Source organism: Mytilus trossulus, chromosome 5 (assembly GCF_036588685.1).
Source record: "Mytilus trossulus isolate FHL-02 chromosome 5, PNRI_Mtr1.1.1.hap1, whole genome shotgun sequence".
Classification (NCBI taxonomy): Eukaryota; Metazoa; Mollusca; class Bivalvia; order Mytilida; family Mytilidae; genus Mytilus; species Mytilus trossulus.
In genome coordinates, this window is record NC_086377.1 from 17,754,421 (window position 1) to 17,891,173 (window position 136,753).

A 136,753-nucleotide genomic window follows, 5' to 3' on the forward strand; every position below is an offset into this window, starting at 1 on the left:
CGGTTTTCTTATTGCTAATGGATTATGATACTGCAATATTTTCATTTGATCATATCTAAAAATTAATACTTGTTTTCAAACCTTCGTTGATTAAGGCTGGGATTCCCTCAAACAATTTGATACTTGCACTTGAACCAGAGGCAGCATCCATTTTCTGTCAATTTTTATCAACTGAAAAATTAAAAGGATCTGAACCAGGATTCACAATGACAGCCGAAGGGACAAAGTTTTGTCTTCAACCGACCCTCAAGTAGTATACAAAACAATTATTTGGATACTGGAAAGTATATTGTGTAAAATAATAAAAAAAAAAAAAATTTTCATTAAATGCATTTTTAAAAGTTTCAAACATAATTTAAAAAGTTACTTTAAAAAAAGTTGAATTGTTCTTTATATTACGTATATTGTTGAATGTTTATTATGTCGATTCGTCAATGTAAAAATATGTTTCTATTCTATTTAGGCATATGATAGAAAGAATTTCATATCAACAGTTCTAAATCTGGGGTTCGACGCCCGTGAACTTTCAATCTTTGAACTTATATTTAAGAACCACGTAAAAGGATCAATATATGAATCTGTTAGTTTTCTCTTTTGTTGAAGCAGATGATAAAAAGATCATAACATGTACTTTTTCATATATCATGTATTATCAGCCCTCGGTTAATATCAGCCCTCGAGCCACACGGCTCTTGGGCTGACATTGAACCTAGGGTTGATAATACATGCGATATGAAAAATGCCATGTAATAATCTGATATCAAACAATAAGCAGTTTTTATCCAATATTCAAAACTACAGATTTTACTACTGAATACATGATAAATATTCATAGCACAACATAACAAAATATAAATAAACAATACCAACAAGATCATTAATATACATATAAGTAATTTTTCCCCGAGTCCCCAAAGTGCATATATTCATTTATAAAAAAGTCACTGTAGACGCTGTCGCGATATAAATTGTCACTATATTACTAATCATAATGCGGTCATTAGATTAATCAAACATATATATATATCATAAAGGTTATTTAAATTATCTGACAATTCTACAGGTGTATCAATGAATTCTTTAAATAGACGAACTGCGAAGTTAAAAACAGGAAGTTTTATATATTTGAAGAGTGAGTAAAATTATTTTTTGTTTTTAACCAATTACACTGTTTCATTATTCAAAGCTTAATACATTCAGACTGAATGTGATTACATTTAAATTTATATGTTTTTTTTCGGTTACCATTTCAGTCACTGTTAGGTAATTTCAAAAAGCTTCATTTTAAAGGAAGTTTTTCCTCAAAATCCATCTTAATTACACTCAAAAGTCTTCATAGCCTATCAAGTGAAGCAACACAGTAAACTTTTTCATATTTGGAGCGTTTTTAAACAGGCGCCTATTTCACCCTTACCTGACACATATTCTTCCATGTAATATGAAGGTGGCACGGTAGTATTTCATGTCCCATAAGGGATAATGATATCCTTTTTAGAATTTTCACCACTTTCTAACACTGCCAATAAATCTACAGTCACAGTTAACTGAAGTACTTTAATTTTACTATTCAGAAATGAATTTGAATGTGTATCATGACCGTTTTATGGTTTTGCTATTTTATATAGGCCACTTGTGCTTTTAGGTCTTTTATCATGTAGTGAATAACTTCATTTTTTTCTCATAAAATCATTTTCATCTGACTGTATGTAAAATTATTTCATATATTTCTACTATACACCTGATTCATCCCTCAGTTTGGGAAAGTATGTTCAGTTGATACTATAATTTTTGTCCAATCACACTGTTCAGACACATTGATTTAGGTAGGGTACACAAAAGAGCAACTTGAATTCTGGAATGCGAAAACTACCATGCCACCTGAGATACACAGAGAATGTGTCAAAAAAGTAAAATAACAACAAAAAAATGCATTTGGCCTTTTATAACACGTGTTATAAATAAATTTTGTCCTCATCTTCTTTTTTCTTTATTTCTTAGAAATACTACAAATGTACATCTACCTATTCCTTGCATAAATCGTGGTTTTATCAATAAATGATAAAAGATTAGTGTTTACGTTCACAAAATTGTGTGCTAAAGCTACCAGAATAAATAGAACAATAATATCAAGGTTTTGAATACATGTGTACGTACTTTTGGTTTAAGGGCTTATCGATGGAGGATTCACGGAAACATCTAATGGTTGCTGCTGTGGACTTTGGTACAACATATTCCGGTTATTCGTTTTCAATGAGGGCTGACTGGAAAGACAACCCTTTGAAAATCAGTAACCCAATATGGCGGGCAGGAAGTCGACAATTCGTGTCAGAGAAAACACCAACATGTTTATTATTGAATAAAAATCGAGAGTTTGTCGCCTTTGGATTCGAAGCTGAAAATAAGTGGATAGATTTATTGTTGGACAAAGAACATGAGGAATACTACTATTTTGAACGTTTCAAAATGAATCTACATAATAACAAGGTAAGCTCAGCTAGCTATAAAACCAGGTTAAATCCACCATTTTCTACAAAAGAAAATGCCTGTACCAAATCAGGAATATGACAGTTGTTATCCATTCGTTTGATGTGTTTGAACTTTTGAATTTGCCATTTGATTTGGGACTTTCCTTTTTGAATTTTCCTCGGAGTTCAGTATTTTTGTGTTTTTACTTTTTATTTATCTTTAATGTTACTGTTGTTGAAGAGTTGCCATCATCAATTGCAGATTTGACTGTAGCAAATGCAGTTTTACTGGCGACACGTAGCGGATACAGTCAAACGGAGATTTGCGACAGTCAAATCAAAATTCACGATGTCAACTCTTCAACTACCGTTCTGTTATTCTGATTCTAATGCAATACAAGCAGAAATTATACGATAATACTGGAAATCAATTGACAAATAAAAAACCCGCGAAACTTCATGAATAATTTCGGCGCAAAGACGTCATGGCTAAATGTGACGTTATACAAATGAAAACTTACAAACTGGAGGTTATTACGTTACCTGAACGCTTCAATTCGGATAAAATTACATTAAAACATCGAATTCGAGGTAGAAGTTGTTTTATTTTCGATGATATAGTAGGAATCGAACATTTGTTCAAAATAGCAAGTCCCTCCTTAGTTACGCCTGGTCAACTGTGGATTTAACCCTCTTGCTGCCGGAGGGACACATATGTCCACACTGGCAGTGCCGGAGGGACACATATGTCCATGGTTAAATTTATGCAAGCTTCTCATTAATGCTGTATCTCTTTCAACTAAAAGAATGAAGATTAAACAGTGTTATGTTTTCTTCAATGGGTCCGAAATGTAATGGTCATTATTTCGTGACGTCATATATCGAATGTCGTTGTTTGGCATGTTACGTCACAGACGTCGAGCTGTCGTATTTTCCGGCATGTGAAATGCAACCTTAAAAAACGGTCGGCAGCAAGAGGTTAACGGCTACATTTAGCAAATGAAAAAAAAATTGTTACATACAAATTGAATTTGAATTAATGCTGTCATGGATGTCACGAAGATAATGCAAAATCAAATTTATAAATATGATAAAAAAATCTTTAAAGCGTTATTATACTGAATCATATCTTTAAATAGAAACCTGAGACTAAGAAAAGTGCCTCCAAACATTCATTTTTGTGATCAGGAAGACCGTTTTGTTCTGTTCTCTTTGTATTTACAATTGGTGCGTTTTTCAACGTTAAAGCAAGGATGTGTGTTTTGAGAAAACATGTCCAAAAATGAAACGCTTTACGGTTTAATATCTTGCTTTAAATCGCTTCCTCTCGTATTTTCATGTTTTTGAGCATAACAACACAAAGATTGTTTTCCAATGAAATATAATTTGGCGTTCAAAATATTAAGATTCATGATCACCATAATTTTGCCATGCGTGCTGTCCATTCGGTAGTTGACTTATTACAAAATATGTTTGGAAACAAATAGATACATGTAATTTTATTAGCAGCAATAAAACATGTCTTTTTGTTATTTGTGATGTTGAGTAACTGTTACATTGGTTTTTTTCTGAAACAAAGCAACAGTCACTGTTTTAAAATATTTGATTTTTTTTTAATTATGAAATAGAATATCACAAGTGGTATGATGTTAGATGATATAACAGGGACAAAAAAGCTGCCAGCTTTCCATGTATTTAAATTATCAATCCAATATTTGGTAAACCATTTGTTAGATGTCTTGAAAAAACGAGGAAATTTAGTCAAACATGACGAGGTTCAATATGTACTGACAGTGCCTGCTATATGGACGGATAGAGCAAAACCATTTATGAGGTCTTGTGCTGAAGGGGTAGGTGTATAAGCTACGGTATTGTAGCATTTATCTAACTTAATAATTAATGTGTATGCAGCCGCCATTCAAATCAATACACATAATATTTTCAAGTTACAAAACTGATGCCAGGTTGTCATGGGCATACTCGATCGATCACTCACATATGCAGCGAAACACTTTTGGCAATTACATGAAATCTATACCGTAAATTAAGGCAACAGTAGTATATATATATCGGTTTTCAAAAGTCATAAACCTAGAACATAAATCTGAATTACACACCAAAATCGAGGGGAACACACTAACTATTAGCGGAAAGAGAAAGGAACAAAAGGAACACCAAAATGCAACAAAAAAACCCGGCAACATACATAGAAACTATTTGATAAATGCCGTAATGTAACATTAATGTTACATAAATAGAAACAAACTACTTGTAACAACTAATTATAACTTGGTACAGGACATTTTACGAAAACATGGTGGGTTGAACCTGGTAAATTAAGCTCGTGAAACAATTTAAACGTGTTGGTTTTTATTACAGTTATAAACGATAACAAACACTGGATAACAAGTTTATGATTTTAGACACGCTCATATAGAGTAAGGTTAGGGTTTTACGTGTTTGTTAGCATTAATTTTTTTATCAGTCATGTTGAAGAATTTGTATTGACACGGGAGGTTAAAGAACAATTATTTTTCAGCAATGTCAAAACAATATAACCTATTTAAGACAAACTAGAACAAAACCGCTTAAAAATATATGACTGCATCTAGTACGCTATCAAATTCCTGGTTTGATATGATATTAAGCATATATTCTAAATCAAAAGCGAAAACCAAATACGACTGATAGCTAACAAGCACGACAGACAGCAATCAAATACAAGTGAAAGTTCTTTAAATAAGGACTGACTGCATATATTTCTGTACAGGATACATTCAAACTATTTAGACTGAATACTGCAATTAAATGTTCTTCCGTTCGTATTTGCCTTTAGCGTATCTTACTTTTATTACGTACGGTTTTCTTATTGCTAATGGATTATGATACTGCAATATTTTCATTTGATCATATCTAAAAATTAATACTTGTTTTCAAACCTTCGTTGATTAAGGCTGGGATTCCCTCAAACAATTTGATACTTGCACTTGAACCAGAGGCAGCATCCATTTTCTGTCAATTTTTATCAACTGAAAAATTAAAAGGATCTGAACCAGGATTCACAATGACAGCCGAAGGGACAAAGTTCATGGTGGTTGATCTTGGAGGTAAAGTTGTGTACACACATCAAATGAAATACCCGCTTCTATCTATTGCCAACACATTTAAAGATCATAAACCTAAACCAAAATCTTTCTTTAACGAACTTGAATATTGTGAAATGTTGAATGTTAAAATGACTTCCTGATTACTTTCAATGAAGAAACAATTGATGATCATTGCAATTTATATAAGAGTGCATGAGTTTCATTTTTAACTATATTCTGCAAGGTTTCTACATAAGAATGAATACTGAATAACTTAAAGCTTTACGTTTTGAATTACACTAGGTAGAACATTAATTACATTAATCCTGAATGTAGATATCTTTATTCATCTTATAAGCCCTGTAAGTATTGCTATAAAGATTTGTTTACCTGCAAAAAGACAATCATAAATTGAAAACTAGTTATGTTTGCAAACTTATATAAAGATATATAGACAATAACTGTTCAGCGTCTTTAAATATCAGCTGTATGGGTACGAGGCTTAGAAACATGAAGTATGCGAGCTTTTATCGAACCACTACACCTGTTTTGAGCCAAGTACACATACAACTGATATTTAAAGACACTTAACAGTTATTGACTTTATCCTGCAATTAGTTCTGTATATTATTTGTTTTGGAAGACACAAAAACACATGTTTTTGCATTTATTTTCGATTTGAAATCCCTTGAGGCCCACGTGTAGTAATATGATACAGTAATCACACACTCAGCTAGAGAAGGGTTCGCAAACAAAAAGAATCTCGAATGCTCAACAATTATACATCGCTCCAGATGGATAAATATCTATTCTAACATAACAACTAATTTCCACAGTAAAAACAAATAACAAAACATTTTCCTATCTGTACAGGAGTGTACGAGTTGTCCTATGCTTCAGACTCGACATTCATTTAACATGCATACTAAAATTGACATGTTTTTTTTTATACACAATCATACACATTCAAGTTTTGAAATCGATAGTTGTCATCGTAGAAGAGATTGCTATTCATGTGTGAATGTTATCAGAAAATTTGTGTAATTCTTATTGCTCTAATGAAATGTTTGAAAACAAACAGAACGTATAAAAGAAATCTTTAATTCGCAATTAATACGTCATTGGAATGCGACTGCGATACTCATTCTGAAGTCACGCAGGTTTATACAATACTCAGTCCGGCAGTTGGCGGAGCTTTAAAACGATATATGTATAGGATACAGATACAGCATATAGTAGAATACCCAATTGCAGGATCATATAATATAGCGGATGATGCAACATGTAATGCATGATCTGCTTTTCTTTCAAGAACATCTGAGTGCAACCCTTGTTTTTGATGTGATTAGTGTTATTCAGTATTAAGGTTTCTTTACTAGTGTTATGTTATATATGCTGTGTTTATATTTTTGTCAGTTTTTGGGATGTCTGTTCGCTTTAAACTTCTTAGTTGCACTGTTCCTTTTGGTATATTCCGCATTTCGCACTGCCTTAGTCGTTGATTAAAGTAACGATTTTTCTTTTCCTTTCATTAAGACGTTGGTTTAGACCAATGTTAGATAAATATGACATTGATCAATCAGTCATTTTCCAAAAATATTTGAACAGATCCTCTGTTTCCATATTGTCTACTTTCTTTTTTTATTCATTAACCATTATGTTGATCATTGAAATTTTTGCAGGCGGCACTGCAGACATAACTGTTCACGAGAAAGCCGCAAATGGTCACTTGAAAGAAAAACACAGAGCTATCGGAAATGATTGCGGGGGAACATCTATTGATAGAAGGTTTTTTAAGCTTTTCGAAGAAATTATCGGAAAGACAACGATGGAATCATTAAAAAAGGAAAGCCCTCTGGCATATATAGATCTAGTAAGAGAATTTGAATCCGTGAAAAGAACGGTTGAAACAGGAACAAAAACTAAAGTTACTATGTCCATCCCAGTCGTTGCGCTTGAAACATCGTGTAAGAAAATTCACAACAAGAATTTAGAGTCTCTGTTGGCTGATTCGTCATATTCAACCGACATAAAACTAGCACAAGATAAAATTCGTATTAATGTTGAGGTCTTCAATAAGATATTTATGCCTTCCGTTAATAGTGTTATATCACTTATGAAAGAGATTTTTCAAGATAAATCACTAAAGGACGTGACGCATTTGCTAATGGTTGGAGGTTTCTCAGATTGTCAACTAATGCATGACGCAGTTCGCCAAGCATTTCCGGAGAAGAAAATATTAATTCCAGAAGAAGCTGGGTTAGCAGTGCTTAAAGGGGCCGTTTTATTCGGCCATGATCCAGAGTATATACAGTCACGCATCATGCGATGCAGTTATGGTGTCAAAACGAATGTCCCTTGGCATGAACAAAAATATGACAGAAAACACTATGCAGTTATGGAAGGACAGGAAAGGTGTGACAATATATTTTCTCTTATCGTCGTGAAAGACGAAAGCGTTGAAGCAGGAATGTTAGTTAAAAAATCATTCTTTACACCTTTCAAACATCAAGACAAGATGGACATTATGGTGTATGTATCCGAAGAGGCAACGCCAGGATATGTCGACGATGATACGTGTTCTTTGCTTTGTACTCCGACAATCACTTTTTCTGACACATGTGAGTATAGACGATGGGTAGACGTAGAATTTATCCTTGGAAAAACGGAAATTGACCTCAAGGCTCACGATAGAAATTCTGGGAAGGCGATATCCGCAAAATTTGATCTAAATTAATCTTATCATGAATCAAAGGAACATCCATTAGTTAGACAGAATACTTTGAGTTTGAACTATCAGCTTGGGTGTAGACTTTTATTGTACTATTATGGTAACCTCGTAGATTGCCATTGTATTTATATTAGTACTTAGTGTATCGTTTCAAACTATAATTCAGTTTCATTCATTGTCGAGCCTTCGAATTAAGTCGAAAAAGCGAGACATAGCGATCATACTTTCCAGCGGCGGCGTCCACAAGTGTTCACTGTGGTTAAAGTTTTTAAAATTTTAATAACTTTTGTAAACTATTCTGAATTTCTTCCAAATATGGACAGGACCTTGTTTATGATCATAAAATGAAACTTAGTTGACATTTTGTACATGTTTATCCGTATTTTACTTGTAAATGGACTTTGCTTCAAGTTCATATTACATACAGTATTCAGTTAAAGTCTTTATTAGATAGATATAGGAAGATGTGGTGTGAGTGCCAATGAAACAACTCACCATCCAAATAACAATTTAAAAAACCAGCTGCGCCATGAGCGCATGATACATTTTTTGTACGCAGGCGTCTTGTGTGACTCATATTTTGTTTTTGAGAAACGGAGGGACATATGACCCCCCCTCTTTTTTTTCATAAAAACTAAATATCACTAAAACAAAATTTTGGATCAAAACCAAAAAGTACAACGTGACATGTAAAAATACCCTCCCCCCTTTTTTTTTTTTTTTTACAAAATACTAAATAACGGAAAAAATGAAATTTTAAATCATCACCAAAAAGTATACAGATCTTAAGATTAATATAACAAAGAAGTGTGTAAAGTTTTAAGCAATAATCATAAATCGTTTTTGAGATATGGCGCGACATGTAAAAACCCCTTCCCCCTTTTTTACAAAATACTCAATAACTCAAAAATGAAATTTTTAATCATCACCAAAAAGTATACAGATCTTAACATTAATATATATATAAGAAGTGTGTAAAGTTTTAAGCAATAATCAAAAATAATTTTTGATATACATTGGACATGTGAAAAAACCTCATCCCTGTTTTAGTTACAAAGTGCGGTAACTCAAAAAGTTTTAATCTTATTTTCACCATAAAGTATACAGATCATTTGATCATCATAAGAAATAACTTTAATAAGTTTCATGAAATATGGATAAGTCGTTCTCAAGTTACGGTGCGACATGTTTACGCCGGACAGACGGACAGACAGACGGACGGACACCGGACATTTGTACAACATAATGCGTCCCGTCAAAATTTTGACGGGCGTATAAAAAAAGTAAACCATTATAGGTCAATGTACGGCCTTCAACATGGAGCCTTGGCTCAAACCGAACAACAAGCTATAAAGGGCCCAAAAATTACTAGTGAAAAACCATTCAAACGGGAAAACCAACGGTCATATCTATATAAAAAAAACGTGAAACAAGAAATACGTATAAATTACATAAACAAACGACAATACTGTACATCAGATTCCTGACTTAGGATAGGTGCAAACATTTTCAGGGGCATTAAACGTTTTAATGGATGAAACATTTATTAGATGCATAAAAGAGGTCAGATTGACAACGCCATGGTTAAAAATTAAAAAGACAAACAGACAAACAATAGTACACATGACACAACATAGAAAACTCGAACCCCACCAAAAACTAGAGGTGATCTCTGGTGCTCCAGAAGGGTAAGCAATTCCTGCACAACATGTGGCATCCGTCGTTGTGTTGCTTATGTGATAACAAATCCAGTAAATAGTCTAATTCATAAACTATCCTGTATTTTTAACAAACTTGGACAGAGGCTTCTTACAATAAAAAAATAGTATTAAGAGGAGTATTTGTTTTGCTTTTTGTCCCTCTTTTATGTTGAGCCTGCGACTACCAGTAAAAATAGACGATACACTGGGTTGCACTGAACCCTCTCGATTTTTTTTTCATATAGTTTCCGTGTTTTAGAAATATATATTCATGTATATTATATAATCAACGCATTATATTTAATTATTTCTTATAATTGATGTGATTCAATATTAGAACAATAAGTTCTTAGACTCCTCTCCTGCTAATATCAAAGCTTTAGTTATAGTTTCATTCTATATTTTTTTTTTTTTTAAGAAAATGCATGTCCCAAGCTAGGAATATGACAGTTGTTCTCCATTCGTTTGATATGTTTGAGCTTTTGATTTGCCATTTGCTCAATTTTTATTGGAGTTTTCATACTTCATATTAAAATATGTAAATGCCTTTGAGAAAAATAAGATTTCCCATTATGTTATCTACTACATTGTAATATATTGAAATTTAAGATATGTTTGCTAAAGTATAATAAATATGTGATAAGTCCTTACTTTTCGTTTTACTCATGATCTAAGGCCATATAGTGACCCACATGTACAATTGTTAATTTTAATGTCATTTTGTCACCTGTGTAGGATTGCCCCATGGCAATCATACCACATCTTCTTATTCTTATAAGTAGTTAATTTGTTGAAACATATGTTTTTGATGTGTCCGTATGAATTTTCGAAAGATAATGCAATCCTATTTTTGGGTTGTTAACAGCTTTTCATAGAAGTGTAGTATGGTAATAGAAATCTCACTATACTGTAGTATTGAAAGGACTTGAAAACCTGCGTTACCATGAAAACTACATGTCAAGGTTGTCCTAATTAATAAGCAAAATCGTGAGGTTTATTATGTCCTTCAATATGTTCAATGAAGATTCGCCGAAAAGACCTGATATTAAAAGCCTCAAGTCAATTAATGTGCTGTGGAAGTATTTGCATTTCCCACTTGGTACTCGTCTGTTCAATATCATGTTTTGCAAACAATGGTAATTCGTTATTTATTAAAGATATTTTTTGAATTTTTGAATATGTTATTGTAACTAATGTATTTAAAAGGGTATGTTTCTGCGTTTTGTTGTCCTAAAATGAAAAATTAAGAACTCAACCGTGCATAAAAAAAAACTAAATGTTGCATATTTTGCAAAATTGGATTTAGAATTCAAATGAAAAGAAGTAATTGTTCAACAGTTTATAATTAGTGGTAGTAAAAAACTAACTTCTTCAGTGTCATAGTTTTTAAAACGTGATCAGCTGTAATTATCCTCAGTTTGATCGAAAACTTTATTAAAAATATTTTATTATCAAAACATCCGCAGCAGTATTTCGCAAGTGAAACGTGAAATATTTATGCATGGGGTCGTACATAATCAGTATTGCATGATCTGATAATTGAACACCAAGATACATTGACATGGTATATGCATCTCCTGACAGAAAGGAGTTACTTCTCGCATTACTTTAAGTGACTTTCAGTAGTATATGTTTTATCTCTCGGCAGCTGTACTGCTCAAGTTATTGCGTAATCTTTTTCGTACATATGGTTTACGTTTAAGATAGGGGAATGGTTAAAGTTTGTGCACACATAAAACTGTCGAGACTCCTAAATGTACAGCGGTACGTTGGACTTCTATATTTGTAGGACGTCTTTCAGGATTTAGTCATTACGGGTTATTGCGTGATCTATTTTCAAACATATGGTCTCTAGATAGGGAAATGATTGAAGTGTGTGCGTACATAAAACTGATGACACCTCTAAATGTACAGAGGTACCCAGCCAGGACTTCAAAGCTCTTCAATTTTATACTTGATTAGCTTTCTACCTATTGTGATCTGATCGTCACTGATGCGTTTAATGAAGACGAAACGCGCGTATGACGTATACTGTTATACGCCTGGTACATTTGATAACTATATATGTAGACAATCTTTCAGGATTGAGTCAGCACAAACTTGATGGCAAACGGACTGGTTAAAATACTAGTAGTATATCAATGAATGATATTGAAGAAAAATATTCAGCTTTAATACACTTATGTTTCTACCTTTGCTATAACAAATATAATTTATGTCTTGATTCATGCTTATGGTTCTTATCTATGTTTATAAACAAAGTACGGTATACCAAGAAGACGAAAGACGAGTTACGGCCCCTAACCAAGGTAACGGGTCTGCAGATAGCTCAAGAGAAATTGTGTATTTAGTTTATTTAGACATTCTTACTGGTTACAATAAGTATTCAAATAGGAACAAAAACACTCCCTTAGTGATTTATCACCAACTTTTCGAGAATTTATCTTGAAATATCACTATTGGTGAGTAAATTATGACCAAATCTGACATTCAAGAAAAAACCAATATGGCGTCGTATGCCGAAGCTTTCAAAAACGGACCTAAATTTGACCAATCTGATGATTCTATACCCTCAGTTAAGCCAGTATTCATTGAAGAATCTGATGTATTTAGAGACATACCAAAACCACATTTAAAAAGTTTGTATCTGACAATTGATGAAATGTACAAAGCCATAGGTGCAGTAATACCTAGAAGATCAATCAAGGGTCTTCAAAGGATTAGAGGTCTATGGCGGATATACCTGGATACAGAAAAAGAAACAGAATGTTTACTTTCTGACGGGCTTGAGCTTCGGGGGAAATCTATATTCATATATTCTAGAAATCCCCGTGTTCGGTTTGAAGAAAATTCAACAGATGTTAAAATACGTGTGAAAGATGTACCACTCTCAGCGGATGATGGACAAATTTTGAGAGCGCTAGAGGGGTACAACTGCACAATTATTAAACACTTCAGGGAAAGATTTAGATTTGAATATCAAATCACCGACTGTCTGACAGGAGATCGAATTGTCATCTGTGAAGGCCCATTGGATAAGGCAATTCCCAAATCTATACCCATAGGGAAATACAGAGCCACAGTTCTTTATAAAGGTCAACAGAATGACAATATCAAGTGTAATAAATGCATGGAAACTGGTCACAAAACCAGAGACTGCCAAAATGATTGGAAATGTAGAAGCTGTGGAGAATCAGGCCACAGACAGAACGAATGTACGAGTGATTTATCTTCGAATCATGATCATGAACAACAAAACTCTAGCGCACATGACGAACATCAAAATGATCATTGTGAAGCTTATGCACAACCTCAGATAGAGGAAAATGAAGATCCGGAGGCTACACAATCACCAGTCGACATAGTTGAAGCAATAGCAACAACATCTATTGAAGCAGAGCTGCAGCAATCTCAATCAATTCTAACAGGAATTGTCACTAACAATAGTGAACTGCACAATGATATTCCCAAAGCAGCTAGACCAAAAGTCATACCTGCTCGCAGAGAAAATATCAAACCTGCAAACACAGCGAACAAAGCTAATGGGATTCCAAACAAAAACTCCGATCAACAACAAATCACCAAATTCACAACTCTATCTTCGTCTCAACGCCAAAGTCATGGTACCCCAGTGAAACCAACAACTACCAGTGGACTTGAAAAGTCACCAGTTACTCCTACAGAAAAACTGCATGATGGTGCAACAAATAACAGTACAAAACGATCAAGAACCTCATAAAAAAATGTAATCTAAGTGTAATCAGCAGTAAATACTAGTGAAAACTGTTATATCGTATTAAATCCATTTTATTATATATTATAAAAAAAAAATAAAAAAATGCAGTTGTACATAATTATATTTGTTCTGTCTGTACATATTGAGCTGTTCATATTTTATCCATTTCTTATGAAGTTTCAACTTTTTGGAAGCCAATGTTCAGTGAAGACCAGTCAAAATCGGTCACCATCTTCTTATCCTAAAAATAAAGATAAGAATTGTTTAATCAAACACATTTTGGCAATAAAGCAAAAAATTAAAATCTTCAAGAAAACAATTTTAAAATATATTTTATTTGTCAATTATTCAAATCTAGAAATATTCAAAACCCAAAAGTTAAATTTTGTAAATGCAAATGTGGTTATAATGAAAGATTTAAACCAACATACCATTACTATAAATACAAAAAATTTAACAAAACTGATTCTCAATCTTAGTACTTTATATAACAAAATTGTTTTTATTTGTTATACATGTATGTGTATATGCAAGCATGAGTATATACAAATGTTTCTTTTTAAATATGTATTGAATATGTATTTCGAGTTGAAGTGCATATTATGTGTTTATATTTATTTGATTCCAGCAGACACTGAGTGTACTCAAGTTATGACGTACATGTCATTGACTGTTTTTGAAGTCACAAGGATAACCCAAATAATGACCTTTGAGGTTAAAGAAAACAACACATTTTTCTCATTTTTGAATGCAACTTGTAGTTGTATGTCTTCAATAAAAATTATTTACAAAGTTGATAAGTGTAAAACTTGTAATGATAGCACAATTAACACCTTCAGTTACAAATGTAAAATAATTATAAGTATCTTGATCCTATTTATAATACAAAGAACAAGTCGATTAATAAATAAAAGTCCCTTTAAAAACAGGAATAGTGTTAAAAATAAAACACCTGGAAAAATGTCTATTTATAGTCTCAGTGAAGGTCAACTAAAATGTAACCTAATTATTAACAATACAAAGGGGATTTACCTAAGTTTACTGAAGCATATATATAATGGATGTTACAAATAAATATTAAAAATACTCACCAACTATGGTATTAAACAAACATCTTCATATCTGTACAGTAAATTGTAAAGGATTACAGCAACCTGATAAAAGAAAAAGATTGATTGAATGGTCAAAAACCCAAAAATGTGACATTCTTCTTATGCAAGAAACACACTTTACAGATAACTTGACAAACCATTTAAATACTGAATTTGAAGGTAAACTCTTACTAAGTAATGGTTCCAGCAATTCAAGGGGAATTGCCATATGGCTGAAAAAAAAACTAAACTTTAAAATTATAGATGACTATAAAGATAATGAGGGAAGGCTATTGCTTATTAATATTGAAATAGATGACACTATTATAACAATAGCTAACATTTATGCGCCAAATAATCCAAAAAGCAGAAATAATTTTTTTAAAACTGTTTATACTGTAATAGAAGAAAAAAGTTTGGGTCAACTTATCCTAGGAGGAGATTATAATGAAATATTATCCCATATTGATTCAAAAAGCAAATCTAAGCACCAAAAAAATAAAAAAACTGCTCACAACTTAAATAAACTTATAAAGTCCCTTAAACTAAGTGATGTGTGGAGAAACAGAAATCCAAACAAAGTTCAATATACATGGAGTAGAAAAGATAGATCTGAGTCGACAAGAATAGACTATTTTTTAATTGCTCCTGAGGTATTCAAAAACTGTGTATCGTGTGATATAAGACCAATAGTACTACAATACACAGATCACAACTGTGTTTCTTTAAAAATAAATTTAAGAAGAGGACAAAAAGGAAGGGGATACTGGAAACTTAACAGTAGTGTACTTCAAAATGCAGACTACATTGAAATAATTAATAAGATAATAAAAAATTATAAAAACAAGGCAAAAACTAAAACTGAACTTGACATTCTATGGGACAATTTCAAAATTGAAGTTAGAGACCAGACAATCAACTATTGTAAAATAAAAGCTAAGAATAAAAAAGACCAAATCAGCAAGTTGGAAAAAATGTTAACGGAATCAAATATAATTATAGACAAATCATCATGCAATGATAAAAACAAAAGCAATTTAGTACAGAAAGTAGAAAATATAGAAAATGAAATAGGAAAACTCTATAATGAGAAAATAAAAGGTAATCGAATAAGGGCAAGGGTAAAATGGGTTGAAGAGGGAGAAAAAAATTCAGCATATTTTCAAGGATGGAAAAATCTAGACAGAGTAGAAAAACAATAACCCAATTATATGATGACAAGGGTCAAGTTACAAGAGATCAAGACAAAATATTAGAATTAGAAGCAAATTATTATAAAAATTTGTACTCTACAAAAAATCCTGAGCTTGAAGAAACAAAAAAATATTTAGAATCTCTAAAAGAATATAAAAAATTAAATGACTCTGAAAGTAATACTTGTGAAGGGGAAATAACTGTTGATGAATGTACTGATGCAATTTTTAAAATGAAACTTAATAAAGCTCCTGGGCTTGATGGATTAAATGTTGAATTCTACAGAGCATTTTGGGAAGAATTAAAAACTTTTATAGTCGCCACTTTTAATTATTGTTATGAAAAGGGAAAGTTATCAAACACTCAGAAAGTAGGTTTAATATCCTTAATTTATAAAAAAAATAACCCTCTTTCATTAGATAATTATAGACCTATAACTCTTTTAAATTATGATGCAAAATTACTCGCTTATGCATTAGCACAAAGATTAAAACCCCTGCTACCCAAAATTATACACACTGACCAAAAAGGATATGTTAAAAATAGGTATATTGGTTTTAATATTCGACAAATACAAGATGTTATAGATTACTCTGAAACTTTTAAAATAGATGGAGCAATCTTATTCCTTGACTTTACAAAAGCATTTGATTCATTAGAATGGAACTTCATGTTTGAGACTTTAAAGAAGTTTGGCTTTAAAAATAATTTTATTAGGTGGGTTCAGACAATGTACTCAGATATTAAAGGATGCATTATTAATAACGGGTGGGTTTCTACTCGATTCAGTGCTTCTCGTGGAATCCGACAAGGATGTCCGCTATCATCGTTACTTTTTGTTCTAGCAGTAGAAGTAATGGCAATTAAGATAAGGGAAAATAAAAACTTAAAAGGGCTAGAAATAAAACTAGATGGTAAAAGTAATACTCTGAAAATTTGTCAACTAGCAGATGATACCACTTTATTTCTTCAATCAAAAAAAGATGTTACTCTTGCAATTAACTTAATAGAAATATTTGGTACTTTCTCAGGTTTAAAATTAAATAAAACAAAAACTGAAGGGATATGGCTAGGCCAATTGAAACACTGTCGTGATAAATGTGAAGATATAAATTGGTGTACTACACCTATTAAAAGTCTTGGAATTTATTTTGGGCATAATAAACAAGAATGTCAAAAATTAAACTTTGAAAAACAGCTTTTAAAATGTAAAAAAATAATAGCGGATTGGAGTAAAAGAAATCTTACTATTATAGGAAAGATAGTAATCATCAAATCACTTGTTTTGCCAAACCTAACGTATATCGCATCAAACACTTTAATTCCTAAAGAAATGTTGCAAAATTTTAAAACTTTGATATATAATTTTATATGGAAAGGCAAAAAAGACAAAATAAAAAGATCCACACTTACAAAAGATTTTTTGGAAGGTGGGCTTAAAATGACAGACATTGATGTTTACATAAAATCATTGCATATCAATTGGATTCTAAAATTAAACGAAGATAAAAAATGATAATTGGACAATCATTCCAAAATTTTATTTCAACAAATTAGGAAAAAATCTTCTTGTATTCAAAATGAATTTAAAGAGTATTAAAGACATTGATAAAAATAAGATACAAAATATACCAGACTTCTACAAGCAACTAATTAAAGATTGGATTAGTGAAAAAGGAGGGAACACAAAAGATCCCAAAAGATTTTTTGAAATCAGAAAACAAGTTTTGTGGGGTAATGATAATATTAGGTTTAACAGAAAATGTCTAAACTTTGACGATTGGATAAAAAGCGATATAATTAATATAAATGATATCATTGATGAACAAGGTAAAATCTCTGAAACTACAATCTTATCTAAGCTTAAATATAAACAAAATGGGATAAACCAAATATATATGTTAAAACAAGCTATACCAAAGAAGTGGAAATTAATTCTTTGCACTGAAGAATCCATCAAAACTAAAGTTAAAGTTGTTAACGACTTAAAAATTAGGTATACAACAATAACTCCATTAACAAGCACTAGAGAACTCTATAAAATATTCAAACTAAAAGAAAATCATGAAAAACCAAACGGTTTTCTTTTATGGGAAAAATTACTTGACAAAAATTTAAATAACAAGCTCAAAAATAACTTTGTTTTTATTTTTCAATATCTCACTGACAACAGATTGAAAATATTTAGATGGAAACTTATTCACTATATTCTGCCATGTAATGAACTATTAAAAAAGTGGAAAATTACTGAAGACAACTTATGTAAGCATTGTAAAGAAAAAGACAACTATGAACACTTTTTTGTCAACTGCTTATTTAATACAGACTTCCTAAAAATAGCAATGAAATTAATGAACTCCCTAGGTATAGACAAAAACATTTTAAGTCTTGAAAATCAAGTAATAGGGTACAAAATTGAAGACTCAGCATACTTTGAGATTAACTACATATTAACAATAATATCCTTTTCATTATATAAAGCATATTATGTCTCAGAAAAGATAACCAAAAAAATAAACATTTTGAAAACTTTTCAAAAAGAAATTTCAGCTATTATTGAAATGAACAATTTTAATAACAAAAATAATAGTAAGACAATTCTTAAAACAAATAAATTTATTGAAGATTATCAAAAAAATCAGAATTAAATCAGTTTTAAATGTCTGAATATTTCATTATAAAAGTACAAAACGTAAACACAATTGTTAATTGTTTACATGCCATATATGGTCATGTTTATTCACAGGTTTAATCATGCATGTCGGCATGTGTTACAAATATGTTTGTAATAATGTTCAACCATGCATAAGCAACGCAATGGTACATATTATTGTTTTATTCATAAACTTAAAAGAAAAAACATGTGTAATCACGATTATTTAATAATTTATTCATAGTGTAGACAAATTGTAAATTGTGCACACTAAAATGAATGATTTATAACTTGTGTAATACATATACACGACGACATACAATAGATTAGTAGAAATTTAAACAAAAATGGTATACTTACCAAACTTTATAAGTTAAATCCTGTTTATAAAAGAATATTAGACACACTCGGTAATGCGATAACGCACATGCTTGCCGAACTTTTACTAAGCCCAATTTCTTTCAATGGAACACGGATCATTCGATAAAATCGATAACGGAAATAATTCCGGAAAATTTAAGATATAAAAAAAAAAGACAAGAATTTTTTTTTTTTTAACAAAGATCTGTATGTGTATTCACAATATTTATCTATATATTTGTGAAATCAATTATAACTATAGATACTTATATTATGAATAAGTTATATCTTACCAAATAGTGTTTCCCTAAACTATTAGGTAAACTAACATGAGGGATACTAAGTTACAAGCTGTAAACTTGGTAAATTGTAACAGCAAATTTGAAATAAAGATATTTATTACGTTTAAAAAAAAAAAAAAAAAAAAGAAGACGAAACAAAATGGAAAAGGAAACTAGAAGTCAACATGCAATCTTTTGATCAGGTTTCGTAAATTTTTGTAATTGAATTTGCTGCTTTTGTTTGCGTTTACATCTCATTTGTCTTGTTCACGCATTTATTTATCGAATTCAATTCATTGTTGAGAAGCAAAACAAATAAAAAATGTATTTCAAATAAAGTCCCAAGACAAATCTTTGCGCAATTGCTTAATACTATTTACAATTTTTTTTCTATTTCTTTGTATTTGCACAATTTTTTAATCTTCAACCTTCACATCTTAATGATCGTAATTGGCATACAGAGTGTGGTCATGAGTATTCATCACTTGAGATTTATCGCTATATAGTGTATTAAACTAAATGTTTTCAAAAAAAATAAATGTTGGTGTCATTTTTCGTTTGAATTTAAGCATATTGGTATCAATAGAGGCAGAATTAGTTTATATATTTGTTGTAGATCATTTTATTGTTTTCACAAGATAAACACAAATATTATTTCTTGTTCAGAAATTTGTTATATTTTCAACCAAATTAAATTATAAAAAAAATATTGTATGTGTTCACATCAAGAGAAAACAAAAACACCGGCGGAAGATAACACTATCACCAAATAAATAAACGCACTTTACACAATTCTACGCCTTTTACAAAACCATATATACACTCAAAATACTTTTTTTTAAATGTGTGTTTATATGATATATATAGCACAAAAAAATGCAGGAGACGAATAGTTTTGGTCAGGTACTGTACATGGCTAACGCAAAAACAAATGATATCAATTTCTTCATCTAAAGAATAGTTGCTACAATATGTGGAAGTTGGTGGTTGTTAAATCCTCTCATTCAAAATACAGAGCTTTTTAAAGACTGTTATAAATTGATCAAAACTAAAAAAGATAAAAAAAAAAAAAAAAAAAAAAAAAAAAAGGCTATAGGTCTTTGTATTGAGATATATAAGACAATTTTATTTGATGGAAATTGATTCGTTCACACATATATCACTGGAACCTTTTTTCTCTCAAAACTATGAAACATTACAAGGTTGTTATGAGAGAAAAAAATATTGCATAAAACTTTGACTTTCAAATTAGGGGTATACAGAAAATCACAAAAATACTGAACTCCAACTCAATTCTTAAAAAACAATAGTTCCTAATCATAAAACATCCACAACAAACGAATGTTTAACAGCTGTCAAATTGCTTACTTGGTACAGGCCTTTTCCTATGTTGATAATACCTGGATATATAGCTAGCTAAACCTGTATAACAGTCGCATCAAATTACATTATATTGACAAGGATGTGATCAAAACAAACAGTTATAAATGGTAAAAATGTCACAAAAAGGGTATGTAATTGCAATTGTAAATGACATTAGATAAATAAAACTAGAAGATTTCGAATATCTTATAAAAAGTCAAAAACAAAATCAGCCAACGTCTATTAAACCGTATTAATATACGCAATAAAGAATAATAGATAAGCTGTTGTGTGTTAAGATGTTGACCAAATTGACTGACATGGAAAATATCGATAAAAACAAATCATCTGAACATTTTAGAGTGTTTTCTTATGTACAACCTTAACAAGCAGGCTTCATAAATTTTAGTTTTATACTCATAGAATAAACCACCAGTGAAGTGTCATAGCTGTCAGAATGGTTCAATTGTTATATATTCCACTCTTTCGTATCTTAAAAGAGGGAGATGATTGAGCACGAATAGTAATACATACTGAATAACAAGTCGCTAGTATTCCGTTCCCACAAAAAGATATACTGATTGTCTCATTTGCACTCACAACACATCGTCCTACGTCTATCTAGATTCCCTTTTAACTTACTATAGCAAAGGAACATTCAAAATCCGATCCATCCTGGATAGAAATAATCAGAAAAGTCTGCGCTAAACTGTTTCCTGAGTACTGAGCCGTCTCTTACCGGCCATTTATAATACGTCACTTCCCCTCCAGTTAACCATCCAATCCACCAGCTGAAGCTACCAACTGTTGTAATTGTATGATCACATAGTGATAAAGTTGCGACTATTACCTCCCATTTCGGACTATCAATATATTCAACCTTGTTTTTAACGTGACGTGGCATGTTCTCTTTAGCCCAAGTCATGTTTTGTGAAGTTACTACAAAAAGAATATTTCTATATTTTGATAGAAAATAGTTGACAGATTTGTATAAATACTCTGGTGTTGCTATATTAAAACCAACTTTTTTATAATAACTATTACTGAATATATCTCCAAGTCGAATATGTATGCCCACTAAAGTTACCATTTTTCTGGATTCCTCGTTGAACTTTAACAGAATTTGCATAATATTGTGTTCAGCCTCGATTTGAATACGGCGTCGAAAAGTTAACTCTTTCCTTAGTTCTTTCCTAAATTCATAAAAATATTTCCAGGACTGTAGAAAACGAACTAATCTGACATTTTGAGAATTGTTAAACCTTAAAAGACTATCGTCGTAAGCACACGACTGTTTTTCCCGCCGGTAATTAAATGTCTGGCATATTTTCACGTCTGGTCGTATTTCAACGTCAATGTTAAACACACGATTTATTTCTGTATTTTCAGCTACTATTAATCGCATATTCTTTGATCTCGAAACACCAAAATGTGATGCAAACTGGAATAAGTTATTTCCAAACCTTGATCTAAAAACAGGACACAAATAAGAAATATTACTGATGTCTTTATTTTCCTTGTTACTGAAACCATTTGTGGTGGTATTTATGTAATGCGCATGTTCAACCGGTATTTCTCGACAGTTTTTTGTAAAATTGTTCCAGTGTTGATTATTCCTGAATTTTGTATTATTCGAATTAAAGATGACAAAGAACGATAGATTTACAACTAGTATAGATGCAATTAATAACACTAAAATAGAAAGCACACAATGAATAAAACTGAAAAAGAAAGCACACATTTAATAACACTGAAAAAGAAAACATACAATTGATAACTGTAAAAAGAAAGCATACAATTACTAAGAATGAAAAAGAAAACATACAATTGATAACTCTGAAAAGAAAGCACACAATTACTGAGAATGAAAAAGAAAACATACAATTGATAACTCTAAAAAGAAAGCACACAATTACTAAGAATGAAAAAGAAAGCAATCAATTGATAACACAGAAAACACACACAATTGATAACACTTATAAAAAAAAGCACACAATTGATAACACTGAAAAAGAAAACACACAATTATTGACACTGAAAAGGAAATCACACAATTATTGACACTGAAAAACAAAGCAAAAATTGATAACACTGGACAAGAAAGTACACAAATATTAACGCTGAGAAAGAAAGCACACAATTGATAATACTGAAAAAGAAAGCACACAATTTATAATACTGAAAAAGAAAAAGAAAACAAGTTAATAACACTGAATAAGAAAACACACAGTAAATGACACTGAAAAACAAAGCACACAGTTGATAACACTGACATAGAAAGCATACACTTAATTAATTTGGTCTGGAGAGAAGATAAAGCATCTATATTTGGAAACGTTTACAGCAGAATGCATTGAGTGTGTAGGTAAAGATAATACATTTGGTTAGTTTCCTTGCTATCTCAAGCGTGAAGTCAGTATTAGGTCAGGTAAACTGCACTCGGTTAAAGGTAGACGAGACAGACAGAAAACCTGTCTGGAGGTCTAGACTACTTTTAAAGGAGTGTGGTATACCTAACCTAAAAAGGACTTCACGGTTCAGCTAACAAGCGAGCTAACAAACTGTCTACCCTTACCAACACACTTAGTGCATTTTGCTGCAAGACAGCTTTGATTTCATCGGATAAATAAAAGCATCCATTTTTGCTTCATTTGGCTCTGACACTACCACTGCTTCTTGTCTTTCAACATATCTTGTTTAACTAACTAAAGAAGTATTGGTCAAAAATGAGAAAATTAATGGATTTGTAACTGACCTATATAAAGAAGTTTCCTCTCCATAACAATGTGTTATTGTGACTAAGGATTGGTAACTAACGTATGTAAAGACATTTCCTCTGCATATAAAATTGCAGTTGTGAATGGTGGCATACTTCAACATGTTACATATCATAGTCGACGTTTAATAAGTCATATGTATATACTAATCGATAAATAATCAAAATATCATAATTATGAAATGCTATATATATACAGTTCAAATGTATTTCGTCTCTATCGATTTGTAATGCAAACAAGATTGATTTGTATTCATGTGAACAAGGATTTGTAAATCATGATTTAAAGAAATTTAATATTTATGTTTTCATATGATTTATTCTATATCGATATATAATTGTTTTTTGTCTGGTTTTGGACATGTTTATAGCCACCACGTCAATGCCACAGCTGGTGGCCGTTTTGGTCTTCGATGGTTTATCGTTTAGGGTTAACCATATCTTATTTATTCAAGTACAAATTGGATAAGACAAAAGTCAAATAGACTTACAAAGTCTTTTCAATTTATCATTTATAGCAATATAATACAAAGTATATGTATGAGCCTGCATGCATAGAATTGTATATCTATTTATATATTAACGAGTCTAAATTGAAAACAACGTTGAAACCTATGATTGGGTTGGATGAAAACCGCAATTTTTATACGTGTTCATGTACAACAAATTTCGTTGTAGAAGGGTCTAAAAACAGCACAAATAACATTTTCCAAAAGACCAAAAAAGTAAATATATTTAAACAAAACGCATTTGACTAACAGTTCGAACAACTGATGTTCTTTAAACCTGCTGACTGGCATTTGCGATTGCCAAATAAAATTAATCACACGATGTAACAAAATTTATCTTAATACAAATTTAATACTAAACAGATTTTTTTTTAACTTTTGGCCACGATGTTATGCCACAAACATACGGTGTCAATATTTTTTAGTACACCAGATCCAGATTTCGACAATAAATGTCTCTTCAGTGATGTTAGGGATCGAAACGGTATTTGGAAGGCCATATAAAAAGTACCCTCATTTTTAGAAAAAGTACCCTCGTTTTAGATAAACTCTTGAATTTTAAGAGTCAATATAGGATGAACGGATCATATAAACCGGAGGGAAAATATGATACAAGCCTAAACAAAAAAATATAAACGAGTCTAAATTGAAAACAACGTTCAAACCTATGAATGCGTTGGGTAAAAACAGATTTTTTTTTTAACTTGTAGCCACGATGTTATGCCACAAACATATCTATATATTAATATATAGAGAAAAGTACATGGCAAAACCCGTATCATATACCGTATCGTCCCAATATACTAATATCAGCAAGAGGGCTTTTAGGCCACAGGGATAAAATTGGTCGAGGGTGACACGGTATGGGATACGGATTGTGCCATGTTTTATACGCTTTATCATATATTTCAACAGGAGAGTTTATATGGACTTCCTTATGACCCCTTGCATATGGGTTACCTTTAGTTCTACTTTTGTCTTGTTTTAAAAGCTTTTATAGAACTGCCCAATTACTCATTCGAGGCACATGGGTTATCTTACAATTTGCGTGCTGTTGTTTATAAGATATTTTGTTTATTGTGTATTTTGTTATGTGTTTTATAAGGTATTTCATTGAGTTATTTTTTATAGCTGCATTTCGTTTGTCAGAAATATCAGCAAGAGGGCCTTTAGGCCACAGGGATAAAATTGGTCGAGGGTGACACGGTATGGGATACGGATTGTGCCATGTTTTATACGCTTTATCATATATTTCAACAGGAGAGTTTATATGGACTTCCTTATGACCCCTTGCATATGGGTTACCTTTAGTTCTACTTTTGTCTTGTTTTAAAAGCTTTCATAGAACTGCCCAATTACTCATTCGAGGCACATGGGTTACCTTAAAATTTGCGTGCTGTTGTTTTGAAGATATTTTGTTTATTGTATTTTTTTATGTGTTTTATATAATATTTCATCGAGTTCAAACTGCATTTCGTTTGTCAGAAATATGAAAACTCGACGTTTGTGACGTCACATGCCATACAATGACGCCATTCAATAAATCGCCAGATTGACCGTTCATTTAGGACACATTTTGAGGAAAAATATTTCTGAAGAAGCTTCAAATTAAAAATAAGTTTAAGAGTTGGGGTGTGATAAAGGGTGTGATAAAGGGTACAATGTATGATAAACGGTAAGCATAAAAAATGCGCGATATGGATTAAACAGCAGACTATTTATCATTTATTCAAAAATACTGTATTTACAACTAAATGTATGATAAATAAATATAAATATTTTTTATATATATAAATGATACATGCATGCTCAGACAAATATTTTGTATCATATTGCTATATATGTTAGATGGAGAAGACTTCAAAGGTTTGTTTGACTTGTGTCGTATCCAATTTGTTCTTTAACAAATAAAGTATGATTAAACATAAACGAAAGCAGAACACGTCGTTAACACTGATACTGACTTTGTAATACAAAACGGCCACCAGCTCTGGCATGGACTTGGTGGTTATAAACATTGCCAAAATCAGACAAATATAGATAAGACCGTTGGCTTTACCGTTTGAATGGTTTTACACTAGTAATGTTGGGGCCCTTTATAGCTTGTTGTTCGTTGTGAGTCAAGGCTCCGTGTTGAAGGCCGTACATTGACCTATAATGGTTTACTATTATAAACTGTTATTTGGATGAAAAGTTGTCTCATTGGCACTCACACCACATCTTCCTATATCTAAATAACAATTAAACATCGATATAGAATAGATCACATGAAATCATAAATATAAAATTTCTTTAATGATCATGATTTGCAAATCCTTGTTCAAATGAATACAAATAAATCGTATTTGCATTACAAATCTATAGAGACAAAACACATTTTAACATATATACGAATTGTTTCATAATTATGATAGTTTAATTGTTGATCGAATAGTATAGAATACATTTGACTAATTAAACGTCGACTATGCTATGTAACATGTTGAAGTATGCCAGCATTGTCACAACTGCAAATTGATATGCAGAGGAAATGTCTTTACACACGGTAGTTACCAATCCTTAGTCATAATTGCACATTGTTATGGAGAGGAAACTTCTTTATATAGGTCAGTTACAAATCCATAATTTTCTCATTTTTGGCCAGTACTTCTTTATTTAGTTAAACAAGATATGTTTAACAAAAGTAGCAGTAGTAGTAGTATCAGAGTCCGATGAGACAAAAATGGATACTTTAATTTATCTATAGTAATCAAAGCTGTTTTTCAGCAAAATGCAGTGAGTGTGTCGTTCAGGCTAGACAGTTTGGTTAGCTCGCTTGTTAGCTGAACCATGAATAGTTATCAAAAGTACCAGGATTATAATTTTATACGCGAAGTCAGTTTCAGTTTAGGTATACCACACTCCTTTCGAAATAGTATAGACCACCAGACAAATAAAATTGGTTATCGGACGGACTAGTCTACTCTTAACGGAGTGCGTTTTACCTGACCTAATAATTACTTCACGGTTCAGCTAGAAAGCAATCTAACCCAGAATATTACCTTTACCTACACACTCGTTAAGATGTTTCAGTGGACAAACAATGTAGGTAAATGTTTAGATATGCAATTGTTTGCACCTATCCGAAGTCAGGAATCTGATGTTGAGTATTTGTCGTTAGTTGATATGGTTTATAAATGTTTTTTATGTCTTGTTTTTTTTTGTAGATTAGACCGTTGTTTTTCTCATTTGAATAGTTTTACACTATTCATTTATTGTATGCTTTCTTTTTCAGTGTTATCAATTTTGTGCTTTCTTTTTTAGTGTTATTAATTGTGTGATTTCTTTTTCAGTGCTTTAAAAGGTGTGCTTTTTAAAGTGTTATCAATTATGTGCTTTCTTTTTCAGTGTGATCAATTGTATGTTTTCTTTTTCAGTGTTATCAATTGTGTGCTTTCTTTTTCATTGTTATTTATTGTGGGCTTTCTTTTTAGTTTTATAAATTGTATGCTTAATTTTTCAGTGTTAATAATTGTGTGCTTTATTTTTCAGTGTTATTAGTTGCATCTATACTAGTTGTACATCTATCCTTCTATGTCATCTTTAAATCGAGTAATACAAAATTCAGGAAACTTCAACACTGGAACAACATTACAAAAAACTCTCGACAAATACCGGTAGAACATGCGCATTACATAAATACTACCACAAATGGTTTCAGTTACAAAGAAAATATTTCTTATTTGTGTCCTGTTTTTAGAGCAAGGTTTGGAAATAACTTATTCCAATTTGCATCACATTTTGGTGTTTCGAGATCAAAGAATATGCGATTAATAGTAGGAGAAAATACAGAAATAAATCGTGTGTTTAACATTGACGTTGATGTACGACCAGACGTGAAAATATGTCAGACATTTAATTACCGGCGGGAAAAACAGTCGTGTGCTTACGACGATAGTCTTTTAAGGTTTAACAATTCTCAAAATGTCAGACTGGTTAGTTTTCTACAGTCCTGGAAATACTTTTATGAATTTAGGAACGAACTAAGGAAACAATTATCTTTTCGACGCCACATTCAAATCGAGGCTGAACACAATATTATGCAAATTCTGCAAAAGTTTAATGAAGAATCCAGAAAAAGGGTAACTTTAGTGGGCATACATATTCGATTAGGAGATATATTCAGTAATAGTTATTATAAAAACGTAGGTTTCAATATAGCAACAACAGATTATTTATCCAAATCTGTCGACTATTTTCTATTAAAATATAGAAATGTTGTTTTTGTAGTAACTTCACAAAACATGACTTGGGCTAAAGCTAACATGCCACGTCAAGTGACAACCAAGGTTGAATATATTGACAGTCCGAAATGGGAGATTATAGCCGCAACCTTATCACTATGTGATCATACAATAACAACTGTTGGTAGCTTCAGTTGGTGGATTGGATGGTTAACTGGAGGGGAAGTGACGTATTATAAATGGCCGGTAAGAGACGGGTCAATACTCAGGAAACAATTTAGCGTAGACTATTCTGACTATTTCTATCCAGGATGGATCGGATTTTAAATGTTCATTTTCTATAGTTAGTTAAAAGGGAATCTCGATAAATATAGGACGATGTGGTATGAGTGTCAATGAAACAATCTAGATACCTATTTGTGGGAACGGAATACTAACAATTTGTTCTACAGTATATATTCGTGCTCAATTATCTCCCTCTTTAAAGATCTAAAAGAGTGAAATATAAAACGATTGAACCATTCTGAAAACTGTGTCACTTCAATGGTGGTTTATTCTATGAGTATGACAATAAAATGTCTGAATCCTGCTCGTTAAAGTGGTACATTAGAAAACACTCTCGAAATGTTGACATGATCTGTTTTTATCGATATATTTTTTAAATAGATATACCATTCTTTACATGCATGCTTATACATACTGTGGATTCATTATTATTCGTTGGATACTAATTTTCGTGGCTTTCGTAGGTAGAGTCTAACCACGAAATTAAACTTTCAACGAATAGCAAATTTTTTATAGGCTTGTATGCAGACCTCGGCAAAACCACGAAATTAAATATCCACGAACATGCAAGTTTTCTTAATTCCACGAAAATTGGTACCCACGAAAATAAATGAATCCACAGTATATTTTGTATTATATTGCTATAAATGTTAAATGGAAAACACTTCATAAGTCTGTTTGACTCCAATTTGTACTTTAACAAATAAAATATATTTAAACCTAAACGAAAGCAGAACATGTCGATAACTCTGAGACTGACTTTATGATATACCATTGGAGACTGAAACGGCCACCAGATTCGGCATTGACTTGGTGGTTATAAACATAGACAATTATAGATTTGACTGTTGGTATTCCCGTTTGAATGATTTTACACTATTAATTTTGGGGCCCTTTATAGCTTATTGTTCGGTGTGAGCCAATGCTCCGTGTTGAAGACCGTACATTGACCTATTATGGTTTACTTTTATAAATTGTAATTTGGATGGAGAGTTCTGTCATTGGCATTCACACCACATATTCCTATATCTAAATAACAATTATACATCGATATAGAATAGATCATATGAAAACATAAGTATTAAGTTTCTTCGAATCATGATTTGCAAATCCTTGTTCAAATGAATACAAATTAATCCTATTTGCATTACAAATCTATAGAGACAAAACACATTTAACATATGTACGAATTATTCCATAATTATGATAGTTTGATTCTTGATCGATTAGTATATCCATATGACTTATTAAACGTCGACTATGAAATGTAACATGTTGGAGTATGCCAGCCTTGTCACAACTGCAAATTGACATGCAGAGGAAATGCCTTTACATAGGTCAGTTATAATAGTTATCAAAAGTACCTGGATTATAATTTAGTACGTCAGACTCGCGTTTCGTCTCCATAAGACTCACCAGTGATGCTCACATCAAAATATTTTCAAATCCCTATTTTTTTTTTCCAAATTTGACCAGTACTTCTTTATTAAGTTGAACAAGATTTTTAACAAAAGTAGCAGTAGTAGTAGTAGTACATTTACCAGAGCAAGATCAAGCAAAAATGGATGCTTTAATTTATCAGAAGTAGTCAAAGCTGTCTTACAGCAAAATGCGTTTAATGGGTAGGTGAAGGTAGAAAATTCGGGTTGCTTGCTTGTTAGCCGGACCGTGCAATCATTTATATGTTACATATATTACTCCCTTTCAGAGTAATTATTATGTAAACTGGGTAAAATATACATTTGTATATTACACGACAATTCAAGGAGTGTGACACCATCTCTTCCTTCGGCCCACTGTATGAATATTCGCGTATAATTACTTACTTTTTTTTTTACATAGTCTGTTCCTGCGTATCGACAAATCTAAAAATCATCATAAACGTAATTTTTTTAACAGAATATATTAGCAGATGTATTTTATATACTTATCTAGCATATTTAATTACTCTAGCGTTCAAAAGTTTATACCTCCCTTTTTTAGAACCATCTATCATTTAATATACACACACAAAAAACAACAACAGATGTTTAATTTTTAATTATACGTCGGTAACATGACAAATAAGTGACAAACAAGGTTGAATATATTGATGGTCCGAAATGGGAGGTAATGGTCGCAAACTTATCACTATATGATCATACAATAACAACTGTTGGTAGCTTCAGTTGGTGGATTGGATGGTTAACTGGAGGGGAAGTGACGTATAATAAATGGCCGGTCAGAGACGGCTCAGTACTCAGGAAACAATCAAGGGAAGACTATTCTGAATATTTCTATCCAGAATGGATTGGATTTTGATATCCAACAAAAGATGAGTCGGAAACTAGAAACAATTTTGCGAGAACTATACTGACTATTTTATCCCGGATAGATCGGAATTTGATTGTTCTTTTTCTATAGTAAGTTAAAATTTAATCTAGATACAATACGTATAAAGAATTATTACATATAATGCGATGATTATAAACCATACGTGAATATATCTTTTTGAAACATGTCAATTATGTTGAAATGAATGAAACTGAATTTAACTTTGAAATGAAAGGATATAGTTCTAATATGAATATAAGGATAAACAACGAGGTAATAATATTTCACAATAAAATCTACATCGTAGCTGATATCACAAACGCAAAGTCTTTTTTTTAAACTATTGATTGTCCTGTGATTCGCGATATGATTAAATAAGATTAAACTTTGCTGATATCGCCTTCCCAGAATTTCTATCATGAGCCTTGAGGTCAATTTCCGTATTTCCGAGAACAAATGCTACGTCTACCCAACGCCGATCCTTGCAGGTGTCTGAAAAAGTGATTGTCGGTGTACAAAGCAAATAACACGTGTCATCGTCGACATAACCTGGTGTTGCCTCTTCGGATACATATACCATGATGTCCATTTTCTCCTGGTGTTCGTAAGGTGTAAAGAAAGATTTTTTGACTATCATTCCAGCTTCAACACTCTCATTTTTCTCAACAATAAGAGAAAAAATGTTGTCACATCTTTCTTCCCCGTCCATAAGTACGTGATGTTTTCTATCATACTTTTTTTCATTCCAAGGAAGATTCGTTTTGACACCATAACTACATCGCATGACACGTGATTGTATATAATCTGGCTTATGACCGAACAGAACGGCCCCTTTCAGCACTGACAGACCAGCCTCATTTGGATTTATTATTCTCTGATCCGGAAACGCATTTCGAACTGCATCTTGCATTAGCTTGCATTCTGAAAATCCACCGACAATTAACACATGTGCGACGTTCTTCAGTGACTTATTTCGAAAAATCTCTCTCATTAGAGATATAACACCTTCAATTGAAGGCATAAAGAACGTTTTGAAGAAATCAACGCTTATACGAATTTTACCCCCTTTTGTTAACTTTATTTCTTTTGAATATGGTGAGTTTTCAAGCAGAGTCTTTAGATTCTTTTGGAGACTTTTTTGGCACATTTCATCTAGTGCAACGATTGGGATTGACATGGTTACCTTGGTTTTATTTGATGTTTCAACAGCTCTTTTCTGGGATTCAAATTCTCGAACGAGATCCAAATACGCAAGCGGACATTCTTTTTTCAGTAAATTTATGATTGTATTTCCGAATATTTCTTCAAATAGCTCAAAGAATCTTCTATCAATCGATGTTCCCCCACAATCATTTCCAATAGCTCTGTGCTTTTCTTTCAGCCGACCATTTGCTACTTTTTTGTGAACTGTTATGTCTGCAGTTCCGCCTGAAGGTATATAAATATCAAGATTGACGTGTAAGTTGAATGGTTCATACATTACCTCAATGGCTTATGGAAAAACCATAATAAATATCTAAGAAAAACTAGAGGCTCCAAGAAGCCTGTGTCGCTCATCTGATATTTTTATACAATTGATACATAAAATTATGCAACTGTTATACTTTTGCTTTAGTTTCAGAAGACTTTTGTAAAAGATTACCAACAATTTATGAAAATTGTTAAAAAATTGTTTTAATAGGCAATATTTCCTTTTAGGATCAATTGCAATTTCGGTCATGTTGACCTGTTTGAAGATCCTACTATGCTGAACATTATTGCTGTTTACAGTTTATTTATATCTATAATAAAAGTGAAGATATTAACCAAAAACTGCAGATTGTCAGTAAAATTACCAATCCAGGGGAAGCAGCACAACAACAGGTTGTTTGATTCATCTTAAAATTTCAGGACAGATAGATCGAAAACTTTTGCACATTGTCAAATTTGCTCTAAATGCTTTAGTTTCAGAGATATAAGCCAGAAACTGCATTTTACCCCTATGACGTACTAAATTATAATCCTGGTACCTTTGATAACTATTTACACCACTGGGTCGATGCCTCTGCTGGTGGACGTTTCGTCCCCGAGGTTATCACCAGCCCAGTAGTCAGCACTTCGGTGTTGACATGAATATCAATTATGTGGTAATTTTTATAAATTTCCTGTTTACAAAACTTTTTTGAACAACTAAGGATTTTCTTATCCCAGGCATACATTACCTTAGCCGTATTTGGCACAACTTTTTGGAATTTTGGATCCTCAATGCTCTTCAACTTTGTATTTGTTTGGGTTATAACTATTTTGATATAGCGTCACTGATGAGTCTTATATAGACGAAACGCGAGTCTGGCGTACTAAATTATAATCATGGTACCTTTGAAATCTATTCTCTTTTAATATTTATCAAAGGTACCAGGATTAATCTAAAAGCTATTTTGTTTCTCATTTTCAGGGTTACATAACATTTCGTGGTCCGAAGCCTAACCGAAGACAGTTAGCTCCGACCAGTGCTTTTATGGCAAAGTGGCCTTCAAGTCAGTAGAGAAAAAGCTCATTGTTTAACTTATTCTGCAAAATGATTTCAGTATTTTCATACAAAACTTTTTTATTCTGGAAAGACCGATAATTGCAAGACTAATCTAAATAATTTTAATTGCAGGCGTCAGTGTTCGCAGTACATTGCATTAGAATGAGGATTTCAATAAAATTTATATATTCAATTGTTGACATAAATATATATGTATCAAACACGAAAATATGAAGATAGAAGGTGTAAACTAGAATTTAATAATCTAACCAATACTTAACCTCCTAGATCAACGACCATATACTCTGTCCCTTCCGATGTCATGGTGAATCCTGGTTCAGAACCCCTCAACTTCTCAGTGGATAAGTATTGGCAGAAAATTGAAGCAGTCTCTGGTTCAAGTGCCAGAAATAAGTTGTCTTTTGGTATACCAGCCTTAAATAAATGGAAAATTTTATTAATAATAGAATAGCATTGCAATATCTTATGGTAAAGAACTATAATGAAATATGAGATAATATGTAACTGAATTACAGGCATGTATTGTCGACCAGGAACACCATATACAACTATTGAACTATTTGCAGGTCCCCTTTCTAACACAAAAGGTATGAGTAGACGTTCTTTCTCGGGGTCATACAATTTTTGCAAAATTTTCCTCACTTTGGGCAGTTAATAAGTTAAGTTTTATGTGTTTTGTGTAGTGTTTTTTTTATTCTTCGTCGTTTTTCGTATTTTGTCCATGGTTTTGTTTTCGAAAATTAGAAATACTTATATTCTAGCCTTTGAATTAGTTTTTACATTGATTTGTTAATCCAGATATCACTTAAAAAACACATTCTTATCTCGTTTGCCCATTTTCATTCTCTACTTTATTATTGATGATTTCATACACTATGTGAAACAAAAACAAAAATAGATATTGAGACATGCTTATAATATTTGAACAGCATTATCGTCTGGTATTTAACGCAATTTAATGTCGTAATAATGTTGGCTTATTGTGAATTTTCATCGTGGATGATTCATGACAACTGGATATTCTTTCTGACCTCGCCTCGCTTAGAGTTCGAGCGATCTTGCGTGAGTTACTGTAAATGAATATACGACTTTTGAAATATCTTATCTTTTTTACATACCGCTTCAGCACAAGACCTCATAAACTTTTTAGCTCTATCCGTCCATATTGCAGGAACTGTAAGGACCCATCGAACCTCGTTGTGTCTTACGACATTTCCTTGATTTTTCAAAACATCTAACAAATGGTTCACTAAATATTGGATTGATAATTTAAACACATCAAAAGCTGGCAGCTGTTTCTTCTCGGTAACATCATCTAGCAGCATTTCACTTGTAATATTCTATTTTTATAAATGTAATGAAAACATTATACACAATTGTTTTAACAAATGAAATTGTCGTATTATAAAAATTACTGTTCACAAAAGTATTAATTATTTTTAATTCTAAATAATAATATTGTTCTTGTCCGGGGCGCATTGGTTACATTTTGTTTTCGGACATTTGGTCCTCAGTGCTTTTCAACTTTGTTCTTGTGTTGGCTTCCAAACTTAGCGTCACTGGTTCGTCTTGTATTGACGTTGCGCACGTCTGGTGTATTACATTTTTAACCTGGTGCATTTGTGAGCAATTATTCGTTTGTTTCACTGTCCTATATTTAAGGTCTTTCCTTTTTCAAAAAGGGAAAGACCTTACTGTATTTCTTCTGTTTATTATTAGTATTATTAGGTCCTTCTACCTTTTCGTTTGAAAGACCTATTGCTTTTGTTCTGATTAATAGTATTATTTTTTTTATTTTTATTCCGCCTGATTTGTTTCCTTCGCTGTTTTTTGTTTCGCAAAATGTCGCTTGGACATTTGGAATATGATATCGAACAGTTTTATATGCTTTTGAAACCAACTCTGCTTAACTGAATACTTTTACATATAAGAGTTATCTCCTCGAACACTGTTTTTCTTGTTATCTCTAAGGCTTCGCAACCGTATAAGAAACAGACAAATTTATTTTTCCAAATTGCTCGTTATATCCTCAGGATGTTCTTTTGTATTTTGACCGAAGCTTTAAGAAGACTCCATATGAGAGTTATTTCACTTTTTGTATTTGATATAATAAAATGCATTTTTAACTGGAAAACCATAAGTGATAGAGACCTATGGTCTTTTGGTTTGAAGTCCTTGGTCCAAAAAAATGAAGATGAGGTCAAGGTCAAAGGTCAAGGTCATGTTCAAAATTTTTGATTTTGGCTTGTTATCTCTCATTTTCAGAAATCTTATAAGATATCGACAAAATATTTTCACTCAATTGTTAGTTGCGACATGTCGTTACACATTAGTTTTAGTCAAAAACGTACGTAAACATTTGATGCGAGTTTTTCACTCTAATTTGTAAACCCTGTATGCTAACATCGCCTATGTAAATTTTAAGATTGTTTGTATGCACATTGAACGACAAATTTATGTGACGTTTAAAAATTTCTGACGTCAGACCAAATCAAATCAAATCAATCAATGTAGTCGTAGATAGTAGACGTATTTGTTTTCTGTCAAATTGTTCCTTGTAAAATAGTTATGTATACGATGATGACTGATGTATCCATATTTATACTATTTTATGTATATTGTGTCTGTTTAATTAACGCATCAATGTAAATATAACGGAATTTGATGAGACTGTCATTAAAGTGAGAGGGTTAGCGCTATAGAACCGGGCTTATTCCACCATTTTCTACATTTTAAAATGCCTGTACCAAGTCAGGAATATGACATTTCTTGTCCATTCGATTTTGATGCGTTTTGTTATTTGATTTTGCCATGTGATTATGGACTTTCCGATTTGATTTTCCTCTAAGTTCAGTATTTTTTTTATTTTACTTTTTTATATTTAATATCAGTCATATGGTAATATAACTCATTACCAATATAAAGTGCTGACCTAGAGTCTTTTGATTTGAGATCCTTGGTTTATGACTTTGAAATTGAGCTCGAGATCATATGTTAATTAAACATTCTAGATTTTGACCTTTGCTTTGACCTCATATGTTTTCATGTTAAAGCTATTAGACTTTTTGCATTAGGTTGCAAACAATATCACCTCGAAAAAACCAACCGGAAGTGACATTTTGTAAACCGTAAGTAGCTAATTTTTGTAATGAATTATTGTAAAAGTATGTAAAATCATTTATGTTTTATATCAGCGTCAAGTAAACTATAAGACAATACCGGAAGTAACATATTTTGAACCGGAAGTAGAAATTTTTTCCCCTTATTTATATCTTTTTGTAAACTTTATATTTTTGGAATCAGCGTACAATAAGCTGTCATTTGATGCTGAAATTAATATTTTAAAGCCAAATTTTAATATTTACTTTAAAATAGATCCTTGCTGGTTGAAATTCCTTCAATTGTTCTCTGAACAATTAGTTTTTAATTATTATTATTATTATTATTATTATTATTATTATTATTATTATTAATAAGGTCTTTCCTTTTTCAAAATAGTCTGTCGGTTCGGAGTAATCCCTCCGAAACCCAAAATCTTGTTGTAGTTCCAACACCGTAACCATAAAAGGTAGAATAAAAACGAAGGGTGAAATTTATTCAGGACCAGACCTTGGTTCTTCATTACATTTGGATCGAAAAGATTGAACGACTCATTGGTAGGGTTATGCCCCTATTAAAATTAACCGGAGTCCGTTGGCCACCAAAACTCAGAAACCGTAAGTCGCAGACACCTAGGATCTTCAACATTCATCATCAATTCATGTGACTTTGAAAAATATCTCAAGGTTAAATGTGTATGTTGACCTTGACATTTGACCTAACATCTTTTTAGCGGATAATCTCAGCAACCTTAATACTATCAGAAGTGTTGTATAGTGGAAAATGTTTGGGTCATTAATGCACAATTTTGTTACATTTCGACCGAAGAGATTTGACCTTTCTGTAAGGGACATAACTCTTGTTTTAGATTCATGAAAGGCTAATTCAGCTTTTACTATATGACCCAAGGTCCTTATCCCATGGGGTCTTCAGCAATGACATCAGGGACTAATGACCTTAACAAAGGACAAAAGGTCAAAGGTCAAGGTCATGTACCATAAAGCGAATTATCGAATTATGTGCTTTTGACCTTATTTAAAAGATTTTCAGTGTGTGTTTAAAGCTTTTTAAGGTAGACCCTGACCTTTGACCTTACAACTTTTAAGTCGATATTTCAAAAACGATTGTACTTACAGAAATGGTAAATAGTGAAAAACGTTCAGGTGTACGAGGTGCAACTTGTTATTTTTTTTAAATTAAAATTTTAAATTTCTCTCATTTATTTGTATTGTAGTCCTGTCATGTAATATTGTCAATTTAATGTTATAATTAACATTGCTATTAAAACGGGAGTTATTGCATGCCACAAAACCAGGTTCAACCCACCTTTTTTATTTTAAAATGCCTTGTCCCAATGCAAGTCAGGGAAATGGCCATTGTTATATTATCGTTCGTTTCTGTGTGTGTTACATTTTAATGTTGTGTTTCTGTTGTGTCGTAGTTCTCTTATATTTGATGCGTTTCCCTCAGTTTTAGTTTGTAACCCAGATTTGTTTTTTCTCTATCGATTTATGAGTTTCGAACAGCGGTATGCTACTGTTGCCTTTATATTTGTAGGCATGCATGATTGGTCATTTATTCCTCTTATGAAGTTGTTTTGTTATTCGTTTGCTTTGACATTTTACAATGTGTATTTTGTAACAAGCATGTCTCAATTAACCGTCAGCAAGAACTCTTGGAAGCTTAAGGTTGTACCTAACACTACATGGAGATAACTCGGTAATGTCAGCTAAACGTTTTAATTACGTTGTGTTGTGAAGGGAATGATAAGCTTTTCAATGATTCAAATTGGTTTTTTGTCTAACTGCAATATAACCTGTGTAATTTTTCTGATAAAATGAATGGTTCAAATATTTTGAAATTTTTATGTTATTGTAAAAGGGTCAAAGAAAATATTCTGTGAAAAATTTATGAAAATTGAACGAGCAAAATTTCTTTTAGTGAAAGTGTATACGGAAATGTACCATAACTAAAAATGTCATCTAAAGACCACTGCAACTTCCACTTCCAAGGGAATTTCCTTTTTGCATTTTCTTATGAGTTCAGTATTTTTGTGATTGAACTTTTCCAATTACATGAATTAGTTAATACATGATATTCTAACACCAAGCATGGCAATATATGGTCCCCTACAAATTAACAATTCCTAGTGAAAATATTGAACCCATCTCTAGGTAAGAACAAAATATGAAAAAGTTTTCTTTCAATAAATTTTAAAAAAATCCCAATTTAAACAGAAAAAACATATGAACAGAAGAAAATTTAAAGTTGATCCCTACCTTGTAATGGTTAAACTATATACTAGTAACAAATAACAAATCGACCTCTTTAAGTATGAAAATTAAGTACTGACAACTGATTACTTGAATGAATTTTCCAAGTTCGTCAAAGGACCATTACTCTGCGCAAAATCCTCAGACCAGAACAAAATTAGAAAGTTAACTGTGGCTGGTCAAGGTGTAACTATAAACCAAATATAAATCAATTTCTTAAAGCTCAAAAATAAAGTGTTGAAAACCGATTTGTCGGACGGATAGATTGATAGCCAAAAGCCCTTTCGTCGTTGCCAGAAGGTGAGTAAAATAACAACTGGAAGGCATTTTACATAGCCAAGCAGGAACCCTTATTCGAGGATCCTTCTATCAAAATGATGATCTTCAGGATACAGTATATTTTTCCTACAACTCCAAATATCAAAACTTACAAGCTGTTTTTCAATCACAAATAAAAGGAAATTGTTGATTTCTGTGAATGACTTTTATGGTTTTAATTTGGAAGAAGATACCTAGCGTTGATCGGCTTTTATTAAACCTACGACTAAAACACTGACAATAATGAAGTACCTTGTTATTGTGCAGATTCATTTTGAAGCGCTCAAAAAAATAATATTCTTCGTGTTCTTCTTCATATAGCAAGTCTGTCCACTGATCCTCTGCATCGAACCCAAAGGCAACAAACTCTCGGTTGCTATCTAATAATAGACATGTTGGTGTTTTTAATGACATAAATTTTTGACTTCCCGCCTTCCATACTGGGTTAGCCTGTATATCTAATGGTTGTTTTAAAAAATCACTCCTCATTGAAAATGCATAGCCGGAGTACGTAGTACCAAAGTCTAAAGCAGCAACCATTAGGTATTTCTCTGAATCTTCCATCTTTTAATATTTTATCCTAAAACTAGAAGTATATTTTATATCATTTATAATTTGCTGTATGAATAGATTTTTTGAGTAAAACTCTTTTGAATAGATATGTTACTGTTAATTTAACATCGCTTTTCGTAGGCATGTTTAAAATTTAAGAATAAACCTTTGTATTTGTATTAAAAAAACGTCGTGATCAAATATTTTTTTTCTTCAAATCTGAATATCACTTTCTGAATTTTGTTAACCTGTGACAACAACCTGTATTCATTTCAGAAGAAGCAATTAATTCACGACTTGGGCTTTGTTTTATCTTAATAACGGGTTTTGTATTTGTAAAATTTTTAAATCATTTGATAAAGAAATTTAAATCAATATTGTCTCTTTCTTAATATATCACGCTATTTCTTTTTGTAGCGTCACTCGGTCATTTATTTTCCTCATGTTCAAGGAACTGTGTTTACTTTTAATCTAGGGTTAATGGTTCTTTGAAAGTCAATCCGTCGCTGTATATTGAATAACATAAAAAATAAAACACAATAATTATATGATTTTCAAACGATTTGGAATTACATAGGACTAATAACTACTTCTGATGAGGAAGTTAGTGCAGTAGTTTAATCCCTTAATCCCTCATTCTTTTTATAAAAAATCGAACAACGACGCGAAGGGATAGTGCAATAACAATTGAGCAATTCGCTTCTCTGTAAATGACAGAAGAGATTTTATTCGAAATTCAAATGAAAAATAATAATCCATGTTACAATACAGCCTCAACGACAATAGTCTATATTAAGTTTTACGGATGTCATCATGTTGTAGTTGACCGCAATATATGTGTCGATGTGACCACGGACCAATTGCCCGGATCGTGACACACATTATTGTACTATGATGCTTATTTTCCATCAGCCATGTGGCGTGTTAAAGTGGATGAAAAGCGAATGCTAACCATTCCGTAGCACTTAAGTTCAAACTATTTGTTATGTTAGAATCTTGATTTTCTATCGAGTGTTATATGGAATTTATTTTATTGAACCTCCCTTTCTTTTTGATCAAAGTCCGATCTGTTTTTCCTTCCAGTAATATCTTGCAGAAACAGGAATTTAATATTCTTTCGATTCTTTTTTTAATGTATGTGATATCATCGTTATACATTTGCTATATTATATTCTGTACTTTTATGTCTGTCTATAGCTTTTTTCACATCTGACTAATCGCAAGCCTTCATCAATTATTTAAACATTACTAGTTTTGGAACGAACAACTTTGTTATGACGGAATTTTGAATGATATATTATTTAAGTATGTTTTTAAAAAATTCAGTGATGAGACTATTCTGTTTATATAAAACATACAACGATTAGAAAGGATTTTTTTTTAAAGAAATGATTTCAATTTCCAACTGAGTTAGACACATCGATCCGATTTTTATATTATGTGTTTATAGCGATAAACAGATTATCATTGAGCATCTCAACTCGATTGCTTTTCTCGCTTTTGCCGGGTCGACCCAAATGCGAAAAGCAATCTCGTTTGAATGATCAACGATAATCTGTAAGTAAACAAAGTATTAGTCTGCCGAGATGGAATTAAAAGAAGGCAGTCTAGATAAAAGTATAAGTCTGCCGAGATGGAATTAGAAGAAGGCAGTCTAGATAAAAGTTAAGGAATATTTATCTCACCGCTAAAATTATCGTTCCATTTCTGTTTGATGTGACTGTTTCTCCTTGATATAGAATTGATTGATCTTCGCTAAATAGGATTATTTCTTGTCCTGAAATGTGAATATAATATAAAAATAATTTACCAAAAAAGTTTTATATACATAATTGGAGTGTTCCTGAAAAAGACAGCGGATGTTGGACAGGGGTAAACATTTTGCTTTGCAACCGGTCAACCGGAAAATTGTTGAAACGGTACTTAACGTCAAGACACTCATCCTATACCAGGCACAGATCAACTTAAGTTCTCCTCTGTACATTTGAAGATCCCTCTAATCATATGCATTGTGAAAGATAATTTAACGTTCACGATCCAATCATAAGTGACTTATGTTTTTTTAACAATCGTATCTACGGTCCACCATCTTCGCTAGCCAAGGGTTACGATCCACTTCCGCTCTCTGAGCGGGAGTGGATTTTAACCCTTGGCTAGCGAAGATGAAGGTCCACTTGAGCATAATTTTTACTTGGTAGTACATGACATTGCATGCATGGCCGTATTTTTGTTCCACGACCAACCTCTGTGGTTTTCTTTATCTTGTTCTAGAGTGAAATAGAAAAGTTCTTCCACGCTAGATCGACAAACAAAGATAACAAACCACAAGGAAAAAGTTAATTAAGGCAAACATAACAAAGTTATACCGTATTATATATCTATAAATATTTATGAAAGTGCAAATAATATGCTGGAGTACCAAATGTTTGAAACGGTTAAGGGTCTCGTTGAGGAGTTTTCAATTTTTGAATTGTTTAAATTTTAAGGGAATGTTTTCCCTATAGTTTCACCTAGTCTTATTCTGTATAAAAATGCTACTTTTTTTTCTTGTTTTTGTAGTTATACGATGTATGTATTCTATATACTATATCATTCTTTCTTTAAAATGTATTTTTTAATTAACAGTTCTATTTTTAAGTAACAGTTCTATTTTTAATCTTTATATTTTGCACCCCATTATTTTCCTTCTTTACAATTGTGACTTATTATTCTATATTTTTATTTTTTTGCTATTCTCTATCAACGCTATACCGCTAACCGCATCTAGACCCTCCTGTTGATGTGATTAACACGATATGGGAATATTTAATATAATAGTATTTCGAATGATATCATTAAACTTCCCTCTTCTGCTGCTTGAATAGTGTGAATAGGTCAAAGTTGATTTTGTATTACAGAATTTAGTCAGTTAAATAAACAATAAACATGATTTATACATGTTATATGCGGGTTTGAATAATACAGAAAATGTCTGATAAAAACATTTTTGAACACAAAAAATGTGTGGAAGATAGTGACATGCAATAATTTAACCTACCGCTGCTGTAAATAGAACCGAAAGTACAAATGAAATAAAATATTTCATCCTGTCAATATTGAATAATGAAATAGATTAGACTTGAGAAAATGAAACAGGTGTTTGCCCAAAACATTTGTAAGTATACTCACTCGACACACAACTCAAATGAATAACACTTCCTGTTACAAACTTCGTAGTTAGTCTATTTATGGACATTTTGTGACCTATTTTTAAAAGTATATCATATTTACATTTAAATACCTTTATGATATAGATACTGTTACATTGTATACTGTTGTTGTTAATTTAATAACAAGAGTACAATGACTTGTTTATAGAGAGAACCACGCTCTATACACGTTAAACAATACTTTCAACAATTCATTGATGGATAATTGAACGAGCCTTTGAATGGTTTGGTTTCAGTCCTTATCAAATAAACCTTCAATTTTAAGAGCAGTCCAATTTTCCATCAATTATCTCGGACAACTTCTTCTTACAGAAATTTCCTTTTATGTTTTATTTATTCATGTCCGCTTTGAAAACTGCCGTTGAAAAATTATCTATGTCATTGTTCTTGTTTGATAATTGTAATTTCATTATAACATGTATAAACATAATTAATGTGTCTTTCAGCATTTCAGTGATATTTTGTGTGTTCCAGTTACGATTATCACTTTAATACCAGAGCTATGAATATTGCCTATTTAAAAACCCAAACTTAATTGCCTTATGTTTTATTTGTGTTTGAACTCAATGTGAATATGCTTGGAATATAGACCTCTGGCCAATAAGCAAACAAAATCACTGGTAGTGTAGCCTTCACACTAGCTGATGAACAAAACACTACACAGGCAAAATTTGCTCGTATGAATTTCACATGAATATCACATGAAATTCACATGAAAAATTTCACGTGAGATTCACCTCAATCGAGCTTATACATGAAACTCACGTGAACATTTTCATGTGAATTTCACGTGAATTGAGATTCACATGAATCTGATGTGAAATTTTTCACATGAATTTCACGTGAAATTAACAACTAAAAAAAATGATATTTTCATCATTTTGATTAAATTTAAAAATTAATTGTTATTTGAAATACTCTATTTTAAAAATTCATGTGAATTTCACATGAAAAAAATTTACGTGCTTTTCATGTGAAATTCACATGAATGTCATATGAGATTAACATGAAACTCACAAAAACTGATTTCACGTGGATTTCACGTATAAGCTCGTTTGAGGTGAAATTGATGTGAATTTCACGTGAGATTCACATGAATTTAAATTCACGTGAAATTGATGTGAGTTAAATTTGCCTGTGTAGCGGTCGACTTCAATACTTCTCACAGAACGTAACTCAATTAGCTTGTACAAGTGTAAAATATTGATAGTCAATATTATAACCTGGATGTTTCCTGGTCAATCAAGTCATTAAAGGATTCTAAAAATAATCGTAGAAATGATTTATCTTTTGTAAATCTGATTTTTTTCTACATATATAACAACAGCATCAGCTAACTTTCTCTTCACAAACCCCAAAATAAATTGCCATATATTAACATAGATTCTTCAATCTTAACCAGGTTGCTATGCTATATGGTAAAATCTAAATACGTATAAAAATAAACAAAATTTGTATTCATTACTCTTCTGTTCAATTGCATACTTTTTGGGGTCACTTACAGCAAAAACACTTACATTAAATCTGTATATAGAAGCACTTGACAAAAAATAAGATAACGCGGTCCTTCATCAAACAAACAAAAGCTGTTGTTTTTTCTATGGTCAGGTTGTTGTCTCTTTGACACATTCCCCATTTCCATTCTCAATTTCAAGGGTTAAAAGAGAACAGATGTAAGATCACCGAAACATATGACTTTTTTTAATAACTATCCCTCTCCTCCCCCGCCAAAAGCATTGTGCTTTTGGATGCCACTGTTACCTTGAACTCATCAACAAGTCTGTCGAAATGTTTAGCGAAAGAGAATTGTATTTAGACCATTTTGCACTAAAATTGAGTATTCATGCGCTCGACAGCGTCAATATATGATAATTATGCAAAAGTAAAGCATCAGGTATTTATCTATGCGGTTCTTTGTTAAATGGATAAGGATTTTGAATTGGCAGTGTGACACCTATGTGCATCACTCGCCAGTAGTAAAGAGACAACTAATTATAACAATATCTTAAACATATGAGCAGAGTGCACAAAATATGCTGAGTGTTTACTAGACAGGACTAATTCATTTTATTGGAATTAATTTGCATTATATCTATTGTTAAGACAAATAAGTCAATAACATTACCAGTGAAAACTTCAAATTTAAAGTGATTGATATCGCAAACTGGTTTGCTCGTGTATCGATTTATTCGCAAAAGTGTTTAGTATTTCAGTAATCGTAATTATATATGCATTCACGTGTTATAATATACCATGAAACACAGTTAATATCGGGCCCTGTTATAGCTGACTATGCGGTATGGGCTTTGCTCATTGTTGAAGGCCGTACGGTGACCTATAGTCGTTAATGTTTGTGTCATTTTGGTCTTTTGTGGATAGTTGTCTCATTGGCAATCATACCACATCTTCTTTATTATAAGTTAATTAACTATAATTCAAGAATCAACACAAACACAGGGGTATTCAAAACATCTACACTAAATGTATAAAGCTTCAACCATAACACGAGGTGACATAGTGACCAAAGATTTTATTTGAATGAATTTATTACTACAGCATTACGATGTCTTTTAAAATGGCTATTTCTAGACAGTTTGTATGTACCCATAACAAGTCTTTAGACTATTCTGTCGTTTGGTGGCTGTTTCATTGACGAATACCAAATATACCCTACAAGTTATCATGTGAAGACTCTTCTGTCTTAAGCAAAAATATATAAACCTTAGTATACAATTAAGTTATGAAAAGAATCGAATGTTTTAGAATAAACCGACGATAATACACTCTTCTGCACAAATTGAAATTTAGGATATATCTATGAGGTAGTCCTAAGTGTAAGACGCAGGTGATAATGCATTCAAGTTAATAATCCTTATATTAGATTAAACGTTGCTGATATCGCCTCCCCAGACTTTCTATCATGAGCCTTAATGTCAATTTCCGTATTTCCAAGGACAAATTCTACGTCTACCCAGCGTTGATCCTCGCAGGTGTCAGAAAAAGTGATTGTCGGTGTACATAGCAAAGCACATGTATCATCGTCGACATAACTTGGTGTTGTCTCTTCAGATACATATACCATGATGTCCATTTTGTCTTGATGTTCGAAAGGTGTAAAGAATGATTTATTAACTACCATTCCTGCTTTAACGCTTTCGTCTTTTCCGACGATAAGAGAAAAAATGTTGTCACACCTTTTCTCCTTTTCCATAACTACATAATGTTTTTTATCATATTTTCTGTCATCCCAAGGAACATTAGTTTTCACACCATAACTGCATCGCATTATCCGTGACTGGATATATTCTGGCTTATGGCCAAACAAAACAGCCCCTCTAAGCACGGAAAGACTGGCTTCATCTGGAATTATTATTCTTTTCTCCAGGAATTCTTTATTAACTGCGTCTTTTATAAACTGGCAATCTGAGAATCCTCCAACCAATAACAAATGTGTCACGCCCTTTAATGTCTTTTTTCCTAAAATCTCTTTCATGAGAGTAAGCACATTGTTAATTGTAGGTGTATATAGTTTCTTGAAAAACTCAAGGCTCATACGAATCTTATCATGTGTTAGTGTTATTTCCCCTGAATATGTAGAGGATTTAAGCAGAGACTTTAAATCTTTTTTGTGAACTTCCTGGCACATTGTGTTTAGTGCAACAAACGGTATTGTTATAGTAACTTTAGGTTTATTAATTTCAAGTGTTTTCTTGACAATCTCGAATTCTCTTACTAAGTCTAAATATGCAAGGGGGCTATCTTCTTTCAATGATTTCATTATTTTCTCTCCAAAGATCTGTTCACAAAGCTTGAAGAACCTTCTATCAACCGATGTACCCCCACAATCATTTCCCATAGCTCTGTGTATTTCTTTCAAGCGACCATTTGCTACTTTCGGATGAACTGTAATGTCTGCAGTACCGCCTAGATGACAGACAAAATACACACTGTGGTTGATGATTGTAATATAACAAAATAAACAGAACTTAATAGATTCGTCTTTTACATATACCATAATGCATCTTGCATTTTGATTTTTGATCTGAGTAAATTGAAATATCTGCCTATGATATTTGCAGACATGCGTCTTCTTTTCCACATTTTCAGATATTAACCCGCTTCAATTTTCATTAGCAACACAGTAACATTTCGTTTTCAACTCAACTTGATCCATATTAAAATGTTCTTAAATACTCGAAATTAAAAATTTAAAACTCAATATTATGAAATTAATTAATAGACATTTTTTGTTATTACAATTAGAATGTTTTTTTTTTAATTCGATTTAAATATGGATGTATCACCTACCTCCAAGGTCAACGACCATGTACTCTGTCCCCTCCGAAGTCATTGCGAAACCTGGTACCGAACCATTCAATCTTTCAGTGGGTAAATATTGACAAAAAATAGATGCTGTTTCTGGTTCAAGTGCAACGATCAAATTCTTTGTTTGTATGCCAGCCTATAATAAACAGAGAATTCTTTCAAAGAATATCCGTTTTACAAAATATATAAGTATGTGTTATAGCACTCTTTCAATGTAAAGTCACATTTCAGCAATTTACTTGCCTAATGTCATGAGCCTTTTAGTATTTTATTTGTTATTTTGGCATTATATTATAAATGTAGCCAAAGCGGGGTCAATGAAGTTTGTTTTTAATGTTCGAATCCCTTTTTTATGTTACGATACACATACGACTACAAAACCTCATGAAAGGTCATATTTCAACTCTATTAGCACATTGTTTTTACATTTTGAGACCCACAAAATGTAAATGCTAAATATCAGGCAAATGTCCGGGTTAGCCTTTTCCCGCATTTATTTTGTTTTTTACAAAATATAAATGTGTGTTTCAACTTTGCATAGTGTATGCTTCAGCGAAACCAATAAGTCATATTGCTAAAATAAATATGTTTCCGTATTGTAACTAAGTGTAAAACAAATGACACCTTCATACTACTAACCGCTTCAGCACACGATCTCATAAATCTTTTAGCTTTATCAGTCCAGATTGCAGGAACAGTAAGGACCCATTTAACTTCATCTTGCTGGACTATATTTCCTCGTGTTTTCAAAAGATCTAGTAAATGTGTTACTAAGAAGTTGATTGATAATTTAAATACATCGAAAGCTGGCATTCGTTTTGTCCCAGTAATGTCTTCTAGCATCATGCTACTTGTGATGTTCTATTTCATGAAAATAAAAATAACAAAACTAATACATATATTTGCACATCTATATAACGAGTGTAAATAAACTCATCATAGATACCAGGACTAAATTTAGTATATACGTCAGACGCGTGTAATAACAGTAATAAACAGTGATAGACAGTTCTGTGCGAATATGCTTATTTTTCTACTTTGTTGATTAAGATTCGTTTTACTAATTCCAAAATGGAAGATTCTGGTAGTTTGTGGAATGGGGAGGGTTGTCAGCTTTCTATAAAAAGTTAAATCACGCAAATACTGAACTCCGAGGAAAATTCAAAACGGAGAGTCCCTAATTAAATTAGAAAACACATCAAACGAATGGACACCAACTAACATATTCCTGTCTTAGTACAAATGTAGAAAATTATGAATTAAACCTGACTTAATAGCGCTAAACCTCTCCCTTGTATGACAGTTGCTTCAAATTCCATTATATTTACAACGATGCGTGAAAACACCAGGGCTCTTACTCACACCCTAATAACCTCTAGAAAAAATGTGTTTATTCTTATGGTAAGTTATTGTTGGTAGTCGGCTGGTAACTGCTCTTTGGTAAGGCTGTTGTGTCTTTGTCTATTTCCATTCTTAATTTTATTCAATTATCTATATCAATATAATTGAAATATACCTTGTTATTATGTAGATTCATTTTGAAGCGTTCAAAATACAAGTAATCAGCATGTTCTTCTTCTAATAACAATTCAGCCCACTGATTCTCTGCATCGTACCCAAACGCTACAAACTCTCGTTTCCCGTCTAATAATAGACATGTTGGTGTTTTCACTGACGTGCAGTGACGAGTCTTCCACATTGCAGTGTGTATTTGTAATGGGTCTTTGGCGAACTCATTTCTCATCGAAAACGAATAACCTGAGTATGTAGTACCAAAGTCAATAGCAGCAACCATCAAGTAATTTCTAGAATCTTCCATTATTTATTTTTTTTTCATCTGAAATACGCAATATCAATGATCTTTATTATTATAGGACATGACATATACAGTAGGAATAATTCTTTTTTAGCCATAATACCACATTATTTCAAACTACAATTCAGAATCACATTAAAATTGAAGAGTAACTATATTCAGCATTTTGCTTATAGGATGTTGATCATAAAGGTTCCTTCTGGTGAGTGAAGTCATTTTCATCTGACTTTTATAGTTCGGTCTTATGTTGTACTGTTAAACCACTGCCACCGTCTAGGGAAGGATTGGGTCCTCGCTAACATGTTTACCCTTCTAAATTATGAATGTGCATGCCTGTCCTAAGTCAGGAGCCTGTAATTCAGTGGTTGTCTTTTGTTGCTGTGTTACAAATTTGTTTTTCGTTCACGTTTTCGTACATTAATTAGACCTTTATTTTTTAGTTGTAATTGTTTTATATTTGTCATGTCAAGGCCTTTTATAGCTGACTATGCAGTATGGACTTTGCTCGTTGTTGATGGCTATACGGTGCACATAAGCTGTTAATTTCTGTATCATTTGGTCTATTTTGAAGAGTTGTCTCCCTGTCAATCATAACACATCTTTTTTTTTTTATTCTTACTCAAATACTGATTAAAATGTCTGGTGAACAAAAGGACAAGAATATCGCCTGGATGTTTTGTCCTTTGCAGAATTGTATGTAAACAACAACAAATGATAAGTGATAGGTGATCTGTATATCTTTACTTTTTCTGTTTGTTTTGTTCAATAAGGAAAGCACAATGATTATACACATGTGTTAAATATACATTAAACAGAAATATTGAGCACAATATAACAGAGAATTTATAATACGATTTTATAAGGACGTTATAAGGTTTTGGTTTCACTGATGACGATGGATATGTTCTACTAATCAGAGCCAAACTCATATGTATGTTATTATGGAATAATTTTCCTTCAGTTCCACCAGAGACTCATATGACGTAGTTTTTCACCTGGTTAATTTTGGTTAGATAGGTTTTAGTTTTAGTACTAAATGTTTTACTCTACGTGTTGTTTTATTAGTGACCATGGTATTATCGTTTTTAAGAATCCCTTTTTCTTGCGCTGGTTGGTGTATTTTCCCGCGGAATCTAATGCACACGGATAATTAAAGAATCATCTGAAATACTATATGATTTTCAATCAAGAAAGATAACGATATGTCAGGCTTTACTATTTTTATAATGTTAGTGCCTTCGTTATAATGTGTCGACTACATAAATTCAATATTGTCAGGGGCGGATCAAGACATTTTAAAAGGGGGGGGGGGTGTTCTAACCCAGGACAAAAGGGGGGGGTTCCAATTACATGTCCCCATTCAAATGCAATGATCGTCCAAAAAAATAAGGGGTTCCAACCTCCGGAACCCCAACCCCCCCCCCCCCCCCTTCTGGATCCGCGCCTGATTGTATATCAGCTCGTTGTCCGTCCCAACATTTTAGTTAATGATACATGTATATGTATGTACTGTAAATAATAAGCCTTTTTAAATGACTTTTGAATGATGTAGTGTGAAAGGTCAACGATGAAGTTAATAATTTCATCTCTTGCTCATTATTTTAACTATACTGTGCTACCAATCCTCACCGTCGATACTAAATCGTTTCATTGTTCAGGTTGTATAGAAATACAGTTGCAATGAACGTCCAAAATAACATACATTGAATATGAAGTAGAAAAACTCTACATTTCCCAAACTATATTATATGTTAGAAAAAAAAGGCAGGAGACACATTTACCTATCATATCAAGAAATGATTCATGGTGGTATCGTTAAACACGTTGTAACAACCTAATCCCTGCTAAAAAACAATACGCGTATCATCATTTATTTCGAATAGTAACAATAAAACTACTCCTCCTGTCAACTGCCTTAAATGTGTTATGATGTGAAAGGTAATACTACCAGCTTGTAAAGTCGGCTGGGGACTATCAGATAACCTTACAGTGATTAAACATGTTGAACCGAAAGTACAAATAGTACATAGAAAACTACTTTATCACTTGCATATTGAAAAGTAATCAATAAATAAATAATATACTGGAGAAAAAAAAAGATGTTTGCTATAAAACAGAAATAATTTTACTCACTCTACTGCCATATCAAATGAATGAAACTACCTCGTTTGAAATACTTCGCAGTTTGTCTATTTATATTAAATACCTTTATGACTGATATTTAACAGTATCTCATATCTACTTTTAAATACCTTCATGATAGATAAATATAAATATATAGATAGATTATGTTGTTGTTATTTTATGTACTAACAAGAGTGCAGTGATTCGAGAAGAAAAAGTGCTACGCTATCTGTACGTGTAGGACTCTTGCAACAATTCTTTCTAAAATCTGATTACCGTCTTGTAAATGAATGAAATATTCGCCACTGGGCGATAAACCCCAAGTTTTTGGTGGAGAACGTGTTGCTAAGTCTTTAGTTTTCTATGTTGTTTCTTGTGTACTGTTGTTTGTCTGTTTGTCTTTTTTTAATTTTTAGTCATGGTTTGTCAGTTTATTTTCGATTAATGATTTTGACTGTTCTTCTTGTATCTTTTGCCCCACTTTTAAACCATACAACAAGGAATAAGTCAATCAAATTGTGATGGCAAGACTCAATGTTTATTTTTTTTTAGTTATATTTTTCTATTTTAGTCTTCGTTTTTTACTAGCTTAGTAGTTTTCCTCAGTTAATTATTTGGGTTTTTTTTATTGAACGAAATTGCCTTACAAACTTAAGAGTAATTTATTATAAAACAAAATTCACTCGTCTTTATCAATATTTTTTTTTTATATTAGAAATTGCCTGTACCAAGTCAGGAATATGACACCTGTCATCCATTCGGATGATATGTTGAGTTTTTGATTTTACCACTTGATTAAGGACTTACCGTTTTCGTTTTTTTTTGTGATTTTACTTTTGACTGTAATTAACAAATCGACTAAGGTTTTAACTCGGGCAACGTTGACCTGAAATTGATGTTTTCATTTTGGTCATAAAATCCCTCAAGTGTGTAGGTATTTGAGCGTCCTTTACTTCATAGTTTTAGATAATCATGAACGTTCCTGGTGAAAGTTCAATGTTATAATATTTCTACCGTTATGTTTTTTTCACATTTCTCTTGAAATTTTTCCATTTGTTCTTTCTATCGTTAAAAACGGCATCAAATTTACCTGTGGTTGCTATAAGACCCTTTAATGTACAGTTGTTGTTATGTACTCTCTACGAGGGCCGTATTTCTCGATTAGATAGAGGGGAGCTTCGCAGTGAAATATGTCATTTGTACCACAGACAGCTTAGAGTGCATATCAGCAAGTTAAGGAGATAAACAATCTATCACGAATAGAAAAAGTGAAGTGTTGCTAATGTATTGCGTTTCACATCTTTCACTATTATTGTGAGATTTTTTTTGTTAAGATTACCATGCCTTAGTGCTTTCCAGTTGTTCTTATATTTCTTATTAAAAATGTGATATGAAATTATCAAAAAATAAAAATATTGAATGTGAATTATTAGTTATCGTCTTTTGTGGCTTTCTTTTAACTTTATCTGATCTTTGGGGATATTTGTTCAATTGGCAATAAGCAGACCACATCTCCTTATTTTTATATAGTGGCAATAGATCTGTATAAGTTACATGAACACGCATATAGGCTATCCAGTGGAAAGGAGTACATCCGAACCGTTACTTCGAATATTTCAATCCTACTAGTATATGGGTTGATTTAAAATACATTTACAATTAAGCAATGGATTTGGTTTTTAAATTTGATAGAATGGACTTGTTTGCGACTGTCATACAAGAGGATTCGCGCTATAAAAGCAAGGTTCAATCCACCATTTTCTACATTTATAAACGCCCGTACCAAGACAGGAATATGACAGTTGTTGTCTATTCGTTTGCTATGTTTTATCATTTGATTTTGCTATTTGATTAGGTACTTTCCGTTTTGAATTTTACTCGGAGTTCGGTATTTTCGTGATTTTACACCAGTGTATAGCGTATTTTTAAAGTTTATAGGATCTCATTCATTTTCATACTATTTACCTGTGTTTACTTGTAATATTCTTCTTTTTCTTCCTGGTAAAATTAGCGGAAATGAAATGAATATTTTGGCGCAAATGAAATATTATTTTCACGCAAATGAAATGACTCTTGACGAAAAGGCAAAGCACAGATTCCTACATTATGAGATTTGTAGATCAAATAGTAAAGTTTTATGTTGGAGTTCACAGATTTTTATGTTAATAATGGGATTATTAGGGATTATGCTGTAACGACTATAAACAAATAAACTAATGTAAATCAAGGTGAAAATCAAGAAAAAAGTTCCTATTAAATATCGTCATAAAAGCGGGAGATTTGGCTAGTCACAAAACAAGGTACAACCCACCATTGTTTCTTAAAATTTCCTGTACCAAGTCCGAAAAATAGCAATTGTTATCCTATAGTTGAAGTTCGTTCCTGTGTGTGTTGCATTGTCGCTTGGTGGTTTTTTCCCTTTAGTGTTTCTGTTGTTTCGTTGTTTTCCTCTTATATTCGATGTGTTTTCCTTAGTTTTAGTTTGTAACCCGGATTTGTTTCCACTTCATCAATTTATGACTTTCGAATAGCGGTATACTACAGTAACTGTAGTCTTAATTCCTATCATTATTTTAAAAGTTATGATTATTGTAACAATGCTTGCAGTTGGAAATTAACAATGTATCCTTAAATACAAACATAGAATAGTAAGTGGAGAAGAGAATACAATTGATTTTTCAGTCTTCTAGAAATGTCTTTGAATGGCTGTCTGTAAAAAATGTATAATTTAAGCTATATTTCCATGAAACTAAAACAAGTCTTTACTATTTTGTGTTGAAATAAGCATAAACAATTGTATTGCCCAGTTTTACACATTTCTAGAAGTATTGCCCAGCCCGGGCGGGTAATACTTTGCAACCCTGTGTACACTCGGTGAACTATTCTAGATGTTGGGTCGATATCATAATACAAACATAATCAGAGTTTAGCATGGTGCCCATTTCGCTTAACTAGTATACATTATTGTTTAGGGACAAGCTGAAGCCCGCCTATGGTTCACATAGACAAAAACAAGTGTATGTGTTTCAAGTGCGGGATTTTCTCGCTACATTGAAGACCTATTGGTGACCTTGTACTTGTTTTCTACTCTTTGCCGGGTATTAAACATTTGACAAATTTCCCGTTTCTACTATCAATTCCATACATAAACCATTAAAGAAAACTCGTGTTCAAGAATAAACAGAAGATAATACACTCTTTAGTAGAAATTCAAATACAAGATAAAAAAGAAGTGTTTACACTTTAGTTGATACTTCAAACTTAACATTTCGCAATTTGATTAAATCAGATTAAATTTTGCCGATATTGCCTCCCCCGAGTTTTTATCGTGCGCCTTCAGGTCTATTTCCGTATTTCCGAGAACAAATTCAACGTCTACCCAACGCCTCTCTTCGCATGTGTCAGAAAAAGTAATTGTCGGTGTACATAACAGGAAGCATCTATCATCGTCCACATATCCCGGTGTTGTCTCTTCAGATACGTACACCATAATGTCCATCTTGTCTTGATGTTTGTAAGGTGTAAAAAAAGATTTTTTAACTATCATTCCAGCTTCGGCGCTTTCATCTTTCCCGATAATGAGAGAAAAAATATTATCACACCTTTCTTCCCCTTCCATAATCACATAATGTTTTCTATCATATTTCTTTTCGTTCCAAGCTACATTTGTTTTGACGCCATAACTACACCGCATGACACGTGATTGTATATAATCTGGCTTATGACCGAACAAAACGGCCCCTTTCAGCACTGACAGACCAGCCTCTTCTGGAATTATAATTCTCTGATCCGGAAATGCTTTTCGAACTGCACTTTGCATCAGTTGACATTCTGAGAATCCTCCAACCATTAAAACATGTTTGACCTCCTTTAATGACCTATTTCGTAAAATCTCTCTCATTAGAGATATAACACCGTCAATTGAAGGGGTAAACAACTTTTTAAAAAACTCAACGTTTATACGGATTTTATCATGTGCTAGTTTAATGTCTTTTGAGTATGGCGAGCTTTCCAGTAGAGACTTAAAGTCTTTTTTGTGAACTTTCTGACACTTTTCATCGAGCGCCACGACAGGGATAGACATTGTTACTTTAATTCTTGTGCTTGTTTCAACTGTTCTTTTCTGGGATTCGAACTCTCGTACAAGATCCAAATATGCAAGAGGGCTTTCTTTCTTTAATGAATTCATTGTTGTTTCTCCGACTATTTCTTCGAACAGTTCTAAGAAGCGTTTATCAATCGATGTACCACCACAATTGTTACCCATAGCTCTGTGTTTTTCTTTTAATTTACCATTTGCAGCTTTCCGGTGAACCGTTATATCTGCAGTTCCACCTGAAGAAAACCAAAACAAATATATGGATTCATTACTTTCCATTGGACACCAATTTTTGTGCATTTCGCGGGTATTGGTGAACCTATACAATTTATAGAGTTGGACGGAGAGTTGTCTCATTGACACTCATAACACATCTTCTTATATCTATTTGGCAAAACCACGAACATTAAATATTCACGAACTTGTAAGGTTTCCTTAATTCACGAAAATTGACACCTACGAAAATGAACCCATAGTAGAAAAAACACGTTAATTTTGAATTTATCATCTATACAGTCAAAGGCAATTAAAAAACTTGCATCTTTTTAAGAAGAAAGAGAAGTCAAGACACAATTTGTATATGTTTATGAAATAACCTACTGAATTTCAAAATTAATTAGCTACTGTTACTCTCTTACTAACTTATCAAAACTGAGGGGATAAATGATTTTAACAAATCTAGCAACAAAGACCGGCATCAATATATCCATGAAACTGGGTTTATTTTGGCATAGCAGTATAATATATTTACGCTCGAACAAACTCAAAAGGGCAAAAAAGATATGAAAGACGATTCAAGAGAGGATAATCCATCCCGTATGTTTATCATATTTAATGTTGTTAGTTATATGTATGTAATACTATACCTCCTAGATCAACAACCATATACTCTGTCCCCTCGGCTGGCATGGTAAATCCAGATTCCGAACCCTTTAGTTTCTCAGTGGATAAGTATTGGCAGAAGATTGAAGCAGTCTCTGGTTCCAGCGCAAGGATCAAATTATTAGTGGGTATATCAGCCTTGAATAAATGGAAATCAGAAAATACATACTGATATATCTATATTCTAAATATAAAAAATTAATGGAAAATTAAATTTTTAAAATATAACTAGCACTGTACTTACAGTGAAACAAATGCATTGCCAGCTGAAGGACGCCTCCTGGTGCGGAAATTTCTCGTTACATTGAAGACCTGTTGGTGACCTTCTGCTGTTGTTTTTTCTATGGTCGGGTTGTTGTCTCTTTGATACATTCCCCATTTCCATTCTCAATTTTATTGAACATACACAATTTTGTCATTCTTAGTGCTTCACTACAAGATGTATGCACCGTAAATAAATCAGACAATGTTTTACTTCTAAAGGTCAAAGACTTAAATCAAGGTAAGTGTGATCATTTGGCATACACAGTTTTTGGTAGGGTAACGGTTAGTGTTAAAAAGTCATGCTTCGAACATATATGAGTCGTGGTGTATTGGTAAGCGCATTAGACTTCAAACACAAAAGTTCTGTTTCGATCCTCGTTCCAGGGAGAACATTTTAGGGACTGAATTTGCGGCTCCCCGTGACACCATTTGCGAGTATGGTCTTGATAAACGACGATAGTCCGTCGGATGTGACAAAAAATTACTAATCTGTGTTAAGAGAGATAGCAACATGTATTGCACCCTTGTAGATTTCGGAAAAAAAAAACAATGATGCATCAGAACACCTCGTTTGGTCAACCTAAGATCTAAGGTACAGACAGACAGACACACACAAACCGAAAAACAGATAGACGGATTCCTATATCCAAACTTTGTTCGCGGGTGGGGTATTAGAATGTGGGACACTGTACGTCTACACAGATTGTCTTTATGTCTCCTTTAAACTGTAGGGTTAAGGTTTAAAAACAATCTCCGTAATAACTATATTGAAGCAGGATCTGCTTACCCTTCCGGAGCACCTGAGATCAACCCTAGTTTTTGGTGGGGTTCGTGTTGTTTATTCTTTAGTTTTCTATGGTGTGTAATGTGTACTATTGTTTTTCTGTTTGTCTTTTTCATTTTTAGCCATGGCGTTGTCAGTTTGTTTTAGATTTATGAGTATGACTGTCCCTTTGGTATCTTTCGTCCCTCTTTTAACAAGGAAATAAATGTGTAACAGCGATGTAATTCAAAGTGAAACTACTTGCAAACATATTTAATTTGGCATCACATTGCCGTATTATTGCTTTAAACTAAGAAAATGTGCAGACAGTTCTTAAATTCACAGAAAATAAGAATTACTATATACAGAATATTTGACATTCATAAATAAATTAAAACTAAAATTATTGTGTAGATAGTGTACTTTCCAAATATCTGCTATGTTATTTAGTTTCTGAATCTTCGTCGATAATTGAAAACCAAATTATGAGCTTCAAACATCAGAATCTGAACATTTTTTTAATTTCATTCGCTTACCGCTTCAGCACAAGACCTCATAAACTTCTTTGCTCGATCTGTCCAAATTGCAGGAACTGTGAGGACCCATTGAACCTCGTTATGGCGGACTACATTACCACGTGTTTTCAAAATATCTAACAAATGGTTCACTAAATATTGGATTGAAAATTTAAACACATCAAAAGCTGGCAATCGTTTTGTACCAGTTATATCATCTAACATCATGCCACTTGTGATATTCTAAAAAGAGAACAAAAAGCATGTTATTTGATTTTGCTTCGCATCACGTTGCGGAGCTATTAGTTGCAGAAGACATACACGCCATCTTGAAATAATTACTTATCGCATAATATGTTCTGATTGGTTATTAAAAAAGAAGGTGTGGTATCATTGCCAATGAGACAACTCTCCACAAGAGACTCAAATGACATAGGAATTAACAACTATAGGTCATCATACGGTTACATTATTATGTGTTCGCTACGTTTGTTTTTGCTGTTTATCGGATAGGAATCCATTATTTTTAACACACGTGTTGCAATTAAAATGTTGCACGCTAGCATCTTCTTTTCTATTGATTGTTTTATAACAAACGGTTTCAACAGCTATTGTTGAAAACCTAATCAAGTCCATGCAAATTTATTTATTTTAATTTTAGAAAGAACACACTAGTATATGTAAATAGTAAATGTAGAAAGATTGAAAGAGAAATATTTCCTGCTTAATTTTCAAATGAGTATACATGTATTTAATAAAAGAGGACAACGAACCGGTAATTTTATACTGCTTTTTTATGGTTCCGTTATTGATGGAAATTCATTTTATAGTGGTCTTTTAAAAACCTTTTAATCTTGAATTGGAGCAGTAAACATCATAAAAAATAATCATGATGAAAATGAGAATGGATATATTACCAAGAGACAACAACCTGACCAAAGGACAGAAAGTTGCCGAAAGCCACCAATGACCCTTTAACGCAGTGAGAAAATCCCGCACCCGTAGGTGGGCCTCAAATGGTCCCTTAATAAAAAAAAAAACTGTACTAGTTTAGTGAAAAATGGACGTCATACCAACTCCAAAACTTAAATACGAACTGAAATGAAAAAAACCCCAAAAACATACAAGACTAAGTTAGTTGACTCTACCTGTGACTTTGGACAGGCGTATAAATGCGGCCGGTTCAATCAAGTTTTGTGAGATCTTAACCTTCCCCCTATACATCTAGCCTACTATGTAGAATATAGAAACACATAGCAATACTCACAGTAAAACTCAGTTCAAAAGAAGTCCTAGTCCGAATTCAGAAAAGGTAACAAAAGAAATTTATCAAAATGACAATGAAACATAAATTAACAAAGGACTACTATTAGTTACTGACATATAACAAAGAAGATGTGGTGTCATTGTCAATGAGATAACTCTCCACAAAAGACCAAAACATTAATCATGATAATGGAATATGTAGACAGCTTTCTCACAAGCAAACAGCCCCGAACTGTAAAAATGTAGGGACATGCCAACTCCAGACCTCAATTAAACTGATTGAAAGATCATGTCTTCATCATATGAATATCAAGCACATGTACTATTCTTGAATATGTTTTGACAGAAAGAATAGTCGGAGTATTTTTAATTGCTTCTTGCTGAAGCTTTGACGCATAAATCAATGCTACGATGTATTAAAATCCAATTACGACCGAAAGAAAAGTCGAAAATAGACAAGGAACTAGAGGAGGATACTAACGAATTCCGTAATATGTGAAAATTTGAACTAATAATTTCAGATCATCTAAATGGTTTAGATATGTGTTTGTATGAATCTAAAACTTGTTTTGTAATCTAATTATTGTGCACATGTGATTTATTTCCTTAATGTATAACGATTTAATGTATAACAGGAAATCAGTTTGTATTAACAAAAAGTTCTTATCTTTAATACTTTGTGTCCTTGTTGCAATTATAATCAAACTATTTTGCAATGACCACCTTGATACACCGCCTTGTTACATCAAATGTATGTTTCATTATAATACGTTATTCTGATTGGCTACACTGCAATCTTGCGTTATTCCTTAATCAACTTCAATACACATTAAAATTTACCATTCATGATGACAAGAGGTCCCACAATAAAGTGCACAGGTGTATCAAATAAAAACTTGATAAAAATCGTGTATTCATGATCCTAGCTTAAATATGTAATTATAAGCATTGAATGCTTCTTTTTGTAACTTCATACGGTAAAAGCGAATTGACCTATAGCGCAAATTTTAGAATGAAGCGCTTCCGCGATTCATAAAACTGAAATGTACATCGGTCAACGCTTTTACACCCAAATGAAGTTACAAAAAGCAGCATTTAATTCTTAAATAGATTTGGAGGATGAAACTGGATAGGGTTTTAAGTTCGGTAGCAAAAATTACAACCATATCAAGACTTCAACATGTAAATGAATATGAATATGTATAAAAAAAATAGTTCCAGGTTAACGAGACAGACTCACTGGGTCAGATATTTTAGACGATATTTAACTAGGAAACAGTCAGTAGGATCACTTGCCAACTACAAGGACAATTTCAACTGAATCTTGGCCGACCATGCAGTCCACTATTCTTAAAAATAAAAGCCGCGCGGCGTGGTTTTTTTGCAGAGAAGAAGCAAATAACAATTTAAAAATCTATGTTAGTTGACTCTACCTGTGATCGTAGTTAACTGACTCGAAGAAAAGGGATACAACAATTGTAAAAGGAGTGCTGGTTAACGAACACCGAGATGCTAGAACTATATATTGATCAATTTTTAAAAAATAAATAGTTGGAAGATTGTCAATGAGACAATTCTCCGCAAGGGGCCAACATGAAACAGAAATTAACAACTATAGGTCACCGTACGGCCTTCAATAATGAACAACCCCCATATCGCATAATCAGCTATAAAAGGCCCCAAAATGACAATGTAAAACAAATCAAACGAGGAGACTAACGGCCTAATTTACACATATATGTACCAAAAATGAAGTAAAAACAAAAATATAACGTATAAACAAACTATATAAAAATATTTCAACAATGATAAACAAAGTACCTTATTATTATGTAGATTCATTTTGAAACGTTCAAAATAGTAGTATTCCTCGTGTTCTCCATCTAACAATAAATCTGCCCACTGGTTCTCTGCATCGTACCCGAAGGCAACACACTCTCGTTTACCATCTAATAAAAGACATGTCGGAGTTTTCATTGACATAAATTGTCGACTTCCGGCCTTCCATACAGGGTTAGCTTGTATCTTTAATGGATCTTTAACGAATTCATCTCTCATGGAAAATGAATAACCTGAGTATGTCGTACCAAAGTCTAAAGCAGCAACCATAAGGTAATTCCCTGTTTCTGCCATCGCTTATTATTATTGTCCTAAAATCAGAAGAATCACCGTTGTGTTGAATATTATTAAATGTAAACTATGTAACAACGAGTACAGTAATTTCAGCTTCATCATATAAGTTGCCTTTCACAAGCAGTTCAAAATTAAAATGGAATAAAAATAAATGGGGAATATGTCCATAGGAAACCCATGGTGCCTAGCATTCAAATAAAAGTTACTAAGGGACATATTTTGCATTTGTTTGCATCTGTCCTTAGTCAGGAACCTGATGTTTAGTATTCGTCGTCTGGTGTGATTTATAAGTGTTTCTTGTTTCGCGTTTTTTGTTTTGTTTTATACCGTAGACTTTCCTGTTTATAAAAAAGAAGATGTGGTATGATTGCCAATGAGACAACTATCCACAAAAGACCAAAATGACACAGACATTAACAACTATAGGTCACCGTACGGCCTTCAACAATGAGCAAAGCCCATACAGCTTAGTCAGCTATAAAAGGCCCCGATAAGACAATGTAAAACAATTCAAACGAGAAAAAAATTGAATGGTTTTACACTTGCCATTTTAGGGGCTCTTAATAGCTTGCTGTTCTGTATGAGCAAATGTTCCGTGTTGAAGGCCATACTGTGGTCTCTAATGGTTTACTTTTACAAAATGTGCCTTGGAGGGAGAGTTGTCTTCTTGGAACTCATACCACATCTTCTTATATCTAAATCACAAGAACGATGAAAGTGACGCTACGCAAGTACAAACTTGATTTATGTTTTGTGGTAATAAGCATTGTGTATAAGATTCATAACATTTGGTTGAGGCAAACTTAAGAATGTCGTTTGTCGCTATGTTACATATTTGTGTTGTCGACGTATATTTGTTCCACCTAACAGAAGTTCCAACTGAAACTTTGTTACAAATAATGTCATAAAAATTATTTTTTCTCATGTTTGACAGGTGAAAAGCAAAACAAACTACGCACATATTACAAGTTAAAAGAGGAATATAAACCTGAGACTTATACAAAGTTAAATATCCCAAAACAATATATTAGACAATTATGCAAATTAAGAATTTCTAACCACAATTTACACATTGAAAAAGGCAGATATGATAAAACGCCTTTGGATCAAAGAATATGTAAACATTGTATGGATAACAAAATTGAAGATGAGTTTCATTTTATATGTGAATGCAACCTCTATCACGAGGAGAGAGAAAAGTTTTATGATGACATTGTTAATATTATACCACGTTTTTGCAATTTAGATAATTTTGATAAATTTAAATATTTAATGAACTGTTCGGAGACTAATGTTCTCACCAGATTTCTTATATATATAGACAAATGTATTTTGATTAGACATTCATCAGTGGGAATAATTGCATAATATTGAAGTTTGAGTTCTGTCCCTTGCTTGTGATACGTGTCAAAATTGTTGGCTGTTATGTTTTATTGTTGTTTTGTTTTGTATATGTTTTTTTTTTTATATGTGTTCACATGTTTCAGCGATGATCCTTTTGTACTGGATTTTATACTGAATAAAATTAGTTAGTTAGTTAGTTAGTTAATACCTATATTCCTGTTGGGAACAAATATTCTATACCATTTATTCCGTTAGGAACAAATACTGTAATATTTACTCCTCTGGAAATAATATTCCAGAACATATTTTCCTTTTGGAACTTATATTATTAAAGGAACTCCTATTCCGTGACTTTAAAGCAATTCATTTGTGTGACTGATTGATGATCATGATGATTACTAAACATGAAGTACCCAATATTAGCCATTGGTTTTTATGATCATGATCATGTACTGGCATAAGCCTTTGGATTTTGCAAATCTCACCTAGTGAAATCAATCTTTTCCTTTTCTTCTTACATGCATGTACATGTATTCCATGAGTAAGTTATTTAATCAAGTCGGTTATATATATTTGAGATTGTGCTGTTTCACACCAATTGTGATTTCATCCTACAAATGGAAAAACAATAAAATGAATGCAAGGACATAAACTTTAAAAAAACAAATCAAGTCCCGTTTGAATCTTAATACTTCTTTCATCGAAAGTGAAAACACTTAACTGACGTAGAGAGGAATTTAAAGAAGGAACATTCAATCCTAATTTTCCCTCCAAAACTCAATAAAAGACATTGGTTCCTAGACCCTTTTGTCGAAACATTTGCTAAATTATTTATTATACAATTTATGGTCTGTTGGAAATCGCGCTTCATTTAAGAATTGAAACCTTTCGGGGATGGTGAAGTAAAAGTGTTAACTGAAGCACATTTTGATTTAAAATATTATGTTTGTACATATACTTTTTAAAGACATTTCAGTAAAACCTATTATACTGTAACCCTGGTTACCATGATTACAAGATATAACAGTAGTTACATTTTTTTTTATTATTTATGAATGTTGTTGTGAAATAACTACTCCCTTTGCAGTGATAGTTAACTTGTTCTGCTGTGTCAGATTGTGGTGCCCAAGACGTAATAGCACTTTTTCAAGTTAACAAAATTGTTGCTATTTCTAACTGTCTGAAATCACATTATTAAAAATGTTCCTACTGTTTTCCCTGAATGTCTTGTATTCTCTTATTTTCTACACTGCTTTGCAAGACACGTAAAGTGCTAGTATTTAAGGATGCTTTGTGATTATGAAACATTAACTGGTGGGTTATATATTCATAGGAAGACAAAAAATTACTGGCTGATTGAGGTTACAGGATAGACATGCCTGCATTACGTGTACAGCGATTGATTTAAGTTTGCGGTAATTTTTGTTGGTAATTAACACATAGAAAGAGCTGTGAGAGTTAGAGTTATTATGAACAAATGGAAACATATAGTTCCCTTTGCGGATAGTAAGGTTATCAGAAGATAAGACAACATATTTTGACACCTGGACACTGTACGCACAAACCTCAGGCACAAACATTACGCAACACTTAGTATCAAAATATAACTTTTATTTCAAATATATATATATTTTAATCTAACCAAAATGTTGAAAATAGACCCACATCTTTTTTTATTATTGATGTTATGACTCATATAGTCTTCAGAATTCATTTAAAAAGCTACAACTGAATTTTTCAACATGAGTGTATTGAAAATGTATTTTTTTGAAAATGGCCAATAAACATGCATAGGCCAAAAGTTGACTTTCAATAACCTCTCTATGAATGTAAAATCATGCGTGTTAAAAGAAATCAAAAGTACAAATAATATTTGATTGGTTTTCATGCACGTCCAAACTTGATTAACGAAAGAAAATAAACTGTAAAATATGAATGTACTTACCGCAATATTAAATAATTCTACTCACTCGACAAACACATCAAATGAATGAACTTCCTGTTTTTAAACTACTTCGCAGTTCGTCTATTTAAAGATTCTGGTAACCTACATTTAACAGTTTATCATATTTAATTTAAATACCTTCATAATAAATATATAAACATTATACGCACTGATTAGTGTACTGAACTGGTCGCATTGTTTTTGTAACGTTAACATGAAATAGAAGCCGGGGAACCTTTCTATAACATTACAATGATTACAGAATGTCAGAATTACTGGGATTCCATGCTAAAACAAATGTGATAATCCTGTAACTAAAATAATAGAGGGTCCGGAGGGGGAGGGAATTTGTTTTTATATTCTTCTAAATTGTTTGGGCATTTTTTTAGATATATTAAGAAGATGTGGTATGGGTGCCAATGAAACAACTCTCCATTCATGTAACAATTTATAAAAGTAAGCCATATTATAAGTCAAAGTACGACCTTTATAAACACGGAGCCTTGGCTCACACTGAACATTAAGATATGAAGGTCCCTAAAAATTACCTACATGTATGTCAAACCATTCAAACAGGATAATCTCTTTTCTTTCAACTCATATTTGAAAATAACGCTTCTTTTGTTTTTAAAATACTTATACACATAATTTACTATTATTTTTTTCTATTAATTCATATTCTTCATTTTTGAGGTCAGTCTCGTATTACATATATAATTATAATTATTTTTATTTTTTTAAATTATTCTTTATACTTTTGCATCCAATTTAATGAATTCTCTATTATTTACTTTTTTGTTCTTTTTCTATATTCCTAAAATTGTATTTCCGTTATAATCTATTCTACAAAAAATGCATATAACCCGTCCCCAACTCAACCAAGACCCTTACACCAGTTATACTTTCATACTGCTCTGGTTATTTTTGTTTTGAGGATGTTTTTTTTTATGCTGATGCGTCTAGAAAGCACGGCTCTTTTGTATAATATTCGTTATCGTCCCAAATATGCATGATATATATTCGTCACTTGTCACTATATATCGCCATTTATCAAAATTCTCAAGAATTTCTTATCTATTATAGGTGAATCCAGTGATTTTCTTTTCTAAAAAGGGGGGGTCACAACCCCCGGAACTCGGACTCGTACTGAGAGTAGTTGTCTGAAACAACATTACGATACACTTATATATATAAAGTGGTATAATATGTATACTGTGGCCTTTATATGCCTTTTCGTGTTTTTTTCGTTGAGCTGCACTGTCCTCCTGTCGTGTACATGTTTATTCCGCGTTTGTCTTTACTTCATATGTTCGTAGTCTTCAATCAAGAAATAGCTTTCATAAACACCTATCGATAAAAAAGATAAGTATACATTAACTATGCTAGTATTATATTTAAAAAAAAAAACCAACAAAATATTTTTATAGGGAAGGAGACAACTCAATTATTCATGTTTATCATGTTTTCTTGTAAATATCTCTACAAATGAAATACTTTGTCAACAATATTTGTCAAGAATTCGTGAAATTCAATTGTATTTTACTGTATTAGTAATCAGACAGCATTAAATAAAACGTATGTTTTTTTCTTGATTGCAAGCTGAAGGACGCCTCCGGGTGCGGCAACTTCTCGCTACATTTAAGACCTGTTGGTGACCTTCTGCTGTAACAGTTTTTTTTTTCTATGGTCGGGTTGTTGTCTCTTGGATAGATAGATAGATAGATAGATACTTTATTCTCTAAAAACTAAATACAAGTTTACAGAGAAACATACACTAAATACATATACAATAGTTAAGGTAAACAAATACAGTAAGATATTTTAAAAGTAAAAAATTATAATTTACAAAGTCTGAATAATCTTTGAGTGCCCCTTGTCTTTTTTCTTTTTTCCTGCATTCGTTGTCAAACCATGATTTGTTCGATTTCCGTTTTTGTGTATTGAGATGAAATATTAATCCATATGACACAATTGCTTTCATTTTCTATAAGCTAGACATATTTTAAAATCTCATGTTTTTAACAAATTATTAGGCCGCCCGATCGTCTATTTAAATTTGAATCATAAGTTGAATCTGTTTTTCATCCAGGCAGGGATAGATGGTCGCAGTTGTCGGGTTTGGTTTCTTGGAGACATAATATATCTTATTTGGTTATAAGGTCAATAAAGTTACTTCGTGCTTGTCTTAATTTCGCATACATTTAAGCATAATATTTTTTAATTTCTAATTTCATATTCACGGCAGTTTATCTTACACTGTTTATGATTCAAAGTTCTTGTGGTTACGTTTGTACCTCCTGCGATTTCCTATGACGATGAGCTAGTTCTTAATCTCTTGTTCGGCCTACTTACAGTATCATTATTTTCCTTTGAGAAAGATTGGCTTTCCTCTATATTGTTTTTAGAATTATAAACTTTACCTTCGATAATTAATTTGTCCCGTATCAGACTAACTCTTTTCCCATTTCTTTTCGCGTCTTTCATGACAGGATATAATTTTCGTCTCCGTTCTTCTATTTCAATAGGAAATTGTAAGTTCATCCCAAACTGAGGTTTTTCTTTTAACTTTGGCCCTGCTTCTAAAACTTTTCGTAGGTCAGCAAAATATACGAATTTCACTACAATAAGTCTTGGTTTGCCCTTATTTTTGTCTGCCCTACCAAACCTATGGATATTTCCAAACTGTATATCTTTTTTAATTAAAAGTTCATTCGAAATGAAGTTCTGAATTGCGATTTTGGTGTCTTCCTTGGGTTTCTCCTCAATTCCGCTAAAAACAAGGTTATTTTGCATTTAACAAATTTCCGATTTCCATTCTCAATTTTATATTAACATTTAGATGCCGATGTGTTATTTAAAATGAGAAAAAATTGTCCCATGATTCACATTTTCATTATATAGATTTATAAGTCAATAACACTAAATCCATAGGTGTCCAGTAAGAATTATCCGAGTACTATATATATATATATTGGATATTGTCATCTATAATGAATAGAGTTATCTTTCTTTGTACTAATTATTTCCATGTCCAAGTGCATTTGCCCTTGGTCTCTTTTCTATTTTAGTGACTTGTATTATTTATTCCTTCAACTTGTTTTTATAGGTGGAACTCTGTTAGCAAACTATTTCCATCTCCATTTGATATGGTGAATTAAATTATTAAACTATTTTTGCTGGCATTCTAGCATAGCAGAGAAACTTTGAAAGAACAAATAACAATAACAATTGTTTTATGTTGTGACATTTTATATGATATATATATATTCTATGATATTATATTCTCTTCATGTGAATTGAAATTTTAATATTATCTTCATTATATGTTTTTGTGTTAAGAATCAGAATGTATTGTTTATTGTTGTCATTATGTCCCGTCAGGGGCCCTAAATTGGAAAATAAAGAACTTTGAACTTTGAACTTTGTATTGCATGCATTGCAAGTATTGCAGGGTTATCCTATAAACGATTTATTTAAGAATTGAATGCTTCTTTTTGTAAATTTATTGGGGTGTAAAAGCGTTGACCGAAGTACATTTTGTATGAAGCGCGGAAGCTTGACAAGCTTGTATGACACATGAAGTGGTTAACTAAAAGCAATCAACCTGATCAGATGATATCATCAAGAACTACTAGATTCATTATTGCGAAAAATGCAACACGTTGCGAAAAATGCAACAGGGTTATCATGGTAACCGTAATTATCGCAATAATTTAAACTCGCATTTTGATAAATTTGTAGTTGAATTAAACTGGATTTTCCTCAAAATCGCAATAATAAATGCACGCAATAATTTCTGAATTTACAAGATTAGTTCAAAAGGAATATCGATAGATGCTGGAAAATAAAATAACACTTTACAAATTGTGTTCGACAATGTTCGAAGCGCTTTTCTAAATAAACCTGTACCATGCAAGCTAACACCCGGCCATAATGTAAAGGTCAGCAATGCCTAAGTTACTGCATAAAAGAGGGACGAAAGATACCACCGTGACAGTCAAACTCGTAAATCTAAAACAAACTGACAACGCCATGGCTAAAAATGAAAAAGACAAACAGAAAACAATAGTACACATGACACAACATAGAAAACTAAAGAATAAACAACACGAATTCGAACCCCACTAAAAACTAGGGGTGATCTCAGGATGATGATCTTTATATACTGTTACTGTTACTGGTAATTTCCTCATCTCTCAGGAGCACTCCCAAAGGGATACATAGATTTTAAAGTATAGTCTAAGAAAGGATCTAAGAAAGGATATATATATATACAACTTACGTTAAACTGTACAGTTTCCCACCACCCTTGGCTATTGCGTATACTAAAAGCATTGTTCATTTGGCATACTTTAAGTCTATTTACACACTGTCTATAATATAACTTCTTATGTTTCATCTTTTAGGAGATAAGTTCTCCTCACATGTAGTCCATAACATAATGTCCTTGTTATTTGTTCAATATCAGTATAGTTGTCCTTTTTTAAGCGAATAGATGTTCTCACACTTTCACATGTAGAGTCAAGAATAAGTTTCATTAGTTGTCTATTATCAAGATCTTCGTATGTTCCTTTTTTAATGTTTTCTAGATAGCATTTTAGAGTGTTCAAGTGATTTCTTCGTACATCCTCTAATCTATCACATATCAATAAAAAATGTTCTAAATCTTCTGTATCATTTTGGCACATTTTACATTTTGCTGTTTCTTTATTATTACTAAACTTGGCTTTATTAACTTGTAAAGTATAAGTTCCTGTTAACAGTCTGGCTTTTACTTCAGCTTTTTTCACCTCAATATGACAGTTTGGTACAGATTTCCATATCTGATGAGCATTTTCTATAGCATATGACTGAATATTTAGTAGTTTCAAGGTTGACTTCTGTTGTTTCTCTTCTTGCCACTTAACATCCCAGTAGTGTATTATATGTTTCTTTACTGTTTTTTTCCATTTCAGAGTATCTAATTCATTCTCTAACAATGTTTCAATTTCTGGTAAACCATATTTCTCTAATCTCTGAATAACCTTAATAATGTAACTTTTACCATTGCGTTTTGCCATACTTAATTGTCTTTCTAAAATTTTGAATTCTAAAGTTTCTTTGTTGTGAAGGAGATTTCCTAGAAATGTTAATATCAATCGGTCTACTACAACCTCGACTGGCTTCACTCCTAGAAGTGAGTAAGTGGCAATATTTGCTGTCCTGTCTGGAAGACCCTGAATTTGTCTACATACTTTCAACTGTAGTCGCTCTAATTTCAGGATATCTGACTCAGTGAAATTCATTACTTCTATTCCATATAATGCTCGTGGTATGACATATGTTTTCCATATTTTATAGGCTACTATTGGAGACATGCCTTTCCTTGCATGTAGTCCAGGTCCAAGTAAAGCATACAGAGTTTTCCTTGCCAGTTTTAGTCGATCTTCAGTGTTCAGCTTGTTTTTACTATTTCGTATTAGTCCTAGATATTTTGTTTCACTCTTTTGGGTTATCTCATCTTTTCCAAGGTATACCGAGAAGTTACTTTGACATTTAGTGATCGGTACCAAATCTGACTTGTCTGGGTTTATAGTTACTATGTCTCTTTTTGTACAGTTTTCAACAATGTCTAATAATGCTTGTACTTCATGTTGGTTTTCTGCCAATACAGCTATGTCGTCAGCACACGTTGGGGCCATTTCTTTTATGTTTCCTATTTCAGCTCCAATTTCAGATCTTTCTAATGCTTTCAGTATATTGTTATTATATCTCTTATATAACATTGTTGACAATTTTGCTCCTTGTCTTACATCTTGTGTTACTTTCACTTCACCTGAGAGACTATTATTCCATTTCACTTGTATAGACATATTTCTATATAAATTACGTAAAAGTATCCAAATTCCACCACAAATTCCGTCATGATATAAGTTATTAAAAAGTATCTCATGATTGAGTTTATCAAAGGCCTTTTGGGCGTCAAGGGTAAGTAGAAAAAGTTCTCTCAAAAGTTCCTTATAACAGTCTGCTGTTTGTGTAACAATAAACGCTGTATTTAGTGATGATGCCTTTTCTGTGAAACCACGTTGTTATTTACTTTGTTTTGGAAGTAGAGTTGGTTCAATTCTGTCTTTTAATAGACTTTCAAGTACAGTTGAAAAAGTATTAGTAACTGTTATACCCCTGTAATTTTCTGAGTACATCTTGTCTTTGCCGGTTTTTGATACTGGAGTAACTGTTCCAGATTTAATTTTTTCTGGCACATCTAGATTGTCAAAGATTAAATTGATGATAATTACTATAAATGGTATAATCTCTTCTGGTCCATACTTGAAATGCTCTGAGCTAATTCCATTAACGTCTGGTGACTTTCCTGTTTTCATCTTAGAGATTGATGACTGGACCTCATCTACAGTTGCTCGTTCTATTGGTTGTAGATTTTCTTTTTCTATAGATTCAATGATTTCATTTTTGATCTTTACGAGGTTAAGTTTTTCTGCACCAGTCTCATTCTCAATGTCGTTATTAAAAAGTTCTGAGAAATAGTCCCTCCATCCATCTGAAATTTCCTCTAGGTTATCTAAGGCGTTTTTATTGAATACCATAATGTCAGGATTTGAAGTATCAGATCTTCGTTGGTTTTGAATTAATTTATGAAATAGTTTGTTATCACTTTGGCTTGATTTCATAATTTTTTCTGTAAGTGCTATTCTTTGCGAAGCATGTGCCCTACGTTATGCACTCCTTAATCGTCTTTTTGCAGTTTGCATTTCATTTTTGAGTTCGTAATTTTGCGTATCTTGCTTCCACATGTAGAAGGCTTCTTTAGATTTTCGAGAAGCATTGTTTATATCTTGGTTCCAAATACTTTTGCCTTTTGTTGTAACAACTGTTTGTTTTCTATACTTTGGGATAGAAAGGTTTCCTGCATGATGTAGGATATTCTCTAAATTTTCGATTGCTTCTGATGTTGTTTGAATTTCAGTTAGATCTATTTCTGTCAGTTTAGTTGTGATGGCTTCTTGGTATATTTGTTTATCACATTTTCTCCAATCAGGACGTTTAACTATTTTTGTTATTTGCCGTTTTTTTCTATTCAATGTTCCTACAACTTTCGCTATGACAATTGTGTGGTCAGAAACATTTAGAGGCTCCATGTCTGATATAGATACTGTGTACCTTATATTGTTCTCAGCTCTCTTGTGAAGAAAATAATATATCTGTGATTTAGATATTTTATTATGGTTATAGAATGTTGGTTTAATTGGATAGTTGTGTACCATTTCCAATTCGTTGTTGGTTAAAAATTGTTTTAAAATCATATCTCTTGATCTATTGTCTCTATGTAATGACGCATTTAAATCTCCACAAAGCATTATTTGATATTTTTCCTGATATTTTTCAATTATCTCTTCCAGCTGAGCTAGCATATCTTTATATTTCTCATCACAATTTTCATTTCCTGATGGCATGTAAACATTTATCAAGCATATTGGGTGCTCTTTCGTATTCACTGTTATGCGTTCATTTCCATCTGGCATATATTTCACTGCATTGTCAATGTCTTTTCTCCAGAACGTAGCCACCCCCCCCCCCCCCCATAACCTCTTCCACATATAATATCTGAAGTGTCGATATAGTCATCAACTGATTTTGCCTCTACTTCATGCATATTACTGACAGCATTCAGGTAATATTTCTCAGATGAATATAACCAATGTTCTTGAATACAAAAAAAATCACATCTCTTTAGTACTTGTTTCAAATAAAGTTCATTTGACTTAGCATTTTGTATATTTAATGTACCTATAGTGATTTCCTTTTTTGCGGATGATTCGAGGTTGAGGCTCGGCCGTGCTCTAAAAAAGAAGTAGAATCTCTTTGTTCTTGATTTCCTGAGTTTGAATTATTTTCAGTTACTTTTACACTTTGTATGTAAGTGTTTTGCTCACTTTCACTTGAGTCTGAATGTTTCTCTTTGGGTCTATCACAGTTTGATTTCAACTTGTGTGTATTGTTTTTAAGAAGTTCTCTTGGATATTTTCCTATCGGAATAACTCGTGGTTGTTGCGTTTTAACTTTCTCTAAATTTGGCAGTGTCATACTTTCTGGTGCTTTCACCTTACTTTGATTTAAAAATGTTGGTATCTGGTGGAAATCTCGTTTATTTTGCTGATGATATTTTTGGTGGTCATTTTGTCGCACATTTCCAAAATGATTTACCATAGGCATATTTGCTAGCTGTATACTACTATGTTGATTGTTCATTCTATAAGAATTCACTTGGTGCATGAGATTTTGTCCTTGAATATTACGTATTTCTTGTGGTTGTTGATATGGCCCTGGAAATCTCTGTGTCAATATTGGTATTTTGATTTCAATTGATATTGACCTTGCATGGGTATATGTGATTGTTGAAATGGAAATACCTTTGTTAATATAGGTCCCAACTGATTTTGTCCTGCAGCAGGCATTTTTGGCTGATTCATCATATAATTTTGGTTCTTGTTTTGAGTATTTTCTACATTTTGTACATATCTTTGTTGATTTATTAGTGGTTCTGTCTTGTGCTCAGTTATCAACGATTCATGATTTTGTAAGCTTGGCCGATAATTTTTCACTAATTTTTCATTGTTATTTTTACATGCACATTTACTCTCATGTTGTTCAAAGTTCGGTCTATTATCATGAAGTTTCATCATGTTTATTTCAGTTTTTAGATCTCTGATCTCCAGTTCATGCTCTAGTTTTATCTCATGAATGTCTAATTTATGCTGGAATTCCATAGTCATTGTTGTAAACTTGGCTGATATTGATTCTTCTAGCATTTGCAATTTAGTTTTTATAGTTTTTATAGCTTTTGTAAGGCAGAATTTTGCCATTGATGAATTTCATCTTTTTCTTTGCCTGTTGTTTGTTGTTTCCATTTACAGTGAATGAGGCTGATTGTATTTTCATAGTCCCTGTTTTGCTCCTCTAGCATGATAATTCTAGCTCTGCTAGCTGTGAGTTGTTGTTCTAATTCTATAGTTTCTTTCTTTTTCCATTTTTTGGCCTCGGTTTAAGGTTTATCGGGCTATGAGAAGGAGGGTCGCTTACGTGAGTGGGTAAGTTTTCATTTAGTTTATCTGGCCCCACTGTTTTCACTTTAGTTTCCTCTTCATTTATATCATTTACCAGTTGTTCTTGATTGTCTCGTTGATTATAGGATACATCTACTTCTGTTTTTGATTTTGATTCATTTTCTTGTTGTTGATTGCTATTGTTTATAGCTATGTGCACATTTTCTTCTTCTTCTTCTTCAATATTGAATGTTACATTTAGAGGTGTGTTTGTTCCCTTTCGGTCGTTCTCTAGTTCAAACTGTATAAAACTCTCATGTATAAAGTTATCTTCTAAGTTTTCACACAATGGGCAAGTATATGTCAGGTTGGTGTCTTCAGACTGTTTTTCAAATTCTTCTTCAGTGAGATTACTGCATTCTTTATGTAACCACATACAACATTTTGTACATTCAACAGAGTTCTCATTGTTGACATCATAAAAACATGCTGGACATTTGATATGATTAATTTGTGGGTCAATATTTTCTTGTTCCCTTTGTGTTTTATTAGTTTCAATTTCAGGCGTAGGAATGTTCTTTCTTCTACCTATTATTTGCAACTTGTTTGGATTTTCACATTTTAAATCATTATCTTCTGTATTATGGTTCTTACTACTATATTCAGTCACTGCCTGATTTGAAAGTACAAGCTCGCATATTTCTATTATCTTTTCATTGATTTGTTTCACATTTGCCATATCTATAGTCTTTATGATTTCTCGGAGGTCTTCACAAATAAATTGCTGGTATTGACGCCCATTGATATCCATTCTACTAGTAGTATTGAACATGTTGATTCTATACCATTGTCTACATTTAATATTCATATTTTCTTTCGGTCTAATTGAAAACGATTCCTCTACTATTGCTTTTCCAATTGTCTTATTGCTAGTTTTACTAGATTTGACAGTTTTATTGTATGTTTTATTCTGATGTTCATCATACTATTTGATTATAGCCCTGTTATATACTTCATATGCAGCTGGTGTAAACGACATCACCAAAGTACCTCTTTTAAGTTCGATTTCAACATCAAAATCTCTTTTCGCAGCATCTATCTTTTTAAGTAATGCTGTTCTTTCATTAAGTTTATATTTCATCGATGTTTCATTTCTAATGGGTGTGAATATCTCTTTGCGTACAATCGTTCTGTTTGTCTTCCGCACAGTAATGGGAGACGCCATATTTAAAAGTTTGACACTTCCGGTTTTGTATTTTAAAAGTTACTTCTCAATATATATATATTCTAGTGCGCTATTTACGAAGTGCTCATCAATAAAAGTTTTTAAAAACGATAAATGTCAAATATATACACTAAAAGCGAACACACAGGATTATCTACAGGTTTAGGATAAAAGCACCGGTAAAATTTTTTCAACCATGACGCATTTAAAACCTTAAAATGTCATTTGTTGCAGGAGGTTAAAACTCTAAAATGCACTACGAAGCGTGAGAAAGTGTGTAGGGTGAAACTGTACAGTTTTTTGTAAAACCTTTTGTGCTTTAAAACAACTAAAACTCTAAAAATATTGGGAGTGCTGTGCAGGTGAACCTTCTATACCGCTTTTTTTTAATCTTAAACCAAAAGAAACGAACAAACAATACCAAATCAATTCGTACGTGCCATATGATTAATTGCCGATAATATCTCAGATGATATCGGATATGTTCCATATGTCACAACAACAAGCCTGTTCCCGTTTCTAGAACTGGACCTACCCAATTAAACTATTTCCCGGGGTTGTAGTAATATGAGCAACACAACGAGTGCCACACGTTGGAAAGGTTCTGCTTACTCTTCTGGAGCACTTGAGATCACCCTCAGGTTATGGTTTTGTTTGTGTTGATTAATCTTTAGTTTTCTATGTTGCGTCTTGTGAATAATCATTTGTCTGTCTGGTTTTTTCAGTCTCTTTTAGCCATGGCGTTGCCAGTTGATTTCGATTTATGAGTTTGAATGTCCCTCTGGTATTTCACGACCCTCTTTTATACACTCGGCTTTAACTTTGAAGGTAATGAACTCTGGTTTAACCTTGAAGTGTATAAACTTTGCTTTAACCGTAAAGATTATGAACTTTATAAATTTGCTTTAACCTTGTAATGTATTTTCTTTAACAACGAAAGTAATAAACCCTGCTTAACCTTGATGGTTATGCTTATAATCTTTTGATTTTTTTTTAATCAACTTTTGAGCATAATTCTTATTGAAATACTATGTGTATTTCGAAGATATACATTATATGCGCTCAGATTAATATATAAAAAGCTATAAGAAAGTTAAGGCATTGTAAGGGGATGGGTACGACGTTTCAACCTAGGAAAAAAAGATGGAAAACGGCATTTATTTTTGAAATATAAGGACATCACAAACTGGTCAAAACATTTACTAAATTTTATCATCGGTATAAAGACATCATTCGTAAATATAGCTCAACATGCAGACTTCTTATACGTTCAGGTATTTCACATCCAATTTTTTATGGAAATATTCTTTATAAAGCACAAAGGTGTCAGTATTCACCTCATAAACTTACAAAACCTTTGAATAGACTTATTAAGAAGGGATATAATTACGATACTGTTGCCAAGTCATTAAAGATTGCATATTTTGGCGTTAATATTAAGTCACTGATAAGGTCTTTGCGTCGGAACTAAACACATTTATTCTAAAATCAGTTGTTGGCATGACACGGGTTATGTTCTTCTCATATATGTTATGATGGTATGATACTAAACCCCTTACGGGAAGGATTGTGCCTGATGTTCATATGATGAAATCATAATCTTTCAGTCAGTTTAATTGAAGTCTGGAGCTGGCATGTCAGTTTACTGCTAGTAGTCTATTGTTATTTATGCATTATTGTCATTTTGTTTACCTTTTTACATTGGTTAGAGGTATAGGAGGAGGGTTGAGATCTCACAAACATGTTTAACCCCACCGCATTTTTGCGCCTGTCCCAAGTCAGGAGCCTCTGGCCTTTGTTAGTCTTGTATTATTTAAATTTTAGTTTCTTGTGTACAATTTGGAAATTAGTATGGCGTTCATTATCACTGAACTAGTATATATTTGTTTAGGGGCCAGCTGAAGGACGCCTCCGGGTGCGGGAATTTCTCGCTACATTGAAGACCTGTTGGTGACCTTCTGCTGTTGTTTTTTTATTTGGTCGGGTTGTTGTCTCTTTGACAAATTCCCCATTTCCTTTCTCAATTTTACATAATTATAACAAGACATCATGAACATGTACATATCTGACATGTCTGATTTGTCTTTAGAAATGGAAACAAGAAATACATAGCATCTCAGAGTTCAACATTTCAACTTGTTGCTTATGATATGATCTTTTTAATTTTAATGCCAAATTAGATTTTTTATCCAATTTCATGGTCCATTGAACATGGAAAATGATAGTGCCAGTGGGGCATCCGTGTACTTAGGATACATTCTTGTTTTGTGTTGTTTTGTGTTGTTTTGTTGCTGCCCCATAAACAATTTTCATTTCTCTACAATATATACCACGCTGTGGTAATTAAAACTGATAAAATAAATCATAACTTCAACATTTTTAATAAAGATTATGTATAAAACAATCAATGGAAGAATTAATTCGAATAACATAAATACAATATACAAATAACAGGTAATTACAATATACAATTAACAGGTAACAATATTATACAATATACAATTTATTAACAGGTAACAATATACAGTTTGTGGGAATGTTGTTATTTATCACCATAGTAACAGTATGGACAGATCAGCCATATTCTTTTCTTTCAAAATATAAGAAAACTATTATTTTACTAAACGAACTGTCAGAAAATAACAGCTACTTCATCAACCATGAATTTAACTTGCTTTAAGGATTTTTGCTGCTCATTTTCAAAATATTTAACATTTTATAAAACTAGTATATATTTATAGGGTATAAATTGAGGAAGCAAAAAAGCAAAACAAATATGGGCGTCAATGTGCTTATTTTCGAGATATTAGCCATTGAAATTTTGGCGGGAAAATGTTCTCTCTTAATTTTTCATTGCTTTATCATTGACCAGTTAAAGTTCTCAAAAACTATTAAAAAATAAATAAGATTTTATAAGACTTTAACAAATGGCTAAAAATTATACATGTAAAAGATTTATAAAAAGAAAAATAGGGGTTCATGGGCAATTTTTTTTAAGGCATTTACATGGATAAAACCAGAGGATTTCGAAAATCTGACAAAAATTCCAAAACATGACAAGCAAACATCCTTAATACAATTAAAAAATAATTAAAATAAACCCTTTAAAACAAGTTTACTGGTACAAGCAAATAAAAAGTTCTTGTCTACGTCTCAATTAGTTTCTGTTAATGTAACTATCAAATCTGTTGTTTTTTTTTCATTAAAGGGGACACAACTTAAAAAATTGCAGTTGTAATTAAAAGAATTGTCTCCCCTTAATCATCTCCCCTTACCCAAGTAAGGCGAGATGATTAAGGAGAGATGTCCTCCTTCATTAACAAAAATATCTCCACTTAGGCTCTTACCAAAGTCTATCCCCATCATTTATGATTTGAAAAATGATCTCCCCTTACCAAAGTCTATCCCCATCATTTATGATTTGAAAAGTTATCTCCCCTTACCAAAGTTTATCAACCTTCATTAACAAAAATTATCTTCCCTTACAAAGGTATCTTCGCTTCAATATGTGCTTTAATTATAAATAATAAATTTAAAATGGAATGTGAAGTCATTATCACCATAAATATCTAAGTTCAGCCAGTTATAACATATATGAGGGAGGGTAGGAGGGGTCCTGATCCCGAAATCCCTAGCTTTAAAACACGAAATCCTGGCCTTAAAACAACATGCATTCCCAAGGTCCCAAAATTCCAAAAATGAATTCCCGGATCACCAAAGGGTCAATCCCGAAATCCCAAGCTCAACTACACCCGATCCCAGGGTCCCAATAAAGGTCCTATCCCCACTCATATATACATTTTTACAATACTGTGGATTCATTTATTTTCGTGGATATCAATTTTCTTGGAATGCTATAAACTTGCACATTTGTAGACATTTGATTTCGTGGTTTTGTCAATCTCTGTATGCAAAGCCTATTGAAAATATGTTATTCGTTGAACATTTGAATTCGTGGTTCATCAGTACCTACGAAATCCACGAAAATTGGTATCCGACGAATAATAATGAATCCACAGTAAAATATAGTATCAATTACTTTAAGAATACAATTCAAGTACATTGATTATGTGATAGTCAATTAAGTTAGTCATTGTTTGTGACAATCAAATCACAGATTGATGGCAGGAAATATAAATGTGCAATATTGTCATGAATGAGAATGAGATATCCATTTTATGAAATTATAAGAGTAAAAAAAAAATCATGAAATACATTGTAAATATAAAATAAAATATACAAAATAAGTTCAATTATAAAACATTTGATTCAAAAGAAAGTTAAAAAGAAAAATATACATACATATATATATATATCATGGAATGTACAAGTTAAGTCTCGATTCCAAAAAACTCATTTGTTTTTGTGTCAAAAGAAAATAAATGGGCAGGGTTTCCGCTGGCGGTCGCCATTTTCGCAATTTGCGAAAAAATAATAATTGTGGCGATTAAAATTCGTCATTTGCGAAAGAATTTGGCGAAAGAAATATACATAACGATTTATTTTCAGCCATCTTGTTTATTTACTTTTTTCGAGTTTCTCTGACTTTACCGATCAGACAATACTCGGAATTCACCTTGAACTCGTTAAGATTTTGACAGAAAATCAATAATCAGCTGATTGCATTTATAGATATGATCAGCTACTGACATCAAAGGACTAATTAATAAAGGTGTTGATTGTATGATATGGTTAAATGGCTTCTGTCACATGTCACAAAATGGATTTATAACCGCGTTGCGACGCACGTGTTAGAAGCAAAATTTTTACGCTTCCTCTCCTTCTTTTAATGATAGTCCAGAAAAGAAAACTTGTTATGACGAAAAATGCTCAAAAGCAAGGAAGGTCTCTGATTTAAAACTTTATCATTTAACTTTCATATAGATCTTTGATTTGAGTGGGTACTTTGAAGTTGTTTCAGTAACACACGTGTTTCAAGCATATAGTTTGACTTTTTTACGATGGTCTAGAAGTAGAAAAGAAAACTGTCGTTATGAAATAATCTATTCAAAAGGTCGGCATGAGAGTAACCCTTCAATGTAATGACTACACCTTGCAACAGGGGTCAACTTCAAGTGATAAGGTGTTTTGTTTTGTTGTAAAAATCACTTCTTTTTTAAGGAGGGGGGACTTGAAAAAATGTAAAATTTAAAAAAAAAATATATTTGTGTTACTTGGCGAAAAAAATAATAGAGTGGCGAAAAATATATTGTTTTGGCGAAAGAGGTGGCGAAAAAAATAATTGACCCAGGGGAAACCCTGAATGGGGAATGTGTCCATAGGGACTCAGATGATGCCCCCTGCTAGCATATAATGTTATAAAGGAAAATTCAGAGAAAACATAATGAATTGCTTATACATTGTAAATAAAAAAAAATCTACAAATTAAGTTAAATTATAAAACATATTTAATTGAAAAGAAAGTTAGAAAATAAATAGATATATATGTATATGATGGAATGTACAACATGTACAAGTTTAGTCTACATGGTCTAGATTCCAAAAATAGTAATTAATTTAGGCGTAAAAGGATATTAAATGCACTCATTTGTTTATGTCAATACAAATTTTTTTTAAATATTCTGTCATTCTAAAGGGGCACTAGCTACCATGGCTACAAGATATATAAAAAATCTAAAGCTGACTATGTGGTATGGGCTTTGCTCATTGTTGAAAGCCACACAATGACCTATTCAGGGATCTCCATGGATGAAAATTGAACCATGGAGGAACTTTCACCATCATAAACCATATCTACGCCGTACAGTGTAGCGCGATCGAAAGTATTTCATTCCTCCACATAAGGATAGGTGAACATGCTAATTCATTGCTTATTTAAATTATATTTATATGAATTTTCATTATAAATACTATATATAGAAGTATATATATTTTCCATAATTGCCGTTTGTAACTCTTCAAAGGACATGTACAAGCCCTCATGCCCCCTCCCTTTCCCTTAGAATGACCAATAACTATCACAAAGGTCACCATGTAGTTTTCTTGCTATTTTTGGTAATTTTTTAACATTAAAAGTCAAACAAAGGTCATTTGATTGATTGATGTGATCCACAAAAAATCTTTCTTATACAGGTAAAAACAATGATTTACATATATTTTTAATCTATAACAGGAAACTAAACAGACCTAGAATAATCCAAATATACGAGTCCAATTTCTATTTCTATTTATGTACATATATATGATCATTGGAAGTCTTCGGAGGTCAACTACATAGTAATTAGATGGCGTCAAGACTAAGATATTATCCAGCCAATGACCTGTAAATTGTTTATTTTATACTTTATAATTTGGATAAATGTTTTACATGGTAATAAATCAAATACAAGAATTTAAATCAAATCGGTCAACATGAATTTGACAGCTAGTGCCCCTAGAATAAATAATAAGTACACTAGTTTTGAGTGTCCTCTGTTTTAGAGACATTTCAAACATGATGGACTAATAATGGAGCATCTGATAACATCCTAACAAGACAACATACATCACAGTTTAAACTTTATAAGGGAGCTACCATTGGATTTTTATGGGGGGGGGGAAATTTGAAAAAAAGGCAGGACAGGATTTTGAGTGAAAAAAAAAAGGCAGGATGAGTAACTTGGCTAAAAAAAAAAGGCAGGATGACAATTGTTGTAAAAAAGTCAGGATAAGTTAAGCATGTTAAGAAAAAAAAGTCAGGACCAAATAGACTGAAAAATAAAAAGGCAGGACAGAGATTACAAATAAAAAAAAAGGCAGGACACAATTTTTCATCCTAGCCCCCCCATAAAAATCAAATGGTAGCTCCCTAATACTATGTGGACATAGAGGTATGTCTTGTGTTAATGTATCTGGATAGCAAAATACAAATGTTAGAGTAAAAAGGACAAATCTAACCACATTTAACAATATACATTGCAGTTTGCAGCTTATACTAAAAAAACAGCATCAATTTAAATAATTGTAAAAAATGTAAAGATTGATTTCAACTTAATCTAGAATTTTGAAATTAACTATATACATCACAGTTTGCAGCTAACATCAATCTAAATAATTTTATACAATGTAAAGATTAAATTCAACATAATTTGAGAAATTTGAACAAATATTTTTTAAAATAGTTAAAAAAATATAGTTTAGCTCCCTTTTTCATTTTTCACTATAATTTCATCCATTTTTGTTTTTCTTCATATTGATATTTTTTTCCGTTTCAATTTAGGTTTAGCATTTTCATCATCCTCTTTAATTTGTCTCTTTTTTCTGCGTGACCTAATTGAACTTATTTCATCAGGACAAGAATCACTTTTGATATGTTGTTCTTTTTCTTCTTTTTTCTCTTCTTCTGTTGTAGTCGTCTTTATTATTTTCCTCCTCTTTTCTTGACTCCCTTCATTTTCTTTCAATTTCTTTTTCTCTTCTTCTGTCTTCTTTATTGTTTTCTTCCTCTTTTCTTGACTCTCTTTATTTTCTTTCAATTTGTTTTTCTCTTCTGTCCTTTCATGCATTTCTCTGTGTCTTTTAATTTGGTCACTCCTTCTAAATTCCTTCCCACAAATTTCACATTCATAAACCGTCCCAGTCCCGTGTTGGAATTTAACATGTCTCTTTAAATAATACTGTAAACTAAACTGTAAACCACATTCCTTACACGTGTATGTCTTATCTTTGGTGTGTGTTTTCCTGTGTACATTTAATACACAAGAATGAGCGAACGTTTTATTACAAATCTCACACTTATATGGGCGAGCCCCTGTGTGTATGACCTTGTGATTCTGCAGGGATCTTTGATTGACAAACGTTTTATGACAAATATCACACTCTTCTATTCCTTCACCTGTATGAATGTTTTCATGATAATTTAAATAACTTTCCGTTACAAATCGTTTTCCACAGACCTGACACTCAAAATCCTTGGCACTTTCGTCATGACTTTTAGCATGTGTTTTGATATAATTTTTTCGATAATATTTTTGACATATATCACACTCAACCAGTTCCGATTTCTGTTTCTGTCTGGTTGTCAATCCATTACTTTTGTTGAGCGGAGAAAGATTATGTTTTTCATTGATATGAACCTTCAGATATCTGTTCTGTGTATAAACCTTATGACAGAAATGACATTGGAATGTCCCTGGAGCATGGGATCTTTCATGTGCCTTTACCGATTTCTCTGTTTTATAACTTTGACCACAAATCTTACAAGAGAAAAGCCTATCCTTATTGTGTGACTGGATGTGATTATTTAAATGATCTTTCCTGATGAATCCTTTCCCACAAATATCACAGCTGAAGTTAGTCTCACCATTGTGTTTCTGTAGGTGGATAGCCAACTTATATTTCTGCATAAATGTAATACCACAGATGTGGCAGACATGTGGACGGTCACCTAAAAGTAGAAAATACATATATATATGTAAACCTGTGTACTCATATGAGACAGACATGTGGACGGTCACCTAAAAATAGAAAATACACATATATATGTAAACCTGTGTACTCATATGAGACAGACATGTGGACGGTCACCTAAAAGTAGAAAATACACATATATATGTAAACCTGTGTACTCATATGAGACAGACATGTGGATGGTCACCTAAAAATAGAAAACACACATATATATGTAAACCTGTGTACTCATATGAGACAGACATGTGGACAGACACCTAAAAGTAGAAAATACACATATATATTTAAACCTGTGTACTCATATGAGACAGACATGTGGACGGTCACCTAAAAATAGAAAACACACATATATATGTAAACATGTGTACTCATATGAGACAGACATGTGGACAGTCACCTAAAAGTAGAAAATACACATATATATGTAAACCTGTGTACTCATATGAGACAGACATGTGGACGGTCACCTAAAAATAGAAAACACACATATATATGTAAACCTGTGTACTCATATGAGACAGACATGTGGACAGACACCTAAAAATAGAAAACACACATATATATGTAAACCTGTGTACTTAGATGAGACAGACATGTGGACGGTCACCTAAAAAAAGAAAATACACATATACATATGTAAACCTGTGTACTCAGATGTGGCAGACATGTGGACACTCACCTAAAAATAGAAAATACACATATATATATATATGTAAACCTGTGTACTCATATGTGGCAGACATGTGGACGGTCACCTAAAAATAGAAAATACACATATATATATGTAAACCTATGTGGACAGTCACCTAAAAATAGAAAACACACATATATATATGTAAACCTGTGTACTCATATGAGACAGACATGTGGACGGTCACCTAAAAATAAAAATACAAATATATATGTAAACCTGTGTCCTCAGATGTGACAGACATGTAGACAGTCATCTAAAAATAGAAAATACACATACATATGAAAACCTGTGTACTCAATACTCAGATGAGACAGACATGTGGACGGTAACCTAAAAATAGAAAATACACATATATATCTACCTGTGTACTCAGATGAGACAGACATGTAGATGGTCACCTAAAAATAGAAAATACACATATAAACATATGTTTGCCTGTGTACACAGTTGTGACAAAACAAATGGATGGTCACTTAAAATAAGAAAATACACATTATATATATGTTTGCATGTATATACAGATGTTACAAATGTGTGGACAGTATGCACGTGTACACAAATGTTAAAAACATGTAGACAGCCGTAAAAACAGTCCTTTAATTACACACTGATTACCACATAAATGACAAAAAGCATTGATCAGAATTAAAATAAGATATAAGTCCATAATATGCTTCGTTAGAGATAAAACTCTTGGATTTTTTTTTAATTTGGGGGGAATACTTATAATAATACATGTATCTCTGGATATATCTACATTTATTTTTCTCCATCTGACGAGTTAAGCCTTCTCCAACTGATTTGTATAGTTTGTTCTTATGTTGTACTGTTATACCACTGTCCCAGGTTAGGGGAGGGTTAGGATCCCGCTAACATGTTTTACCCCGCCACAGTATTTATGTATGTGCATGTCCCAAGTCAGGAGCCTGTAAATCAGTGGTTGAAGTTTGTTTATGTTTTACATATTTGTTTTTCATTCATTTTTTTATATAAATAAGGCTGTTTGTTTTCTCGTTGGAAATGTTTTACATTGTCTTATCCAGGCCTTTTATAGCTGACTATGCGGTATGGGCTTTGCTCATTGTTGAAGGCCGTACGGTGACCCATAGTTGTTAATGTCAGTGTCATTTTGGTCTCTTGTGGAGAGTTGTCTCATTGGCAATCATACCACACCTTTTTTTTATATTTGATAAAGAACACGATTTCTATTTCTCAAATCTAAAATATAAATACAAATCCTACCTGTATGAACTTTCTCATGTTCTGCCAGACTACACTTTGTAACAAAGTCTTTGGGGCATGCTCCACACTTATATGGTCTTTCTCCAGTGTGTATTCTGACATGGTTCTGCACACATAAGAGATAATCGAATGTCTTCTTACACACCGTACACTTATACAGTCTGTAAACCTTCCTTGACCTTTTACCTACATATTTATTTAAATGTGATATTTTTTCGTATGTATAAAGGCTAGACTCATCATCAGTTGGTTCTAATTTAATTTCTTCTCCTTTTTCCAGTTCTTGGCCACTCTGAGCCTCTCTGCTTTTATCATTGTCTCTGTCTATTTCTTGTCCATTTCTGACTGTATTCCTACTAAGAATCAGTTCTGAGGTACCAGACTGTTCTAAGTAATCTACAATTTCCTTTTTTATTTCATCTGGATCAGTTAAAGCATCAGATGACATTTCAGCAGTTTTGGAAGATTGTTTACTCAGTGTAAATGGTTCATTTAGGACAGCTTTTGCTGATGTCTTTGTCAAATTTTCGTTACTACATTGTAAAATGTTTTGATTTCTTGGTTGGAATGATTTATTTGTCAAGATCTGTAAAGTGTTTTCATTTGTAGTTTGGTTTAATGTATTTGTCAAGCATATTGTTGCAGGATTTGAACTAGAATATGCATTTGTTGTGGTCGTAGAATTTTCTAAACTATCTTGGTTCAAAGTATTAAACATTTTTTCACTAAAAGTAGACTTTTTATAGGTATCTTGCTTTTTTGATTGAATAACTGGCCCTGTTACCATGGCACCTGATTTTGTTTCTATAGTGAACTGTCCTGTTACTATAGACACTAGTTCTTTTGCCATAGCAACTGGTTCTCTTTTTAAAGTAATTGGCTCTGTTTTTGCAGTATCTCCTTCTGTTTCCACAGTGACTTTTTTAATAACTTCTGTTTCCACAGTGTTTTGTTCCATAACCTCTGTTTTCATGTTATCTATAACAGTTACCAAAGAATTGAAATTCAAATCTAGCAGATCTGGGTCATTTTTATGTTTGACTTCCAAGTCATGGATTTTCTCTGCTTCATTGAGAAGCATTTTACAAGTTTTAAGGATTTGATCCTACAAATTAAAAAAAACAACATTATCAGTATAATTTTTATATCATGGCTACTTTGCAATATAAAACATTATCAGTGTAATTTTTATATCATGGCTTGTGTACAATTTGGAAATTAGTATGGCGTTCATTATCACTGAACTAGTATATATTTGTTTAGGGGCCAGCTGAAGGACGCCTCTGGGTGCGGGAATTTCTCGCTACATTGAAGACCTGTTGGTGACCTTCTGCTGTTGTTTTTTATTTTGGTCGGGTTGTTGTCTCTTTGACACATTCTCCATTTCCATTCTCAATTTTATTCTTTGCAATATAAAACATTATCAGTGTAATTTTTATATCATGGCTTCTTTGCAATATAAAACATTATCAGTGTAATCTTTATATCATGGCTTCTTTGCAATTTAAAACATTATCAGTGTAATCTTTATATCATAGCTTCTTTGCAATAAAAAACATAATCAGTGTAATCTTTATGTCATGGCTTCTTTGCAATATAAAACATTATCGCTATTTTGTGCATTTTTCCTTTGATTTTTTTTTGTGATAATTTTCATATCATGCTTCTCGCTTGAGATGAAAAAATTATCAATAGAAACTAAGGAGGCACGTGGCGTTACTAAGGAAATTGACATGAAATTGACAACGTCGTCCTAGGTAAAATAGCGATAAACAGATTATCATTGGTCATCTCAACTCGGTTGCTTTTCTCACTTTCGCTGTACCAGCTCAAGCTAGAAAACCAATCTCGTTGAAATGACCAACGATAATCTATAATTATCAGTGTAATCTTTATATCATGGCTTCTTTGCAATATAAAACATTACCAGTGTAATCTTTATATCATGGCTTCTTTGCAATATAAAACATTATCAGTGTAATCTTTATATCATGGCTTCTTTGCAATATAAAACATTATCAGTGTAATCTTTATATCATGGCTTCTTTGCAATATAAAACATTATCAGTGTAATCTTTATACCATGGCTTCTTTGCAATATAAAACATTATCAGTGTAATCTTTATATCATGGCTTCTTTGCAATATAAAACATTATCAGTGTAATCTTTATATCATGGCTTCTTTGCAATATAAAAAATTATCAGTGTAATTTTTATATCACAGCTTCTTTGCAATATAAAACATTACCAGTGTAATCTTTATATCATGGCTTCTTTGCAATATAAAATATTATCACTGTTATTTTTATATCATGGCTTCTTTGCAATATAAAACATTATCAGTGTAATCTTTATATCATGGCTTCTTTGCAATATAAAACATCATCAGTGTTATTTTTTATATCATGGCTTCTTGAAAAGATTAAACAATTATTGACTTGAATCAGTTAATGCTAGTCGACATTATTTCTAACCAAATTTTCAATAATTCTTCCAATAATCTCAATTCAATATTCACTGTCAAGTTTCGATTCTATTTGCCATAGATAGGGAATTGTGCAATATACATGATATAAATACAAATCATTGTGTAAGTTCAATTAAAACAATGATCAGAACTGTGTTCTCTCTCTCTCTTATTGGTAAGGTTTATGTTTAACTGTGTTCTCTCTCTCTTATTTGTTAGGTTTATGTTTAACTGTGTTCTCTCTCTCTTATTGGTTAGGTTTGTGTTTAACTGTGTTCTCTCTCTCTCTTATTGGTAAGGTTTATGTTTAACTGTGTTCTCTCTCTCTTATTTGTTAGGTTTATGTTTAACTGTGTTCTCTCTCTCTTATTGGTTAGGTTTATGTTTAACTGTGTTCTCTCTCTCTCTCTCTTATTGGTTAGGTTTGTGTTTAACTGTGTTCTCGCTCTCTCTTATTGGTTAGGTTTATGTTTAACTGTATTCTCTCTCTCTCTTATTGTTTAGGTTTATGTTTAACTGTGTTCTCTCTCTCTTATTGGTTAGGTTTATGTTTAACTGTGTTCTCTCGCTCTCTCTTATTGTTTAGGTTTATGTTTAACTGTGTTCTCTCTCTCTTATTGGTTAGGTTTATGTTTAACTGTGTTCTCTCTCTCTCTTATTGGTTAGGTTTATGTTTAACTGTGTTCTCTCTCTCTCTTATTGGTTAGGTTTATGTTTAACTGTGTTCTCTCTCTCTCTTATTGTTTAGGTTTATGTTTAACTGTGTTCTCTCTCTCTTATTGTTTAGGTTTATGTTTAACTGTGTTCTCTCTCTCTCTCTCTTATTGTTTAGGTTTATGTTTAACTGTGTTCTCTCTCTCTCTCTCTTATTGTTTAGGTTTATGTTTAACTGTGTTCTCTCTCTCTCTCTCTTATTGTTTAGGTTTATGTTTAACTGTGTTCTCTCTCTCTTATTTGTTAGGTTTATGTTTAACTGTGTTCTCTCTCTCTCTCTCTTTCTTATTGGTTAGGTTTATGTTTAACTGTGTTCTCGCTCTCTCTTATTGTTTAGGTTTATGTTTAACTGTGTTCTCTCTCTCTTATTTGTTAGGTTTATGTTTAACTGTGTTCTCTCTCTCTCTCTCTTTCTTATTGGTAAGGTTTATGTTTAACTGTGTTCTCTCTCTCTCTTATTGGTTAGGTTTATGTTTAACTGTGTTCTCGCTCTCTCTTATTGTTTAGGTTTATGTTTAACAGTGTTCTCTCTCTCTTATTGGTTAGGTTGATGTTTAACTGTGTTCTCGCTCTCTCTTATTGGTTAGGTTTATGTTTAACTGTGTTCTCTCTCTCTTATTGTTTAGGTTTATGTTTAACAGTGTTCTCTCTCTCTTATTGGTTAGGTTTATGTTTAACTGTGTTCTCTCTCTCTTATTGTTAAGGTTTATGTTTAACTGTGTTCTCTCTCTCTCTTATTGGTTAGGTTTATGTTTAACTGTGTTCTCGCTCTCTCTTATTGGTTAGGTTTATGTTTAACTGTGTTCTCTCTCTCTTATTTGTTAGGTTTATGTTTAACTGTGTTCTCTCTCTCTCTCTCTTTCTTATTGGTAAGGTTTATGTTTAACTGTGTTCTCGCTCTCTCTTATTGTTTAGGTTTATGTTTAACTGTGTTCTCTCTCTCTTATTTGTTAGGTTTATGTTTAACTGTGTTCTCTCTCTCTCTCTCTTTCTTATTGGTTAGGTTTATGTTTAACTGTGTTCTCTCTCTCTTATTGGTTAGGTTTATGTTTAACTGTGTTCTCTCTCTCTTATTTGTTAGGTTTATGTTTAACTGTGTTCTCTCGCTCTCTCTTATTGTTTAGGTTTATGTTTAACTGTGTTCTCTCTATCTTATTGTTTAGGTTTATGTTTAACTGTGTTCTCTCTCTCTTATTGGTTAGGTTTATGTTTAACAGTGTTCTCTCTCTCTCTTATTGTTTAGGTTTATGTTTAACTGTGTTCTCGCTCTCTCTTATTGGTTAGGTTTATGTTTAACTGTGTTCTCGCTCTCTCTTATTGTTTAGGTTTATGTTTAACTGTGTTCTCTCTCTCTTATTTGTTAGGTTTATGTTTAACTGTGTTCTCTCTCTCTCTCTCTTTCTTATTGGTAAGGTTTATGTTTAACTGTGTTCTCGCTCTCTCTTATTGGTTAGGTTTATGTTTAACTGTGTTCTCTCTCTCTTTCTTATTGGTAAGGTTTATGTTTAACTGTGTTCTCTCTCTCTCTTATTGGTTAGGTTTATGTTTAACTGTGTTCTCTCTCTCTTATTTGTTAGGTTTATGTTTAACTGTGTTCTCTCGCTCTCTCTTATTGTTTAGGTTTATGTTTAACTGTGTTCTCTCTCTCTTATTGTTTAGGTTTATGTTTAACTGTGTTCTCTCTCTCTTATTGGTTAGGTTTATGTTTAACAGTGTTCTCTCTCTCTCTTATTGTTTAGGTTTATGTTTAACTGTGTTCTCTCTCTCTCTTATTGGTTAGGTTTATGTTTAACTGTGTTCTCTCTCTCTCTTATTGGTTAGGTTTATGTTTAACTGTGTTCTCTCTCTCTTATTGGTTAGGTTTGTGTTTAACTGTGTTAGCTCTCTCTTATTGGTTAGGTTTATGTTTAACTGTATTCTCTCTCTCTCTTATTGTTTAGGTTTATGTTTAACTGTGTTCTCTCTCTCTCTCTCTTTCTTATTGGTTAGGTTTATGTTTAACTGTGTTCTCTCTCTCTCTTATTGGTTAGGTTTATGTTAAACTGTGTTCTCTCTCTCTCTCTTATTGGTTAATTTTATGTTTAACTGTGTTCTCTCTCTCTTATTGGTTAGGTTTATGTTTAACAGTGTTCTCTCTCTCTCTCTCTCTTATTGGTTAGGTTTATGTTTAACAGTGTTCTCTCTCTCTCTCGCTCTTATTGGTTAGGTTTATGTTTAACTGTGTTCTCTCTCTCTCTCTTATTGGTTAGGTTTATGTTAAACTGTGTTCTCTCTCTCTCTTATTGGTTAATTTTATGTTTAACTGTGTTCTCTCTCTCTTATTGATTAGGTTTATGTTTGTCATACACTTATTCAGAATACTGTGCCTGCACTGACTGCTTGTAAGATTACCTGAACTTTATCTGTAATTATGTCCATTCTTTCTGTCAAATCTGTTCTTCTGTTGACCTAAAACACCACAATAAATTATAAACACTGTCAAACATTCAAACATATTATCCACATTGATCTGTGTCCACACTTGTTATAATAACAAAGAGTGTTGACATATCATCATTGTTGACAAAATATTTAAAGTAATCTGAATTTAATGTCACGTAATTGTTCTAATAGGTCATAGAGACTAAAATAATCTGAATTTAATGTCATGTAATTGTTCTAATAGGTCATAGAGACTAAAATAATAAATTATATTGCAGTAAAATATTTCTTATCACTGTCGGACTCACCACTGCCAAAATGGTTGAGTCCCTGGACACGCCTTCAAAATTCTTAGTGAGAACCCCGAGTTTGTATGTTACTATTATTACTATAATAGATTATTTTTTTTGATTTACAATTCATTCATTTTTTACTAATTACAAGTCAACTTTACAAGGCAAGAGATCACTATGGAGTGTGGAAACAAAATTCAGCTAGAACTCCACATGCACTTGTTTCTATCCATGGGAAGACCCACGTTGATACTGGGTCTTCCCATCGATGATATAAACAAGTGCCTGTGTAGGACTTATCTGTGTTTGTAAAAATGTTATATTGAAATAATTATGATGTCTTGAAAGGCTGTTTCATTATTTTTCTGCAACGCATTTCTACCAAGGCCTCAAAGCAAAAAAAATAAGATAGCCAGTCCTTATTACTTAGACAAATATGGGTACAAAGTCCCCTATTACCATGATAACAGAAGAAAAGTCAATCAAAAAATCAATCCGGAAAATGAACTCAAAATCGTTCAAATTTTTTTGTTGTCGCTTTTTTTATTCCTGCATTTGCACAGAAAGCAGAAATCTACTGCCTTTTTCCAAGTATCTAAGTTACAAAAAATTAATTCATACAGACTTCGTCCCCATTTACAGGTAATGCCTGCCTCATATTAGTCATGACAGTGTGTTTTTTCAGTTACCATGGATACTGGTTATTTTTTTATTTATTTAAATTGTCAGTAAAATGTATAAATAATTGATGACCTGTGTAATATGAGATTCAAATAGTTTGACTATATTTTTTTTATTTTGCAAATTTAAGTGCTGTTAGTTTAATTTTTTACAATCATGACAATTATACATATTATATATATATATACCGATTTACGTCTGCCTAATGCCTTGGTTCTCTTTCACTTTGACTTTTAGTTTCAGCAGTTCAGTATTCATGAATAACGACATGACATTGACAAACACCGAAAAAAAAAGAAGGAAACGACTTTTTCTAAAAAAAATTTGCTCATTTACCATATAGTTAAAATATATTGCCTTATACATATCCTACATGTTATGATTTTTCATGCCATTTTCTTATTTTGCTCGAAAAGCAACACAGCCGTTTACAACAATGAAAATAAAATAACAAACCGGGTAAGACACACTCGCCCCAAATTTCTACTGACTCGCCCCCATTTTCTATCAAGTAAAGTAAGTTAGTAAAGTAAAATTGTATTTTGATCTTTCATTTTTCCAGTACATGGTTAGTAATTCCAGTCTTAAAAAAGTGTTTTTTTGGTGAACATTAGCATTTTTGAGATGTCACATGCAGTCTGCACGGAGATACCAAATATATTTATAACTTTGTCTGTGTTTATAAGCATGTTTAGTTTTCCTATTGCTTCAACAATTTCAGTTTCTGATAGTGGTCCTTTGATTCATGTTTTCATATATAAGGTCAATGGCGTTAGTTCTGCCAGTACTTCATTCTATAAATGAGACAATATCTGAAAAGATCTTATTTCCATGTTTCATCTTTCACCAGTAATTTTTTTTAATTCGGGCATCTTTTTGGAAAATTTTAAGTTTCAGTATTAACTAGAGTTTATAATGCACCAACTCTTGCCAATAAAACACTCTTTCTAATATTTCTGTTAATAAAATATTACAATTTAAATCAAGCATGTCAAGGTCCAACCCTCAAACACTCTTGTTGTGCGGTGTTGTTTTCTTAAAACTGAACCCAGCATTCAAAGGATATCAAGCTTCCAATTTTCACCAAAATGACATATTATATAGAAAACGTGTTCCTTACTGGTCTGATTTTGTTATAAGTAATTAGCATGTGATAAAATTTTGCATTTTTACGGGTCCTTTAAATTTTGTCCCAAGGGGTAATTAATTTCCCTCCTGTTACCACTCGTGTTTTTGTCACCTGTGGACCCGTTTGAAAGTTTTTTTTTTTCTTGATTGGATTTACAGGTAAGTTACAGGTAAATTCATACTTTTACATTGGCTGAGCACAGAGTATAAAGACTGGTCTTAGGTCCAAGACCACAATTATTTCGAAGTGCATTTCTTTTAGATGAAAATTAAAAAAAATCCCACCTGCGCTTTCTCAAAGAAATTTTTACAGTGTGCTGTACTACTTTTTGGACAAATCATATCAAAATTATAGAAAACTTCATCGGCTCTAACTCAAAATATGGACAATCTTATGTCTTGAAATCTTTTGACAGCTTCCGAAGCGTTAATTTTTAACCCTTTTCAGCTGGACCAAATTACTACTTTCCTTAAAAAAATCTGGACCCAATATTTTTTACAATGTAATTTCAGCCCCCCCCCCCCCCCCCCCCTATACTTGCAATTTGAGGCATTGAACATGGAGAATCTATACTTTACATACAATATGTAATGTGTTAAAAGTTGTTGTTGAGATTCCAAGTCTGTATTTTGTCTCTGTTCATTCGTTGACGAAAAACAAAATACTACCAGCAACCAACAACAGCATTTAAAGTAAAAATAAAACAGTCAAGAACAAATAACGAATGAAATCAACAGTAACTTAATTTAGACACAATGTCAAAAATCAAAGACATGCTAAATATCAGGTACTAACAATAACCAACAGAAACATAGAGCAATCACTGCTTTATTTGTACTGGACATGTGGTAAAACAAAACAATACTCACTTATATGTTAAGGAACATATGTATACTATCGTATTGTATTTTAGGGTGTATCAGGGCCTTAAATGCCGACCGGCATGAAGAGGATAGGTGAGGTGAGGTATTTTAGGGTAAAAACCCTTACCAGCTGGCAGCAGAAAATAACATACAAGATTCTACAGAAAATAGACAAGAAATAGATGAAATAATGGACTATCTCAAGGTACATGTTCTGCTTTATTAAATGGTTGATAACGATCACAAAAGTATACAGAACATATCAATCATTAAACAAAACAAACATGGAACAGAGAGCAATGCTATTTTTCGTTATGTGATTTTGTAGTATTGTCTTATTAAACGGCAGATGACGACCACAAACGTGTCCACAAGTATATAGAATATGTTAGCTGTCATTAATTTAAAGAAAACGAACTCCAAACATATCAACGTGATGTTGTTTGTCATGTGACTTTGTAGTATTGTAATCAATTAATTTGATATCAAAATCTCAAGCAGGACGATGTGCATAAATTGACAAAATCATCAATATATCTCGATGTATAAAACATTGTTAGACAACTAAACACTGTGTATCATCGCCACCGGAAATTGGGTACTAACGAAGCGGAGAGAAATAGCAAAAAAAGTAAACAAGTTAAGAATTCATTCAATTTAGAACATTTCCACTCATTTGATGAGGCTGCCGCTTAAGAAATGATTTTCTCATATATAATTCTTTAAATTATTAGGGTTATAAGTACAAAATTAATACAGGATATTGTGTAATACTCCAAAACTTGTCACTTAGTACCGGAAAATTTTGAGGTCGAACGTCCTCTGTTGTCCCATTCTCAAGATATTGAACTGTTTTTGATTATTTTTCCAGACACGTTTTTAGAATATTATAGTGTGGCATCAGTTTTACTGAAATTTGTTGTCAAAAAGATGTATTTTAAAGAATATAGACCATAAAAAATAAAGTCTAGGGTAAGACAACTTGCTCGTGTTGACAAATTTACTGTATGGCAACTTGTTTTCAACTGTATGGCAACTTGCTAATTCAAGAATATTTATTTACCGTCCTTTCAAAGAAAATAAAGTATGAAGTTTAATTATCTAAAAGGGGGGTACCTTTTTATGTTACACTGTTTTGTACTTTTCAAGGTTTTGTTAAAAATGTTATTTGAGATAAATTAAAACTGTTAACTGTTTTCGAGACACTGCCTGTAATCTGTTTTGTTAAAATTTGCAATGTTGTTAACTGTTTATTTGAAATCGGGATTCATTTCATCTGTTACTTTTAACACTGTTTTGACATCATTTTCTCTGTTAACTGATGTTCACTTTTATTTACAAGAATCTCATTAAAACTATCTGTCCATCTCTTTCTTTACGTTGCTTCCGCAAAGGAGTGACATGAACAGCATATACATGTACAATGTATGTAATTATAAAATTGTCTTTAAAAATCTTTGAGTATAGTAACTCCTTGATAAAATTGAGAATGGAAATGAGGAAAAAGTCTAAGAGACAGAAGCCATACCAAATAGCAGAAAACAACCAAACGCAGCAAGAAAATTGTGCACTAGGGTGGGTGGCAATACACAGATAGGAAAAAACTTTAAATTGACACTCTTTTCCTTTCTTTCTAACAAATAAGGCTTAATATTTGAGTTGTGCATATGTATATTTATGGAAAGAGAATCGTCCATAGATTTGATTTCCAATAGTTATAATGGTGAACCATAATCTCTCTTATTTGTGCAACCATGGCAACAAATCAGCATTTATTTGATACCAAATATTGCTAAATAGGGGGTTGAACATGTCACAAGGTCTAAAAAAAAATTGACCCAAAGGAAAATTTCAATCAATAAGAGTGATACCTTTCCTGAGACCATAGACATATATCTGTCAAGAGGTAATAAAACCGTATGCATTTCTGCTGGTTTTTCCATAAAATTGAATTGAAAAGATCGAGCGTCAAATCTTTGTTGAAAACAATACAAAATTTCGAAATCTATTGTAATATGGATGGGTAAATATATAGACGGTCAAACTGAAAAATGGCTTATAAAACATGCTAAAAACAATCTAAATGTTTAAATAAACCCACTAGGACGGCTATATTATTCTTCAATTATCTAAAAACAAATTCAATTGTTAGAAAATTCACCATGACCAAATTGCAAAACTAAACTTGTAACTGTGTAGTGGTATTCGGATTTCTAATTTATACAGTCGTTTTGATTATTTGAAATAAAAATAAGTAAACTTTCGTTATTCCTTTTAATAAAATCATCTAAGCAATGAGTCGTATGAATACCCTGAGATATAACCATAACTTATGAGAGCCCCCGCCATAAAAATTAATGTTCGTGCCATACAGTATTCACTCATTCTTTTTGTTTTTTACACTTTCCTATGTCATGACGATAACTCAAGTTTGCTACGACTGATTGAAATAAAACATTTACTCAACAATACACATAACCAGAAGAAGCCTCCCTTTTGCAGTTTGAAGCATTTTCGATTATTCATGACATAATAGTCATTTTTCTTGGAGTCAATCATTCCGTCTGCTTGTCCATCCGTTCTTGAAATTGTCTGTCCATGTGTCAATAAAAAAATATGGTACTTTGTGTATTCTGAAAATTAGTCAGCTTTATAAAAGTTTGCTTATAGAGCTCGGCATTTCTGCGACTTTGTACAGTGGTTTTCAAACTTTCAAATACATTGAAGATATGTACTTCCCCTTTTTATTGCTGTTGGGTTCGTTTGGAAAAAGTGTAAATTAAAGTTGCTGTTAAATGTTATCAGCATTTAAAATTTGTTGTTAACTGTTTTTAGCAAAATCGATATGTTGTTAACATATTAACGAACACACTATTGCCCCCCCCCCCCCCCCCCAAATCTAATTATGCATTAGATAGAAATACTATTCGCTTGACAGCATTTAAGAGGTATACACATTATGTATTATGAAACCAGAGACATATAATACAATTGTATTATATGTCTCTGATGAAACTGACAAGAAAATTAATTCGAAATGCAATTCACGAATTATTTCTCCTTACTTTCGATGAAAATTTAATACAGTATTTTCTTAACTTTTCTTTTTACAAATGAATCATTTCAGAAATTAAATAATTAAACAATGTATTTAACCCAGCACATACTTTATGTGTCTGTCTGAATTCTCGATCTAGTGGTTCGGTGGTTGTCGTTGGTTGATCTCTATCATATTTGTTGTTTTTCATATAATTGTTTTGTTATGAGTTAGACCGTTAGTTGTATTGTTGAATCCATTCACATTTTTCGGTCGGTGCTTTTTATAGCCGACTATAAGGTACGAGTTTTCGTTGTTGAAGGCCGTACGATAGCATATATTTGCTTACATACACTTTATTTGATCCTGGTGGATATTTGCTATCATATCTCCACTGTTTGTATCTGAGTAAAACCTAGCACCAACAAAGTATAAATGTGCGGTTTATTTTATTGAACTTACATAATTTCACCCGAACAACAAATAAGACAACAGTCGTTAGTAGTTTAACGATATATGCATGTATTTAGGATGATATGGTTGAAAAAGACCTTTTTGTACAAAGTCGAATAGCGGTACGCAACGAAGATTTCTGAACGGAATAACCGACGTATATTTAATAATATTTGATAAGTAAGTCATTTTAACAAGTATATTTGTAAGCCTGTAAAGCTTTGATATCAACAAAATATCGTCACTTGATATTATCTAAACTTCCTCTTGAAATTATAATATATTGCAAGACGCCATACAGACAAAAGTTGTTATTATGCAAGTCGCCGTACAACGTCCTGCAATTCGCCGTACAATAAACAAACAATGTTTTTGTCCAAATTCTTTAAAATACATTTTTTTGCAACAAATTTCAGTAAAATTGATTGTACACTATAATATTCTAAAAACGTGTCTGGAAAAATAATCAAAAACAGTTCAATATCTTGAGAATGGGACGACAGAGGACGATCGACCTCGAAATTTTCCGGTACTAAGTGACAAGTTTTGAAGTATTACACAATATCCTGTATTAATTTTGTACTTATAACCCTAATAATTTAAAGAATTATATATGAGAAAATCATTTCTTAAGCGGCAGCCTCATCAAATGAGTGGAAATGTTCTAAATTGAATGAATTCTTAACTTGTTCACTTTTTTCTATTTCTCTCCGCTTCGTTAGTACCCAATTTCCGGTGGCGATGATACACAGTGGACAAGACAACAAAGCAACCTTATAAAGCAACATAATGAAAATGAAACTTTAAAGGGCAACAAACAGTCATCAACAATAATCAAATATCTGTACGTATGTCGTATGTCGTATGTACAATGTATGGGTATATGTAATGCATTGCTTAATAATATTGGGTTAGATGTCGCATTCACCAAAATCATAAACACAGGAAACTGTTAACACTGAAACGTCAACAGTTTATCTCTCCAAAAATTATTGTAAGTAACAAATCTAGAAAAAAACACCTTATTTTGTAAATCAACACTTGGTTCGTTTGTCAGGCTCGTCAAATATTCTGTTTGCATTATTAATTTTGATGAGGATATCTTTATGATTTGATATCTAAATGAACTCAACCATATTTTTACAGCTTGATAAACTATTATGATACAAGAGGCTCCCACAGGGTACCCCCTAAGGTCGCAAGGTCGCTTTTAAATTCGCCGCAAGGTCGCGAGGTCGTTTTTAAGTGAAATGTTCAGGTCGCAGGTCGTTTTTTCCAAATTTTACAGGTCGCAGGTTGTTTTTAGAAGGCCCTTAGGTCGGAAGTCGCCTCTAAAAAGCCCGGAGGTCGCAGGTCGTTTTTTACCCTGCGGGAGCCTCATACAATTTTTTTTCTTTCTTCTAGATTTGTTATTTACCATAATTGTAATCACGGCTGTGCAAAGCAAAATTATTATTTATCTGTACCAAAAAAAGAACCTAACGTTTTCCAGTCTTATTGAAATATATTAGTTACAGTCAATCTTGAACTAAAAGAGGGACGAAAGATACCAAAGGGACAGTCAAACTCATAAATCTAAAACAAACTGACAACGCCATGGCTAAAAATGAAAAAAGACAAACAGAAAAACAATAGTACACATGACACAACATAGAAAACTAAAAAATAAACAACACGAACCCCACCAAAAACTAGGGGTGATCTCAGGTGCTTCGGAAGGGTAAGCAGATCCTGCTCCTTTGAACTAAAGTAGTCATTGAATAAGTCAAAATATGTCCGATCTGCCTACTTCTCAAAAGTCAAAATATGTCCGATCTTCCTACTTCTCAAAAGTCAAAATATGTCCGATCTTCCTACTTCTCAAAAGTCAAAATATGTCCGATCTTCCTACTTCTCAAAAGTCAAAATATGTCCGATCTTCCTACTTCTCAAAAGTCAAAATATATCCGATCTTCTTACTTCTCAAAAATCAATATGATCGTGTTACGGTCAATTTCGTCTACTTTACAAAATAATAATAGTGTCAGTTTATAGAATAATTAAAAATATTAATGCGACTGGGAAATTCCCGACCTCAAGCGTGTTGATTCAAGATACAAGAGTGGTGAGACTTTAATAAAATATTGAATCATGAATCAAAAGACTTAATTTGGTCTTTGATAAAGAACGTTAATCCAAACTGAATGAGGTCATTTTGTCACACCAATTATCTTGATCATAATTTAATTCAAAACCATTAAACATTTGACAGGTAACGGAAGTCAAATGTCTAAATTATAATTATTAAAGAATTGCACCTTTTTTTATAACTATATTGGGTGGTAAAAGCGTTTACAGAAGCACATTTTCCTCGCTTCATTTTAAAAAGGTGCGAACAGTTAATGCTTACATGTACTTCCCTATTTATATTATAAAAAGAAGCATTTTTATGATAACATTACAAAACTATCATGTATTAAGTTGGCTAGGGCGTCTTACTAAAAATTGATACAATATTTTGATAAATTGTCAAAATTTAGTTTTTATAATGCCTTTTTCAAAAAAAAAATATTAAAAAGGATGGATCACGGGACTCTGTTCACGCTACAAAGTGTGCAAAAGTGTCAGATTTTGTATAGATTATGCATGGAAAATCAAATTTTGTGTGAAAAAAACGTACTATAAGAACTTTAAGATACAATGTGAGAAGGTTGCTCTTATAACATGCTTTCAGATAAGGAGTTAGATGTCAAAATATGTAAATTCATAACACTTTCTATTATCATTACTTTATTTCAATTATCTCCCCTTATTTGACAAAGTGAGGAATATCTGATCAAACACAAACAAGGTGTTTTACAACCGTAATAATGATAAACACACATTTTTCTATATTTATATCAAAAGTCTTTTACATAAATTACATACAACTTTAAAAATTTGCACATTTCATCAAATATTTAGACCGAAGTTATCTGCTTTTTTCAAAATCCAAAATGGGGTAAGACACTCGAGCCGCCTTAGGAGTTACATCATATTTTTCTATGTGTTGTCTCAGTAAATGTAATGCAATCAAGCTGTTGTATTGTAAGGTACATGTCTCAACTGTTTTTAATTTGACAACAATTATGTCGATTACATTTTTTCGTTAAATAATTTAGAATTTTCTAAATATACTGCCGATATCAACCAAAAGGAACTTACTGTGAATAAATCAAATGTAAACGCTAATAACTGTCCTTTTCTTTTTTTTTTTTTTTTTTTTTTTTTTTTTTTTTTTTTTTAATTTATCATATTTTATTGAAATCTGTTCATTTGTTAGTTTTCAAACATCAAGTACCGGTAACTGTCGTTTTCTAGATAAAGTTTTACAGGGTGGTCGCCACAGTAAAATTTGCTACAAAAGGGTCGATTTACCACTTATTGGATGGTGATGTTTCTTTGATACAATCTTACAGACTGTTTTCATTTCACAACTCGTTCGCTATGCCCGTGCCTGTTGTAATGCTTTAGGTTGTCACAAGTCAACCATGTGGGATTTCGTTACCACAAATTACTTGAAACTTTTACTAAATTATTACATAAAGTTTTGGTGTTGACGTTCGGTTTTACATGTAGATTTTTTTTCAAACGGGGATATTGTAATTATCCGTACCAGAAAATTGATTCTTTAAATAAACCTTTTATAAAATGTTACCATTCACCAGTTATTTCACGATATTCTGACCCGTGCTTGTATTGTCTATCATGATTTTCTTGACAGAGGGTTCACAAGGAAGCTATTTAAAAACAAAGAGTTTAATCACAGGTGATTTTGAAATCATCCCTCCGTAGATTAAACGAAAGCCATCACGATTTGGTTGACCGTTATGGAATAATCGTTTGATAGATGATATCGGATATTTTCTTAACGCCGTAACTACAATCATTTTGCCTTTCATGAATGAGACCTACCAAATCAGACTATTTGTCGGATTTTTTTTATATAAAATGCTTGCGCAACATTACTTGTGTCACATGTGGAGCAGGATCTGCTTACCCTTTCGGAGCTTCTTTGGTGGGAATTGTGTTGATTATTCTTTATTTTTCTATGTTGTGTCATGTGTACTGTTATTTGTCTGTTTGTCTTTTTCAATTTTAGCCATGAAGTTGTCAGTTTATTTTCGATTTAAGAGTTTGACTGTCCATCTAGTATCGTTTGTCCCTCTTTTGTTATATACATATTCACTTTCATGAGCCGACTCCTGTATCTTGGCCATGCACAAGGTCACGTGTTTTTCTGACTGTTTCGGACGTCATTATTCTAAATTCATTGGATTTTGAATGTGTGCAGATTGTTAGTTCATGAGTACCTGGTCACGTCCGCGTATTTTTTTGTTATAGTACAACTATTTGTAACCATCTTATGCTGAACTGTAACACCCCTGTCCCAGGTTAGGGTGCGGGTTCAGATCCCTTTAACATCTTCAACACCACCACATTCTGGTTGACATTTGTTGCTGATACATATTTTTTTTCGTTCATTTCTTGGTCGTTATTTTTTTTTAAAATATTTTTTCCATATAAATATTTATCATTTGTGAATTTTTTATGTAGCTGGTAATGCCGTATGGGCTTTTCTTATTTAAGAAGGCCGTACGTTGATCTATAGCTGTTGTCAATTTCTTTGTCATTTGGTCTCTTTTGAAGACTTGTCGGATTTGCAATGATACCTCATCTTCCATTTGAATATAGGTATAAGATTAAAAAAGTAGTCGCTTAGCTTAGACCATTGAAGGTATGAGTAAAACACTCTTTGTTTTATTACATTTCTGTTAATGATACGTACTGTTTCTGTTATTGAACCTTTTTTGAATGTAACCAATTTTAATATATTGCATGTGTCGGGTATTTTGCATACTAAACAGTATTTTGCTTATTTCCATATCCAAAATTTAGATTTCTCAGCCTGCGGCCATTTAAAAAAATACATACCGAAGGCAGAAATCGCCCGGTTTTATTATTCGGAAACAAAATATAACTGATTGGTTTTACAATAATTTTTACTTAAAGTAAATACTCAAATACATGCACTGGTGTGTCATAAGCTCTCCTCTGTATCTACCTTTACCAGGAACGTCCCCTCCTCCATATTTTAGAACTATTAGCACTTACCTCTTAACTGATGGTTACTGTATAGAATGCTCTTAAAGGAGTAAAAAATGCATGTTGATCATTTTTAAGCTATGTACTAAAACGAGTATCGAACATTTTTGCTACGCCTTTACTTCAAAAATCACGAATTCTAGTTCCGAGCATCATATCATTTAACAGCGCATTGTTACTCTATATTATTCATCATTTAAGTGAAATTTAAAATTTTAATATGTAACTAGCTTTATTGACAAATATAAATAATGTGAAAAATGCACTTTTGAAAAATTTTAAGACTTTGAAAGTGTATATAAATAAACTCCTCACCTACATTTGTATGTGAAAAATTATCATATACATATATGCAATATTTATAAAGACTAAATCGTCACGGTGGCTCTTTCCACAGGTATTAACAACATGTGTGCACTATAATAAATAGAGGGTACTTGTAGCCTTTTTGTCGTTGGAATGCCATCCATTTGTCCATTAACAACATGTGTGCACTATAATAAATAGAGGGTACTTGTAGCCTTTTTGTCGTTGGAATGCCATCCATTTGTCCATTAAATGCTAAAAGAAAGATAGTTTTTCAAATTTGGAGAGCGTTAAATAAATCTGACAATATCACATTGATATGAAAAATAAAGGAATGCGTCATAAGAATAGTATATGATTTATTGATATAACAATGATGCGGAGAATAAAACAAGTTTTAAAGTTGTTTGCAATATTACTAATTCCAGTTATACGAACTTAGTAAATTATATAAACACCTATAAGGACACTATTTCAAATCCATATAATTGCACTTGTACTTCATCATATTCATAAAATTAAATTTTATCATATTCCTTTAAGTAAACTATTTCAAATCCTTTAAAGTATACATCAAGATAGAACTAGAATCATCCTTTGAATTTTCATTGATGATAGTCTTTATATTTATTCTACAGAATACTACAACACTCGCACTCGCTATCGCTGTCCGAATCTGGGTATTGTATTGCGGGACGTTGTGGACGGTTTGGTTGCTGCATTCTATCAATCATTTGTCTTAATGGTTCGATATAATTTTTTTCTATCCAAGACATCTTATAACACATAAATTCCTTGATGGCTACCTGAACGTTCCCAACCATAACTGATCGTGCAGCTACAATTCTAGTGCGGTTTGTCTCAATTTTAAAGAATCCATTCCCGAAATTGCCACATGCCTCTTCGTCATGGAAAATACATACATCGGTTAACGTTACAGGATCTAGCATAGTACACAATAAGATCATTGCAGCTGTCTCCTCGTTAGTCAGTGAATTGTAATTTTCGAAATCGGTCAATCTTTTAATATTATGTTCGGTTCGGTCCAGCTGTAAAACTGTACACATGCTTTGTAAATAGTACATTAGTTTGGCTTTCGGGTTATTGGGAACTGTGCATACTGAGTCTTCTTGTTTAACTTTCAGGCCAATATGATCTAGAGCTACTGCCATTATCGTACCTTTGCAGTTCGACAGTGTTTGTTTGATATGAAATTATGATTCGTATATAAGCTGACTAAATGAATCGTATTATGCCTGTATTTAAAGAACCTATCGTATATATAGTCATCAACTTCTTTTGATATATATTCATTTAAACAGTTGACCCGTCAAATTTTAAATATGTTAGTGTGATATTGGTTTTTGCTGACAGAGGTTTCCAAAAAATTGATACCTGTTAGTGCGATTGTACGTGGCTTCACCTAATTAGTTGAAACATACAGAGAGTTCACACGCCCACATAATTCATACGAACGGTGCCATTGTTCACATGTATCTTTAATATGTAAATCATGTGTTAATCACTATTTGGTAATTGATAATCATTTGGCCGCATTTGGCTGCATACAATTCCGTGTATTCAGGCTTAGTACAAACATATGAAATTCCACCGTTTAAAGAATGTTAACAAAAATTATAAAATATTGCCCTTCAGAGTCACTGTTAGATATTCAACTCTTCAACCATTTATACAACAAGAGACAACACAATTAAATATCATTTTCATGATTTAGAAATAACATGAATATCACAACCCGCGCAAACAAAATAAAATCTCATCATATATACCAGGATTATAATTTGGAACGCGTGATGCAAGTTTCGCCTACCTCAGACTTTTCAGTGAAGTTTTAATTAGTATAAGCAATTGTTCTTAATATTTTCCGTTCTGAAAATCATAACACATTATTTTTCGTTGTTTTCTTTAACGAACACCGAAATTAATAACGTTTTAAACGTTGGTTAAAAGTTTTGCGACAGCAGAACTTTGACAATTCGTAAACTTAGTACTTTTTTGTTTAATGATATAATGAAGATTGTTGCCCGAATGAATGCCGTTCAAATGTTATACATTAGTAGGCACCTTTGCTTTCTACATTAATTATGTCAAATAGTGATTATATGCAAAGAATAAGAGAAAAAAAGTACTTGTAGAATGCAGTAATAATAACTAACGAATTAACAAACTTTTTAGAAATGATGTCCAAATTGGCCATCATCATCATAATACAAAGATCAAAATTAATGGAACAAAATCATATACAGATACTTTTTTCATGTATCAAACTGATAAAAAAAAATACAACCTAGAAGAAAGGCTCATGCTTTGTATTATACTAACGGGATAAAAATAACGAATAATATGTTTTCAACAATAAAAAAAATGGTGTGGACTTTAAAGGTGCTTTTTTGTGGACTTTAGCGGAACTTACTATTGTGGACTTTAACGGCGTTTTCTTGTGGACTTTAGCGGAGGTCATTTTGTGGACTTTAGCGGAAAGTTTGTGGACTTTAGCGGCGTTGTGCACTTTAGCGGAAATTTGTTGTTGACTTTAGCGGTGTTGTGGACTTTAGAGGAATTGTGGACTTTAACGGTGCCACAATGCTATTAAAGGTTATGTTGGATGCGTAAGTTGTAAGATGTGTTTGCTAGTATGCTCGGTTTAAATGTCATTTTGTTCTTTATAACATATTTGTTTGTTTTATACATATTAAGATTATAACACAATATTGGTTTGCTGTACCCCTAATTTTTTAAACATTTTTACCTATAACGTCTGTTTGTTTTGTTCACAAAACGTTGTCAATATAATGGAAGTTGATGCCACTGTCATATAAGTCAGAGGTTTATCTAGCTTTGAAACCAAATTTAATCAACCATTTTCTACAAAAGAAAATGCCTGTAACAATTCAGGAATATGACAGGTGTTGTCCATTCGTTTGATGTGTATAATTGTTTGATTTGCCATTTGATTTGGGACTTTCCTTTTTGAATTGTCCTCGGAGTTCAGTATTTCTTAGAGTTTTCATTAGTTTTATGTTAAAACAGATAGATTTTTTTTTCAACTAAATAGTTTCGTAGAATAATGTTTAGTTTTCATTTGTATCAAAGTCACAGTTTATCCATCTTATCAAGTAATACGTCTACGGTATCTTATGCCCTGATGCTCTTATGTGAATATGAAACACTAATGGACAATAAACAATAAACAGTTATTGCTTCTGACAAAGCATATATTTTGCACAATTTGTAGAAACAAGAAAATCACAGAAATACTGAACACCGGGCGGGGAAAATTCAAAACCGAAAGTCCCTAATTAAATGGCTAAATCAAATGATAAAACACACTGCTCAAATTGAGTAAACTTGTAAATGATTAAGGAGCCCAATCCTTAGCCCTGAAATATTTACGTACCTACAAATTTATTTAACTTTAATTATTTCGAATTCTTTTCATGTGTTTTTGGTCAAGTTAGGTTTTAATGAAGTTGACTTTCAATCTATTTGAAAATAAGTACACATGTTCCCTATGATATGATCTCTTTAATGTGATGTTACCCAAATTACACGATCAACTGACCATAGATAATGTTAGTGGGAGAGGGACATGCGTTAACTATGGAAAATTTGGTTTCTTTGTTTAAAAAAATGCTATTATAATGGTGACAATAATCAAAAACGATATTATATTACAGTTGTTATTCATTTGTCTAATGTAATGAGCGTTTGATTTTACAATTTGATTAGGGACTTTTGTTTTGAATTTTCCTCAGAGTTTAGTGTTTTGTGATTTAAATCTTAACTAATTTTACATCCTCTTTGTTTGAAACTGTTTATCTCATTTTACACTATTCACACAATGAAATAAAAATTTTGATTTTAGTAGTTTACCGATGTACCAATCCTACAAATTGATTAGACAAATACAAGACCTGAAGAGATTTATAATTGATTCAAAGCTTTTTGGAGAAGCATATACAGTTGTTGTTAAGATTCTTCTTAATTTCTTAACGATGAGGTATACATATTTATTTGTCAATAATCATCAAATCAAATTACAACAAATATACACAGGAAACGTACCGTCCTACATTATTGATGTTTAGCAATTACAAAACCCATCTCGCTTCAGATGTTATATTTTTAGTTTGAAAACATCTTCACTGAATTTATACAGATATTAACGGTGTACAATAATTGAATACTGCCAATTCCGTGTTATAATTACCGAGATATAAGAAGATATGGTACTAACGAAAATGGGACAACTATCCATCCAAGTCACAAAAGCTATATTTGACAAAACTTTTAGGAAATGTTGGTCCTCAGTGTTCTTCAACTTCTAACTGAATTTATTTGGCCTCATGAAGTTTTTGAGTCGAGCGTCACTGGCGAGTCTTTAAAAGATATAACGCCTGTCTGGCACAAATACAAAATTCAAATACTGGTTTTTGTGATGAATCTATTTGTAACTGAATCCATGGTAATTATTCATTTAACATTTGATGCATGTTTAATTCTGCGTTAAAACAGTAAATACATATTTTTCAACTTAAAAAGGTTCAAAGCATTATGTTTAGTTAGTTTTTATTTGTTTTAATCTTTGTTTCAAAACGTGGAAGGTATAACATATTTTTATTTGAATTGCTGAGTATAAATATATAGATATGGAATGTTTTTAATTTTTCGATAGCTGATTTACCAAATAAAATAATCGAACATTGACAGTAAACTTTTAAATTTTTTATCCTAAAGCAAGAATTTATTCCCACCCAACACCACTGATTGACTGTGGTATTTAATAATGACATGCACACCTTTATTATTGTTGATTTAGTTTTGCAGTAATGGTGGATTGAATATTCATACTCAGGTATTCTTCACTCTATTTCTAGGAATAAAATCATCGTAGATACCAGGATTGACATTTTGAATAAATGCAAGACTCACCAGCGCCGCTCCAATCAAACAAAATTTAAAAAAAAGGGAAAAAGGGGGGAGGGGGTAAATAAAATACAAAATTGTAAGGGGATTCAGCACAACAAATTCGTGTTTGCCAAATACAACTAAGGTTATATGTTCCTGAGGTAAAAAACAAGCCTTAGTATTTAAATTAATCAAAGTTTTGTTAACAGTTGATCTATAATTATAACCATATCAATATAACACTATCAATATGTATGTAACCCTGAAGTAAAAACTATACGGATTTTAATAAGTTCTTATATTTTATATAGCTTTAAAGCTTTCCTGACAAATACAGAAAATATCTTCAGTTAAAAAAAATACAATTTGTTAATTTTATTTATTTGTACTGTAAGAATACCACTGGTCATTTTCTATCAGTTCCTCGTTTATAAGCAGTCCAACTGCTGTGGTATCGCACCAGTGCAAGAAACCAAAAAATATTCCTAAGATATTTAATGAGTCCTGAAAGCTCTGTCTAATATTACATATTATAAACCTTAAGTTAAAATTAGGAACTATTTGATTCATAAATACTGATTTACAGAGTTTGTTTCCTGAATCCTGTCTCTAATTATTTTTCAACCTTACTGGACCACCCTATCTGCAGGCTTATTTGTGACTTTTGGAAAGAGAAATGGTTATTCCTTAAATTTTTGCCGGGTAGTAGATTTAAAATATGATTCAATTTGTTTTTAAATAAGGTCAAAGGTTAGGGAAGACATCAAAAGATCGATGTAGGATAAAAAACTTAAATCAAATAGTTTTTTGGGGGTGGGGGTCAACATTGCTGCAAGTTTTGTTAATCCAAAATCGATTTTACATATATCTATGTAGGTAAATCGATTTTTCCCAAATTAAGTTAAAACGGGGGGTGGGGTCAGTGAAAAAACTATGTGAATTAAGTTTTTTTTTTATCCTACATAGAACTTTTGATATCGTCCCTTAGTCATTGAGTTTTTCACTGTTGTCAATTTATTTCACGAGAGGTTAAAAAGTCTCCAAAAATATCTGAATTGCTACTAAACAAGAAATTCATAATGCAATAAACTGTGACACTTTATTTTCAACTTATTTAATCCACCAAATGCACATTTTAAAGGGAAATTCACACTAGCTACAAATAGAAGATGGAACAACCGAATCTCATTTTATGTTTTTTACATCGAATGTGCTTCTAAAGATATATTTCTGAATTATACGGCATTTATTAAAAGAATCGAAGTCAATTTGTTTTTTTGCTTTGAAGTATAGTTATTGCCAATCTCAAATATTTCACAAGACAATTAAATTAAATGAGTTTAATGATAGACTAAAGATTCTACGTATATTCTAGCTCTATGATCGTTTTAGGTTTTATGTGCCCTCCCATACGAAAGCACACATGGACCCCTTTGAAAGTGTGGTTGTATTGGGTGTATCAAAGAGCATGATAACTTTCGAAAACCTGACATCAGTCATCGTTTTCATCGTCGCCTTCTTTCAATATTGCTCAGTGAGTTAAATAATTTCTACAACCATCAGACCCTTCACATGAACAAATACTGGTATACGTGATTTCTGTTGGTGGTATACACAGCTGCAAGCTGTTTTCGCTTCTCCGTATGCGTACAAACAAGGTCTTGAAGGGCATTAACTGACATAGGTCCCTCAAAGAAAACCGAGAGCAAACCGTTTTTACCCTCCAACCAACCAGAGTATCTCGAAAGTGTGAACATTTGTTAAGCAATTTGACAGTTTTTCCTAACTTAAGGTTGAAGCATTGCATGTGGGATGTGCTGTGAAAACGTGTTTTCACATAAGGGAATTTTCACAAGGCATTCTTTATTGCGACAAACTCCACCCTTAGAATGATTCGATCGTCATGATGATACCTGAACTTTCACTTCGGATCATACAATGAGGTGATAAATGCACTTCCAATGTTAACGGCGATTCCTAATCTCCCGTTTGCAAACTTATTGGATTTGGCGCAACTTTTTGGAATTTTTGTCCTAAATGCTCTTCAACTTTATACTTGTGTGGCTTTCTAACTATTTTGATCTGAGCGTCACTGATGAGTCTTATGTAGACGAAACGCGCGACTGGTGTATCAAGTTATAAGCCTGCTACCTTTGATAAATATTATCATAATTTGGAAGATTGAAAGAAAAGCGAATTCATCTTCAAGGAGCTATATTATATCAAATTTACAACATTTCCACATGGTACCATAATTATGGAACAGAGCTGAAGGTATGGGACCAATAGGATATACCATATTTCTGAATACAGTCTCATTATCAAGAAAATTAGCAAGAACTAAATCACGACGAAATATTTTTACTGGGTTTATATATGCATTAACTAAGTCACTTGATTTACACTTGAGTTTTGAGGTCTTGGTCGTATCATCGGAAGTATCGAGAGGAGACCTCGATATAGTACCGTAGAAGACATGGGTTTCAAACTCATTAGAGCAGCCTTCCACAAAAATGTAACAATCCGATTGCCATGTTCAAGAGATTTAGGAGGAGAATCATTAACATTTATGAAGGCTTTCATTTCTGTAAAAAAATACTTGTATTCATCAATGGCTATGGATGATCAGCAACGTTAAATGAATAGGTCATATTTGAATGCATATACCCTATCAAATCAGAGACATTCTTCTTGTCTCTTGTCATTTCCGTTGCTTGTTTTCTCCGTATTCAATTTTTGCATCTATGGTTAATCCCAATATTGATTTCATTTCAGAACTAAAACGCGCAAGGGTGTGTCTTGTAAGCATCAATCGAAGTACATCGGTCTTTTCCTTGTCAGTCCTATGATGCCTCTACAACCTTGAGAATCTTTAATAATAGTTTTCTCGGTAGTCATATCACTCCAAATACTATATAAGGCTCCATGTTTATGTCTGATTGAAAACTCACCTGACATAAAGACAGATTTTACCGTTCAGACAGATTCAACATATCCTATATGTGGGCTGTTGTCCACCTACCATAGTTCGTCCGAATGATAATAAAAAAGCATCGCAACATTGCAGCTACCATTTTCAAATATAAAAGCCACTACCCACTCCGTTCAGCCCTAATATTTTGTAACAATATCTCAACTGCACGACAAAACATATCCCAAAATGCAAAGGTTGGTGATAATTTACAGCAGTATTTTCTGAATTCTTCAAACAATGGCAACATATGTTCTTTAAAAGTAGGGAAAATGTGCAATACCATTTAGCGCTTTTAGGTGTTTCAGCAAATGAACTGTGACATACATTTGGTTCAATATTAATTAAGAAGTCTCGTCTTAGCACTAATTGAAGAATGTTTTTCAATTAAACAAAATAGCCATGAGAGCTAGCCTCATATATATTCATCGCACACGTCTTGAATAGACCATTTTTACATTTGGGTAACAGCATACAATGTAGTGTCAACTGTTTGCACACATATCGTTGACTAGCACGTTTTGACATATTTACACATTGTTTCATAGTTGTAAATAATATTGCCATGGTGACGCTTGACATCGATAATCGGAGCATAGGCTACATACGGAATTTCAGGTTTAGCTTTTTGTATGAATCCGGTCCAAAATGGAATAAATTGTTCAGTGCTTTCATCAGAAAACGGAGTAGAATGTCTCAATAGAAGTAGCAGAAATACCAAAGACAGGGCAGATATATCTCGGTTTTCGATGAACACGACACAAGTTTCCAATCAACATTAGAATAAAAAGGAGGTCCATACCGTTCTGTTGGCTTATCGAAAGGTAAACAGGTCATAAGATTGGTATTCGAATCATTCAACGTCAATGATCTTTCTAGTTGTCGTTACTTTTATAGAACTCATGTAGGCATTTGATGATTCCTTTTGATACTGAAATACAACTCTAGTCATTTAGTTAACGTATTTTAACCAACGATTGTTTCAGCATTTAAGTCAATATTTTCTGCACCCTCCTGTATAATACGACCACCATTTCTAAATACAGCAATGCCATGAGATACATAGGACAAATCTTCGATTCTGTCTATTTCCAAATTTGCTAAACTAGTCTGATGTCTACGTACTTCAGAATAGGATACACAAAAACCATTAGAGTTTGGATTTTCAATGGAAATTTTAGAGCCAAACTCATGGTGTAATTGTAATGCCAAAAGCAAGATGAAATGGGGTTTACAGGTTTATGACTTTGAATTTTTCAGAAAACGAAGGATTTTCTTATTCCAGTCATAGATTACCTTATAGTTCGTTCTTATGTTGTACTGTTATACCACTGTCCCATGTTAGGGGGATGATATCGCTAACATGTTTAACCCCGCCACATTATTTAAGTATGTGCCTGTCCTAAGTCAGGAGCCTGTAATTCAGTGATTGTCGTTTGTCTTATGTGTCAAATATTTGTTTTTTGTTCATTTTTTTTATATAAATAAGGCCGTTAGTTTTTTCGTTTGAATTGTTCTACATTGTCTTATCGGGGCCTTTAATAGCTGACTATGCGGTATGGGTTTTGCTCATTGTTGAAGGCCGTACGGTGACCTATTGTTGTTAATGTCTGTATCATTTTGGTCTGTTGTGGACAGTTGTCTCATTGGCAATCATACCACATCTTCTTTTTTTATATTAGCCGTATTTGGCACAACTTTTTGGAATTTTGGATCTTAAATGCTCTTCAACCTTGTACTTGTTTGGCTTCATAAATTATTTGATATTAGCGTCACTGTTGAGTGTTATGTAGACGAAACGCGCGTCTGGCGTACTAAATTATAATCCTGGTACTATAACTAATTATGTTTAAATCAAGTATGCATTCTGTTATTGCCAGGACCTTTCGTAATTTGTCGACAGTAAGTTCAGAAACATTACTACAGCATCAGAATAACGAGGAGGTCATTGAACTATAATGCAAAGTTAAAATTCCTCAGTAAATATATCAGAAATACTGACTAGAAATGGCTTCGAAAATTCACAAAAGGATGTTTAAAACTTTTCGGAAAATCATGAAATTATCAAATGAATGTAATCTTAATTTACAAATGTTGTAACCACTCCGTTAAAATAATACAGAGTGTGCTTACGCTAAACTGAGTGAAAATGAACAAAATTTAGAAGAAAAAAAATATGCTTTAAACATAAACCGGTTAACCCTATTTCATCTTGCTATTGGCATTAGAAAATGTAGAAAATATTGAATTTTAGTTTTACATAATGAATATACATTTGAATTCCGTATAAAATGCAAAATCATATGTCAAAAGACAAAAAAATGATTTAAAAAATTCTTTGAAAAAATGTCTTTTTTCTTTCCATTTAAAAAAAAAACCTGCACCACATGAAATGTCTCCGAGCGTGCAAAAAAGTAAGCTTAAGGTATTGGCTTTGCAAAAAAATAGTTTTTAGTCTGCATGTATGCCGGTCTATTAAAGTCGTAAAGTAAGCACCTTTTACCTGATCTGTCACTCTTCTATACTTTGAAACAGAAGAGAAGATAACCTTTAACATTAAACAAAAATTCAATATAAGAATAGGACAAGGTAAGTTATTCATAATAGCGTATAATAATAGCGTATAATTGGTTCCCCATACAGAACCATGTGAAGTAAATCGCGTGCATATAGATATCCTCAAACATCAAACTTACAACAAAAAGTATCGGTGTTAACATTCCTTTCTATTGAATCGTGTTGAAAAAGTAATACAAATTGAAAAACAAAGGATAGAAAGATAGCCTAAATTTGTCAGGTAGTATCCAGTCGTTTTTATACATACTTTTTTTCATAAATAACATTCACAACTATGCATTTACTAGTCTCGTTTTGTTAAGATGTTAAGATGTTATTTGATAAATAAATTTTCGTGGATATTTGATTTTGTGGTTTATTAAATATTAGTTCTTTTTTGTATTCTTTATTGTCAGTTTTTAACACTATTAGTTGCATTGTGTGCTAGTGGCATAATACGGTATATATATGGTTAATAAATTCCATATGGGGTGAGAGCTAAGTTCAAATCCCCATATATAATTTACTGACTCATATATACCGTATTACGTCACTAGCATACTATGTAACGAATTTATCTTACCGATTATCTTTACGTGTGATATATCGAAGAAAGCAAGTCTTCATTATCGTTTGCATTAAGAAACTAATTCCATTGATCATACAAAAACAAATACCATCAATAACAACTTGTTAGCATTAAATGTGTTTTATGAATTTATTTCAATCTTCATCATCACTTTCTTCGTCTGTTGAAATCTTTAAATCTTTTCTCAGTACCGTTTTTTTTAAAGGTACGTAACACCACTACAGACTGTGTATTGAAATAAGCTTCTCCTTCCTACTTACCTAATATGAAATATACAGTCTCCACCCGGATTCATGGTGAAAAAATAATTGTTGACTTATCTTGACTGATCTTGATCTTATCATTTTCATGTGCCACAACCAAGAAAGTTGTATGAAATAATTAGTCAGTTATATTCGTCAAGATACAAATATCATTTATCATACTATTCAATTTGGAGACGAATAAATAGATAAAATTTAATTGGATGTATTGAGGGTAGTATATAAGGAACAAACACATATTCTGCTACATTTGTTAAAGAAATGGGACTAAAATATTGCAAAGAAGTCGTCAATGCTGTATTTGTTATTCTTTTTACAGCCGGGCGACTGTCCCGGTTAGAATTAGGAAACAGAAAATTAGAACAGAAAGAGAAAGTTCACGATGGAAGTATACGCGGTATCATAATCCTAACTTGCATTTTAGTTGTAACCTTTGTTGTTCTTTTTGGGATCGCATGAGTGTGAGCATTCTTCTGACAAAACTTTCGCTGGTTCTTCAATTGGTTCAAAGCAAGTACATTTGAGTATTTACTTTCTCGTAGCAGCCGTAACACGTATCGTTTCCATTATTGTGCATCGACTTAGGAATAGCGTAGCTAATGCTCTTACACAAGATACATTTTTTTCTAAGGATTAAACTATCGTTCTTGTGGATATTTACTGGCATCACTGTTTTTGATTAAGGCAATAACTTGTTATCCAAATGTAACCTCTTCATATCAAATCGGGTGCAAAAACTCTACCGTAGCGTCGCAGGAGGATACAAGTGTGATTGTTATGTACAAAATTGTACAAATCTTATTTTGCATCGTCCAATCGGCATTTGTTCATCGATTTATAAATAACAATTTCTGTGTTTCAAGGAAAATTTATCAGCATTTTGTTGATTTTCATCGCTAACTTTTAGCAGTGGACTCAATTTTTTGTTAATGAATACGTAATGGAGGATGTAGCCGCAACTGCATTTTTTGCAGATAACAAAACCAGTATCGATAATAAGTGCTATGCAGCAACAGTCTTTGAAGCAGCATAACCATATTGTCATTCTATAGAACTAGAATACTCACTAATAAGCATGCTATTTTTAGTAGAATTATGCCCGTCATCTGCACAAAATAAAAGTTCAAATGATAAACTTATATCTATACAAGAAAGTGGTTCCATTGAATTGAGGTCAATTTCGACTGGAGATGATACAAGTCAGATTCCATCAGATTCAATAAGCAATGAAGAAAATTCGAATGACATCGAACTATTTATGCCTGAAAAAAGTTGATTCATTCTCCTCTTATCCGGTTATTTGTGTTGTGATTGGTATTCTTATCTGTGCCCCACATTTTGTATTTGGATTTCTTTCAAAATAGATAACATATATCTATAACGAATATAAGGTGTTCGAATATTCCTATTTACTGCAAATCGTCTATGGCCGAGCTATTAGGTTTTTCCTATGATATACATTTTTTCAGTAATAACCGTGATTTTAATTTTACTTCTCACTTTCTGCTTTCATGCTTTATCACGGAATTCTTATTTTAACGTCATGCGTTTCGTTGACATATTTCCATTCACCAATCTATACTTATCAGTTTCTTGGGATCTATTGCCTATGTGTCTTTTAAACTCTTGTCGTGTGTTTTGTTGGTGGAAGTAAAAATGGAATTGGTACGGTTAATAAAGATGTTTATCTTTTAATGGTAGAATGGGGTATAACAATTTATCAACTATATTTACAGGTTATATGCACCCTACATTTTGATAATTATGAAAAAAGCAAAGTGTGTTAAAGGAAATAAGTTTTTGATGATGACACACAGTATTTTGTCTGGTGATAGGGCCAAAAATAAAATATTGTTTGTTTCACCTCCCCCGACTGAACCCAGTAAAATCGCCGCGACCCAAAAAAGATTATTGGCCGTTCGTGTTCATTTTTTTTTTGGTGATACCTTTCCGATGCTGTAGTCCATGAGCGTTTTAATTCAGGGCATTCTTGCATTGAAACGCCTAAAGGATAGGTAAACATTTAAAATAAACATGGCTGGTCACACTATTTGTGTAGTATCAGCAAGTTCAGGGGTTGATCATGTTCTTGATCTTGATAGGTTTATGGTGATACATCAATGGATATTAATACACCGCGTGTTCAAATTAGCAGTGGTCCGAGGTCTGCGACCTTCCAGTTTTGCAATTGGACTTTCGACTTGGTTTCTAGATACGCCCAACAGACCTAAGGAAATAGAAAATAACTATGCAAACCTTTTTACCAAAGTCTCCAAATAAACTTATCTCAAAACGTATTTTCATTTTTATTTTTCATGACAGCGATGTTCATTTTGTTCAACCGCTAGCTTTATACAGAAAATCACCGACAAGTAATGTGTAAATTCAAGTAAAATCGTATCTGACTGACAAAAACAACATTGAAAAACAATGGATGCCGTGAAGATATTCCGATAAGGATAATTACAGGTTTTGGCGATCAACTACATTTAATTTTTTAAACAAAATCAAGGCAGGTGACAAAATTCATCTATGGTCATGATGGTTATGAAATATAAACACTAAAATTAAAATCCAAAAAACATATGGAAAAGAAAAAAATCAGAAAATATTTTATACAGCAACTAAAAATTACTTTTTGAAAATTTTTAATGTCAGAATCCAATACAATGTGACAGTATCCATTTTCTTTACCTGACAGTGATAAACATTGATAAAGCATGTACAGTACTTGCAACCTTAGGCGTTATACTATTTGACGTGAACTTGGCTTATCGGTGAATGATCGGTGACGAATGTTTGACTGATCGATGAGTGATCGGTGATCGGTGACCCATATGATCCGTCAGATAAGTCAAATAAACTATGTGAGAGTTACCGTGACAACGTTCATCGATCGATCAGTAAATCAAATTTATGCACGGATCGGACGGATACGTATATATTTCAAATTCTTATATAAACCGTATCGCATTGATATTTTAAAAATATCGCATTGTTTATTTATGTATATAAGAAAAACACAGCACTTCAAATTTAACAGGGACATAAACTTAAGCTTCTATCTAACTTCTCAATGTATATTTAAAACAATTGTTGTTTATTTTTTAACAATAAGTTTTAAAGTTAGTATTTTCTTAATTTTTCGTTACCGAAAACAACATTTTCCGCATGGAATGTCTGCATATTTACAATTGATATTAGACAATATCGCTTTGTGATATAAGAACAGTTTTTATCGATACGCTACATCCATAGACTAATATTTGCGTTCTGTAAATCGATGTATGGTTGCAAATATCAAAATTGGAAAAAAGATTAGGATATATTTTTTAACTGCAGATTAAAAATCATTCTATAAATGAATGTTTATATAATATATATGTAAATTTATTTATATCTATTGAAATGTATATAGTTATTTAAATTTGTATTTTAATTTAACTTGGAAGGTCTAAAACTTTAAATAAGTGATCAGACAAAACACTTTGTTGACCCGTCAGATTTAAAATATGTAGATTAAGTGTGAAATTGGTTTTTCCTGACAGAGATTTTCTAAAAATTGATTCCGTTTAAGTACATTTGTACGTTTGACTCACCATTGCTTATAATGTGAAATGCATTCATCTGATATTATTAAGAAATACTGTATTAAGTCGCATGTGACATGACGTGTATTCAATTCATGATTTGTCCCATAGAGTTTACAAGCCCATGTACTTCATAAAGTAAGGAAGGTGCCAGTGCTAACAAATATATTTTCTATTAGAAAATCATACACATTTACTATTTGACAATTGATTATAATCCTTTGAGCGAGTTTTTTGCTGCATACAATTCCGTGCTAAAGTTAGTACACACACACATCATTTAAATCGTTCAAAAAGTGTTAACAATAAATATAAAATATTTCCAATCAGAGTCACTGTCAGATATTCAACTGTTCACAACCATTTATACAACTAGATACACCACGACATAGGATTAATTAATATTATTTTCAGGATTTATAAATAACATTAATATCACAACCCGCGCGAAGGAGAAACATATTTTCTATAAGAAAATCATACACAATAACTCTATGACAATTCATTAAATATATCAGAATTACTATTTTGAATCACCTGACGCAAGATTTGGCCACCTATGACTTATCAGTGACCGGTGGCGGATCCACGAGGAGGAATTGGTGGTGGGGTAGGGTGGGGGGGGGGTGGGGGTTGTAAACCTCTTTTTTGACGATCAATGCATTTGAATAGGGACATATAGTAAGAACCTTCCATTGGCCTGGGTTCGGCACCCACTTTTTAAAATGGATTTTGAACGTCCTGTACGGGCAAAACAACAATGAGCAACATGTATATAAGTTGGTCTGATGATAGAACAGGAAGTTGTAAATATGCATTTTTAAACAGTGGCTGGCACCCAACGTAAATAGTGCATTTTTCTATTTTGAAAAATATACAGCAAACAATGACGTTTTTTTCTACATTCGTGAACATTTGATAAATATCAGTCATTGGAAAAACAAATTGTACAAATCTAAAGGACATTTATATAAAACACAATTTACAATTGTTTTCACAAAAAACTGCTTGTATTTATCTTTAAAGCAAATTAAAAATGTTCAACGTTACATGATCGAGCAGAGTATAGAATAAGACCATTGCAGCTGTTCTCAGTGGTAAGTGAATTGTAATTTTCGTGATTGGTCAATATTCTGATATTGTATTCTGTTTGGTCCAGCTTTAAAACATCACACATGCAGTCTAAATAGTACTTTAATTTAGCATTTAGGTTGATGGCAACTGTGCATTTTGATCCAACTTGTTTCAATTCAAGGCCAATACGATTGCGAGTACGTACGGCCATTACTGCTTATTTGCAGTTCGAAAGTGTTTGTCTGTTATCAAATTATGATTCGTATATAACCTTACTAAATTAATCGTATTATGCCTGTATTTAAGGACCTATCTTACAATAGTGGTCAACTACCGAAGTTGATACATATTCAATAAAACAGTTGACCCGTCAGATTTAAAATATGTAGACTAAGTGTGAAATTGTTTTTTTTCTGATAGAGACTTCCAAAAAACAGATATCTAGTAGTACGTTTTTTCCTGGTTTCACCTAATCAGTAGAAACATACAATAAAGTGTTATAGACATCAGGATGTTTTCTTGTTACGTCAAAAAGATAGATCTTATCTGGAAATTATATAAACATAATAATTTAGTTTTTAAAGCTTAAGTTGAACTCTTTTGTTTTTACCAAGAACAATCATATGTTTATTACCAAGGTTGTTGAAGCAGTATATCCATTACAGATTTCCGTTCAGGACTACAAACAATACATACATACTTGACTTTATATTGTTTATAATTTGAACTGCATTTTTTTTTATATTATTGAAAATACTTTATACATTCGAAAGTGACATGACTTGTATCTGTTTTCATGATTTGTCCCACAGAGTTCACACATTTAGCTTAAAATCCCACGAACTTCATAGTACAAAAAGAATGGTGCCATTGTTCACATATGTTCTCTACGAGAACAATCATACATAGTCACTATTTTTCAATTGATTATAGTTCGTTAAACGATTGTTTTTTTGCTGCATACGATTCCATGCATTGAGGCTAAGTACACACATGTTAACAAACATAAACAAATATAGTCACTCCCTGTCAACTGTTCAACCATTTATACAACCAGAGACAACACAAAAAATGATGAATTAGGTATCATTACTATGATTTACAAATAACATGAATATCAAAATCTGCACAAAAAAATTAAATGTCATCCGATGTATCCACTTTTTCGCTAGCCAAGGGTTACGATCCATAGCCGCTCTCTTCACCCTTGGCGGATTGAGATAAAATTTCGGAGACGCAGGGTAAGGATTTTTATTGGTTGCAGTCGAACCTCGCTGCATCCAATCAAAAAGCGCCTTTAACATGATCACGTGTAAATGTAGAAAGTGTTTGTAAAAAATTTCAACGTGTTTATTGTGCAATAAGTCTTTACATCCCTATATAAACATACGACTATATTTAGTGACAACATGAAAGTTTATAATCACTTAATAGAAGTTCCTGTGTATGTTCTATGCACAAATGTATGAATGTTGACGTATCTTTTCGTTTCCGGCTTTACCAAGTGTGTAGAATCTAGACACTAACGTGTTTTTCCTCCAAATTGAAGAGTTCAAGTGCTACCGTTGGTCAAGAATAATGTATTCAGAATGGAAGTGACTTAAATCTTCCGGCGGATGGCGCATCATTGTTTTCACAAATGTTGGCTCAATCCACCAAGGGTGAAGAGAGCGGGAGTGGATCGTAACCCTTGGCTAACGAAGATGAGGTATCCAATACATTTGTAAATCAGGATAATCATTTGGAACGCGTGACACAAGATTTTGGTTCCCGAACACTTTTCAGTGACTCTTAGTTAGTATTGTTTCTATTAAGGTAGCACTACAGTCTAACAATGATTTTTTTGTGGATATTTTTTTATCACATAATTTTGAAGTAAGTACTATTCTGCACAGTTTGTAAAAATCCCAAAGTCATTATCATATTGCAACAGAGAGTAAATTGATAATTGTCTTATGTAAATAAAAGCACATGGTAATTAATCTAAATATATAGGCATTTGGGAGGGGGTAATATGTCAATCATCTGTTGATGCCAGTGTCCAGCTGTTAATCCCTGACCACTAGAGAAATATTGTAGTCTTATCTCATTTTTTGCAACAAAAATAATTCATATAACAGGGAAGTTAACAGCGAAAAAGAAAAAATCTAAAGGGAAAAAAATCTACCAAAAATAAAAATAAAATACTATGGAAAAGAGTGGGAAAGTATTAAAAGCCTCTGACTGCCTGTGTAAATTTGTTCCCTTGGTCTTCTTCATTTGAATACAGTTTTATGCATTTTAACTAATTTTCAGTTTAAGTGTAATTTTTCAGTTCAATTAAATTAAAAAAAATCTGAGGAAAAGTGTATTTTCAAGAAGAGGATGGTCTAACTCCTGATCTTTTTATGAACATGTTTTTTATGCACACTTCTCTTAATGTTCTAGCTTATTTCAGACATAGATTTTCTCTTTCAAAATTCAACTGAAAATTATTCTTTATATTTAGAGAATAATGATGTTAAACATTGATTATATGCAGCTGGTCAATCATGTTATTCTCTTATCTTAGACTGTCTTGAAAGAGGCGGAGCTTTGTCTATATTTAATTACTACATTATAGATGTTTGTCAAATCTGTGATGTCTGACTCCCGCCAAATGCCAAGTTAGTGTTGGACAGTTCACATATAATGCAAAATTTTCAGCATTAGAGCATCAAAGACACAAAGTGGGTGGTTCTATTGATAGAGTAATGGTATCAGAACACTCCTGGGGTGTTCCCAGTGGAATTTGTGTATTTATATTGACTTTATAGAGGTGTTAAGGGGGAAATTCAGTTTTGTGGTCATTTCTCAGAACAATTTTTCTTAAGAATTGTAATGAAAAAAAGAAAAAAAGAATCTTTATTGGTACCCCCTTTGGCTTGACTTTGATATATATGATTAAAGGGTGTATTTTCTACAATACCGTGTCCCAGTTTTTTGATAATATGCTTCTAAATGAATTTATAGGTCTCCAAAGATGAAAGGTGAAATGAGGTTTGGAACCCAGCAGTTAAATCAATATATCTTCTTACTGGAGGCATATATCAAAAATCTAAGACACGGTTTTGTTGATTTTATACGATTGATTAAAGGGATGAAAACAAATTTTTACTACCATTTGACATGAATGTGCCATTTTGATCCAAGTTGGAAGACCACTTTTTTGGGAGTTAATGAACTATATTTTGAGATTAATCAAGCCCAAAATAATTTTCAAATGGATTAAGAAAAAGTTATATTTCAGCTTTAAAATGAGTTAAAGATTTTAAAAATCCATCGAGTAGTTTTAGAGAAATTAATCTTTAAAGACTGTTGATTGGAGTCAGAAAATTCTGACTGTAGTGCTACCTTAATAAAAAGGGTCTTATTAAAGTTTATGTTGGATCTGTTCGCAAGTGACTCTTGCTGTGTCGCTTTTTGTCGAATAAAAATGTAGCCACGTTTTCTGTGATATCCGGAACGATGACAGTAGATTTATGTCCAACAACGACCATATGAAAGCTGTTTTTAATTAAATTTATTTCTGAGAATATCTCTTTAAAAGAGGGACGAAAGATACCAAAGGGACAGTCAAACTCGTAAATCTAAAACAAACTGACAACGCCATGGCTAAAAATGAAAAAAGACAAACAGAAAAACAATAGTACACATGACACAACATAGAAAACTAAAGAATAAACAACACGAACCCCACCAAAAACTAGGGGTGATCTTAGGTGCTCCGGAAGGGTTAGCAGATCCTGCTCCACATGCGGCACCCGTCGTGTTGCTTATGTGATTACAAATCCGGTAAATAGTCTAATTCGGTAGGTCAAATTCATGAAAGGGAAGGGGATTGTAGTTACGACGTAAGGAACATATCCGATATCATTTGTGAAACGGTTATTCCATAACGGTCAACCAACTCGTGATGGCGTTCGTAAAATTTACGAAGGGATGATTTCAACTTCACCATTTGGAATTCTTGGTTTAATAGCTTCCTTGTGAGCAGTAACCCTCTATCAAGAAAATCATGATAGGAAATGCAAGCACGGGAATATCGTATCAATTGAGAGATATGTACCCAGTATGCAGGTGCTGCTGGAATGTTGCTTCTTAGAAATGGAAAGTTCACAATTGGAAAGCTGATACCATCTCTTTTGTCGTAAAGTTTTGTCTTCAACCGACCCTAACTGTCAATTTCTAGATGTTAGTCAAGATATGAAGCCGACTTAACTGTATCTGTATTATCCTTTATCTCCAGTTCGATGGGATAGATGCGTTCCACATAGTCACCAAATTTTTAATTGTTTAGTGAAAGAACATCATCTATATAATGGTAAAACTTAACGACCCTCCTCTACGGCGGGTGCATAATAAAACACAGTAAAATCTTATCCACCCGAAACTTGCAGAAAGTCATGGATATAAAATATATAAAATTATGTTTCAATGGCACGAGAACGGAACACAAACATCAACACATTCTTCATTCACAATAGACTAGTACTGGTCATTTGGAATTTTAATTGATGTGTTTATGACACGAGATGAGATGCGGGATAAAATTAAATTTTAGGCAAAAGCCGAACAAAAATAATTTTTGATGCACATTATCCCTACTTTATTCCCTATCGTCGTTTTTTCCATTATTATAGTGACGGCAATGCATAGATGTGAAAACAAATGTATATACATTCCAAAAAATACCCTTTGAAAAAGCATTGTCAACCTTGGCTTCTTCGCGATCGACACTGTTTCCTCAGAGAAACAGTCTGCTCTATCCCTCTCTTTGCTATGTGATGTTTATATATTGTTCAAAAGGGACTTTAAACACACATTATATGACTTTCTGATAAATGTGCTAGTAACCAGTCTAGATTTGTGTGCCACATTTCATGCTTGTAGCAGGATGTGCACAATTTTTCACGAAGCAGCTGTACTATTTGTGAGCTATAATGATCCCCTATTCAAGAAAACATCTAAGCAGTCATACAATCAAACAAAAATTAAAAGGTCAGACTTACCATTACGCATCATAGTGGTTAATTTTCAGTACATTAGGAATAAAAAAGCTGACATTGATAATCTCATTAAGACAAGTAAACCAGACATTATTATTGGTAACGAATCATGGTTGCACAAAGATATAAGTTCTACTGAGGTTTTTCCACAAAGGTACAATGCATACAGAAAAGACCGCAAAACAGACGCTAATGGTGGGGTATTCATACTCATATCTGATTAATATCTCAGCTCAGAGCATCGCAGATCTAAAATCAGCATCTTTGGCTAGGTGGTGATTTTAACCTTGGCGGAATTGATTGGAACAACTACTCTATGAAACAGAAGGCATACAACTCAAAACAATGTCAACAACTTATAAACATATGTCAAGACAACTATTTGGAACAAGTCGTAACAAAACAAACACTTTACATAGAAACACCACAGTCCACACTTGATCTCTTTTTTTACTCATAACAGCTCTCTAGTAAATAAAACTGAAGTCATTCCTGGAATTTCCGATCACGAAATTGCTTATATTGAATCCATCTTTAAACCTAGAAGAGCAAAAAAAACACCTAGAAGAGTTTTCCTATACATAAAAGCAAATACTGAACAAATTAAAGAAAAGCTAAATAACATACACCTTAACGATATTACAAACCTAGAAAATCTCACAATGGACGAACTTTAGGATAATTTCAAAAAAATGTATTAAAACCCATGGGAGAGTCAATCCAAACTAAAATGATAAATAAAACCAAACAAAAACTACCATGGATTAATAATGAAATAAAATCACTGATTAGAAAAAGGAACACATTGTTCAAAAAATTAAAACAGACACGCATAGTAAAATTAATAAACAGTACAGGGAACCAAAAAAAAAACTGCTTCAGACAGAGACAAGAAAAGCGTATTGGACATATCTGGAAAACATCATTTGGAACGACGAAAGCTTACAAACCGCGCAAAAACAGAAAAAAAATTGGAATTATATTAAGTCAACCAAAAAAGACAGTTCGGGGTTTAACCATTAAGATCTAAGGGTAAGCTGATAGACGACACAAAACAAACATCCGAAATACTCAATAAACAATACCACATGAATTAACACCTGCAAATGATAAAAAAAAAATACCAACTCTATCAGACAATTATCCATCTTAGGCAGATAAACATGTTACACCAAATAGCATAGAAAAACTTTTGAAAAAATTTGATCCATCTGAAGCTACAGGTCCAGATGAAATACCAGCACACATTCTTTAACAATTTGCACCTGAACACATTGTAACATACTGAAACATCTGGACACACATAACATCCTTGTGGATAATCAGCATAGCTTCAGATCTAAACGCAGCTGTGAAACACAGCTACTTACTTTAAGTCACTAACTACTTAGTAACCTCCATCATGGCGTACAAACCGATCTTATTATTTGAGATTTTACCAAGACATTTGACAGGGTACCTCACAAACAATTGTTAAGGAAGATGAACTATGGCATAAGGGGAAATACCTGGAATTGGGTATCAGCCTTCCTAAATAACAGAACGCAACAGGTTGCCCTTGACGGAGAGGTATCTAGTCAAATGCTTGTGGTAAGTCGAGTGCCCAAGGCTCAGTCTTGGGTCCACTCCTTTTTCTGATCTTCATTAATGACCTTACTGCAGCAGTAACATCAAAAGCACGCTTGTTTGCAGAATACCAAAATATCACCTTTACCTTTTACCACAGCCAGTCAAAAACAGCAGATTCACTAATTCATTACAATACCAAACATATAGCACAAGAACATGGTACTTCAAGTACAGCTTTTTTCAGTTCACATTTGTACTGTGGAATCCACAATACGTTATCAGTGTTATCTCCCTGGATCAGTTTAAGTTACTGATCCAGAGTAAGTTACTGATCCAGAGTCAGTATATTAAGATAACCAACCTGTTTGTAAATATGTGAATGTGTTAATTTTTGTTTTGTTTTTGCACAAAATTATTTTTTGAATTATTGCACTCATTGGTTATTATATTTTATGTAGTGTCTGTTTGCGCCGACGTATATTCATCACTGTGCTGATGGATCGTAGTATGATGTAGATGTAGATCAAGCTAACAATGTGCTGAATAGAATTGTTGCATGTATTTGAAGAACCATCTTCGAGGGAGTTTTAAAGTATTAATTTGCTGTTGCAGCGATTGGACATTGCGAACGGCATTATGTGCCTCGTAATTTATGCCAACAATATTTCTGTTCGTACTTCAGAATTTTTTGCAAAGTTTTAATTATTGTGAAAATTTATAAGAAATACGTATAGCAAAATTAAAAACTCGTATTCTAACTTTTCATAGCAGCATTTGCACATGTAAACAAACAGCATCAACTTTAATAGAAATAAGTACAATGTAATTATGAAATTTTGCGCTTTTTAAAATGAACTGATTGATGCACGCAGAAAATTCTAAATCTTCAGTATAATATATACACATATTATTTTTCAAGTGGAGGTAGAGAGTTATTTTCAGGCAGCGGGTTTTTCTTTTTTTTTCTTTTACCACGTTTTCATGCTGGAAGCTTGTAATTCACAATGTTCCATTCAATTCAACTAAAGTGAAAAGCATGTGTAACATATTTTACTAGTACTTTCATTTTCAAATTCTATCTATAGACCATATCGCAGACGTGAAAGAAAGCACTGTAAAGAAAGTTTTTTTTTTGTATGAACATCCATATGTTTATATTTAAATGCGAAAATAGTTATGCTACATAAATATGGAAATAAGAGTATCAGAATTAACCTATTTTTTGTAGAAGATTGAATACGTTCTAGACGTTTTCTCCGAGAGTATCACCAGCCCAGTAGTCAGCACTTCGGTGTTGACATGAATATCAATTAATATGTGGTTTTCCTGTTTACAAAACTTTGAATTTTTGGAAAAAACAAGGATTTTCTTATCCCAGGCATAGATTACCTAAGCCGTATTTGGCAAAACTTTTTTGGAATTTCGGATCCTCAATGCTCTTCAACTTTGTATTTGTTTGGGTTATAACTATTTTGATATGAGCCTCACTGATGAGTCTTATGTAGACCAAACGCGCGTCTGGCGTACTAAATTATAATCTTGGTACCTTTGATAACTATTTACACCACTGGGTCGATTCCTCTGATGGTGGACGTTTCGTCCCCGATGGTATCACCAGCCAAGTAGTCAGCAAACGGTGTTGACATTCATATCAATTATGTGGTCATTTTTATAAATTTCCTGTTTACAAAACTTTAAATTTTTCGAAAAACCAAGGAATTTCTTATCCCAGGCATAGATTACCTTAGCCGTATTTGGCACAACTTTTTTAGAATTTTGGATCCTCAATGTTCTTCAACTTTGTATTTGTTTGGGTTTTAACTATTTTGATATGAGCGTCACTGATGAGTCTTATGTAGACGAAACGCGCGTCTGGCGCCCTACATTATAATCCTGGTACCTTTGATAACTATTGAGAAATACATTCATTTTTTTTTAATGCAAATGCATGACTGAATGTAAGTCTGTGACTACTTTAGCTATAGATCTTCCAAATAATAAAATGAAACTATTTAATTTGTTATGATCTGTTATTGTGTGAGTGTATTGGTGTAATGCATCACGCATTTGTCACGGTTTATAATATTCTTATCAATACTACATTTCGTTTTACGTCTCGTCTCATTATTCCCGATTATCAAGTTAAGTCTCTGATCTGTGCCGACTACCAGCGTGTAGTAAGTTAATGTATGTACAGTTACCCCAATGCATTCACAAAATACTTCCGAGGCCGATTCTTTGTTCTTTTAAACAGTTTTAGAAACATTATGATGAATAGCAGTTCTTGCAAGCTTTAAGTTGGTCAGCTCACTCTCCGACTATCACGTAAAGCCAAGTTACTTTATTTTCATTGCACGATCTTTCATTTACCTTCAATATTTGATATATTTTTATGAGGTGCATTCAATACTTGGCCATTATTCCGACGAAGCGGAACATATTCCGACGAAGCGGAACATGTTCCGACATGTTGAAAACATATTTCTGGTGTACGGGAGATAACTCCCATAACAACATACATCGATTTTTCCGTTTTCCGCTAGAGGCGTTCATTTACGAACCTCTCACCTTAAATAACTCTGATAATATCCCAATGAAATGAAAAATAAGAAAATGCTTCATAAAAATAATATATGATTTATTGATATAACCATGTTGCTACAGATAAAACAAGTTTTAAAGTTATTTACAATCTTTCTAATTCCAGTTACCCTGAACTAAGTATATATGAAAAAGAAGATGTGGTATGATTGCCAATGAGACAACTATCCACAAAAGACCTACACTATATAAACACCTATAAGTAACCTATTTAAAATCCATATAAGTGCACTAGTACTTCATATTCAGATAATTAAACTTTATCATATCCCTTTAAGTAAACTATTTTAAATCTCTTAAAGTATAAAGACAGAACTAGAATCGTCCCTTGATTTTTCGTTGATGATAGTCTTTATATATTATATTCTACAGAATACTACAACAACACTCGCACTCGCTATCGCTCTCCGAATCTGGGTATGTTATTGGGCGACATTGCAGACGGTTTGCTTGCTGAATTCTATCAAGCATTTCTTTCAATGGGATGAGTCTTATGTAGACGAAACGCGCGTCTGGCGTATAAAATTATAATCCTGGTACTTTTGATAACTATTGAAATAATTTCTTTCTATCCAAGACATCTTATAACACATAAATTTCTGGATGGCTACCTGAACGCTCCCAACCATAACTGATCGTACAGCTACAATTGTAGCGCGGTTTGCCTTAATTTTATAGAATTTATTTCCTGAATCGCCACATGCCTCTTCGTCGTGGAAAATACACACATCGTTTAACGTGACAGGATCGAGCAGAGTACACAATAAGATCATCGCAGCTGTCTCCTCATCTGAGAGTGAATTGTAATTGTCGTAATCAGTCAATCTTTTAATATTATGTTAGGTTTGATCCAGCTTTAAAACAATACACATGCTTTTTAGATAGTACATTAATTTGGCTCTTGGGTTATTGGCAACTGTGCATTTTGATCCTATTGGTTTTACTTCTATTCCTAAATGATCTAGAGCGAGTGCCATTTTCGTACCTTTGCAGTTCGACAGTGTTTGTTTGTTATTAAATTACGATTCGTATATAAGCTTACTGAATGGATCGTTTTATGCCTGAATTTTCAAAAAAACAATCGTATATATAGTGATTTACTTCCTTTGATACATTTATATGTTCATTTAAACAGTTGACCCGTAATATTTAAAATATGTTAGTGTGACATTGGTTTTTTGCTGACTGAAAAAATTGATACCTTTTGGTACGTTTGTACGTGGCTTCACCTAATTAATTAAAACATACAGAAAAGGATTAAAGACAGCGTGATGTTTTATTGTCAAAAAACTTATTATTTAAAAAACACAAATCTTATCTGAAATTTATGCAAACATAATATTTTATTTGTATAGTATACGTTGAATTCTTCCTTACCAAGAACAATCAACTTCTAACTGATTTGTCCAACAGAGTTCACACGCCCACGTACTTGATACGAACGACCCCATGTTCAGATGAGTACCTGGTTACGTCCGCGTGTTTTTTTTTGTTTTTTTATAGTACAGCTATTTGTAACCATCTTATGCTGAACTGTGACACCCCTGTCCCAGGTTAGGGTGCGGGTTCAGATCCCTTTAACATGTTAAACACCACCACATTCTGGTTGACGTTTGTTGCTGATACATATTGTTTTTCGTTCATTTCTTGGTCGTTGATTAGGACAAATAGTTTTCCCATTTGAATATTTTTCATTTGTGTTGTTGTTTTTTTTTGTAGCTGGCAATGCCGTATGGGCTTAGCGTATTTGTAAATGCCATACGATGATCTTTAGCTTTAGTCAATTTCTTTGTCATTTGGTCTCTTTTAAAGAGTTGTCGGGTTTGCAATCATACCTCATCTTCCATTTGATTGTGATGTATTCATATAGGTATAAGATTAACAAAGTTATCGCTTAGCTTAGTACATTGAAGGTATAAGTAAAACACTTTTTGTTTTATAACATTTCTGTTAATGATAGTACTGTTTCTGTTATTGAACTATTTTGCATGTACCTGATTTTAATATATTGCATAGGTCGGGCATTATGCATACAGTATTTTGCTTATTTCCATATCCAAATTTTAGATTTCTCAGCCGGCAGACATTTCAAAACATAAATACCGAAAGAAGAAATCTCCCGGTTTTATTATTCGGAAACAAAATATGACTTATTGGTTTTACAATCATTTTTACTTAAAGTAAATACTCAAATACATGCACTGGTGCGTTATAAGTTTTCCTCTGTATCTACCTTTACCAGGAACACCCCTCTTCCATATTTCAGAACCATTAACACTGACCTCATAGCTGACGGTTACTGTATAGAATGCTCTTTTAAAAAGTAGTCAAAAATGCATGTTGATCATTTTTAATCAATGTACTTAAACGGGTTTTTAACATTTTCACTACGCCTTTACATCAAATATCATGAATTCTAGTTCCGTGCATCATATAATTTAACAGCGCATTGTAAATCTATATCATTCATCATTTAAATATAATATATAATGTAACACTCAGAAACGTGTCCTTCCCCCCAAACGTGTCCGATTCTCCCAAACGTGTCCTTGTTGACGTCACTGAACTGCAATAGATGTCTAGATCAAAACATCGCCAAAGCGTGTGATTTGTATAAACGCCCAAACGTGTCCATTTCTCAACTTACCCCAAACGTGTCCAATGCCAAAAACGTGTCTATATCAAGCGTTATTTCGTTAATACTGTTCCATTAATACTAATTTATACTAATTTTACCATTTCATTAAAAATATAGATAAGGTACTTGTTCAAACCGGCTGAAAAACTGGGTAAAAGTGGGGGCGTATTTAGTTAAACTGTACAGTTAACGGATGAAAGTGTCCCTTTCTCGGCACATTAAAATTTGTTCTCTCTAAATATTGTGAAACACCGGCTACTGGACGATCAACAGTCTAAAGTAAATTTATACAGTTCAAATGTAAAAGTAAAAACTTCTTTCCTATGTTCTCTCTAAATATGCATGAAATACTTGCAACTGGACAATACGCAATCATCAGTTTAAAGATATCTTTATAACAGTATAAAACAGTAAAATCATCAAAACATGTATGTTCTCTAATATGCATGAAATACTTGCAACTGGAAATACGCTATCAACAGTCTAAAGTTAATTTATACAGTACAAATTGAATTGCACAATTCCGGTAACCACTAATAACCGGCGTTGATCACATACTATTTATATTAATAAAAAGAATCTATAAAACCAATGCATGAAATATTTGGCACTGGACGTTATGTCTCTTGATCGTGTGTTTTTAGTGATGCTGGAAACCTAAAATTTATTATAAAAAACGGATAACCAGTTGATGATTTGATGAGGTTTTGAAATACACACACATTCAGATGGAGAACTATTTTAAACCAAAAAAAAAATCCAAAAAATGCTGCTTAACGCCAGCCATGCAATATTCTAATAAATATAAAAAGAATCAACGTAGTTTATAAGTACAAAATAATTTACAAAGCTACCGATTAATTCAACTCTATAATTATTCAGTGTAGGTTCGCTCTACATGAGTATGAAATACTTACCACTGAACAATAAGCAATTTCAGTCAAAAGATAATTAACAATTACCGATTAAATTTGGAATTATGATATTCATTTAAAACCTACATTTAATTAGCTAAAGCTAATCAATTAAAAGTTTGTCACCTGTGTCACCATCATAGAATTGCCGAAAAGTTAACGTTATCAGCGATTTTATTTAGGAGTTACAAGTAGTAACGCTAAACGACGTGAGACGTTCTGGCGTTAACTATTGGACACGTTTTGGCGAATAAAATTTATCGGACACGTTTGGGTGTAATGAAATCGGACACTTTTGGGGAATATTGTACATTTCGGACACGTTTAGGGAGAAAAGACACGTTTGGGGGAATCGGACACGTTTGGGGGGAAGGACACGTTTGGGAGTGTTACATATATATGGTACTATCTTAATTGAAAGATATTAGTAGGTCGAAAATGCACTTTTAAAGTCTTTGAAAATGTATATATCCAAACTCCGCACCTACATTTTTATGTGAATAATTATTATATACATATATGCAATATTTATAAAGAACAAATCGTCACGGTTGTTCTTTCCACACGTGTTAATAACATGTGTGCATTATATTAAATAATAAGTATTTTTGTCGCCCTTTTTTCCGTTTAAATGCCATCCATTTGTCCAATAAATGCTAAACAAAAGATAGTTTACCAAATTTTTAGACCGTTCAACAACTCTGACAATATCACAATTAAGTGAAAAACAAAGGAATGCTTCCTAAAAATAGTGTATGATTTATTGATATAACAATGATGCTACAGATAACACAAGTTTTAAAGGTATTTGCAATATTTCTTATGCCAGTTATCTTGAACTTAGTTAACTAAATAAACACCTATAAGTAATCCATTTAAAATCCATATAAGTGCACTAGTACTCATATAAATAAACTATATCATATCCCTTTAAGTAAAATATATTTTAAATCCCTTAAAGTATACATCAAGATAGAACTAGAATCATCCTTTGATTTCAGTATCTAAAGCATCATGGATAATTTCATTGTTCGTACACCAAAGTGAAAATAGCGTTACGTCATTGGTTGAATTTCCATTGTTTATAACGTTTTAAACCAATCAAACGCTTTGGTGTGCGCTTTTGAAAATATTACCCAGGTTGCAGAAGATTCTGTAACGGATTTATGACGTTGATGATCATCTTTACATGTATTCTACAGGATATTACAACACTTGCGATCGCTGTCCGATTTAGGGTATGTTATTTGAGGACGGTCTGCTTGCTGAATTATCTTAATCATTTCTTTCAATGGGTCGATATAATATTTCTTTATCCAAGACATCTTATAACACATAAATTTCTTGATGGCTACCTCAACACTCCCAACCATTACTGATCGTGCAGCTGTAATTTTAGTTCTGTTTGCCTTAATATCAAAGAATTCATTTTGATAATCACCACACGCGTCTTCGTCATGACAAATACATACATTGTTTAGCTTTGACGGATCGAGCAGAGTACACAATAAGATCATCGCAGCTGTCTCCTCATCTGAGAGTGAATTGTAATTTTCGTGCCTGGTCAATCTTCTAATATTATGTTCCGTTTCATCCAGCTTTAAAACTCCACACATGTTTTCTAAATAGTACATTAATTTGGCTTTTGGGTTATCGGCGATTGTGCGTGGCCCTCCTGTCATAGGTTCAAATCCGACGCCAATATGATCTAGAGCGAGTGCCATTATCGTACATTTGCAGTTCGACAGTGTTTGTCTGTTATCAAATGACACGTATATACACTAACTTAATAGGTCAATTATATTTGTATTTAAAAAAACCTATCCTAATATATAGTGATCAACTTCTTTTAATATCTATTCATTTAAAAAGTTGACCCTGAAGATTTAAAATATGTTAGAGGTTTTTCCTGACAGAGATTTCCAAAAAATTGATATCTTTAAGTACGTTTGTACGTGGCTTCACCTAATTAGTTGAAACATACGGTCAGGAAAGGATTATAGACAGCGTGAAGTTTTCTTGTTCAAACACTCATTATTAAAAAAACACAAATCTTATCTGAAATTTATGCAAACATATAATTTTATTTGTATAGCATACGTTGAACTCTTGAGTTTTACTACACACATATGAAATTAAACTGTTTAAAGAATGTAAACCAAAAAATATAAAATATTTCCCTTCAGAGTTACTGTTAAATATATTACTGTCAACCATTTATACAACCAGACGACACAATTCAAAAGAGGAATAATCAGATGATACGTGTTAGATCAGGATCCCGCTAACATGTTCAACCCCGCCACATTATTTATGTATGTGCCAGTCCCAAGTCAGGAGCCTGTAATTCATTGGTTGTCGTTTGTTTATGTTTTACATATTTGCCTTCGTTCATTAGTTTTACCTAAATAAGGCCGTTAGTTTTCTCGTCTGAATTGTTTTACATTGTCTTCTCGGGGCCTTTTGTAGCAGACTATGCGGTATGGGCATGCTCATTGTTGAAGGCCGTGCGGTGACCTATAGTTGTTAATATTTGTGTCATTTTGGTCTTTTGTGGATAGTTGTCTCATTGGCAATCATACCACATCTTCTTTTTTATATTAAGTCGTTGTCAGTATCAATTTTTAATGGCCTAGACGGGCGAGTTAACACTGAGCAATATGTGTACAAGTTAGTCTGAAAATAGAACAGAAAATTGTATATACGATTTTATAACAGTGACTAACATCCGGATAGTAAAGACTTTTGCTAAAATGGTAGGAAGCCCTTCGTGTGTGAATTCAGGATATACATTTTACATAAAACAGGAAAAAAGATACCAGAGGAACATTAAAATTCCTTGATCGAATTACGATAATTTGAACAACACAATAAACAATATTAGAGAGAACACAATTTTTTCCATTTCACTGGTGTTCGGTACTTTTGTTATTTTTTACTTTTATGACAGAATAATAGACATCCCGATTACATTGATGTTTATGACTTTCTTTATCAACTGTCGACATGGCATCATTTGTCCTTACAACCAGTTGGATCTACTGTCCTAAAATGGACCTCCAAACATAATACAATTTCCTATTTAGGATCATTTAGGGTAAACGATACAGTTACAGGTGAGTTAATGACGTTGCTAACGTAAATTATTATACTTCCTGTAAGAATGTTCTTCTATAGTTGAATTACTCCATTTTTGCATAGTATTTAAAAGAAATATATAGCGTTAACTGCACTATGCGAAATAGTATGTCTTGCTGTTGCAATAGACTATTGATTTTAACGTCAATCATTGTTTGATTTCACGAGAGAAGGTGGAGCTTAGTCGCAATGACAGACAAGTGGGCAGGACTTATTAGCCTGATCATATGTGCGCTTAAAATAACGATGTTATAAACCACTAATTAAAGTCGCTGAATGACTATACTGTCGTCTGCAAAAAAAAAAAAAACAAGCAAGATGTCGCGGTTTGGTCAAGACGACCCTACACCATTTAGAAAAGAGAACTTTAAGTCCAAGAAAACTGGTCAACAAACACATTTTGCTGTTAAAGTTTTGTCAGTTTTCATTGTTGAATGAGGTATGGAAATTGACATTTTGAAAGCCACAAAAGATGAAATCGCAAATTTATTGCAAGATTTTTATGCCAACATCCGAAATGAAAGTCAAGAATATTACAAGAAAAATACTTTTCTAGCCATACGACAGAGCATAAATAGATATCTGAAGGAGAACGACAGGTTTTTTGACATCATAACCGACCCCGAATTTACCCGAGCGAACGACAACTTTACTTACCTAGTCAGGAAAACGAGAGAAAAGAAAAAAGGAACTGTCACCCACCATGAGGCTATCTCACTGGAGGATTTGAGAATGCTTTATGAACACCCACTAGTTTTTAACACGTCAACTCCACAGGGCCTCCTAAATAAAAATAAAAATTCGAGATAATCTTATATTTCTGCAGAAGGGGTCAAGAAAATCTCTCACAGTTGAAGGTTGATGAATTTAAAGTTGACTCGGATCAAAAAGGGCAGATGTATGTCCGTAAACTTACAACAGAACTAACAAAAACCACCAAGGTACTACAAATGAGACAGAGGGTTCAAGTGGAATGATGTATGCTACTGGCACAGATAGATATCCTGTTAAGTCTTTTGTTAAATATCTAAAGAAACAAAATAATGCAAGCAATAGATTATTCTTGCATCCAAGAATTCATTCAGTGAACAAGATGATATGTGGTTCAGAAATGAAACAATTGGACAAAACACCATAAAAGAGTTTATGAAGAATTTTCTGAAGTCAGCAAAATTATCTAAAGAATACACCAACCACTGTATCCGGTCAACATGCATAACCTTGCTGGACTATAGTGGCTTCCAATCCCGTCACATCAAGACTATCAGTGGACACAGAAATGAGGCATTTTTATCAAGCTATTGTTATGATACTTCAGGTAAATGCTACACAAATATTTATTATTCATTGTGCAATTGCTAAAATTTTAATACAGGTATTTAAGGAATGACCGTAATATTTTTTCTGTCGATGAAGAAATAACCTAAAAAATGTGGTGCACGCTGAATAACGCGCGTAGCGGGTTATTTAACAGTATGCACCACATGTCTTATGTTTTTCGAATAGACAGACAAAATATAACAGTCATTTCTTATAATTTAATTATAAATTTCATTTCAAACCGTAGAAAACCATGAAAAAAGGTTGATGACGTCAGGGTCACATGACTAGATTATCTATATGGGCTGATAACAAAATAGCGTCAGCCAATCTGAAGACGCGTTACATCCAAAATTAAATTATGTCTATATATATTATGCAGTACATCATTTGTACAAATAACAAAAATAAACATTGAATTACAAAAATATTGTAAGAAAATTCCTGCTTTTAATATCAAAATTGAGTTTATCCAAAAATTTTAGGTAAAATCTCAAAATGGTATTGGGTTTAATGTGTGAAATGACTGAGAACAATATATATATATTCTTTATTCTAATGACCATACTTGTACATTTCTTTATTTTATTGTGCATGTTTATAAATTAGTTTTACTGTTTGTCAATCATTTACTGAACTCATAAAAATGCTTTCCTTGTTTTTTTATAAATACATTTCAGATAACATAAAAAGGGTATGTCTGATGCATTAAGTAAATGTACCTATGTAAAATAACAACAGACAGAAAGAAGGAGTGCAACTAGTAAGTATAATCATGTAAACTATCAAATTAAACAAAATAATCAAAGAAATGCAAAGAAAAAATAACCTAGGAGAAATGCATGTATTTATCGTCTTGTTGGTATCATGAAATATAGCACACTTCATTGTAGCATTGACTCCCCACAAATATAATAGCACAATAAATTCACATCGATAATTGTATTCTAATATTTGCCACTAAACTTGGGTTGTACTGTTTAAAGATACTGATAAGACAACTGTTCATATGGCTGCTTTTGTACATATAGTCTATATAATACATAAATAGTTCTCCTTACATGCAAGATAGTGTAAAAACAAACTGAATTATTATTATTACAGTTAGCTTGTCCCAGGAAAAGACTGTTTATACCTTCACGTCGGATGAGAATGAACAGCCAATACCTCTACCAGTAATAGAGACTGTTTCTGCTGTTAGAAATAGTAAGAGATAAGGTATTTTTTCTTTTTGTATTCAGGTACTAT

The 136,753-nt window shown here is 32.4% G+C and overlaps 7 protein-coding genes and 1 long non-coding RNA gene across 10 annotated transcripts; 1 reads left to right on the forward strand and 7 right to left on the reverse strand.

The window, feature by feature from the left end:
• The first annotated feature begins 2,172 nt into the window (after window positions 1–2,172).
• On the forward strand, window positions 2,173–8,288 carry LOC134717677 (heat shock 70 kDa protein 12A-like). Its single transcript, XM_063580174.1, has 4 exons — window positions 2,173–2,484; window positions 4,094–4,315; window positions 5,419–5,572; window positions 7,234–8,288. Exons 1-4 carry the CDS (start codon window positions 2,176–2,178, stop codon window positions 8,286–8,288), a joined length of 1,740 nt encoding a protein of 579 aa, XP_063436244.1. The 5' UTR covers window positions 2,173–2,175.
• Window positions 8,289–13,818: 5,530 nt separating this feature from the next.
• LOC134719472 (uncharacterized) lies at window positions 13,819–19,166 on the reverse strand. Its single transcript, XR_010107596.1, has 3 exons — window positions 19,017–19,166; window positions 14,810–14,872; window positions 13,819–13,959 (listed from the first exon to the last, which is right to left on the reverse strand). It is a non-coding gene; the product is annotated as an uncharacterized LOC134719472 (long non-coding RNA).
• A 2,151-nt stretch (window positions 19,167–21,317) lies between these two features.
• Window positions 21,318–23,529, reverse strand: LOC134717678 (galactoside alpha-(1,2)-fucosyltransferase 1-like). The gene is made up of 2 exons (XM_063580175.1): window positions 23,477–23,529; window positions 21,318–22,182 (listed from the first exon to the last, which is right to left on the reverse strand). The coding sequence occupies exons 1-2, from the start codon at window positions 23,527–23,529 to the stop codon at window positions 21,318–21,320; spliced, it is 918 nt and encodes a 305-aa protein (XP_063436245.1).
• A 6,975-nt stretch (window positions 23,530–30,504) lies between these two features.
• Window positions 30,505–42,776, reverse strand: LOC134718612 (heat shock 70 kDa protein 12A-like). Its single transcript, XM_063581245.1, has 6 exons — window positions 42,706–42,776; window positions 41,223–41,314; window positions 39,238–39,571; window positions 34,414–34,635; window positions 33,556–33,709; window positions 30,505–32,193 (listed from the first exon to the last, which is right to left on the reverse strand). Exons 3-6 carry the CDS (start codon window positions 39,547–39,549, stop codon window positions 31,136–31,138), a joined length of 1,746 nt encoding a protein of 581 aa, XP_063437315.1. The 5' UTR covers window positions 39,550–39,571; window positions 41,223–41,314; window positions 42,706–42,776; the 3' UTR covers window positions 30,505–31,135.
• A 2,806-nt stretch (window positions 42,777–45,582) lies between these two features.
• On the reverse strand, window positions 45,583–48,899 carry LOC134718613 (heat shock 70 kDa protein 12B-like). Its single transcript, XM_063581246.1, has 4 exons — window positions 48,589–48,899; window positions 47,712–47,933; window positions 47,055–47,208; window positions 45,583–46,670 (listed from the first exon to the last, which is right to left on the reverse strand). Exons 1-4 carry the CDS (start codon window positions 48,889–48,891, stop codon window positions 45,619–45,621), a joined length of 1,731 nt encoding a protein of 576 aa, XP_063437316.1. The 5' UTR covers window positions 48,892–48,899; the 3' UTR covers window positions 45,583–45,618.
• A 5,343-nt stretch (window positions 48,900–54,242) lies between these two features.
• LOC134718614 (heat shock 70 kDa protein 12A-like) lies at window positions 54,243–56,126 on the reverse strand. The gene is made up of 2 exons (XM_063581247.1): window positions 55,978–56,126; window positions 54,243–55,347 (listed from the first exon to the last, which is right to left on the reverse strand). Exons 1-2 carry the CDS (start codon window positions 56,018–56,020, stop codon window positions 54,293–54,295), a joined length of 1,098 nt encoding a protein of 365 aa, XP_063437317.1. The 5' UTR covers window positions 56,021–56,126; the 3' UTR covers window positions 54,243–54,292.
• A 1,418-nt stretch (window positions 56,127–57,544) lies between these two features.
• Window positions 57,545–64,336, reverse strand: LOC134717679 (heat shock 70 kDa protein 12B-like). Its single transcript, XM_063580176.1, has 4 exons — window positions 64,224–64,336; window positions 62,764–62,889; window positions 60,623–60,951; window positions 57,545–57,778 (listed from the first exon to the last, which is right to left on the reverse strand). The coding sequence occupies exons 3-4, from the start codon at window positions 60,932–60,934 to the stop codon at window positions 57,545–57,547; spliced, it is 546 nt and encodes a 181-aa protein (XP_063436246.1). The 5' UTR covers window positions 60,935–60,951; window positions 62,764–62,889; window positions 64,224–64,336.
• A 17,332-nt stretch (window positions 64,337–81,668) lies between these two features.
• On the reverse strand, window positions 81,669–91,841 carry LOC134718615 (zinc finger protein ZFP2-like). Of its 3 annotated transcripts, none has more exons than XM_063581250.1 (4): window positions 91,788–91,841; window positions 90,411–90,467; window positions 84,838–85,942; window positions 81,669–82,878 (listed from the first exon to the last, which is right to left on the reverse strand). In XM_063581250.1, the coding sequence occupies exons 2-4, from the start codon at window positions 90,435–90,437 to the stop codon at window positions 81,680–81,682; spliced, it is 2,331 nt and encodes a 776-aa protein (XP_063437320.1). In that variant the 5' UTR covers window positions 90,438–90,467; window positions 91,788–91,841; the 3' UTR covers window positions 81,669–81,679. The 3 variants fall into 3 exon arrangements, with proteins under 3 accessions (XP_063437320.1, XP_063437318.1, XP_063437319.1); XM_063581248.1 differs by having other exon boundaries at window positions 91,751–91,841; XM_063581249.1 differs by having other exon boundaries at window positions 91,603–91,835.
• Between the last annotated feature and the right edge of the window lie 44,912 nt (window positions 91,842–136,753).

What these genes read in the sequence shown, in the direction of transcription:
- LOC134718615 (XM_063581248.1), bottom strand. Translation starts at nt 91,780, where the DNA reads ATGTATAAGGCAATATATTTTAACTATATG. An exon ending in TAATTACAGATAAAGTTCAG is followed by an intron (nt 85,943 to 90,410) that starts GTAATCTTACAA and finishes TTTAATTTGTAG; the next exon opens with GATCAAATCCTTAAAACTTG. An exon ending in ACATGAGAAAGTTCATACAG is followed by an intron (nt 82,879 to 84,837) that starts GTAGGATTTGTA and finishes TTCTACTTTTAG; the next exon opens with GTGACCGTCCACATGTCTGC.
- LOC134718613 (XM_063581246.1), bottom strand. Translation starts at nt 48,891, where the DNA reads ATGGAAGATTCTAGAAATTACTTGATGGTTGCTGCTATTGACTTTGGT. An exon ending in TGAATCTACATAATAACAAG is followed by an intron (nt 47,934 to 48,588) that starts GTATATTTCAAT and finishes TTCATGAAATAG; the next exon opens with AACATCACAAGTAGCATGAT. An exon ending in TGAGATCGTGTGCTGAAGCG is followed by an intron (nt 47,209 to 47,711) that starts GTTAGTAGTATG and finishes TGTTTATTATAG; the next exon opens with GCTGGCATACAAACAAAGAA.
- LOC134717678 (XM_063580175.1), bottom strand. Translation starts at nt 23,529, where the DNA reads ATGCCACCATTCACAACTGCAATTTTATATGCAGAGGAAATGTCTTTA. An exon ending in GAGGAAATGTCTTTACATAC is followed by an intron (nt 22,183 to 23,476) that starts GTTAGTTACCAA and finishes AAATGGTTTCAG; the next exon opens with TAACAAGGAAAATAAAGACA.
- LOC134717679 (XM_063580176.1), bottom strand. Translation starts at nt 60,934, where the DNA reads ATGGCAGAAACAGGGAATTACCTTATGGTTGCTGCTTTAGACTTTGGT. An exon ending in TGAATCTACATAATAATAAG is followed by an intron (nt 57,779 to 60,622) that starts GTACTTTGTTTA and finishes TTCTCTTTTTAG; the next exon opens with AATATCACAAGTGGCATGAT.
- LOC134717677 (XM_063580174.1), top strand. Translation starts at nt 2,176, where the DNA reads ATGGAGGATTCACGGAAACATCTAATGGTTGCTGCTGTGGACTTTGGT. An exon ending in TGAATCTACATAATAACAAG is followed by an intron (nt 2,485 to 4,093) that starts GTAAGCTCAGCT and finishes ATTATGAAATAG; the next exon opens with AATATCACAAGTGGTATGAT. An exon ending in TGAGGTCTTGTGCTGAAGGG is followed by an intron (nt 4,316 to 5,418) that starts GTAGGTGTATAA and finishes TCGTTGATTAAG; the next exon opens with GCTGGGATTCCCTCAAACAA.
- LOC134718612 (XM_063581245.1), bottom strand. Translation starts at nt 39,549, where the DNA reads ATGGAAGATTCAGAGAAATACCTAATGGTTGCTGCTTTAGACTTTGGT. An exon ending in TGAATCTGCACAATAACAAG is followed by an intron (nt 34,636 to 39,237) that starts GTACTTCATTAT and finishes TTATAAAAATAG; the next exon opens with AATATTACAAGTGAAATGCT. An exon ending in TATGGTCGTTGATCTAGGAG is followed by an intron (nt 32,194 to 33,555) that starts GTTAAGTATTGG and finishes ATATACCTTCAG; the next exon opens with GCGGAACTGCAGACATAACA.
- LOC134718614 (XM_063581247.1), bottom strand. Translation starts at nt 56,020, where the DNA reads ATGCCAGCCGAGGGGACAGAGTATATGGTTGTTGATCTAGGAG. An exon ending in TATGGTTGTTGATCTAGGAG is followed by an intron (nt 55,348 to 55,977) that starts GTATAGTATTAC and finishes GGTTTTCTTCAG; the next exon opens with GTGGAACTGCAGATATAACG.